The 144,179-nt window shown below is 41.7% G+C and overlaps 3 protein-coding genes, 2 long non-coding RNA genes and 1 pseudogene across 5 annotated transcripts; 5 read left to right on the top strand and 1 right to left on the bottom strand.

Moving 5' to 3' along the window:
- Positions 1 to 7,645: 7,645 nt before the first annotated feature.
- LOC133787673 (small nucleolar RNA R71) lies at positions 7,646 to 7,740 on the top strand (annotated as a pseudogene).
- A 4,849-nt stretch (positions 7,741 to 12,589) lies between these two features.
- Positions 12,590 to 14,395, top strand: LOC133782644 (uncharacterized). Its single transcript, XR_009870642.1, has 2 exons — positions 12,590 to 13,883; positions 14,191 to 14,395. It is a non-coding gene; the product is annotated as an uncharacterized LOC133782644 (long non-coding RNA).
- A 49,268-nt stretch (positions 14,396 to 63,663) lies between these two features.
- On the bottom strand, positions 63,664 to 67,176 carry LOC133785597 (uncharacterized). Its single transcript, XM_062224816.1, has one exon. It carries the CDS (start codon positions 67,174 to 67,176, stop codon positions 63,664 to 63,666), a length of 3,513 nt encoding a protein of 1,170 aa, XP_062080800.1.
- A 4,904-nt stretch (positions 67,177 to 72,080) lies between these two features.
- Positions 72,081 to 73,283, top strand: LOC133785596 (zinc finger BED domain-containing protein RICESLEEPER 2-like). The gene has a single exon (XM_062224815.1). The coding sequence runs from the start codon at positions 72,081 to 72,083 to the stop codon at positions 73,281 to 73,283; it is 1,203 nt and encodes a 400-aa protein (XP_062080799.1).
- Positions 73,284 to 73,481: 198 nt separating this feature from the next.
- LOC133785595 (zinc finger BED domain-containing protein DAYSLEEPER-like) lies at positions 73,482 to 104,300 on the top strand. Its single transcript, XM_062224814.1, has 3 exons — positions 73,482 to 73,891; positions 98,072 to 98,162; positions 104,270 to 104,300. The coding sequence occupies exons 1-3, from the start codon at positions 73,525 to 73,527 to the stop codon at positions 104,298 to 104,300; spliced, it is 489 nt and encodes a 162-aa protein (XP_062080798.1). The 5' UTR covers positions 73,482 to 73,524.
- On the top strand, positions 73,933 to 74,369 carry LOC133784266 (uncharacterized). The gene is made up of 2 exons (XR_009871240.1): positions 73,933 to 74,032; positions 74,107 to 74,369. It is a non-coding gene; the product is annotated as an uncharacterized LOC133784266 (long non-coding RNA).
- Positions 104,301 to 144,179: the final 39,879 nt, after the last annotated feature.

The following is a 144,179-nucleotide window of genomic DNA, read 5'->3' as shown; positions in this document are numbered from 1 at the left end:
CACTAATGTCAACAACACATGTTTTGGGATCAACATGACTTTTAAGGTTCATACATTGTGGCTTAGGTAACAGAAGTTGAAAAGACATTTAGGCTTCATTATACCATAAGCACATCAAAAACCAGTCAAACCAACCTTCTTGCCTTTCATAATCATCCCCCAATCCACCACTTTTTCAACAATTGGGAAAATCACAAAACAATGCTCCAACATCACTTTATTTACTTATTTTTTTCACTCTTTAAGTTTTCTTTTTTTTTTTTCTATGCTTTTTTTTTTTTACATAAATTAGTGATGTTGCAAGAGCTTTTATACTTCTCTCAATCATTAGAGTACATTATTTATCCACATACCAATGATCTTACCCGATGCACTTCATTTCCCCCAAACTTATTTCTAAGCTTATGGCATAACTCAAGGACAAGGGAAAATAGTAATGGGTACATTTTTTTTTTGGCTTAATAGTGTGGTTAAACAATTAATCAAGCAGGCTAAGGCACAAAGGGGAAAACTAAGGATAAAAATAATATCGGTAGGCTTGAAAGGCTCAAACGTTCCAACAAAATTGCCTAGATCATTTTCCAATACATATGTTATCAAGGATTTCGTCTCAAAAGACATGCAATGCAAGGTCTATCCTATTCCACAATTCATTCCTCATACCCAAGTAAAACATGTATGCCATTTGCTAATTATTCACATTTACACAACATAATCAAATTTCCAAGAAGCATTAAAATTAATCCAAAGAATAATCAAACCAAGCACACGATTATTCATGCAATTGCTATTTCACAAATGATGGCAAATGTCATTATTAACGAAATTTCATCAGCTTAACTGTTCAACAATAAAGACAAAACTAAAATAACAAACAGTAAACTAAAAAGAAAATAGAAACAAAATAAAAATGATAAGCCTCTCCCCCAAACTTAAATTTCACATTGTCCCCAATGTGACATGAAGACCATGAAGAGAAAACTTACCTCAAAAGACACGCCACATCATTATGGCGGAGGTGGTGGTGGTGGGTTGTATGGGTTAAACTGTGGTGGGGGGGGGGGGGGGTAAATTAGTGTTCATCTGTAGAACTCATCATCCACCTAGTGACCAAAGCATTCAATTCTTCTACGTGAACACGCCCATACTCATTCTGTTGTACCAAGTAATCATTGTAGTGCTGATTTTGCGCATCATGTGACTGGATTAAATAATGATTCTGGCGGATGATATAATCCAGTCGATCGTGCGTATGTTGAGTGTGTTCATCAATAGGCCCACCAAGTGCCGAATTTGAAGCACTACTACTTGGTCCCCCCTCATCAGTGGCCCCGGTACCAATTGGATCAATCTCCTCCTCGTTGTCACCTCGCGGACGTTTAGGGGCTTCGCCAGGTTAAGGAGGCTCAAGAGTGGCTGGAGGAAAGCCATGAACCATACATTAAGTGATAGGCTTCATGGGTTTCCAAATTATGTCTCCATCAAGCACTGGCACCTCATAGGTCTCACACAACTGAGTGATGAACATGCCATGTGCCAAGCCAGCAGTGATGTTGAACTTACTGATGTTGCGAATGCTATACCTGATTATTCATCCAACATCCACTGATTTTCCCGTCATGATAGCGTAAACCAAAAAGCAACACTCCCGATCAATAGAAGAGACATGAGAACTGGGCAGCAGGCGAGAACTCACAAAATAAGCCCAAGCACGGGCAATTCGATTCAACTGCCAGCGGTATAAAAACTTTGGCTCACCACCATGATACTGAAAGCGAGCCCTCGGTAAGCTCAATGTTTCTGCCACCTCCACATAATCAACCTCACTAAAATGGGCCAACTGCCAATGTTCATCGTCAGTGGCTGGAATAGTAGGGAGATGGAGCAAAGTATTAAAAGAATTAATGTCGGAAGGCACCGCCTTGCCTCGAACAAAAACCTTTTGCTCATCATCCTGACTTGGGAAATTTGCATAAAACTCATATAATTGAGAGTAATTTGCAGTATCCACTTGCAATTGTTTACAGACTATTCCCCAATTATGAAGCACAATTTCAGCTTGGATATTGACTCATAGGGGGAGTCATTCAAATACGGTTCCAATTGAAATTCCATCCCCCTTTCCGGAACAACCGATTTCCCATTAATTTTTTTTAAAATAAATCTGTCGCCTCCTTAGTTTTAAATTTTTCTGTGTTAAAATCAGTAGGTGGAGGCGGTTGTTGTTGAGCTCGGGATGAGGAGGCTTTCTTTGAAGAAACACCCCTTGCGGGATTTCTTTTAGGACCCATTACACCAGTACAACAAAACATTGAATATCCCCAAATTTTCTGAGAAAAATTGAGCAGAACCTCCCCTCTTTTCCCACTCCCCAAAATCACCAAATTACAATAGACAAGCAAACCAACCACTTACACCAGATAAAATCATTCAATTTCTCAATAAAAATTTGCAAAAAATAGTCCAAAATAAGATACTCAATGCAATCCAAGTTTCCAATAAGAAATCACTACAAAGAGAAGTGATACTTACTTGAATGTGAAAGCCCTTCTTCTTTTAATCTCTTTGGCAAGTGAGATCAAAATGGGGAAATGAGTTATGAAAATGGAGAGAAAGGAAGTTTGGGCTGGTGTTTAGGGTGAAAAGGAAGAGATAATGAAGAAAAAGGGTAAAAATTTGGGGTTTTTATGGTGTCTGCGCAACACGGGCCGCGACTCTAGCCTTTCAATGCCGCGACCCGCCTCAAAAAATGCTGAAAAATCTAGGGAGTCATGCCGCGACTCTACTCTCTCCATGCCGCGGCCCGCCCCCATTTTTCTGAATTTTCGGGCCTCTGTAACAAGTCATGACGCTGCTCAATAATACCATGCCGCGACCCTTAAGAATTTTTTTTCATTTTCTTCTTGGTATTTTCAATTTTTTTCATTTCTTTACACTTTCCAATATTCCAAATGTAGAAAAATAAACTTAATATTCAAAATTTACAAGTACAAAAGTAATAAAAATAAATGGGGTGCCTCCCACGAGCGCTGTCGTTATCGTCATTTAGCCGGACGATGAACTCCTCATCAAAGAGGCTTCAACAAAATAATGGACTTGGCTTGATCAATGGGACCACCCAAGTATGGCTTCACTCGTTGACCGTTCACCTTGAATGTTTCATTATTTTGATTTTTCAACTCCAACGACCCATAAGGAAACACCGTTACTACTGTGTACGGTCCCGACCATCTCGGTTTCAATTTCCTTGGAAAAAATTTCAACCTTGAATTGAACAATAATACCTGCTGACCGGGTTGAAATTCTTTACGAGACAAGTTCTTGTCATGCCATCTCTTGGTGCGTTCCTTGTAAATTTTAGCATTCTCATAGGCTTCATTCCTAAACTCATCAAGTTCATTCAATTGAATTAGCCTATTCTTCCCAGCTGCATCCCAATCCATATTCAACCTTCGCATTGCCCAATATGCTCGATGTTCTAATTCCACTGGTAAATGGCAAGCCTTACCAAAAACCAACCGATAAGGAGACATGCCAATGGGGGTCTTAAATGCCGTTCTATAAGCCCATAAAGCGTCACCAAGCTTTTTAGACCAATCCTTCCTTGAGCTATTAACGGTCTTTTCAAGAATGCTCTTGACCTCCCTATTAGAAATTTCCGCTTGCCCATTGGACTGTGGATGATAAGCCAAAGCGGTTCTATGTCGTACTCCATATTGAGCAAGCAAAGCCTCAAACCATTTATTGCAAAAATGACTCCCTTCATCGCTTAGGATAGCTCGAGGAGTTCCAAATCGAGTAAAGATAGTTTTATGCAAAAAATTTAGAACCACTTTACCATCATTCGTAGGAGTTGTTGCTGCTTCCACCCATTTAGACACATAGTCTACAATGAGCAATATATACTTGTTATTGTAGCACATTGCAATACCTTTGCTGCTGTCTTGGTAGCACCAAAATGACCCCCACAATGGAGAGTGTGATAGTGCTTGAGAATAGAGATCATTTCATCTTCCGGTACACAACGACGAATTATTTGGTCAGCACAATGTTTATAGAGGATGGGCTCCTCCCAATAATAATGTTTGATCTCAGAGTATAATTTCTTCAACTGTGCTCTAGACATATCAGGAGGCACAACCTTTGCCACTAGGAAATTGACATAATCTACATACCATGGTGCTTTGGCTTTGTCACTCACCCCGAACAATTGCTCATCTGGAAAATAATAATTGATTTGCACTTTCTTGGTAATTTGATCTTCCTCAACTTCCAGCCTAGACAAATGATCCGCCACAAGATTCTTGGCACCCTTTTTATCTTGGATTTCCATATCAAATTCTTGGAGTAATAAGACCCACTGAATGAGACGGCGTTTAGCATCCTTCTTTGTCATGAGATATTTAATAGCGGAGTGGTCCATGTACAAAATCACCTTATTGCCAATTAAATACGGATGAAACTTATCGAAAGCATAGACTATGGCTAGAAGTTCTTTTTTCGATTGTTGCATAAGTTAGTTGAGCATCATTTAAAGTTCAACTAGCATAGTATATGGTTTGAAATACCTTGTCCACTCTCTACCCAAGAACCGCTCCAACCGCATAATCACTAGCGTCGCACATAAGCTCAAATGGAAGGTCCCAATTAGGTGCACACACTATAGGTGCTGAAATTAGCTTCTCATTGAAAGTCTTGAAAGCAGTCAAACACTCTTCATTAAAATAAAAAGGAACCCCATTCATTAGCAAGGTTGACAGCGACTTTGAAACCTTGGAGAAATCTTTGATAAATCTCCAATAAAACCCTGCATGGCCTAAGAAACTCCTCACTCCTTTAACTGAAATTAGAGGTGGAAAATTCTCTATAGTAGAAATATTGGCCCGATCTACTTCAATTCCTTCACTAGAAATTTTGTGTCCCAAGACAATCCCTTCTCTCACCATAAAGTGGAATTTTTCCTAATTCAACACCAGATTTGCTTTTTCGTAACGATTCAACACATTTTCCAGGTTACCCAAACAGATGTCAAACGATAAGCCAAAGACAGAGAAATCATCCATGAAAATCTCAATACTCCTTTCCACCATATCTGAAAAGATAGCATCATGCACTATTGAAATGTTGCTGGAGCATTACATAATCCAAATGGCATTCTCCTGAATGGAAATGTGCCATAGGGACATGTGAATGTTGTTTTCTCTTGATCCTCTAGTGCAATAGCAATCTGATGGTACCCTGAATACCCATCCAAGAAACAGTAGTAGCTGTGGCCTGCTAATCTGTCAAGCATTTGATCAAGGAAAGGCAAAGGAAAATGATCCTTCCTTGTAGCCTTGTTGACTTGCGGTAATCAATACAAATCTGCCACCCCGTCACAGTTCTCGTTGGAATGAGTTCATTGTTTTCATTTTTTACCATGGTTATACCACCCTTTTTAGGTACCACTTGTACTGGGCTTACCCATGCACTATCATAAATTGGGTAGATCACCCCGACGTCCAACCATTTAAGAATCTGCTCAAGTACAACCTCCTTCATTGCTGGATTGAGTCTTCTCTGAGCCTCTATAGATGGCTTGCTATCTTCCTCCAATAAAATTTTATGCATTACTGTTGAAAGACTTATTCCTCTAATATCCGCCAATGTCCATCCAATGGCAAATTTATGATCCCGTAAAACCCTCAACAAGTTTTCCAATTCTGTTTTGGAGAGGTAAGCTAAAACTATTACTAGTAAAGTCTCATTCTCTCCCAAGTATGCATAACATAAATGATCTGGAAGAGCCTTTAATTCCAATTGCGGTGGCTGCTGAATGGATGTTAATGGTCTTTCAGGCCCCTCTGCTAACTCTTCAAACTTCTTCCTGCATGGTTGGTAAGAATTGATCCAATTTACATATTCTCTCATCTCAGCATCATCATCATCATCTACCTCACCACCTGTTAACATCGCCTCTAAAGCATCACTACTCACCCTTCTTTTCGAGACTGCTTTCTCTATCACATCCACACTGTAGCAACTGTCACTAGCCACTGGATACTTCATTGCCTTGAAGACATTAAATAGCACCTCATCTCCTTGAACTTCGAGTTTAAGCTCTCCCTTTTGAACATCAATGAGAGCTTGGCCTGTGGCTAGAAATGGTCTACCGAGAATAATAGGTACATCCATATCCTCCTCCATGTTAAGAACGATAAATTCAGCAGGAAACATAAACTAATCCACCTTCACAAGAACATCTTCAATGATACCCCGTGGATGCTTCACCAATCGATATGCTAATTGTAGAGTGACTGTTGTTGGTCTTGCCTCACCCAAACCAAGTCTTCTGAACACAGATAAGGGCATCAAATTAATACACGCCCCCATATCACATAAATCATGCTTACATTCAAATTTTCCAATTGTGCAAGGTATAGTAAAGCTCCCTGGATCTCTCAATTTTTGGGGTAGCTTCCTCTGCAATATTGCACTACATTCTTCAGTGAGCGCCACAGTTTCATAATCTTCCATCTTTCTTTTCTTAGACAGAATTTCTTTCATGAATTTCACATAACTGGGCATCTGCTCCAAGGCCTCCACAAAAGGAATATTGATATGCAGCTTTTTAAACACCTCTAAAAACTTAGAAAAATGTTTATCAAGAGTAGTTTTTCTAAGCCTCTGAGGATATGGAACACGAACTGGCTGGTCAACAACAACTGGAGGACTCTTTTCTGAACTTTGGTGGTCTTCAGTAGCCTCATTCCCAATTGTATCAAATTTCTCACCCAACTCTTCATTCTGAACTGCTGACTGTTGTACACTGGGCTGTTCAATTTGTTTACCACTCCTCAGAGTAATTTCCTAAACTTGCTCCTTAGGGTTAACTTCAGTGTTGTTGTGCAAGTTTCCCTGAGTCTATTATTTAGCATATTAGCCAACTGTCCCACTTGTGTTTCAAGATTTCTGATAGAAGATCTAGTCTCTGTCATGAACTAAGTTTGGGTGTTGGTGAGAGTCAATAATGCAGCTTGTAATTCATTAGACCTATTTGGTGGAGCTTAATTCATTGGTTGTTAAGGCCTAGGCTGTTGCGATGACGAGGCTTGATTCATTGGTTGTTGAGGCATATTCTGCTAAAACTGACCCTGAAACTGAGGTTGCTGGCCCTGATTGTTTCTCCAAGAAAAATTAGGATGATTTCTCCACCAAGGATTGTAAGTGTTGGAGAATGGATTATTGAATGGCCTCTGAAAATTTCCCACAGCTTGAACCTCAGCTTGGTCCATGGGAATGTTATTATTACTGCTAGCCTAACACTGATCAATAGAGTGAGGACCACCATAAATTTCACACCTAGCTGCCATCTGAACTGCATTAGCAGATACAATGTTCTGCTGTAATTGTTTTGTCAAGGAGACCACTTGTGCTGTCAAGGAAGTAATTGCATCAAGTTCATGAACCCTAGCTACCTTTCTAACCCCAGACCTCTCACCTCTCATCAGACCACCGATGATTATTTGTGGCCATGTCCTCTAGCAGCTCATATGCTTCATTGGCACTCTTACTCATGAATGCCCCACCAGCTGCAGCATAAATAATCGTCCTTGTTGTACCACACAGCCCGTTATAAAAGTTGTGAACCAGCATCCACTTCTCTATACCATGGTGGGGGCATTTCCTCAATAGCTCTTTGAAATGCTCCCAAGCATCATATAATGACTCTCCATCCATCTGATAGAAGTTATTGATTCTCCCCTCAATTTAGCAGCTTTTGAGGGAGGAAATAACTTAGCCAAAAATTACTGAGCAAGGTCTTGCCAAGTATTAATAGAATTTTCCTGAAGCGAATTAAGCCAGCTCTTAGCTCTTTCTCGCAGAGAAAATGGGAAGAGTCTCAACCTTATAGCATCATCACTGACCCCATTGTATTTGAAGGTGTTGCATAACTCCAAGAAATTCGCCAAATGCATATGGGGGTCTTCAGAAGGCAAACCACCAAATTGGACAGTGGACTGCACGATTTGCAAGATCGTCGGCTTAATCTCAAAATTATTAGCCTCTACAGCCGGCGGTCTTATAGAATTCTATACTCCCATTATAGTGGGCAGTACATAGTCTCTCAGACTCCTGGTAGTAGGATTTTGAGCCTGATTTTGAATAACCTCGGGAACCTCATTATTCCCATCATTGTGTGCCATCTCTACAGTCTGACGAGCCAACCTCTTGTTTCTTCTGTTTTGTTTGCAAGCCTTCTCAATTTTAGGATTAACAGGAACAAGACTACCTGCCCCTCTTCTGCTACGGATATAACAAAACTACCTGAAATTGACAAAGGAACACAGCTGAAACATATTAGAAACAAGGCACAAAATAACCAAATTACAAATAAAATTAATTAGATTGATATTGATAGTTTTCAGTCCCCAACAACGGCGCAAAAACTTGTTGCGAATATTATAGCAACGCAAGTGCACGTATCGCAATTTAGTAATAATCTTGGTAAGACCAAGTATCGTCCTCAAGGACTGAATCACCAATTGCCAGTAAATTAATATTTTTGTTCTATTTGGTAGATTAGACTTTTGATTCTTTTAGACAAGCAAAAGAAAATATAAAGTGCAGAAACAATAATTAAAAATTCAATAAAACAATGAGTAATAACAAAACCTTAGATTAAAACAATGAAGGAGTAAATATGGCGTTTAATCTCATCAACTATCCTCCTTATTAATCCCTAATACAGATTATCAATTTCTTCTTATTTCTACCTATTTCAATTAATGAGTTGACAAAAGCAGTTTATAATCATATTATGAATTATAAACTCAACCTAGGTGAAAATTCCCTATATTTCTATGGAAAATTTAATCAGAAAGATTGCATTAACCACAATAACTCATAGAGATAGTTACACAATTAATCTAGATACTCTCGTTCCAAATTAGAATTGTATCCTAAATAACCAGAGCAAATTCAAATCGCGCTTTTCAGATTTTGATTCAAAACATACAGATAATGACTATAGATGGCCAATCAATAATCAATCAATGAACACAGATTGTAAGGAATTGAAATGAAGACGAAGAACAGATGACAATTGCATTAGTTCATAATAAGAATTCAAGTGATTCAACTAATAGCCCTAAACAAAAAATTAGTTCATAATTTTCATTCTAATCACAATTGAAATTAAAAACAACATAGAGAAGTAAATAAAATAAAAAACACTTGAGAAATCTCCCAGCTTATTGCAGCCACCAAAAACTATCTTAATTCCCTCCTCGTCTCTCTTTTCTCGATCTTTCTTTTTCTTTATAAAACCTATTTTTTTTTTTTTAGGAGAGGCGGGCCGCGACTCAACTTGCACCATGCCACGACCCATGTCCGTAATTCTTGAGTATCTGCATATCTGGGCCGCGACTCTCCCATAGCCATGCCGCGGCCCGTGTCTCTGATTTCTGGGATTCAGCTCTGCTATGCTGCGACCCTCCTTAGCCATGCCGCGGCTCGAGTCTCTGCTCCAAAACATAGATTCTGTTTAAAGGGCTGGTCGCGGCTCCAAAGCACTCATGCCGCGACCCTTAAGAAAATTTTCAACTCATGCATTTTTAAGCCCGAAAAATCACCAACGCCTCCTAATCACGTTGAGATTCATCCTTTGTCAAAAATACCACCGAAACTTGGATATTTCTTCTCTTTTTGGACCTTTTTCCTCCAAGTTCTCAAATCTTTCTTTTATTCACAAATACTGCAAAACAAACAAACAAAAGCATATACGCGCACTAAATGAAAGAAAAATGACATAAAAGACTACCTAAAACACCACCTAAACATAACATAAACTAGACTCAACATGAGTAGGTATCAAACAAACCCAGGACCAGAACATTGGATAGCTGTTAAGCATATCCTGAAGTATTTAAGGCGAACTAGGGATTATATGATACTCTACAAGGGTGGTGTTCTGAACTCTGTGGCTACACCGATTCATATTTTCAGACTGATGTCGATGACAGGAAGTCTACTTCTAGAATGGTGTTTACTATTGGGGGTGGGGCTGTGATATGGAGAAGCGTAAAGCAGTCTGTAATCTCAGATTCTACCATGGAGGCTGAGTACATAGCCGCATTATAAGCAGCTAAGGAAATAGTCTGGCTAAAGAAGTTCTATTCGGATCTTGGTGTTTTTCCAGAAATGGATAAACTGCTTGTGTTGTTTTGTGACAATACAGGAGCAATAGCCAACTCGAAAGAACCTCGTAGTCACAAGAGGAGCAAGCATATAGAAAGGAAGTATCATATTATCTGAGAATATGTGGCCAGGGGAGATGTGAAGGTTATGAAGATTGCATCTGAAGACAATCTTGTGGATCCGTTTACAAAGACACTACCAGAAGCTACATTTGATAAGCATATCAAGGAAATGAGATTAGTAGAATTAAGGCATTAGTTTCAATTAGTGCAAGTGGGAGTTTGTTGGGGTTTTATGCCCTAATTAAAACCCAATTTCTTTGTAATCGCATTTATTATCAATAAAAGAATAGAAATAATTTTTTGAGTTGGTCAATCACTTTGCTCACATGTTTTATTTTCATGATTATTTGTTTAATATAAACTTCTATTAAATCCCGAGCATATAGCTAATCATATTTATAGTGACGTAATCACAGTGGAATATAAATATGATTATATGTTCAAAATAAGTTAGTCCTAAGATTAGTTAGTGCACAAGATTGGCACTGACTTACAAATCTACGATATGATCTACGTACACATTGTAGTGTTATGTTCTTTCCAGAACATTAGCAAAGTAGATAAGATCGAATGTATTTGTTACATCGGACTAGACTGATATTGACAGTAGATAGGATAAGTAAACATACTGTTATTATCTATTCTAGTCATATCATGTAGTTGACCATAGGTCAATTCAATCTCAATTCTGAGTGGTTAGTATTCTAACTGATTGTATTATTTGAGTTCTTTGACTTGTTCGTTACTATCTTACCCTACGTACTAGCCCATACTTACATCTTGGAAACTCGGTAATATAATTGAGTGCGAGTGTTAATCATAGATATGAACATCTATAGCTTCTGATAAAGAAGTGAAACGATGGTTTCCTTTTAGTTTGGTTCAAGGTGCTAAATGGTAGATATTTGATTTCATTAATTATTATTAGTTTACTGAAATATCATTTACAAGGAACTAAGTGTTTTAAGGATAAAATACAATGAGGGGTATAACAATAATTTAGTCCCACCTCATTGTAGACCGTCTATAGAGGATTGAGTGACAATTATTGTTGTAACAATGGATAATTAATAATGTATCTATATTGCTTATAGAGCATTCTATGAATTCAAGAGTGCAATTCCGAGTCTTTAGTGGAGTCATGAGGAATTAATAAGTTAGTAACTTTATTTGTTAGATTTATGATAACTTATTTGAGCTTGATTTCATAGGCCCATGATCCCCACTGTACCTTGGATAAAATTATCTAGATAGTCTCAATTAATTGATATAATTATCAATTAGAATTATCAAAGTTGACCAGGTCAATTTTGGATAGTTTCACAAAGTTATGTAATTTTGAGAAGAAAAGAGAAATTAGGGAAGATTTATTAATTATGATAAATTGGTATCTAAATTAATAAATAAGTTTAAATCAAGGTTCAAATTATAAATAATTAGTTTGATAAAGGATTTAAATAATTAATCAATTAATTAAATCAATATAAAATCCAACGGGCTTATAATCAAATGAGAAATTTCATGGGCCTAAAGCCCATGATAATTTCGACCTAGGACTAATTATTGGCTATTATTTTATTGACTTTTTAATTAAATAAATGACCTAATTGAGTCTATAAAAGGAATGTTAAGTGAGAGTTGAAAACATAAGTAAAAACACAAGTTTAATCACTGGTTTTTAGATAGATTCTCTCTATAAACATAAGTCCTTTTCTAAGCCTCGTTATTCTTTCTCTTCTTCTCTCTATATCTATCTCATGTGTTGAGAATTTCCCACCCTAGTTTAGGTGATTCTAGGGATACTTTGGAAGGCTATGAAGAAAATTGAAGATTGATTCAGTTTCTTGGCAATACTCTGCGACAGAAAGGATACAAGGGTTAGAGAAACTGAAGAAATGACTCTATAATCCCGCTGCGTAGAATGTAAGAAGTATCCTTATCATTATTTCTCTTTGAATTCAATTTTAGAAACATGTTTTAAGTTGTCTCATATTAACTTGTTTAATATTAGAAAATAAATAAAGATCCTGCATAAGTTTCCCAACAATTAGTTGGCTTGTAATCCTCTCTCTTCAAAATTTTCTTGATACACAATTGGACTGAGATAGTATTTTAGATCCCTATGTTACATTAGTGATTGTAATCTCCTCTATATACATAATGAATTCAACTAGGGTTTTTGCCCTGTCTTAGATGTAGTGTATATTAACAGTAATTGTTTTCAGTTGGTTAGTTTTGATCAATTTTCTATGAGTTATCACAGAGTTAGTTAAATACAACTTACTTCAGTTTAGTCATGTACTCAGCTTATAAAATGAGCTTATTATCTCCTTGTAAAGCCACTTTTACTCTTTCAGTAAAATCAAGATTTATTTTCTAATATGGTATTAGATGCAAACTAATTCATTCCCCAATTTCATGGCATGGACTAGGGCTTCTGCCAAGATCACCTAAGGCAACCCCAATGTCATTCTGCCTCCATCAAATCAAGTGGTGCCACCATCAAATCCGACGGTGCTAGCTTTTTTCTCTACTACTCAGACTGATACTATGCCACCATCGAATCCGACAGGTCCAACTTCGTCTACTGCTTTGACCACTGAGAACACTGGTGCTTTGGCCTTTGCATCAAATCGATTCTCACTTCTTCAAACAGATGATCTACCTTCTCATGGTGAGTGTAATCCGTATCATCTAGGAACGAGAGATAATCCCACTTTTCTTATTGTTTCCAAACCTTTAATTGGTCAAGAACATTTCCAATCATGGAAAAAAGGAGCCTCCATCTCCATTGCTGCAAAGAACAAAATACCTTTCATTGATGTCTTTATTCCTCCTCCACCCATCATCGATCCTGATTACTCTGCTTGGGTCCAATGCAATAACTTGGTCATGACTTGGATCTTGCAATGTTCCAAGACCGAGTAGTAGACATGTGGAATGATCTCCATGACATATTTAATCAAGGTAATGGTCCTCACATTTTTCAATTACAAACCTCTCTTCATAGTATCAAATAGGGTGACAACACTGTGAATACATATTTCACTCAACTCAAGTCGCTTTGGGATGAACTCAAAGAATACCAGTCCATCACTCCCTGCACTTGTGGTTATAAATGTGGAGCCATGACAAAGCTTCTTGATTATTATACTCAGGATCAAATTCTACAATTTCTCACTGGTCTGAACGAGTGCTACAACCAAATAAGAGCTCAAATTTTTCTATATGACCCTTTACCCCCTTTGTCCAAAGTCTTTTCCATGGTGGTCCAAGAAGAAAGACAATGTTGCCTTGGTTTCACTAACCCCTCAATTGTTGATGTTTCTGGCACTCATTCTAAACCATACATTCCAAGAAGTAATAAGCCTCATCCACTTGTACTCACTGCCTAAAACCAGGGCACTTTGTAGAGAAATGTTATTTTCTCCATGGTTTTCCTCTAGTTTATGGAGATCAAAGAAGAACACCAATTGGAAAACTGCCTCCGTCTGTTGTGGCCACCACCACTACTTCTACTTCAGCCAACACCCCAACTTCTTCTTCACAATCTCAGCTGAGTCAACGACTCATTGCATTACTCAGCCATCGACTCAACATCAACAACAGATAATGCCCAGCTGAGTGCTTCTAATATTTGTGGTAACCTTGTTGACTTTCCATCTTTATTTTGGATTGTGGATAGTGGAGCAACACACCATGTGTGTCACTCTCTTCAATTTTTTTTTTTATTGCTTTTGATAATCAAACTATTGCTAATATTTTCACCTTGCCAAATGGCCATAAAACCCAAATCTACAAGTCTGGTACTATGCAAATAAACAAGAATATTATTCTACATAATGTTCTATGTATACATGATTTTAAATACAATTTATTCTTTGCGAATGCATTTCTTCATAACACAAATTATTCCCTGCATTTTACATATTCCACATATTTTCTTTAGGCACATTCTCAGACTTCCAAGATTGGGATGGCTGCAAAAATTGGCAACCTCTTCTTCCTTAAGCAAGACAAGAATTTTCTCTCTTTTTCTGATTCTGTTTAAGCTAATAATACTTGTACCACTATGGACCAATGACATTTACATCTTGGGCACCCATTTATGCAAATTTCAAATTCTTTTAATAAAACTCCTCATTTTACAGATACTTCTCATGACAAAATGTGTTCTATTTGTCATTTCGCTAAGTAAAAAAGACTTCCTTTTAAGTCACATAATAACATGGCTATTGATCTGTTTGATTTGATTCATCTTGATATTTGGGGTCCATTTCATATTATTAGCATACAAGAGTACAAGTATTTTCTCACTATAGTTGATGACCACACAATTCACTTGGATTTTTTTGCTCAAAGAAAAATCTGATGTTTAGTTTATTATTCCCCAATTTTTTTCCCTTATAGAAACTCAATAATATTTCATTAATATTAAAGTTATGGTCTCATAATGCCAAAGAACTGAATTTATCAGCTTTTTATGCAACTAAAGGCATTCAACACTTTCACTGTTGTGTTGATAAACCTCAACAGAACTCAGTAGTTGAAAGGAAACATCAACACATACTCAATGTAGCTAGAGCACTTCATTTTCAATCCAACGTATCTTTACCCTATTGGAGTTTCATGGTTACTACTGATGTTTATTTAATAAACAAAACACCTTCAACCCTCTTAAAACAAAAAACTCATTTTGAGCTACTTCATAATAAGCTCCCATCATATGACCATCTTCGATGCTTTGGCTGTCTTGAGTTTGCTTTTACATTAAACAATATGAGACACAAATTTTCTCCCCGATCTAAGGCATGCATTTTCATTGGATATCCTCATGGTATGAAAGCCTACACTCTCCTTGACATAAAACTATACAAATTTTTATATCTCGAGATGTAGTGTTTTATGAGCATATTTTTCCATTCAAACAATCAGTCCATGATATATGCCTACTGACATTTTACTTCCATATTCATTTCTGCCTGACACAGGGTCTTCTCATTCTACTGAAACACCTCCAAAAAACCCTGTAATTTCATATGGTTCTACGCAAAGCAAAGATGCAATAAACACATCCAAAATTCATGCTTCTTCCAAATTGAGCATACCTTTTACTAAGCCTAAACATATTGCTGAATATGTTTGTACTTTAGATTCTAATATTTAATCTACAACTCACCCTTTATGTAATTTCTTGTCTCATGAAATATTATCATAACCATTTAGAGCTGCTATTCTTTCAGTAAATACTCTGCCTGAACATACTAGTTACACAATGGCAAACTGCCATGAACCATGAGTTAAAAGCATTAGAAGACAATACTACTTGGAAACTAGTATCTCTTCCATCAAGACAACACATTATTGGTTGTAAATAGGTATACAAAATTAAGGACAAAGTTGATGGATCTATTGAGAGGTATAAGACAAGATTGGTTGCCAAAGACTACACTCAAAAACCAGGTATTGATTACATTGATACTTTTGCACCAGTGGCAAAATTCAATACTTTCAAATTACTTGTAATTTCAGCCGTTAAAAATTGGTCTCTATACCAATTAGACATCAATAATGCTTTCCTTCATGTAGATTTACATGAAGACGTGTATATGAAACTCCCTACTGGATATCAACCAAAAGGGACAATCCTACATAATGTTGTATGTAAGTTAACCAAGAATCTATAGGGCTTAAAACAAGACTCTAGACAATGGTATAATAAACTCAACTCATATCTTTTACATAATGGTTTCACTCATTCAAAATATGACCGTTCTTTATTTTTAAAAAACAATTCTAGTACTTTCATTGCTCTAGTATTCTATGTAGATTATATCATATTCCACAATGGCAAACTGCCATGAACCATGAGTTAAAAGCATTAGAAGACAATACTACTTGGAAACTAGTATCTCTTCCATCAAGACAACACATTATTGGTTGAAAATAGGTATACAAAATTAAGGACAAAGTTGATGGATCTATTGAGAGGTATAAGACAAGATTGGTTGCCAAAGACTACACTCAAAAACCAGGTATTGATTACATTGATACTTTTGCACCAGTGGCAAAATTCAATACTTTCAAATTACTTCTTGTAATTTCAGCAGTTAAAAATTGGTCTCTATACCAATTAGACATCAATAATGCTTTCCTTCATGTAGATTTACATGAAGACGTGTATATGAAACTCCCTACTGGATATCAACCAAAAGGGACAATCCTACATAATGTTGTATGTAAGTTAACCAAGAATCTATAGGGCTTAAAACAAGACTCTAGACAATGGTATAATAAACTCAACTCATATCTTTTACATAATGGTTTCACTCATTTAAAATCTGAACGTTCTTTATTTTTAAAAAACAATTCTGGTACTTTCATTGCTCTAGTATTCTATGTAGATTATATTGTTATTGCTTCTGTACACCCTGATTTTCCCACGGACTGATTAGTGAGCTGAGCTGCGGCCTAATCATAATTACCACGTGGACATCCCCAAGACCGGAGCTGCCGCCGTAAGGTCATACCTCCTTAACTCGAGGTAACCTAAGGGTTTGCCTCTCGTTACTTAAGGACTGAGTCCGGGCTCTGAAGGCTGAAGGTCGAGTTAAGTATCCAGCTCGTGGTACGAGCTAGAGTTGGAGGCTATGACCCTTTATAAAGTCAACCACGCAAGGTAAACGTGCATATATCAGACATCACGTGTCTGATATATCCCTGACTTCTCGGACACGCAGCGTGAACGTGCGTATTCAGACACCCACGACTGGGTTGGGCTGTGCGGCCCATTATCCCCTTACCTATTGATTTGACCACACTTATGTGTCAGGTTTAGGAATTAATCATGAATGTCACAGAGTTGATACGATAGGTAAGAAGGTCACGGGATGACCTTCTTACCAACTCTCAGGTGCCTTCTCCTATAAATATGGAGACCCTGGGAGTTAATAGAGGTTGGATTCTTTATTGTAAGAAATACCCTGTAATCAAATATCCAGTATATAGCAATAATACTGACTAGTGGAGTAGAAGGATTTTAACCTTTGAACCACTCAAAAAATGCATTATTGTGTCACCAACTCATTTCTAAGATCATTCATCTATTTCGGTTCAACATAAGCACTAATCCCTTTCTCTTCTTTTCTTAATTTCCTGTTGGCGAAGAACCGCGTCAACTGCTTCCAATAATGATGTGGCTGTCATTACTTTTAAACATCAATTACATTCAGTTTTTTAATTAAAGAATATCTCGACACCCTCATATTTTTTTTTAAACTAGAGATAGGTCGATCTTCCAGTGGCATATCTGTGTCACAACGACCTTTTACCTTACAATTGTTGATTGGCACAGGTTATTTAGGAGCTTAAACTTCTTCTACACATATGTGTTTACCCTAAAAACGACTGTTGATGATGTGGCAGGGATTTCTCACACGTGGCTGACACGTGGCCAAAGTACTGCTCGAATATCGACCAGAAGCACATCGCTTCGTCGGGGCTTAACATTTAGATACGACCAGGCTGGTCGTATAACTTGATTTGTTTCCTTCTTAAACTGTAATCTTATAATTAATACATTGAATATTTCCTCATTATGACCTTGATACACGGTTATTAAGGAAAGATATGGCCCGTTGGCCCATGTAACCCTCCTTGAGCCTATAAATATGCATGAAATAGCTCAAGGAAGGGACTTTTGATCCCTAAATCTTTTGCTTAGGATAGAGAAAAAGAGAGAGCTATAGTGCAATTATCCATCATTTTATTGTATTTCTTCTAAGGTTTGTGAAACTCAAGAACCCTAGTTCTTTGATCACTACTTTGAGATTCAATCTTAATAATAACACTAAGTGGACGTAGGTCATTACCATCTTTTGGGGCCGAACCACTATAATTCCTTGGTGTTTTCTTCTCTTCCATTAGATTATCTTTCTTACTTGCCATTTTATCTTTTGTCGTATATTTGACTCCATGTTGTTAGCCAAATCAAGGGTCAACATTCTACTGATTTCATTGAGAGTTTGACAAAAAAAACTGTGAAAAAATCTAATGGCGAAAACATCCAAGAAGACTGGACAAGCTACTGGCGCTGCACCATCCCAACCTCCTACCCCAAATATGGCTGAGAATGAACCACATTTGGAGTTCGATGAGGAGGAATTAGATTCTGAAACACTGAGGGCAATGCTAGGAGTGTTGCAAGATGAGTTGGCTAATCTAAGGGCCAATCAGGAGAATCCTGCGGAGACAATGGCGCTGCAGCAAAGAGAAATAGAATGCCAGCGCCAAGAGCTGATTGAGCGGCAGGCGAAAATGGATCGTCAGTAGAGGGATGCCATGGCCGCCCTTGAAGCAGCCATTCAACTGGCCAGGAGTCAGGCTGTGCCAGCCTCCTTCCCAGATCAGCCACCGAATGCACCACCTCAAAGAGGTCCCAATCCAAGCCCTCCACTCCAGCCAGCAAACCCTCAAAGGACAGAGCAGCCGCCTGTGGCTCAGGATGATGTCCCACCTAGGGATCTTGAGCTGCAGCCTCCATCCCAGGCTAGTCGAGGCAATCCCCAGCGCCCGAGGCAGAATAGGGCAGGGCAGTCGCTCCGTAGCATTAGATGCCAAAGGGATGAAGAGCCAAATCTACCGAGCAGGGGGCAACGTCCTTCTGCCAACAGGAGGAACACTGAGTCAGGCTCTGCGGTCAGGGGCCCCCATGGCATAACAATACACGAGGACCCAACGACCAGCGCAGGCCTCCCCCTAACACTCGGGAAATGTCAGCCCGAGGAGGAAATAGTGTGAACAGCCGGTCACGCGGTAGTCAACCACAATTTAGAGATGGCCATGACTATAATGAAGCTGATTCCAGCAGAAGAAATGGTGGCTGGAGAAATGAAGAAAGAGGTGGAGGCAGAAGCCCCCCACCTAGAGAAAATAGGTCAGCTAGCCACAACGCTGGGGGGCAACCCAGCCAGCAAAACGTCTTTAGTCGGCTAGGAGCTAGCGAGCAGAGACGTAGAGACGATTATCTAAGGGATGTACTTAGCGATTGCCGTGAGAGGCACGACGAGTACGCTCCCCCTGCACCGGTGGCCCCAGCAGTCCCATAAGCTGTTTAGGCTCAGATTGATGCCCTAAACCAGGCGGTATAGCAACTGGTCTGGGGACGAACGTCCCATATTGAGTACGATAGGAGGAGGGGCACCCCCTTAGTACAGAGGATTGCTGCGACCGAAACCCCCAGTAAGTTCAAGATGCCTTCATTGCCGAACTTTAATGGTACAGAGACCCAGTATCTCACGTTAATAAGTTTGAGATACAAATGGATATACAGAAAGTGTCGGAAGACGCCCGCTGCCGGATCTTCCCTGCGACATTGTCTGACACCGCCCAGGAGTGGTTTTTTAAATTCCCTCCTACTAGTATAGTATCTTGGGAGATGTTTGTAAAGGAATTTTATGGACAGTTCTATGCAGGTCGCGTACACCCCACAGAGGCCAACCAGCTGGTCGAGATACGCCAGAAAGTGGGAGAGCCCTTGAAAGAATATGTCCAACGCTTCATGCGAGCAGCGGCTGGAGCCAAGACAATGGGCGATGCGGGTAAGATGATGGCTCTAACTGCTGGGGTTAGGTGCCATTTACCCCTCTAGAGTAGCCTCAGAAAGAATGGGGTAAGAAGTACCCAAGAGTCTTTAGATCGGACTAATCGATACATCAAGCTCGAAGACGCGATTGCCAACGAAGGGAAATCGCCCACAAAAGACAAGGGGCCCAAGGAAGAACCCGCCAAAGCCGCCAACGGGTCAGAAAATCCCAATGGCCACAGCAAGGGCAACAGGAATGGTAATGGTAGGAACGATGGAAAATGGGCGAACAATGAACCCTCAGCTTCTGAGAGTAAACGCCCCAAAGGCAATCGATACGAGCCAAGATTCACCAACTACATGACCCTTGTCGAAAGCCGAGATGAAGTCTACCAGGCGACCAGCTCAAGCGTGCCTTACAAACGACCAGCAGCTATAAGGAAAGATATTTCCAAGAGAGATACGACAAAGTTCTGTCGTTTTCACAATGACTACGGGCACGACACCAATGAATGTAACCAGTTGACAGATGAGATTGAGTTCCTGATCAGGCAAGGACATTTAAGAAGATATGTACGAGCCGCAGGAGGGTCTCAGCGAGAGGCTGGAGGTGGCAACGAGTAGGCGCCTGCACGCCAATGTTCATCGCCTCTACAGCCAGCTCCTGTGGCATACACTTTACTCACCATCTGCGGAGGCCCACATTTTGCAGGAGACAGTGGGAAGGCAAGGGAACGATACGCTTGAACCTAACGCCACGACCAGGACATCGAGATGATGAGTGTGGAGGATCGAGAACCGAAAAAGGCTCGAACAGAGGAGGAATTGATAACCTTCTCTGAAGACGATACCCAGCACGTGTGATTCCCACACTCCAATCTGCTAGTCATAGACGTACAAATTGCCAACATGATTGTAAAGAGGGTGTTGGTTGACACAGGAAGTTCGGTCAACATCTTGTACAAGTCTTCGTTGGAAAGAGTGAAGCTGTCTGTCAAAGACCTGGAGCCATGCAACCAAACCATTTATGGTTTTTCCGGTGAAGGGCTCGCCCCAACAGGGTCGATTAGGCTTCCAGTTACAGCAGGTACTGCACCTGCTAATAGGACATTACTCACTACTTTCATAGTAGTTGATTGTCCTTCTGCATACAATGCTGTAATTAGGAGACCAATTTTGGTCGACCTACGGGCTGTCACTTCAATATGGCACCTTGCCATGAAATTCCTGACAGACGCAGGGGTAGGATGCGTCTTGGGGAATCAGCGAGAAGCAAGGGAGTTCTACAACACCTCGATCACGAAGGCGAAGAAGGGTGTATCGAGAGATGTTCCCGGAAAAGAGTTCCAAGTGGCAACTGATGCTCAGGCCCACTCGGGTAATAATGTCACCAAATAGGGCATTGCCCAAAGTGAGGATAGATATTTGGATCCTCGCTTTGGGGATTTTGAGGAGGAAATTAGACCTATCGAGGACCTTGAAGAGGTCCAAATCGATGAAGAAAATCCGACCAGGGTTGTGAAAGTCTGTAAAAACTTAGAGACAAGGACAAAACAAGCACTGGTGGAATTTTTAAGGAGGAACCAGGAAGTCTTTCCCTGGTCGCACAAAGACATGGTCAGAATAGACCCTACAGTCATCATCCATGTCCTGAACATCGACAAGAGTTTTCCACCGGTGCAACAAAAAAGAAGGCTGCTTGACAAAGACAGATCAAAGGCCTTAAAAGAAGAAGTTGAAAAGCTGAAGGAGAATGGGTTCATCAGGGTGGCGTTTTATCCATCGTGGGTCTCTAATCCTGTGCTAGTTCCCAAGCCGAATGGCAAGTGGCGCACGTGCATGGATTTCACAGATCTTAATAAAGCCTGCCCCAAAGATTGTTTCCCACTCCTAAGAATCGACTAGCTGGTCGATGCCACTGCAGGACATGAGATTCTCTCATTCATGGATGCATACTCCAGGTACAATCAGATTAGTATGCATCCCCCTGATGAGGATCACACTAGCTTTTGGATTGATACAGGGCTTTACTGTTACAAAGTAATGCCTTTCGGTTTGAAAAACGCTGGTGCGACTTACGAGCGACTAGTCAACCACATGTTTAAAGAGCTAATCAGCACAAACATGGAGGTCTACGTCGACGACATGCTGGTCAAGTCGAAGAAGGCAGAAGGGCATATAAAGGATTTGTAGGAATGCTTCAACGTCTTGAACAAATATCAGATGAAGTGGAATCCCCTAAAATGCTCCTTCAGAGTAGGATCAGGGAAGTTCTTGGGATTTATAGGTAACTCGAGAGGAATTGAAGCCAATCCCGAGAAAATTAAAGCGCTGATCAATATGAAATTGCCAGCGAATATTAAGGATGTTCAAAGTTTAACTGGAAGAATTGCCGCTCTCAGTAGATTCATTTCGAAGTCAACAGATAAGTGCGTTCCATTTTCTAATCTACTTAGAGGCAACAAAAAGTTTGAATGGACGGAGGAGAACGAGCAGGCTTTTCAAGCATTAAAAACTCACATGGCGCAACCACCCATCCTGTCAAAGCCGGTCGATAAGGAAACTTTGTTCATTTACCTGGCGATCACAGAGTATGCTGCTAGTGCCATTTTAGTGAGGGAGGAAGAAGGCGTGCAGAAGACTGTTTACTATGTAAGCAAAAGGCTAATTGGAGCAGAACAGCGATACCCACCCATCGAGAAGCTAGCCTATTGCCTAATTTTGGCCTCCAGGAAGCTGCGGCCTTACTTTCAAGCTCACCCAATCACAGTTTTGACCAACCAACCTCTACGACAAGTCCTGCAAAAACCAGAGGCTACGAGTAAATTGTTAAAATGGGCAGTCAAACTTGGGCAGTTCGATATATCTTACTTGCTACAAGCAGCGATAAAAGGGCAAGCCCTGGCTGACTTCATTGCAGAGTTCACTGAACTTACAGATAGCGAGCAGATTGAAGAGCCTAATTAGCCTGATTGTCAAAACCAAGCTCCCTTGTGGAAATTATTTACAGATGGTTCTTCTAACGAGTGCCACACTGAAGCAGGAGTGATATTGATAATGCCGGAAGGGCATCGATTTCACTGCGCAATCAGGTTTGACTTCACTGCTTCTAACAACGAGGCTGAGTATGAAGCATTACTCGCTGGGTTGCAGCTAGCCAGGGACATGAATATAAAGGTGGTTCACATCTACAGTGATGTAATGACCCAAATTTACTAATAAGGCTTAATTTCCTTGATTAGACATTGGATTATATGAAATTTAATGATGAAACGCATGTTATATGATTATTTGAATATATGTGATGCATGACTATGTGTATTAGTATGCATGTAGGCCTTGATTAGGTTAGAAGGACATAATCATAATTTTGGCCATTGAGGGCATAACTGTATATATTTGTGATAAACTGATGAGACCACGTTATTATGTGGATACATTTGTAATATGTGACTCGAGACGATCCCAGTGAGCGGTTTAGCGAAAAAGTCACAGCGGAGATTTATACCCGGCTCGGGGCGAGCCTGGGGGTATTTCTAGGAATTTGGAGAATATATTAGGATCAATTTTGACATTGAGGAATATAATTGGTGATTATTTAGGTGTCGGGAGGTAAGCGGTAAATATTAGAGACACTCGAGGAATTAGCGGAAATTGGGTGAAATTACCAAAATGCCCCTAGGTGGATTAAAGGGATTAGAATTTATGGGAGGTGTTATCCAGATGTCCGGATAGCGTTTAGATTGATGTCCTCGGGGAAGAAGAATTGTCGATGTCTTTCACGGTAGGTGACCAGAGCTCGCGGATGGACAGAAAGGCTTCGCCTCTCCCGTTTAGTGTCCGGATTACTCTTCCAAGCAAACACAACATGGAAACTCGTCAACTCTCCCGGACTCCCGAAGGGGTATCCTTCGGGGAAGCCCCTTCCAGGAGAAGCTCTTCGAGTGGTCTCCGCGGAAACAGTTCCGTGCCTCGCACGGAACAAAACCAAACGGTCGAGTCCTGGAGGAGGCATATTTGGAATGATATCCGCCTGACACAGGATCCCGCCTGACACGCCCGTCAGGTCAAAGCCGCACACATCCCAGCACGCCTAAGGGTACCTTTTCGCCTACTGTTCCGCTGACAACTTGGAGAAGACGGCTGACTTTGTGTGTTCCCCATACTTTCACGTAAATATACCCACATAGAGTCTTGTAGCCATGCTACTACAGTAATTGTATCCCCTATTTATGGCTGGTGTAATTAAGACTCATGTACGGAGAGAAAAACCCTAATTCGAAACCCTAGCTATAAAGACCCCTTCATTTTACAAGAAGAGGGAGAGCCAAAAAATCACATAGCAAGAACTCTGCTAAAATCTCTCTAGCTTCTTCTTCTTCAAGAGAACCCGAGAGAAACATTGTGAGTGTGTGAAGTTCTTGTACACCAGCCATCTTACTGTAATCCTTTCCAAGTATAATAACATCGACTCGTGGAATAGGGCTCGCTAACGCCTGAACCACGTAAAAACACTGTTTGTTTAGTTACATTTCAGCACTTCTACAGTTCTTATTTTTTTTATTATTCTGTTTGTATTCGTTTCCGAAAAACTCGGTAAACATTTTGGTGCTTTCATTAAGAGCTGTAGGAAGTTGTTAGTCAGCTCTTTTTCTGTGTACGTTTTTTGTATTCACTTCGTGCTAAAGAGATGGTGACTACGAGAAAATCCGCTGTTGACAAAAATGCTACGGTCAACCCCGATACTGCGATGGAAGATGTGGTGCAAAGCGAACCCTTGGACTACCAAGGTGAAGACCCGACATCCCGCCAGGATCGGGTCAGTACCGAAGATACAACATACTTAGAAGACGAAGAAGAGTATGTCCAAGACGGTTATTACAAGGACGGCTGCTACTATGAGAAGGACCCAGAACTGGTCCAAGTAGCCGAAGAACTGGAGGTCACCAAAGCCAAGCTTGCTGAGCAGGAGCGCCTCTCCGAAAAAATGCAGCGCATGATGGAGCGCCTCCAAAGCAAGTTCGGAGACCTAGGCGACTCGGACGAGGACGCCTCTGTTTTAGGTGGTGCTGATGCCGCTATGCCGGATCCAGCCGCTGCTGGACCATCCAAAGCCGCCCCTAACAAGGGCAAAGAAAAAGTTGGAGAGCCTGTACGCGCTGACGCCCCTGCACCTCCTAAAGGCGTGAATCACCAGGCCGACTGCCCCCCCCCCCCCCCGCGCGCAGAAGGTCTCTGGCGCTCCTAAGCCCAGACGTCCTTCAGCCCCAAGGGGGCACTCTGTGCCTAAAGGGCCTAGTGCTAAGGCACCCAGGCCTAGGGGAAGGATAAACCGCCCCAGTGATTCCGTCAACCAGGACGGTCGGGCTGCGAACTCGCACTCCGAAGATAGCTGGTCCACGGTGGACCTAAGAAGAAAGTTGGAGGCCAAATATGAAAAGGCCAAAGGAGAGAAGGCCCGGCCTCGCGGAGCTGACCTCCGAAATCATATCAATGACAAGCTCCGGGGACGTGACCTCCCGGAGAGTGATACGAAGAGGCTCGAGGAACAGATTGCCGCCTTGACCAAGCTGGTCCGGAAGCAAAGTGGGGCCCTGTCAGACTCCGAGGAGGAAGACCCGGAACCATGTATTCGGAGGATCGCGGAAACGTCCCTCCCGGATAACTTCAAAATGCCTCACATAGAATTATATGATGGGAGGACAGACCCGCGTACCCACCTAGCTAAATACAACAAAATGATGCAAGTGGCGCGTGTCAGTGAGGACGCCAAATGCATGTGCTTCTCACTCACCCTTACCAAGTCCGCGGAGGACTGGTGGAAGAGATTAGCTCCCGGATCAATCCACAGTTGGAAGGAGCTACAGTCCGCGTTTAGGAGGCAGTTCATTGCTGCCCGCGACCACGACATGGAGGTTGGTTCCTTAACCAACATCAAGCAGCAGCCCAATGAGAACCTCAAAGCTTTCATTCAGAGAATGATGGAAGCTGCTGCAAAGACCAAGGTCAGCGATGACATGAAGCTGATCGCCCTTCAATCGGGCCTTACTGTCGGCTCCCTGCTATGGGGGGAAATGCAGAGGAGACGGGCAGAAACGCTGTCCGAATTCATGTCAAAGGCTCAGGGAATCATCAACCTTGAGGATGCCTACCAGCAGGCCTTTGGAGTTCCCCCAGCTCCAACGCCTTCCGTGACTGCGCCGAGCTTTGCTTCGCAAGCTCCCGCACCAGCCCTCACGCTTCTAGGAGCCCAATTCACTCCAAGTGTGTACGGGCCTTCCGCGTTTGCTCAGACGCCGAGTCAAACCCATTTCTCTGGGTACGGAGCAGTACAAACCGGATGTAGTATCGCTCCTGGCATGCCGCAGCCGCAAGCGGAAGCCCCAGAACGAAATTTGAGCCAATCGCGGAGCAAACGAAGCGGAAGAAACTCCAACTGGGGAGACCATGCAAAGAAGCCCCGGAAGGACTATGAGCCCAAGTTCACGGAATATACCAGTTTGATAGACTCGCGAGAGAATGTCTATCGGGCGACCTGTAATATGGTCAACTACAGGAAGCCCCCGAAAGTGTCTCACGGAGGAAGGCGTCCGCGAGACTCCAATAAGAGGTGTGAGTTCCATGGAGACGTGGGGCACACCACGAATGAGTGCCTTCAGCTGAAGGATGAGATCGAGTCCCTGGCAAGAGCGGGACACCTCGGTCAGTGGGTGAGGATACCCATTATCTATCCCGGACAGGGGGTAGTTCACGGAGCTGCATATTCCACGGGACAGAGGGGGACCGCTAGCGCTCCTGGAGCCGGTCACCCCCAAGCTCCCGGGTCGCAGTTCCCAGCGCTTCCTGCTCCACCCGCTCCGGCGCCCATTGCCTTGTTGGCTCCAGGACCGGGCAACCCATATCCGCCCGGCCTTGCTCCGCCACCTGTTGACGGACACGTAGCCACCATTTCCGGAGGACCACACCTTGCCGGAAGCACCCGCAACTCCCAGAAGAGGTACATGAGGGAGTTAGAACACACCGGGGAGATGTGCGCCTTGGTTCAATCACCTGCTCAACGTCCCCGAATGATGGACCTTCCCATCACCTTCACGGAGGACGACGCTCGGCATGTGCACTTCCCCCACAACGATCCCCTCGTGGTGGAAGCCCAGATTGCCAATAAGAAGGTCTCACGGATCTTGGTCGATAACGGAAGCTCCGTAAACATCCTCTTCAAAGCGGCCTTCCATGCGATCGGATTGACCGAGACAGACCTGGCCCCATGCCCCATACAGCTTCAAGGGTTCAATGGGGATAAACTCATGCCATTAGGCAAAATTCAACTTCCAGTCACCCTCCGAGGAGAGAGCGACGCTTGTGCCTTCAAGCACAGCACATTCGTGGTGGTCGACTGCCCCACGGCGTACAATGCCATCCTAGGCTGACCAGTCCTAATAGATTGTGGGGCCATAACCTCGATACGCCATTTATGCTTGAAGTTCCCATGCGACGATGGGCGTATCGACACCCTCCGAGGAGACCAACGGAGTGCACGAAGCTGTTACAACGTCTCCGTCCGATCCGTCTACACGGTCCAGGAGACGGTTGCTGCCGTTCCTTTAGCGGAAGAATTACCAGAAACTGGGGGTGCTCAAGGGGCATACTTGGACGAACTCGACCCAAGAGTGGGAATCGAGAAAGCAATAGAGCCGATGGAGGAAGTCGAAGAGGTGATCCTCAACCCGGGAGAACCCACCAAAGTCATTCAGGTGGGGAAAAACCTGCCGTCGGCCATTCGAGATAAGATCGTGGCCACTGTGAAGGATAATCAGGATATCCTGGCATGGTGCCACGCTGATATGACGGGGATTAATCCCAATGTTGCGTGCCACGCGCTCAACATAGACCCATCCGCAACTCCAATTCGCCAAAAGAGGAGGCCGTTAGACCCAGTGAGGGCCGAAGCCGTCAAAGCTGAAGTGGACAAGTTGATGTCCATAGGCTTTCTCCAGGAGTCGCACTATCCCGTGTGGTTGGCCAACCCAGTTCTGGTCCCGAAACCCGATGGGTCCTGGAGAATGTGCATCGACTTCACGGACCTAAACAAGGCCTGCCCAAAAGATTGTTTCCCTCTTCCGCGAATCGATCAGATGGTAGACGCTACTTCCGGGTACGAACTCTTATCCTTCATGGATGCGTACTCCGGATACAACCAGATCAAGATGCATGTCGCGGACCAGGAACACACCAGCTTCCTCACGGACAAGGGTGTCTACTGTTACGTGGTCATGCCTTTCGGTTTGAAGAATGCTGGGGCGACGTACCAGCGTCTAGTAAACAGAATGTTCAAGGACCAACTGGGGAGGAACATGGAGGTGTACGTGGATGACATGTTGGTAAAGTCCAAGACCTCCGCGGACCACAGTGACGACCTTGAGGAAGCTTTCGCCGTGATCCGAAAGTACGGGATGAAACTGAATCCAAAGAAATGTACTTTCGGGGTCTCGTCTGGGAAGTTCCTCGGTTTCATTGTCAGCTCCCGCGGAGTGGAAGCCAACCCTGAGAAAATAAAGGCGTTCATAGATATGCCTTCCCCCCGGAAACATAAGGATGTCCAGAGCGTTACCGGAAGGATAGCTGCCCTCAGCCGCTTCGTATCCAAGGCCACTGACAAGTGTATCCCCTTCTTCAATGTGTTGCGAGGAAACAAGAAGTTCGAGTGGACCCCCGAATGCGAAGCAGCCTTCCAACACCTCAAAGAACATTTAACCCGATCTCCCATTCTGTCCAAACCCGTCGAAGGAGAGGCGTTGTTCTTATACTTAGCTGTGACTGAGCACGCAGTGAGTGCCGCTCTCGTCCGGGAAGATGGCCGTATCCAGCTCCCTGTGTATTACGTAAGCAAGAGGTTATTGGACGCCGAGTCCAGATATTCAATGATCGAGAAACTCTCCCTCTGCTTGCTAATTGCTTCACGGAAGCTGAGGCCATATTTCCAGGCGCACACCATCAAAGTACTCACCAACCACCCTCTCCGACAAGTCTTGCAGAAGCCCGAGTCTTCTGGCAGATTGCTTAAGTGGGCCATGGAACTGAGCCAGTTCGACGTCCACTACCAACCACGTGTTTCCATAAAAGGTCAAGCTCTCGCGGACTTTATTATGGAATGCTCGGGAATGAATGACCTCCCGGAAGATCCTGTCCCGGAACTTCCCACATGGAAGGTCTATGTAGACGGAGCCTCAAATGAAAAAGGAGCTGGAGCGGGGGTCATCCTAATATCTCCCCAAGGGCATCAGCTCCAGAGCGCCATCCGTTTCGCGTTCCCAGCATCCAACAACGAGGCAGAACACGAAGCCATGTTAGCTGGATTACGACTGGCCAGAGAAGTCGGAGCCCAAAAAATCGAAGTATACAGCGACTCCCTACTTGTGGTAAACCAAATATCCGGGGAATACCAGACGAAAGGCGAAAGGATGGCTGCCTACGTGTCTCTCTCCCGCGACCTACTGCAGCATTTCAAAGGCTACCAAATCCGCCAGGTCCCCCGGGACCAGAACTCACTCGCGGACACGCTGGCCAAGCTTGCAACGGACCCGGAGATTGAACAGTATGGCTTAGTCCCCATCGGGCACTTAGAAGCCCCCAGTACTGAGACACGAAGGATAAACGCCATCATCGATCATTCCAACTCCTGGATAGGACCCATCCTCAGATTTCTCACCACCGGAGAGCTCCCCACTGATAAAGCTGACGCAAGGAAGCTCCAATATCAAGCTCCCCGATACGTGGTTATGGATGGAAAGCTTTACCGCAGGGGGTTGTCCATACCCTTCCTTAGGTGTGTTGCCGGAACCGAAGTCAGCACCATCATCCATGAGGTTCACGGAGGCTTCTGTGGCGATCATACCTCCGGGCTGAGCCTCTCCAAAAAGATCCTTCGACAAGGATACTTCTGGCCCACCATGAAGAAGGATTGTGTGGATTATGTCAGGAAATGTGAGTAGTGCCAGAGGTACGCCAAGGTTCTGCGAGCGCCGCCTACAGAAATTACCCTAATGACCAGCCCCTGGCCGTTCGCCGTTTGGGGCATTGACCTAGTAGGTTCCCTCCCAACTGGAAAGGGTGGAGTGAAGTAAGCCATAGTCGCGGTAGACTACTTCACCAAATGGGCTGAAGCTGAACCTATGAACACGGTCACATCTAAAAAAGCACTGGACTTTGTCATCAGGAATATAGTGTGTCGTTTTGGGCTTCCACGAAAAATTGTGTCCGACAACGGAAAGCAATTTGACAGTGAACACTTCACGAACTTCTGTGCTTCGCATGGAATTATCAAAAGCTTTTCCGCAGTCGCCAGACCCCAGGCTAATGGGCAAGTGGAAGCTGTAAACAAAATATTAAAGACCACGTTGAAGAAAAAACTCCAAGCCTGCAAGGCTCACTGGCCGGAAGAACTTCCGCGAGTACTTTGGGCCTATCGCACAACAGAGAGAACTTCGACGGGGCACACGCCTTATTCCATGACCTTCGGTTGCGAGGCCGTCATCCCAGTAGAAACTATGATCCCCTCTCACAGGCAAGATACCTACGACCCTACCCGGAACCATGCCCTTCTCCAGGAGTCCTTGGACATGATCGAAGAGCTCCGGGAGCAGTCGCAGGTCCAACTAAAAATGTACCAAGGCAAGATAGCCCGACACTTTAACACGAGAGTCAAGAGCCGTACATTCGAAGTTGGGGATCTTGTCCTACGGAGAGTATTTCCTGCTACGCAGGATCCGGGAGTAGGAGTCCTCGGACCCAATTGGGAAGGCCCCTACGAAGTCCGAGAAAAAGTGGGCCATGGGACGTATCACTTAAAGAGACTCGACGGATCTAAAGTCCCGCGCGCCTGGAACGCGGAGCACCTCCGCCGTTACTACCAGTAGGCCCCGGACCATCCAGTCGGAAGTCCTTGGTGAAATTAGCAAAAGTGAAAAATGTGGAAATAATCCTCCCTGTTGTAAAACTCACGCCTAGCAGGCTAATTTAATGAAACACGGAGAGATTCACTCCGCTTTTACTGCACTTTTTATCCCTGTGTTCAAAGCTGCGTTTAAACAAGTGACCACGCGGTCCGGAGACGTCCGGACCCCACGCTCACTTGGGGGGGTATACATGGCTAAGGCATAGCCATACGCCCCTTGAACAAAACGTACCCAGAACACCACTTATGTGCTAGCATTATGTTTGAAATTTTTAAATTGTTTGAAATGTTTAAATTGTTAAGCTTAGGTTTATTTGTTGCCATGAACATGCTTGCATTACGTGTCATATGTGCATTATGTGCTTATGTGAAAATTGCCATGGAAATGCCTGCCAGTATGTATCATGAAAATTATCTCCTGTGTAGCCCAGCGATGGACAGGACTGGGGGTTGAGGCACGTTCATAGAGCTACGCCAAAACACCCCCAACTCCCTGACAAGTCCTTTGCAGAATACTCCGCGATCGCTGTAGAGCTTTGCTTCGCAAGCTCCAGCTCCGGGTCCCGCAAGGCGAAAGATGGCAAGATCCGCGATCGCTGTAGAGCTTTGCTTCGCAAGCTCCAGCTCCGGGTCCCGCAAGGCGAAAGATGGCAAGATCCGCGATCGCTGTAGAGCTTTGCTTCGCAAGCCCCAGCTCCGGATCCCGCAAGGCGAAAGATGGCAAGATCCGTGATCACTGTAGAGCTCTGCTTCGCAAGCTCCAGCTCCGGGTCCCGCAAGGCGAAAGATGACAAGATCCGCGACCGTTGTAAGCCTTGCTTCGCAGGCTCCAGCTCCGGATCTCACAAAATAATGCATGGCGAGCTCCTCGACCATTGCAAGTCTCAGCTCCAGGAGCAGACATGGTCGATCCCCCACTCACAGCAGGCCTTGCTTCGCAAAGCCCCTGGTCCGGGATCACACCTGGTGGGCGTGGCGATTTCCCCGACAGCAACGAGCCTTGCCTCGCAGGGCTCCATGCCAGGTCCCTAAAGTCAGCCACCATGAGGTTCGCAACAACAGTTAGTTTTGCTTCGCAAAGATCTAACCTTAAGTCTAGCGACGCTCACCAAAAGAACTCCCGTTCCAAACCATGGAACGGCTCACCTTAGCAATCCCAGCGAACAGTATAACTACAAGTCCCGGGATTGGCTATTTGCCTTAGGAAAGCTAAAATACGGTGAAAGGAACCTGGCCGTTGGAACCAGGAAACCTTCGTAACCTAAAAACTACGTGGGAAAAGACATCATCCGTTAGAGCTTCAAGTGGGAAGTGCATAGGTTTTGGCCGTTGGAACCAAAACCTCATACGCCCCTACAATAGTTTCTACCGTATAAAAGTCTACCCTAAGCGCAAAGATAAATAAAGAACTCGGCAGAAAAGAAAGGAGAATGCTATAATTATGGCAACTATGTCCGCAATGAAAAAACTCAAAATGAAAAATAAATTAAAGATAAAACCCCTTCAAGCATTGGGGGTAACTGCTGCTTCCACGACCGCGGCTTCGGGGGCATTGGCTTCAACTGAGGCTGGCGGAGTCGGCTCATTGGAAGGCGGAACTTTGTCATGAGAAGGTTCAGAGGTCCCCGCCTCTCCGGGATCTCCCACCTCAGGAGCTCCAGCACGTTCGTCAATGTTGTAAGTTTGGACGTACGCCTCTGGGCCTTGATCCCACACGAGTAGCTTCTCCCTCATGGCTTTGGCATCATCTCCCAGATAGCCTAATACCTCAGGGTTCACTTTCCAGAGTTGATGCATGAGGACCACATGCGATATATTAATCGTCCTGTTCAGTATCACCTCAGCATCCTCCTTCTCCTTCAAGCGCTCCGCCTCGGAGGTTGCCAGCTGTGCCTCCGCGACAGTTAGTTGAGCCCTCAATTTTTCCATTTCGGCCTTGGAGGCATCACGCTCCCCCTTAAGAGAATCAATCTCCTTGCGCTGCTCCCTATTTTGGCTCAGCACAGATTGCTTCTCGGTCACATGCCCCCTGGCAGTGAATTGCAAGGCCCCGATCTCTTTATCCTTCTCGGCGAGCCCCAACTGCAGCATAGACACGAGATCCCTGCTCCTCTTATGGAGTTGCTCCTCCTCGTGCAGCTTACTCTGAAGAGTGGAATATTCCTCTTGCTGCTTAAGGAGAAGATCATTTTTTGATTGCAAGCGAGCTTCCAAGGTATCCTTCTCCACCTTGGCTTGGGACAGCTCTTCCCGGAGCTTGGAGTTTTCGGCCTTCATCCCATCCAACCGCTGTCTAAACTCATTCTCTGCCTTGGCCCGGTACTCTTGGTATTTGGCAAGATATTTCTTGTCCGCCTCTTCCTCAGCCGTGCGCCGGGCCTGATCAATCTTCTCCGAAGCCTCCAAGGCCTGTTGGGTCAGTTTCTGCTTCTCCGCCTCCAAGGCCTGGCGAGCCAGCTGGCTCTCCTCCAGTTGAACCAGAACTGCACCAACCTCCCGGAACGAGCGTTCCGCGATCATAGAGGCCTGCAAGGAAAGACAACAGAATGAGCTAAAGCCGGAACAAAAGACAGATGATCCCAAAAAAAAAAAAAAAAAAAAAAAAAAAAAAAACAAAACAACAACTGACGGCTTACCCCGGACAGTTGCTGCTTCACAGCGTGTGTCAGCAACAGCGGATCCTTACTGCTACTGATGGCCCATTTCTCAGAATTGAGCTCGCACAAGCTCAGGGCCATGTCCTCCATCATCTCAGCTCCGAACGGCGCCAATGCACGTCCGAGCCTAGGCACCAGCCTCTTCTCCAAGGCTGGACCATCCAAAACCGCTCCGGCCGGGTGAAGGGATCTCACCCCCTCGGCCAGCTCAGCTCTCTTCACGGCAGACAAGTTATCTGCCCTTCCCTGAGTAACAGCCTTCTCCGCCTCTAACCGCCTCTTCAAAAAACTATCGGCCCGTCTTACACCCTCCAGAAGGGCAGCGGGGAAACTGGTTGGCTTCCGCGGGAAGTGGAACTTCAGGCCAGGCAGAGGAAGGTTGGTTGTCTGAGAAGAAGGAGACCCCAGAAGGGTGGACCCCCTTTGGGCTGGAGGAGGAGGCAGACGGGGTATTAAGGCCCCGGTCTGTTGCTTTTGCTGCTGCGGCAGCAGAAGTAATTGCCCTTGTTGCTGCTGCTGGTTTGGATGTTGTTGTTGCTGCTGCTGTGACGTTGGTGATTGTCTCTGTTGTTCTTGTTGCTGCTGTTGTTGTAGTTGTGGTTGCTGTCGTTGCTGTTGTTGTTGCCTTCGACCAGGAGAAGAGTGTCTAAGACGTTTGTTCTTAGCGCCCTCAGCATCTTCTCCGGGACGCTTGCTCACCCCAGTTGTCCTCACGGGGAACACAAGCCCTTCCCCGTCGCTGCTGCTACTCGAGACCATCATAGTCTCGGAAGGCCCATCAGCAGGAGACTTCTCTACCCTCGGAGACGCTTGCGCCTCGCCACTTGTCTTCTTGGGGGAGGCAGCTTTACCTCCCCTACCAGCCTTGGTCTTCCGTCCTTTCCCCGTGGACGGGTCTTGGCTGGTGGCAGCCTTCTTAATGAGCAAAGTAACCCTCCCCAACATCTTGGCTTCTGGATACTCTGCAAGAAACGTACAAAGCAAGGTTAACGAACCAACAAGCAATGAGAAAGAAGATAAGCGGATGACAAGACAGTCAACAACATAAAAGCACAAGCAAGCCCGCCAGCAGGGAACAAGAAACAAGAAAAAGAAAAGTTTGAAAGGGACGACCATGCACGAGAAACGTGGATGGCCTTCCCCGAGCAAAACAAAACACCGCTTCCTGCTCCAGGAAGCTCCCGTACTCCTTGAAGTCCGGGAATGACATGCTGAGGGAAGAAGGGTCAACCATGATGACACCTTCTGGCAGACTACCGTCACTCAGACACCCGAGGAGCTCATCTACCCTATCGCAATATCTGTCGAAGGGTATCCTATGCGGATCTAGCCTAAGGAAACGGGGATCAAACCCCATCTGAGAGGTCCGGGAAACCTCAGACAGGCTGGGGGTGTGGATCAATCGAAAACTAGTCTTACCTCTCCCGGAGGTACTAGCCCCCGGAGCCCCTTCGTTAGGGTAAGCCGTGGCGTGGCGAGCCTCGATCTCCTCTTCCTCCGACTGGGGGTCGGGGAATCTCTCCGCCCAACTAGGAGATAAAGTATTTTCGTCCCGGGCTGCTTGGGTGATCACCTTGGACAGCTCCAGGGCAATCTGCTCCCGGATGTCGGCTGACACCTGACTTTGCCCCCTGCCACTCACTGGCTCGATGTTTTGGAAAGAGGCGAGTAGCCCATACTCCCTCAACGATTCGGAGGTCACAAGTCCCTCCACTTTCAACTCTTCCTCAGAAAGCCCTTCGTAGAACTTGGACCTCCTTATCATCTCCGCGCAGCGAGGTGTCCGCGGAACGACTTCTGCAAAAATCAAATACAAGCGTTAGAGATCCTCCCAAAAGGCAAATCAAACGCAAAGAAACAAAGTTGAAAAGGAGAGGAAGGAGCACTTACCAGGGATTTTGAAGTCCAAAGATAGGGCTGACACCCTCTTCAGCGGGAAGCCAGTCGTCAGGAACCAGTATTCCCGGAGGTCTGGAACCCTCGCGGTATGACAAGTGGGGCACATCACGTCTGGGTGCCTTTCCAGCCTGTAAAACCCCACCTTGTCTGAATGACCCCTCATAGGTTGAGACTTCAACCCGTAGAAGTACAGCACCTCCTGCGGGGTAGGAGCTTCCAGTTTCCGGGACTTGCAAAAGATGAACCACCCCGCTAGGAGCTTGTAGCTGGGAGGAATCAACTGGAAGGGGGCAATCACCCGCCTTCACAAAGAAATTGGCGAAGTAACTCCTTAGGGGCAAGTGCGCCCCACACACTATGTGTGCCCAGCTCCAGGCACCAAAGCCCTCGTGACTCTGGCTAGCTGACTCGCCCAGCACCGACAGACGGTGCCACATCAGACCTGGGATGTTCTTCAGGCCTGCCTCGGAGGAATACAGCTCCAACATGCCATAATTCCTGAAAAGGTTCGGCTTCTGGTCCAACTCCCAGATGGAACTATTGGAGGTGGGTGGGCTAGCCGCGACCACTTTCGCCTTTCCTTTCCCCTTTGCACCAGCAACAGGAGAGCCCTTCTCTTGGGCAGAATCAGCCTCCCCCACAGCAAGGAGCTGTTCCTTTGAGATGTTCGTCACTGGACAAAAGAAAGAAAGAAGAAAACACTCTAAGCAGTCAGCACCCTTGTCATACCCTAGTGGTATCAAAGGCGTCGGGGAGACCCTCCCCGAAAACTGCTTGGAGAGGCTTCCACCGAGCTTACCGAGGGATTGGCACCATGCCACCCGAATGGCAGCAAGAAACCAGACTCAGACTCCGAGCCTAAGCCCACCAAAAGAAGTGTTTTTCCAGAGAAAGACACCCTAAAGGCGTTCATGCTTATGCCCTAAAACAGCAAAACAAGGAACGACTTTCCAAACGCAAATCGCCAAAGCATGCAAAAAAAGGCTACTTATCGACTCACATCAATCACATGCCTACCAAAGCCCTATTCATGCATGCACATAAGCGATAATGGCAGAAACCTCTACTCTAACAACTACCAACAACCTAAGGTTTGGGAGGAAAGAGCAAAGTAGAAATACTTACTGATATTCGGGTAGTTGGAGGTTGAAGGAGTAACTGGATCACTGCACAGCACGATCGCGAGAAGTAAAAGCTGCAAAGACGAACGGCGATTCAAACCAGGAACTTCGGCGAATAAACCCACTGCCAAATTAAAAGAAAAAGTTTCCAGATCCTTACCAAAAGAAGTGGCAAGTTCGGAGGAACGGAAGCTGGGAAGCTTGAGAGTTCGAAGGTTTGGAAATCTGAAAATCCGAAAGATAGAGAATTTGAAAGCGTAAAGAGGAAGAAAGGTCCTTTCCCTCGTTTTTAAAGCAGGGAGGAAGTCGTTTCGAATTCCTCAAATGGACGGTCCCGATCTTCCCATTACGTGTGCATCAGATCCAACGGCTGGAGATGAAGCGACGATCCTATTTATGACTCCTCGGATGGGAATAAAGTATTTATTTCCCATCATTACACCACCTCGTGCCCGGAGTACCATTAAAAACCGTCAAATCATTACTCAGATGACTGACGCACGCATACTCAACCAGTCGCCTCACGCACACGTCTTGGTCGCAGAACCATTCCCAGCATGACACGTGGTCCTTGCCGCACTTGAATACTTGAGTTCAAATAGAAGAAATTCCCTTTCTTTTTCATACTAACACTCAGACAGGAAAAAGGAATCCTTCTGGGAACACCGAAGGTGGCCCCTCGCCTAATCTAAGAGACTGAAATACCCGGAAGACTGTACAAGCCCCCGGATCTCTCAAAGCTCCGTGGCCTTGGGGGGTAAATGTTATCCAGATGTCCGGATAACGTTTAGATTGATGTCCTCGGGGAAGAAGAATTGTCGATGTCTTTCACGGTAGGTGACCAGAGCTCGCGGATGGACAGAAAGGCTTCGCCTCTCCCGTTTAGTGTCCGAATTACTCTTCCAAGCAAACACAACATGGAAACTCGTCAACTCTCCCGGACTCCCGAAGGGGTATCCTTCGGGGAAGCCCCTTCCAGGAGAAGCTCTTCGAGTGGTCTCCGCGGAAACAGTTCCGTGCCTCGCACGGAACAAAACCAAACGGTCGAGTCCTGGAGGAGGCATATTTGGAATGATATCCGCCTGACACAGGATCCCGCCTGACACGCCCGTCAGGTCAAAGCCGCACACATCCCAGCACGCCTAAGGGTACCTTTTCGCCTACTGTTCCGCTGACAACTTGGAGAAGACGGCTGACTTTGTGTGTTCCCCATACTTTCACGTAAATATACCCACATAGAGTCTTGTAGCCATGCTACTACAGTAATTGTATCCCCTATTTATGGCTGGTGTAATTAAGACTCATGTACGGAGAGAAAAACCCTAATCCGAAACCCTAGCTATAAAGACCCCTTCATTTTACAAGAAGAGGGAGAGCCAAAAAATCACATAGCAAGAACTCTGCTAAAATCTCTCTAGCTTCTTCTTCTTCAAGAGAACCCGAGAGAAACATTGTGAGTGTGTGAAGTTCTTGTACACCAGCCATCTTACTGTAATCCTTTCCAAGTATAATAACATCGACTCGTGGACTAAGGCTCGTTAACGCCTGAACCACGTAAAAACACTGTTTGTTTAGTTACATTTCAGCACTTCTACAGTTCTTATTTTTTTATTATTCTGTTTGTATTCGTTTCCGAAAAACTCGGTAAACAGGAGGGTATTGTGGTAATTTGGCTTATAAGGGATAAATTTTATTAGGCTTTATGCCTTAGTGGATTGTGTAGAAAGGGCTGGAATCCTGAAGGAAAGAAAAGAAAGAAGAGAAGAAAAAAAAGGAAAGAAAAACAGGGAAATTTCTAAGATCGGTTTGGGACTTCTTCATCATTTTCTTCTGGAGGTTTGAGGCTAGAATCCAAAGGAGCATAAGGCTGAGATTGTATACTTGGGGTCTTGATCAGGTTGGGGAAGCTAGCTGAAGTTGTTCATCAGTTGAGGTAAGACTTTGAGGTTAATATTTCAGTTCCTGGTTTTAGTGTTAAGCTGGTTTTTCTAAGCAAGGTTCTGTGGGAATCCTAGGGAGTTGAGGCTGAAGATTTGAGGAGAAGGCTGAGCAAGAGTGGGAGACAACCTAGGCTAAGCTCATCCATTAGAGGTAAGGAACTTTAGTTTTAAGCTTTGTGATTTCTGTGGTTTTGCTGAGTTTCTGAGCTTTAGGTCCAGCTATGGTGAATTCTTTGATTAGGGGTGCATGTGATTGAATTATGTGTGGTTGGGATGTTTTGGATGAGTGGAGGATGTTGGTAGGCTTGTTTTTAAGTTTGGTTGAAGTTTGGAAGAGTTTTGGTAAGGTTTGGCTCGGGAAAATTCGAAGGAGAAAATGTTGTGCAGGGCTGTGCTGTGACTAGCGCTACAGCACTAGTCATTAGGCGCTGTAGCGCTAGGCCCTGAAGTTTCTGAGCCTTTTGGCTCTGTTTGTAGCGCTGCAACGCTCTCCTTAGAGCGCTACAGCACTACCTTGTTTCTAGAAAGGGGTTTTTGGGTTATTTTCAAGGGTTTTTGCTCGGGGGTTCGGGGTTCGATTCCACCACCCTGTTTAGTGGAATTAGGGCTTCCCGAGGGCTTGGAATTGATCTCGAGGCTAGGTTTTGGACTTGAGGTTTGGTGATGATTCTAATCTATGGTTGTGGCTAGGTGTGCGCTAGGGCTCAAGAGGGATCGTGCTTGAGGATCAATTGAACAAAGCTAGCAAATCTAAAGGTAAGAAAATTGCACCCGGTTATGTGTTTGTGACGGGACTATGTGCTCCCGATATCTGGATAATGTCATAGGTGGTATTACGCAATGGGACATGTGCTAAATGGCCAATGGTAGCCGAGGACAGCTTAATATTCACTGAGCTCGGTTTAAGCAGGCCGAGGTCAGTGGGATAAATAGAGGGTGCGGCCTAAGGACGTTAACCCTAGTTATCTTATGTGGATTGATTATTGATATGAAATGATATCCTTGGTATGCTGAATACTTGATTAACATGAATGCTTAAACTATTGAGTACATGCGTATGCGATATGAGTTATCTGATTGTCTATTGAATGATTGTGCTTTGTTATTGTGTTTTCTTGTTGGGCCTTGGCTCAAGGGTGCTACGTGGTGCAGGTAAAGGCAAAGGCAAGTTGGCAAGGTGCGTGACCAATGGACAGAAACAAAGCTAGGACCCTTCAGCAGCAAGCTGCTAGGTATATCCTGGTCGATGGAATCTTGTACCGAAGGGGATACTCAATGCCACTCCTTAGATGTATTCCAAAAGAAAAGGCCAAAGAGTTAATGAAAGAGGTACACGAAGGCTTTTGTGGAGACCATGCTGGGGGGCAAAGTTTGTCGAAAAAGATCCTAAGGCAAGGATACTTCTGGCCCACGATGAATGAAGACTCGATGGATTTTGTGCAGAGGTGCGACAAGTGCCAGAGATTCTCCAAAATCCCACGAGCAGCCCCAATGAGCTTAAAGAGATGCAAAGTTCGTGGCCGTTTGCAGTTTGGGGCATAGATCTAATCGGATCTTTGCCCACAGGGAAGGGCGGCGTCAAGTATGCTGTGGTTGCCGTCGAATACTTCACTAAATGGGCCGAAGCCGAGCTGCTCGTAACCATAACGACCAAAAAGGTTCTAGATTTCATGATCAAAAACATCGTTTGTCGCTATGGATTGCCAAGGAAAATGGTCTCGGATAACGGCACCCAGTTTGATAGTGATTTATTCACGGATTTTTGCGGACGGCATGACATTATCAAGAGCTTTTCTTCAGTCTCTCATCCCCAAGCAAATGGACTATTCGAAGCAGTCAACAAAACGCTAAAGGATACACTGAAGAAAAGACTAGAAGAAGCTAAGGGGGCGTGGCCAGAACAATTGCCTGAAGTCCTTTGGTCGTACAGAACTTCCCATCGAACAACAACAGGCCATACTCCATTTTCTTTAGCTTATGGATATGAGGCTATGTTTCCTGTTGAGTTAGATCCGCCTTCGCATCGCAGACTAATGTATGATCAAGGATCGAACAACCAACTACTGATGGAATCCCTAGACTTGGTCGATGAGAAGCGTGAGCAAGCCCAACTCCGAGTAGCTGCGTACCAGCAAAAATTCGCTCGGTATTTCAATTCTAAAGTGCGAGAAAGGAAATTCAATGTCAGAGATCTAGTACTTCGAAGAGTTTTCCTAAACACCCGCGACCAAGCTGCTGGAGTACTTGGACCTAATTGGGAAGGGCCATACCAGATTGAAGAAGTCCTTCACCCAGGCACCTATAAACTTGCTCGCTTAAATGAAGATCTCATTCCTCGCTATTGGAATGGAGAACACCTGCGCAAGTACTATCAATGAACAATCCTTCTTAAAGGATTGGCTTGTATTAATTTTACTTTTTACAAGTTATGAAAAAGGGTTGGTCATTTTATGTGACTAATTGCTTATAAGTGTAAGATCTTTTTTATCACTCGTACATACACGTTTTGTCCATTTATTATGAGAAATATAAGGGACTATGCGCAGACAGTCATTCTTGCCAATTATTGTATTTTATACAAGTATTTGCTCATTACATGTGTTGTTTTGTTGTATTACAACTTTAATTATTTTGCTACGAGCAGTATTGTTCAAACAGGTTTTGGTCAAGGCAAGTGACCAAGGACCTAAAGCTCCTCAATCACTTGGGGGGCATATAAGGTATCTAGTAAGCAAAGCATATCGAAAGGTATGTAAACACATGAGCAAAATAAGTGAAAGCATGCTAGGGTACTTAGAGTATTTTTCAAAATTTTGTATTTTGTTAAATCAAACCAAAGTACTATGCTAAGTTTGGTCATGCGAACAGATGTTATAATAAGATGCAAATATATTATAATAGCAAAATGTATCCTTTTACACCGCGAGCAGTCGCTGCTCGGATGTAATTGTTCAATTAAAAGTAAAAGATGCCCATGCAGCAATAAATAGTCAACTGGAAAATAAGTGTCTTTACATCACGACCTGTAGTCCATGTACTTGAAAAATTAAAGAGAAAAATAGCAGACTACTAGGCTGGAGGATCTTGAGGGGTGCCCTGGTCGTCGACATTTGTAGTTTCATTTTCTACCCCGTCCACACCAGTTGTCAAGGCGATTTCGGGCGAGGCAGGTACCCTTGCTCTCTTTTCTTCCGCCAATCGAGCAACGCAGTGGGCTATCTCAGCATGCCTTGCGCGCTTGGGAAGGTAGCTGAAGTCAGCCTCTTGGTTGTGTTTCCAGAAGTCATAGAAACACTTAACTGTGGCTGTAACGACTCAAAATCACTAATATGGCTTAAGGGCCTTGATTAGTGTGCCGGGAAGGCATAATTGACTTATGAGTGAATTTATTGATTTAATGCATGATTATATGAATGTAAATGTGGTTAAATGTTATATATGTGAGAACCACATTATTATGTGGGTAGATTTGCAGTGAGCGACTTGAGGCGATCCTAGGGAGCTAGATAGCGGGAAAAGTCACAACGGAGCTTAATATATGACTTTGGATAATTCAGGGGTACTTTAGGTATCAGGTAGTTATTTAGACTATTGGGTTATGGAAATAAATATATGGAGATATATTTGAGGATAGAAAGCTTAGGCAGGAATATTGGGGAAATTTATTGTTTTGCCTCGGGGACGTTTCCAGTACCCGAGCCTCGGGATTGACTTAACTGGCTAGGATTAGACTAAGTTAATGAAAAAATAGAGGAATAAAACATAAACCGACCCATGTTCTCTCTCCTCTTCTCTTCTCTTTTCTCTCCCAAGAAACTACAGAAAACCTAAGGGAATCAGCTGGGAAAAACTCTGTGTTTGAGCTGAATTCATGAAGTCTTAGCTCAGTTTAGACTAAGGGTCACTCAATAAAGATTAAGGTAAGAGTTGATTTGTGTTTCTGGGTGTTAGAACTCTAAGTTTTTGGCTGAATATTAAGGTGATTATGATTTTGATGTTTAAGGGCTGAATTGAAGATAAGTGCTTGGGTTTTAGCTCAGAGATTGTCAAGGAAGTGGTTCAGCAAAAGAGGTAAACTTCAAATCATAATTTAGAGGTTTAAATTTGAGTTTTGCATGACTGGTTTTGGTGTTTTGATTTGCTGGGTTTTAGAGAATCAAAATGGAGTTTTGGTAGGTTTTTAGGCTCAATTTCTGTTGGATTATGTTGTTAGAGTCATGATAAAAGTTTTGGGAGTAATGGGTTTTGAGTTAGGGTGCTTTGGAATGGTTTGGGTGGGGTTAGGATGCTAGAAATGGTGGATTTTCTGGGCACGAAGGGGAGGGATGCAGCTCTGTTCTAGAGCGTTGCGGCCCTACGAAGCAAGAGAGCCAGGGAGGCTCGGCCAGGGGAGAGCGCCGCGGAGCGTGTCTGCTTGCTGGGGGCCTTGGGCTCTGTTTTAGAGGTGGGTCGCGGCTAGGCTTCAAGGGCCGCAGCCCTTAGGTACATTCTTGAACATTTGGAGATTTTAGGCGCGGGAGTCTAGCCTAGGGTGCTCGGGATCGATTTCCCCACCGTGCTTGGTGGAATTCGATGTCCCGGAAGCTTGTATTGTACCTGGAAACCTTTCCTTGAATATTAATGGAATCCAGTACCTTGGTTGTGACTAGGTGTTAAAGCTAGGGCTCGGGAACGGATCGTGCTCGAGGAGCGTCGCTCGTAATCAGTGAACGTAAAAACTAAAGGTAAGAAAACTGCACCCGGTTGTGTATTTGTAATGGGACTAAGGGCTCCCTAACATGTATGCTTGAAAGGATGGTATTATGCCATGTAAACAGTGAACCAACGACCTAAGAGTGCCAAGGGTTACACTAGCGCACAAGGTGCGGCTTGGCCACTGGTAGCCGAGGACAGCTTGTTATGCACTGAGCTCGGTCTAAGTGAGCCGGAGTCAGTTGGGTAAACAGAGGGTGCGGCCTAAGTTGTTGGCCCTAACTATTATGTGACCTAATTGTTAGTTTTGATTAGTTGCATTATTGGTTATGTATAAGTGCTAAGTGGTTAATGTGGAGTATTAAGTGTTTGAACATGCTTAAGGAGTTGATTATCTGTTATTGTTGTTTGTGTTGCATATTATGTTTTCTTGCTGGGTCTTGGCTCACGGGTGCTACGTGGTGCAGGTAAAGGCAAGGGCAAGCTTGATCAACCCTAACTTGGAGAGCTCTGCGAGCTGAATGTACATGACCAGCTGCTCAGCCGCCACGGTTGGGGTTTAGGCAGGGACGTGAGAACCAGAAATGTCTATTTTGCCTTAGTATGGCTAATGGTTGTCTGTATTTTGGAGATTCTGTAAACCAACTTTTAAACTCTGTTTCTTTTTGGGATCCCATGTATAAAACTGTTTAATTATATAAAGGGTAGCTTTTGAGACCAAAACCCTTTTAACCCTAGCTCATACATGTTTAGTGACACATTTTAAAATTAATGACTTGATTAGCAAGTCCTGCACCTTTATAAGTACACAGTGTAGCGGTCTTGGCTATCCAAGGCGTTACAGTGGCGTTCTTGCACCTTTCCAAATTGCTGGCGTTGGCTTGTTCAAGCTTCTCGATCTGGCCCTCCAAGGTTGTAGTCTCTTGTCTACTCGCGATAGTTGACGCAATTAGACTCCTTGAAATTGTCCCTTTGCTCGACGGCCTTGTCTAGAGCATTTTTCTTCTCCCTCAACTCCTCAGCCAGTTTGTTCTTCTCCCCAAGCACTGCCTTAAGCTGCTCAGCGTATTTCTCTTCGGCAGCTTTGAGTTCTTCAATGTGTCGTTGCTCCAAAGTCCTGGACTGCTCGGTGACGGCACCCGAGCAGAGCCGACTGGTAGTAAGGGTTAACATTGCCTGCGATCAGAGCAAAGGTTAGACTGACTGTAGAATATAAAAGGGTCTGTCTCTACAGAAAAAGATAACTTACATCGGCAAATTCATTCAATGCGTGGGTTAAGATCTGGTCGACGTCCATCGTCTCTGTCGAAGCCATCGCCTCTCGGCAACGTTCATGCTTCAAAATTTTGGCCACCCTGTCTTTGACCGATCTTAAGGCGTGACTCGATATGTCACCCCCCCCCCCCCGTGAGAGCAGGAGTAGCCTGCTGAGTTTTGTTGGTTGGGGTCGGTGGAGAAGGTATCGACCCGACATGAGAAGGGGGAGTTTGCTGCTCGAGAGGAGAAGAAGGTGGTGTTACATTTGCTGAGGGTCCGTCTACCGGAGGGCCTGCAGTACGGGTTTTCTTGGCCTGAGGCGCTTTACTGCTTTCCCCAGGATGCCTCTTACTCACTTTCTTCTTGCTCAAGGGAGCTTCGGAAGTCTCGGAGGCACTGTATATGTCGAACACATTCTCGGAGTTCATGTTTGTAAGAAAAGCAAATATACGAACATTGAGATAGTATAAACGATTGAGTATGTTATGACAGGAAAAGAAACAAAGAAAATTGTAAGTGAAATACCCGAGCTATCATTACTAGTCGCTACATTATATACTTTACTAGTGTTACACTCACTCTCTGGCATGAAGAAGTCTGAATCTAAATTGGGAGCGTACTTAAAATTGTCGTCCCCGTCAAATAAGTGACAAGGAATTGGAAAACTATCTAAGAGCGAGAGATCAGTACCGTTCTCATCTGAAGATTCGTCGAAGGGCTCGAGAGGTTCGGTGGCTTTATTTTTTCCCTTTCCCGTTGGGGCGGGGGGACCAGCAGCCCACGGGGTGCTGGAGGGTTCCCTGATTGTCACTACAGTGGCCCTCCTCGGAGGGGGTTGTGACACGTCGGGGTAATGCTCAGGAACCTCTCCACTATTGGCACTCCCCGATGTTGACTCCCTCACGTCCTGATGAGGGGCCAAAAGGCCGACCAGTCTCATATTGGCCTCTGTGACCAGCTGTTTGGCACTTTTCTCTATGTCGTTCATGCTGGCCAGGAGGGCTGATCGCATCTCCATGTCTGGAGTAGGGTCTGGTCGCAACCATGGGCCTGAAACACACTAGATTTCTAAGGGAAATGCAGCAAAAAATTGAAGAAAGATAAACGACCAGTGGTACAAAGACTTTACCTCCTTGAGTGAAGGCCAAGTTGTTCGCGACCATGTCAATCGTCAAGAAATACTCCAGATGGTACTTCCCCACATTCGAGATATAAGTGGTGTCAGTCAGGAAAGTGCGACCAGTTTCCTGGTGACAAAAGTGGGAAAACCCCGTGTTTTCTTGGTTGGGGTTAGATTTTAGGTCGAACAGATAGTTGACCTCATGTGGTGTGGGGACGGGCCATTTCTTGTGGCTATAGATGATATAGAGTGTAGCAAGCATTCTATATCCGTTGGGAGTTATTTGAAAAGGGGCGACCCCGAAGTAATTGGCCACCCCCTGGAAAAAAGGATGAAGAGGCAGCGTCGCTCCTACCTCGATGTGGTACCTCGACCATGCGCTGAAGGTGCCTCTAGGCAAGTTCGCCCGTTGGTCTTGAGTGGGTTGAACTAGTGTCACCCCGGGAAGTCCGTATTTTTTAATATAATTAGCGATCATCCTGATCTTTACCCGGCTAACAGGGGCGACGTACCATTCAACATCTGGTTGAACGACGTTTTGAGGTTGAGCGCGAGTTTGAATGTTAGGGTCAGGGATATTTCTTTCCCAACCACTGGTCGAGGGAACTCCAGCTTGAGGAGCAGGCTGATTTGAAGGGTTTGAAGGTTTCTTTTTCTGGGCAGTGGATTTTACTCTACCCATGGCTGGAAGGTTTGACTGAGGTCTATTGGGTGGGGTTCTAGAAAAAGGAATTTCTAGTATCAGCAGCTACAGATGCTCCTCGTCTTCAAGTAATTGGGCAAGCAAGTCGTCGTCGATAGGCCTTTCACCTCCCCACGGATCTTGTATGAAAAGCTGCGAACAGAGAAATGGGGAGGTGAGAACGTAAAGCCTAAAATTATGTGTTGCGAGTTAGAATAACGTTGCTCGCGTACAAAAGTTAAGCTTTTATACGGCCAGCAACATTCTAGCGAAAACACTAAGTTCTATACGAGTAGTTTGAAAAAACAGATTGAAAAGTGGAAGTAAAATTTTTTTCGGGAAAAAAGCTTTTTCAACTCCGAAGGGGCAGGAAAAACCCAGTTTTTCAACTAGCCTAAAAATCGAATTTTTACTTCGATTTTACGCCCTAAATCTACAATCTCGACTACCAAACTGGCTCTTAACTACTACAAGATGTTGTTTCATCACCCTTACAAGCATTAGTTAACATTCCCAATTTCCTCAAAACAGTTTCAGTCAAGAACAGTAAAAAATCTCTAAGAACTCAGAAATAGAGATAAGCAAGTGTTGCATGGCATATCAACAACTAAAAGGTTTGAAGAAATGTACTTGTATGATAGATGGAGTAAAGTTTTGAGGTGCTAAGTTGATTCAGCTGGGCAAGAGCTTCGTGATCCTTCTGAGTTTCTGGGTTTTTGGAAATATAGCTCCTGGTTCTTTAGTTTTCTTGAGGATAAAGTTAAAGCGTAAAAAGTAAAAACTGATTCTGAAAGGTTATTTATATTAGCCGAGGAGCGGTTACCAAGGTAATCATAAAGGGTAACTTTTCAAAACATGGGGAAGTGTAATAACCGTCAGAAAAGTTATTGGGAAACTGAAAAGACTTGATTGGACATGATTGATCACCCTTTTTCGAGAAAGCATGGGCGGCTCTGACAGATTTCGTGGGGTATTCGAAGAGTCAGTTTCCTAAGTTTCGTGGGGTATTTGAAGAGTCAGTTTGGTGGGTGGCTCTGACAGATTTCGTGGGGTATTTGATGGTGAGATAACCTTCTCTGATAGCGACGCCCAGCATGTCCGGTTCCCACATTCGGATCCGCTGGTCATGGACGTTCAGATCGCCAACATGATGGTGAAAAGAGTGCTAGTTGATACAGGAAGTTCAGTGAATATCCTGTACAAATCTTCGCTAGAACGCATGAAGTTGTCCGTTAAGGACTTGGAGCCCTGCAACCAAACAATTTATGGCTTCTCCGATGAAGGACTCACTCCAGCAGGGTTAATCAGACTTCCAGTGACTGCAGGTACAGCGCTTGCTACCAGGACATTACTCGCTACTTTTATAGTAGTCGATTGTCCTTCGGCGTACACTGTTGTCATTGGAAGGCCCATACTGGTTTACCTTTGGGCCGTCACCTCAGTATGGCACTTGGCCATGAAGTTCCCGACAGACGCAGGGGTAGGACACGTGTTGGGAAATCAGAGGGAAGCGAGGGAGTGATACAACGCCTCAGTCACAAAGGCGAAGAAAGGAACGTCGAAGAGCACTCCCCCAGATAGGTTGTAGATGGCTATTGATACACAAGCCCAATCTGGTGATGGAGTCACCAAATAGGGTGTTGCCCAAAGTGAAGATAGGGATTTAGATCCTCGATTTGGGGATTTTGAGGAAGATGTTGGACCCGTCGAGGACCTGGAAGAGATCCAACTTGACGAAAAAGACCCGACCAGAGTTGTAAAGGTCGGGAAAAACTTAGAAGCAACAACGAAGCATGCACTGGTGGAATTTTTGCGAAAGAACCAGGAATTTTTTGCTTGGTCACACAAAGACGTGGCTGGGATAGATCCTGCAGTTATCAGCCATGTCCTGAACGTTGACAAGAGTTTTCCACCCGTGCAACAGAAAAGAAGGCTGCTCGATAAGGATAGATCGAAAGCCTTAAAAGAGGAAGTCGAAAGACTAAAGGAGAATGGGTTTATCAGGGTGGCGTTTTATCCTTCATGGGTCTCTAATCTAGTACTGGTTCCCAAGCCTAGCGGCAAATGGCAAACCTGTGTGGATTTCACAGACCTCAATAAAGCCTACCCAAAAGATTGCTTCCCACTCCCAAGGATCGACCAGCTGGTCGATGCAACTGGAGGACATGAGATCCTCTCCTTCATGGATGCGTACTCAGGATACAACCAAATCAGTATGCATCCCACTGACGAAGATCACACTAGCTTTTGGACCAATACAGGGTTATATTGTTATAAGGTAATGCCCTTCGGACTGAAAAACGCTGGTGAGACTTACCAGCGATTAGTTAACCACATGTTTAAGGAATTAATCAGAGTAAACATGGAGGTGTACGTAGACGACATGCTGGTAAAGTCAAAAAGGCAGAAGGACATGTAAAGGATTTACAAGAGTGTTTCAACGTTCTAAAAAAATATAAGATGAAGTTAAATCCTCTCAAATGTTCCTTCGGAGTAGGATCAGGGAAATTTTTGGGGTTCATTGTTAATTCAAGAGGAATCGAGGCCAACCCTGACAAGATCAAAGCCCTGACATGAAATCGCCGATGAAAATCAAGGATGTACAAAGTTTAACTGGAAGAATTGCCGCAATAAGTAGATTCATTTCCAAGTCGGCAGATAAATGCGTCCCTTTCTTTAATCTACTTAGAGGCAACAAGAAGTTCGAATGGACCGGATACTGCGAGCAGGCTTTCCAAGCCTTAAAGGCCCACATGGCCCAGCCTCCTGTTTTATCAAAACCCATAGACGGAGAAACTTTGTTCATTTACCTGGCGATCACCGACTTTGCTGCTAGTGCGGTACTAGTTAGAGAAGAAGAAGGCGTACAAAAGGCGGTTTACTATGTAAGCAAGAGGTTAATCGGGGCCTAGTTGAGGTATCCTCCAATCGAAAGATTAGCCTATTGCTTAATCTTGGCTTCAAGGAAGTTACGTCCTTACTTCCAAGCCCATCCCATCACAGTCTTAACTGACCAGCCCCTCCGGCAAGTTCTGCAAAAGCCAGAGGCGGCTGGACGCTTATTAAAATGAGCGGTCAAACTTGGGTAGTTCGATATCACATATTCACCGCGAGCAGCAGTAAAAGGACAAGTCTTGGCTGACCTTATCGCTGAATTCACTAAGCTCCCAAACGACGAGCAGTGCGAAAAACCTAGTGCGCCTGAGCCCCAAGTCAAAGTTCCTTTGTGGAAGTTATTCACGGACAGATCGTCCAACGAATCTCACGCAGGAGCAGGAGTGATATTGATAACGCCAGAAGGGCATCAATTTCACTGCGCTATTAGGTTCGATTTTACCGCATCAAACAATGAGGCCGAATATGAAGCACTCCTCACAGGACTAAGGTTAGCCAAAGGTATGAGTATAAAAGTGCTTGATATCTACGATGATTCACAGCTGGTAGTGAATCAGGTCTTAGGGGAGTATCAAGCACGGGGCCTCAAAATGGTGGCCTACTTAAACAAAACTAGAGATTTGTTGGCGCAATTTGAGAAGTATACCCTCCAGCAAATCCCCCGAGATCATAATTCAAACGCAGATGCTTTAGCCAAACTCGCAAGTGCAAAAGATGCTAACACTTTAAATATAGTGCTAGTAGAGAGATTATGTGAGCCGAGCATATGAGCAGACAAAACCAATATGGAAATCCGGGTGGAGGATACATGGATGGCACCATACTTGAAGTATCTCACGAATGGTGTATTACCGGCAGATAGGAACAAAGCCAGAACTCTTCAGAGACAGGCTGCTAGGTATATACTGGTCGATGGTGTTCTGTACCAAAGGGGATATTCCATGCCACTGCTCAGATGTATTACACCAGAAAAGGCTAAAGAGCTAATGAGGGAAGTACATGAAGGCTTCTGTGGGGACCACGCTGGGGGGCAGAGCTTGTCGAAAAAGATTATGAGGCAGGGTTATTTCTGGCCGACTATGAACGAAGACTCAATGGAGTTTGTCCGAAAATGCGATAAGTGTCAAAGATTTTCCAAGATCCCACGCGCAGCTCCCAACGAGTTAAAGCAGATGCAGAGTCCTTGGCCTTTCGCGGTATGGGGTATAGATTTGATTGGATCCTTGCCAACGGGAAAGGGTGGAGTAAAATACGCAGTCGTAGCAGTCGACTACTTCACCAAATGGGCCGAAGCTGAGCCGTTCGCTACCATAACGACCAAGAAAGTTCTTGACTTTGTCATCAAGAACATCGTTTTCTAGTATGGTTTGCCTCGAAAAATTGTCTCAGATAATGGCACCCAGTCTGACAGTGACTTATTCATAGACTTCTGCGAAAGGCATGGAATCGTCAAAAGCTTTTCTTCAGTCGCACATCCACAAGTAAATGGGCAAGTCGAAGCAGTGAATAAAACACTTAAAGATACCCTGAAGAAAAGGCTCGAAGACGCTAAAGGAGCATGACCAGAATAACTGCCTGAAGTACTCTGGTCGTATAGAACTTCTCATCGAACAGCAACAGGTCATACCCCGTTTTCCTTAGCATACGAGTATGAAGTTATGTTTCCCGTCGAGTTAGATCCGCCCTCACATCGGCGAATCACATATGACCAAGACCAGAATAGCCAACTGATGATGAAGTCCCTAGACTCACTTGAAGAGAAACGGGAAAGAGCCCAACTCCGAGTAGCTGCGTACCAGCAAAAAGTCGCCCGGTATTTTAACTCAAAGGTGAAAGAAAGGAAGTTCAACATCGGAGACCTAGTACTTCGACGAGTATTCTTCAACACCCGCGACCCAATTGCTGGAGTACTCGGACCAAACTGGGAAGGACCTTACCAGATTGAAGAAGTCCTTCATCCAGGCACCTACAAGCTAGCACGCTTAAATGGAGATCTCGTTCCACTCTATTGGAACGGAGAACACCTACGCAAGTATTATCAATAAACATTCCTTTTTAAAGGACTGGCTTGTATTAATTTTTACTTTTTACAAGTTTTGAAAAAGGGTTAGCCATGTTATATGGCTAATCGCTTATAAGTGTAAGATCTTTTTAAGATCACTCGTAAAGACATGTTTAGTCCATTTTTAATACGAGAATTATAAGGGATTGTGCACAGCCAGTCATTCTTGCCAACCTTTGTAAATTTATTTTTGTTTACAAGTATTTGTTCATTACGTGTGTTTTTTTGCTGTATTATAAGTGTTGCATTTCCTACCGAGCAGTAATGTTCGTACAGGTCGTGGTCAAGGCAAGTGACCAAGGACCTAAAGCTCCTCAGTCACTTGGGGGCATATAAGGTACATCGATAGCAAAGCATACCAAGAGGTATGTAAACACATGAACAAAATAAGTGAAAGCATGCTACGGTACTTAGAGTATTTTTCAAAATTCATATTTTGTCAAATCAAGCCAAAGTACTATGCTAGGTTCGGTCATGCGAACAGATATTATAGTAAAGAGAAAATATTATAATATCAAAAGGATTTCTTTTACACCGCGAGCAGAACCGCTCGGATGTAACTGTTCAAATAAAAGAAAAAGTAACTGCTCTTGCAGCAACAAAAACAAATTGTCTTTACAGCACAGCCCGTGGGCCGTGTAAATGAAATAAAAAAGAAAAAATTCTTAAGGAGCTGGAGGGTTGTGAAGAGTGCCTTGGTCGGCCGAAGGACCAGCTTCAGCATCCGCACCATCAATCCCCCCTGCTAGGGAGATCTCTGGAGAGGCAGGCACTTTGGTCTTTTCTTCTTCTTCAAGCTGGATGGCGCACTGCGCCATCAGAGTCCTCTTCAAACGTTCGGACAGGTAGTCGAAGTTAGCCTCCCGGTTATGCTTCTAGAATTCGTAGAAGCAGAGGTGAGTAGCTTCCTTGTACTTCTTCAAATCCCTGGCCCCGGCCTCCTCGAGCTCCTGCACTCGTTTTCCAAGCTCCTCCGCCTCCTGCCTGCTGGCGATCAGATCAAGCTCAAGCTGAACACATTCTTGATGGTTGAGCTTGGCGCTTTCCTTGAACTTCTCCTGGTTTCGTTGGCTTTCCTCAAGGTCTCCCGAGTTTCCAGCAGGTCCTGGGTCAGATTAGCTTTGTCCTCGCACAATTGTTCTTTCTGTTTGCACAGCTCCTTATTCTCCTCGAGCAGCTCGTTGTTGGCAGCCTCAAGTGCTTGCTTACTCTCGACAAGCCTGGAGTCAAAGTTCTTTCCCCGAGAAACCAACGCCCCAATATGGCGCCAGCCAGCAGTTAAAGTCAGAAGCCCCTGAAGACAGAGAATAAGATAAAATAAGGACGAGGAATCAAAAATAAATGCTAGGGCAGAAGGAGTTAACTTACGCTCACTATCTCGTTCAATCCTCTGTTGACCACTTGGTCAGCCTCCATGGAGACAGTTTCGGTAATAGCTGCCTGGCTGCGCTTATGCTTGGAGAGCTTGTATATCCTCTCCCTGGCTGAGCCGACCACGAGGCTGGGTAGGGAGCCTTCGGGCGAGGTGTTCAATGCCTCCCTGTTAGGAGCCTTAGAAGAAGGCTGGGGATCGACAGGAGTGGGAGTCGGCTGCTTGGAGGAGGGCAGAGGTGGTGAGTTCTCCTTTGAGGGGGCGGTAGCTGGAGCATTGTCTGTTCGAGCCTTCTTCGAGCAGTTCTTGTTGCTTTCCCCTCGAGCCCTCTTGCTATCCTTCTTCGGGACAGAAGAGGCAGCGACAACCTGGTAGTGCTCAAGAATGTCTTCAGAGTCCATATCTGCACAAAAGGAAGCAACGCGAGCAGTAAGACTAAATGGTCACGCAGGGTAAAAGAATGAAAGTAAAAGGATTACAAGTAGAGTACCCACGCTATAACTACTGGTCGTTACATTATTTACTAAACTACCTACTACCTGGAAGAAATCTGAATTTAAGGAGGGAGCATTCTTAAAGTTGCCATCCCCATCAAATAGATGAGAGGGAATTGGCAAATGGTTTAAAAGCGAGATTTGTATACCATTTTCACCCGACGAGTCGTCAGAAAGTTCGGTAGGCCCAGCAGCCTTTTGTTTTCCTTTGCCCACAGGAGCCAAGGGTCTCTCTGTTCGGTGAGGGACGGCGGGTTCCCTGATCGTAACCCCAGTTGTTCTCCTCCGCGGAGGAGACGCTTGGGGCTGCTGCTCAGGTTCCACTTCGGCATGAGCATCTTCCATCGAAGGTTCACTCGTCGCTGGTTGGAGATTCCAGAGGCCGGCCAGCCTAAGGTTGGCCTCTGTAACTAAATTTTTGACACTCTTATCAGCATTCAACATGCTGGCTAAGAGTTTCGTCCTTGACTCCATCCCTAGAGTTGGGATTGGACGCAACCATGGGCCTGAAACACATTGAAAATTCAGGACATTGTGGAAGAAAAATACCAAGTGAAGGAGCTGGTGGCGTGAGAATATTTACCTCCTCGGGTGAAGGCCAGGTTGTCTGCAACCAAGTTGGGTGTAAGGAAGTATTCCTGGTGATACCTCCCCACATTGGAGATGTGGGTGGTGTCAGTCAGGAAGGTGCGCCCGATTTCTTGGTGGCAAAGATGGAAAAACCCCGTGCCTTCTTGGTTAGGGATGGACTTAAGGTCAAAGAGGAAGTTGACCTCGTGGGGGTGGGCTCTGGCCATTTTTTAAATTTGTAAAGGATATAGAGTGGGGCAAGCATTCTATATCCATTTGGGGTAATTTGAAAGGGGGCAACTCCAAAATAATTTGCCACCCCCTGAAAGAATGAGTGAAGAGGCAATGTGGCACCTGCCTCAATGTCAAACCGCGACTAGGCGCTGTAGGCCTCGCCTGGCAAGTTGGCCCTTTGGTCGAGGGAAGGTTTGACTAGGGTCACCCTTGTCAGCTTGTATTTATTTAAGTAGTTGGCGATCATCCTAATCGTCACTCTACTCTCAGGAACAACATGCCACTCGACATCTGGCTGGGCAGCGTGTCGAGGACGGGCATGCCTCTGCACATTGGCGTCATGAGTATTTTCGCTTTGACCACTGGTTGATGGGGCATCAGCAGTAGGCTGGTTGGGGGGGGGGGGGGGTGTTAGGGATTTTTCTTTTTTGAGCTTTGGTTTTGGTACGAGCCATCCTTTGGGTTGGAACTGGAAAGGTATTTGGGCTAGGGCGAGAGAAAGGAATGTCTGGTATCAAAGTAGAAGGGTGTTCTTCACCTTCAAACAGCTGAGCTAGGAGATTGTCTTCAATGGGTCTTTCTCCTCCCCAAGGGTCTTGCATATGAACTGCAAACAGACAAAGGAGGAGATAAGACACGTAGCCAGGAGATTTATGTGGGAGATTGGGATAACGTTGCTCGCGTCTATTGACCAATAGCATCTTATCCATACACTAAATTTGGTGCTAGCAGTTTGAAAAATGGATCAAAAAGGAAATAAAACATTTTCTAAAAAGAAACTTTTTCAACTCCTAAAGGGCGGGAAAAACCCAGTTTTCGACTAGCTTAAAGATCGAATTTTTACGTCGATTTTACGCCCTAAGTCTATGATCTTTACTATCGAACTAACTCCTAACTTATATAAAGCAGAAATACACTCTCTTATCAAGCATCAGACGGTTTATACAAGATCCTCACAAATTTCTGCTCAAGAACGCCAGAAATCACAGAACACAGTACAACATGCATGGCATCATGAAGAGTTTAAAAGACCAAGAGATTACCTGGGTAAAGGTTGGAGGTTCCGAGAAAATAAAAGCTTTGAGTCGGAAAGGTCTTCGGCGGAACGTCTGGATTTTTTCGAAATTCTGGGCTCCGGGGCAAAGCTCTTGAAAAAGTTCTTGGCCGAAAATAGTGAGTAAAGGATTATAAGATGGATAAGGAGGTTACTTATAAAGGTTGAAGTATAGCAAAAAGTGGCAATCATGACTTTCCCTTTTGCGAAGCGTGGGGGAGTGTATAAGCCGTCAAATTGGTTTCTTGAAAACTGAAAAGGCTTGATTAGACATAATTAAGTCACTGTTCTAAAAAACGCACGAAGACTCTGACAGATTTCGTGGGGCACATGAACAGTTGTTTCCTTAAAGTTTCTTTATTGCTGGTCGCACTAAACAAACTTGGGGGGCAAATGTTATCCAAAAAACAGGTATGGGTGACATGGCAGGCGTTTAGTACACGTGACTGACACCTGGCGGAAGTCTTGTTCGACCATCGACCAGAAAGATTTCCATGGCGCAACGCTCAAACGTTATGCACGACCAGCTTGGTCGTATACTCACTATATTTGGAGAAAATCTTGTGCAGTTATGATCATATCCGAGATTGTCTCCCATGATTTCCTGAGTATCTGATTATTTAGGAAATAATATCTGTAACAGATTCCTGTAACCCTCCTTGAGCCTATAAATAAGAAAAAGGTAGCTTAAGGGAGGGGACTTTTGGCTTTTTAATTACTTGAGAGTATAGATTTACGAGAGAATTAGAGCTAATACATTACGATATATTGTTTATTTTTCAGGGGCTGGTGAAACTCATAGAACCCTAGTTCTTTGATCAATCCTTTGAATCCCATATCAATAATAGCTCAAGTGGACATAGGTTATTACCAGTTTTTGGGGTCGAACCACTATAAATTCTTGTGTGCTTTATTGTTTTTGTCATTACATTCATTCTAACATATCTGTCCACATCAAGCATTTTTGACTCCGTGTCAGTTGACCAAAATCAGGGCCAACAAGTTGTAACTTTATTTAATCAATCAATATTTATTTGTAATATTATTGCATATAGTTGTAATATTCTTACCTATTTCCATTGAGACAATCTAATATTTCCTAACATTCAAAAGCTTAGCTCTTTGTTTGTTTCAATGGAAGGTGAGACCATCAAAATCATGAATCAAGACCTAGTGAGGTTGGATAGGTTTGATGGGTCCAATTTTACTAGGTGGAAAGACAAGGTGAGATTCCTTTTGAACACTCTCAAAATTTCCTACATTCTAGAATCCACTCTAGAACCTCTCCCAACGCCATCCGACAAGGACACTCTCGAGGAGGTGGAGAAAAGAAGGAAGAGGGAGGAGGACAATCTCCTTTGTAGGGGTCATATCCTCAACGCCCTATCCGATAGGCTCTATGACCTCTACACCGAGACCAAATCGGCCAAGGAGATATGGGATGCACTTGAGAAAAAGTTCAAGGCGGTAGAGGAAGGTACCAAAAAGTTTTTGATATCTCAATACTTTGATTTCAAATTTTTTGGTGATAAACCTATTCTTTCTCAAATTCATGAATTGCAGATAATTGTTAACAAACTGAAAGTTTTAAAGATTGAGCTTCCCGAGGCCTTTCAAGTTGGTGCTATAGTGGCTAAATTACCACCAACTTGGAAGAGCTATAGGAAAATAATCCTTCATAAAAATGAGGATTATTCTTTGGAGGAAATCCAAAAGCATATTCAAATCGAAGAGGAATCAATATGTAGAGATAAACTTGTGGAGGGGTCTAATGGAGAGACTTCCAAAGCAAATGTGGTGTCACAACCAAAACATCCCAAAAACAAAGGGAAAAGGGGTAATGAGAAACCTTTGGGTCCAAAAACCAACCCAAACAAGTTTAAGGGCGAGAAAGGTCCTTGCTTTGTGTGTGGGAAAAATGGTCACTATGCTAGAGAGTGTAGGCATAGAAAAGACCAACAAGGACCTAAGGTGAACGCAACTCAAGAGGAAAACATAGTTGCTACCCTTAGTGAGGTGAATGCGGTCCAAGGCAAGGTGAAAGGGTGATGGTATGATACATGTGCCACCGTCCATGTCACCTATGACAAATCATTGTTCAAGACCTTTGAAGAGTCAAAGGGCAACCATGAGATTCAAATGGGCAATGAGGGCAAATCCAAGGTACTTGGCAAAGGTACCATTGAAGTCTTTTTCACCTCCGACAAGAAAGTTACATTAGTGAATGTACTTTATGTTCCCGAAATGAGTAGAAACTTGGTAAGTGGTGATTTTCTTGGCAAGCCCGGCATTAAAGCCGTTTTTGAGTCCGGTAAACTTATACTTACCAAATCAAATTTATTTTTGGGAAAGGGGTACTCTTGTGAGGGTATGGTTAAATTGTGCACCAATGATGTAACTTTCAATTTTATCAATAAAAATGCTAATTCCGCCTATATTGTTGAGTATGATTCGTTCTTTTTGTGGCATCTTAGACTATCGCATATAGATTTTTCAACCATGAAAAGAGTAGTTAAATGTGGTATGATTGCATGCAATATTAAAAACTATGGTAAATGTGAAACATGTGTTAAGGCGAAAATGATTAAGAAACCATTTCCTAGTGTAGAAAGATCATCTAATTTACTAGATTTAATCCATAGTGATCTTTGTGAATTAAATTGTGTTTTAACTAGAGGTGGTAAAAGGTATTTTCTTACTTTTATAGATGATTTTAGTAGATATACCTATGTGTTTCTTTTAAAGCATAAAGATGAAACTTTTGATGCTTTTAAATTGTATAAATTAGAAGTTGAAAATCAGCTAAATAAAAAGATTAAGGTGCTAAGAAGTGATAAAGGAGGAGAGTACTTCACTCATGAATTCAATACATTTTTTGAAGAAAATGGTATAATTCATGAGTGCACTGCACTTTATACACCACAACACAATGGTGTTGCCAAAAGAAAAAATATGACTTATCTAGAGATGATAAATTCTATGTTGGTGTTTTCTAAGTTGAACTTCAACTTATGGGGTGAAGCGCTTTTAACCGCTTGTCACATTCGTAATCGAATACCAATGAAGAAAAATGAGATATCTCCATATGAGTTATGGAAAGGAAGAAAACCCACATAGGATACTTCAAAGTGTGGGGGTGTCTTGCATATTGCAAGAAAAACGAATCTAATAGAACAAAGTTAGGTTCAAGAGCCATAAAGTGTGCTTTTGTTGGTTATGCCAACAATAGTAAAGCTTATAGGCTATTAGACTTAGAGTCTAATATTGTGATTGAATCTAGAGAAGTTTAATATTTTGAGAATATGTTATGTGAAAACAATTCTCAAGCTTCAACATCTCTAAAGGAGAATTTGTTATATGAGAAAAAATCTCAAGCTTCTACATCCAAAGTTGATTCTCAAGAGGAGAATTCTCAAAAGGATGTAAAGCAACCCTTTGAACCTAGAAGAAGTCAAAGACTTAAAGATCATAAAATTCTAGTAGTGGATGAGATAGATTCTCAACGAATTTCATTCTACATGGTAGAAGGAAATAGAGAGAAAGTTATTAGGAAAATTCATATTGTACTTCTTATTGAGGATGATCCTAAGACTTATAGAGAAGCTATGAAATCGAGAGATAGTGCATTTTGGAAAGAAGCCATCAATGATGAGATGGATTCCATTCTTTCCAATAACACTTGGGAATTGGTAGACCTCCCACTAGGGTCTAAGACAATTGGGTGTAAGTGGGTATTTAGGAGAAAATACCACACTGACGGCACTATCCAAACCTTTAAAGCTAGATTAGAAGCTAAAGGGTTTAGGCAAAAAGAATGTATCGATTATTTTGATACATATGCGCCTGTTGCAAGAACAACTTCTATAAGAATTTTGTTCGCTTTAGCTTCTATACACAACCTGTATGTTCATCAAATGGATGTCAAAACGACATTTCTTAATGGTGACCTCAATGAGGAGGTCTATATGGAACAACCTGAAGTTGTCCTACCAAAATATGAACATAAAGTATGTAGACTTGTAAAATCCTTATATGGATTGAAACAAGCCCCTAAGCAATGGCATGAGAAATTTGATCAAGCCATCATGTCTAATGGGTTTAGACATAACAATGGAGACAAGTGTTTGTATTCCAAAACTTGTAAGGGATATGTGATCATTGTTTGCTTATATGTGGATGACATGCTTATTCTAAGTAATAGCATGAAAGGGATAGAAGAAACGAAGAGGTTTCTATCATCAACCTTCAAGATGAAAGATCTTGGAGAAGTTGACACCATACTTGGTATCAAAGTAAAGAAACATAGTTGGGGTTTTGCATTAAGGGCAAGCCCACTATGTTGAGAAAGTATTGAACAAATTTAACCATCTCAAGGTTAAAGATGCCAATACTCCATTCGATCATAGTGTAATACTAGAGAAGAAGGAAGGAAGAGCGGTGGCTCAATTGGAGTACGCTAGTGCTATAGGGAGTCTAATGTACGATGTCCAATGTACTAGACCTGATATAGCATTTGCGGTAAGTAAACTTAGTAGGTTTACAAGTAATCCAAGTGTGGATCACTGGAAGGCAATTGGAAGAGTCCTAGGTTATCTCAAGAAAACCAAAGGACTAAGCCTTCACTACTCCAAATTTCCTTCAATTTTAGAAGGATATACAGATGCAAGTTGGATATCCAATCTTGGGGATAACGTGTCCACAACTGGTTGGGTATTTACACTTAGTGGAGGTGCAATTTCTTGGGGTTCTAAGAAACAAACCTGTATATCTCATTCCACTATGGAAGCAGAGTTCATAGCTCTAGTTGCTACCGTCAAAGAGGCTGAATGGTTAAGGGATCTATTGATAGAGATTCCCCTAATCAAAGAGAATGTATCTACTATATCGATACATTGTGATAGCCAAGCGACATTGGTTAGAGCATACAACGGAGTGTATAATGGGAAGTCTAGACATATTAGTCTAAGACATGGATATGTAAGAGAATTGATTCAAAGAGGAGTCATCTCAATATCCTATGTTAGAACAAGTGAAAATCTGGCGGATCCTTTCACTAAGCCACTAACGAGGGATTGAGTGGCTGCATCATCTCGAGGGATGGGACTTAAACTCCCTAAATAGATTCAACATTGATGGTGACATATCTTAACACTAGTTATTCAACTAGTGTTAGGTTCAATAGGTAACAACAAGTCAATCAAGTGAATATTAGTTGTACTCGAAACAAGTCCCTTATGAGATATTGAGTACTTGTGTGTTACCAAGTTTAGGGTTAAAACCGAAAGGTTTTTTAATAGAATTCAGTCTTGTGAAGACACGTATTTTTGGTAACAAAATACTGTAATAATTCTACCTATATGGACCTAGGAGTGGTGCCGCCTCTCATAAGAATTGGGAGTATTCTCAAGAACGTCCATGAATGGAAAGTGCACATGGCCATTAACGATGCAAAGCGAGACATAGAGGTCTCAAGTGAACATCGCAAAGGTGTGTGTATTATCATCGATTTGTTATCATGAAAAGATTGTTCAATGCCTAGTGCAACCAAATTTTCGACAAATTTTGTGATAATTACACTATAGTAAAGTTCAAGTTGAAAAACACTTTGCTTTATGCACTAATGCAATGACTCCTATAAGAGAGAGTTCTTATTTAATCAAGTGGGGGATATGTTATATTTTAAAATATAATGATTGATTAAATAAGTATTACAATAGATAACTATTTAATCTAGTGGGGGAATGTTATATTATTTTATAATGTAATGTAATATTATATTATATTATAATATAATATTTTAGATTAAATAAATGTGACAAAGAGTGTCACATATTATAATATATAATAGAGAGTTACAATATTTACATATATGAGATATATCCAAATAATGTAACATATTTGGTGTTACAAATTTGTAATTTCCAAATATTACCCTTTATTGTGTAAATTTGGTGTTACACAATATTGAAATGAATTTCATAAAGTCATATGTGAAATGGCTGTTAGAGATATGATTTTAACCCCAATAATGTATTTTTGGGGTAACAAAATCATTTGGGAGGGTTTGGAACCGTTTGGAAAAACAACACATTTTTAAGTGCTGAAAATGATCAGTGGCTGCAGCTACTGATTTTTGGTGGTCACGGTTTGTGGGATAGAGAGTAGTGGCCGCGGCCACTAATGTCTCTGGCCACGGCCACAGGCCAAAACTAACCATTTTTTCAGTTTTTTCAATCTTTGTTGAACGGCTCAAAAAAACCCAAATAACTCCCAAATCTCATTTTTAATTCCATATTAATCCAATTAAACATTGGTAACAGCCATGGGGGTTGGTGGAATTTGAAATTCAAAGGGTGTCTCCAAACTCTATAAATAGGAGACTATAGCTCACTTGAAAGACACAACATTTCTATCCATTAGAGCACTTGGCTAGAAACACCTTGAGGCTTGATAATTCCAGAAAGCATTTCCAATATCTGAGAGAGATCCCTTAGTGGTTGAGTTAGGGGGAAGTAAGCATTTGGACAAAGGTTTTAAACCTTGTTCAAGTTGGTGATCCCCAACCCTCTTCACTTAGGTTGTGTAAGTGAGAGTTTACTTGTATTCCTGTTCTTCATTTTATTCTATTGTTTTTCTTCTTATTCTCTTGTTCTATTTACTTGTATATTTTCAGTTATAGAGTTGTAACTTTATTTAATCAATCAATATTTATTTGTAATATTATTGCATAAAGTTGTAATATTCTTACCTATTTCCATTGAGACAATCTAATTTTTCCTAACATTGAGAATATGACATTACCATAATTACTAAAGTTGCTGACATGCCATAGTGAAAGGTTGCCCTAGTTGAGGGCTTAATTTGAACTTGGTTATGTGATAGAGAGACAATCAAGAGATGATGTTGTTTAGCAACTAAGTAGAGAAAACACTAGCTTATCGTGTAAACACTTGATTGTCTAAGTCATTGTGATTAAGATTGTATTCCATCATGCATCGTTTGTTGCAATTTATTGTGCATGCATTCATGCATTGTGTGAGATTTACTTACTGGACATTAGCTCATTATTTTGTTGTTTCCTCATTTTCAGGTGTGGCTTGATACTTTGACAACTTGTGGGCTCCGGGCTCAGTAGTAAAGACTTTTATGAATAAGATTTTAAGAAGTCCAGTATTATTGTATAAGATTAGTATAATTCGACTTTGTAAATAACCAAGTGTTATTAAAGTTTTTTTTTTTTAAATTTCGCATTTTTATGGTTTTTAGTGTTAGATGCCTGGCATATTTGTAAGATTTGTCCTATGAGTGTGCAGCAGACGTACCCGACGTAGCGGGTCGTTACATAACCGAATATTGCTGTCGACTATTGTCTGGAGATCTGTTCTTGCAATCCTCTTTGGGACGTTGTTGACTACTGATCTAAGGCTTAACTAGGTGTTGCTCTTGGAGTGGCATCGAGCGACTAGATAACTCTACAATTACACAGAATCTTGTATGAGAATCAACTACACTGTGTTCAGCAGGCTCTATCATCTCCATCTTTGATTTGAGCATGGAATTCTCCTCTCTGAAGGTTGAGTTCTCTTGTTGCATTTTTCTGAGGCGCTCATTTTTCTCCCTCATCTAGGCCATTAGGGCTGCTAGCTGAGCTTAAACGTTGCCCTCTCCTTCTTCTAGGTTTGCCATATCGATGACTGTGCGTCATTTACTCTTGATTCAGCTTGTCAGGACACCATGGTGGGTGCCAAATTGTGGAAGAAAAAATATACAATGGTCAATAGTATAGTTCACGAGCATTAACAACCTGTAGAACAAATGAAGAAAGGAGAGTGAATTCCTAGGGACACCGGGTTGGTGCCAATTGAAGGAACTCTGACGGTCAAGTTAGTAAACAGATTAAATATAGGAAAAAAATATATTGAGAGTAACATTGTCATAGCATGGTGGCGAAAGCCTGATCAAAGTGATTAGATTTTTTTAGTTAATTTGGACAGCTTTAAGAGTGTAATGTTTAAGTGAGTACAAATTGACTGAAATTGCAATGCTCGCAAGAAGGCCTAGGCTTTGGTATTTATAAGCCCCTTCAAACTTATGTTGCCCAACTTCTAGTGAGCGAGCTTAAGAAGTGGACTTCCTTATTTTCAGGATGAAGACTATTTGTTCTGGATGAGTTGGAGACTATTCCATCTTATGGTGTTTTACCCACGTGTTTTATCATCTCCTCTTGGCCTTGTCATTGAGTGTATAGTTATATTTTGGGTTGGAAAAAGGGTCAGGGCCTAATCTTAAACTCTTGGTGAATGGGTTATGACTTGTTTAGTTCATGGACCAGTGTTGGGCATATGGGACTAATAGTATAAAAAAGCTACTTTAACGACAATTAAATAGTCTATGTGCTTTCGTGGGCCATTCTAATTATTGAGACAATAATATTACTTTTTGGGCCTAGTGTAATATTTAGCCATTATAAGACCATAATAACATAAACAAGACAACTCATAATATATATATATAATATTGTTTTAAACATATGCAATTCATTTCATAGAAATTTTGTGGGTTTAATGGACTCAAATTTTGAGTTTTCAAGTGGACAACTTGATTCTTTGTGTTGTTTTACAATAGAAGTATCAAAATATTTGTTGAAATGAGTGTGAGAGTGGGGATTTACACTTTCATGTATTTATTTTAGTGCGCGAGGAAAAGAGAGGAGAAGAAAAGGAGAGAGAGAAAATTAAGAAAAATCGTGTGAGTGGAATTTTGGTCCAAATCTCTTTTTTTTTTTTTTTTGAAAGAAAACAGAGTAAACAGAACCAGAAACACAACAACCAAAAGGAAATTACAAAGGAATTGGCTTTTCTACCTCAAGAGCAGACAAAGCAACAGAGGGAATTAACCCATTCCAAACAGCATTGACACCAGAATCCATAGTGTATTTTGCTAAAAGATGACCCACAGAATTGGAGCTCCTGCCTTCAAAGGAAATACCTCTGCAACCCGTCGAAGACACCAGCGATTTAATGGCCCAGACCAAACCTTCAAGATCACTACAGCAAACATTCTTGTTATTAACCAACAAAACAGCATTCAAACAATCTGATTCGATAGTAAAATTCTCCAAACCCAAAGCAGCCCCAAATTGAATACCCTCTTTGATTGCTAAAAGCTCGGCCGCAACAGGAAGGAGAGGGAAGCAAACCATTACGCCCTTTGCCCCCAAGCACGCGCCTTGCTCATCTCTGGCCACCACCGCCGTACTCCACTCCCAGCCATCCGAGGACCTGCCTACATCAACATTTAATTTTACCCCACCAGTAGGCGGAGGCTTCCACCTGGGAGGATCTTTCTGAAGCCCATGACTCCCCCTTTTGCAAGACACCTCCAAAAAATTCGACCAATACCCGAAGCACCACTCAACAACATCTCTAGGATTTGGCATGAAATCTCCCAGAACAGCTCTATTTCGGAGGTGCCAGATCTGCCACGATATTACCACAAAAAGCTCCAAGTTTTCTTTTGTAAGTGTATTACGCATGAAGTCAAAAAATAAAAGGGGGTCTTTTTTGTTACACCCTTTGACCACTTTCCAGAAGTTGACCAATTTCCAAATCTTAGTACTAGCCTCACACTTCCACAAAGCATGAACAACATCCTCCTGGGTCCCACAAGAACATCTGTTACAAGTAGCAGATGAGTTAATATTCCTGCAAAACAAAGAAAAGTTAGTAGGAAGCCATGAATGGCCAAGTTTCCAAAAAAAGTGTTTGATTTTATTTGCGACTCTCAACTCCCAAATTGATTTCCACAGTGCCTCATTCAAACCCATCTCTGAACACTCAGGAAAAGGCTTAGAACTCATGGCTAGATGGTACCCACTTTTCACACTATATTCACCATTGTTTGTAAAATGCCATAAAAGTTTGTCAGGCAAATGATGCTCAGAACAAGGAATGCCCAAAATGAGCATCGCGTCCTCTTCATTAAACAAACACTTGATCATCTCCACATCCCAGCAACCATCATTCTTTTTTAGATCAATGACACGAAGGCCACTAGGTAAGAACGGCTTGTCATAAACCATGAAGGAGCGAGGACGGGGGATCCAAGGGTCCTCCAAGATTCTAACATTATTACCATCCCCAATGCGCCACCTAGAGCCTTGTTTAATAATCGAGTTTCCCCACATAAGACTTCTCCAGACCGAGGAAGCCTTCGACCCGCACTTTGCTTCAATAATGCTAGTAGAAGGGTGATAGCAAGCCACCAAAACCTTAGCACAGAGAGACGAAGGATTCCTAAGGAAACGCCAGCACTGTTTGGCAAGCATTGCTTGATTAAAAAAATGTAAGTCCCTGAATCCAAGACCTCCCCTACCTTTATGCCTACACAAGACCTCCCATTTGCACCAGTGGATTTTCCTCTTTTTCTCAGTGGAGCCCCACCAGAATCTAGCCGCCATACTATGAAGGCAATCAATAATCTTTTTAGAGATTTTGAAACAACTCATAACATACGTAGGAATAGCCTGTATGATTGCCTTTATGAGGACCTCCTTTCCCGCAGCGGAAAACAGAGACCTTTTCCAGCCCTTCAATCTTTTCCAAACTCTATCTCTTATATTATCAAAGACTTCACGTTTATTTCGCCCAACAAAGGAGGGGAGACCCAGATATTTCCCAAAGTTTTCCACCAACTTCACCTTCAAAAGGTTAGCGAGTTGAGACCTATCATCCAGATTCACCAACTTACCAAAACACACCTCTAATTTATCAAAATTTATAAGCTGCCCCGACGCCTTAGAATAGGCACTCACTATCTCCAAAAACTTCAAATAGTTCCCTCGATTGGCATCCAAGAAAATCAGGCTGTCATCAGCAAAGAAGAGATGAGAGACATAGAGAGAACCCCTCCCAAATCTGAGGCCCGAGATACAACCATCAGCTTCAGCTTTACGAAACAAGGCAGAGAAAGCTTCAGCACAAAACAGGAATAGAAAAGGAGACAAAGGATCTCCCTGTCTCAGACCACGAGAGGGGATGATGCTTCCCTTAATATCTCCATTAAGCAACACAGAAAATCGCACAGACCGAACGCATCTCATCACCTTATCCACCCAAAGACGGCTGTACCCCAATTTAATCATGACTTTTTCAATAAACTTCCATTCCACTCTATCATAAGCTTTAGCCATATCCAGCATAAGGGCCAATTTTGAACCATTCCCATACAAATTCTTCCTCATACAATGTAATCCTTCAAATCCGATAATCGCATTGTCTTGGATAACTCTGCCCTGAACAAAAGCACTTTGAGCTTCATAGATGGTGTCAACCAGAGAACTCCTCATCCTATCCGCCAAACACTTCGAGATAATCTTATAAATAACATTACATAGGCTAATAGGCCGGAACTGCTCAATCTTAACCGGTTTGTCCACTTTCGGGATGAGAGCAATCAAGGTCTCATTAAGGCTAGCCACCGATCCACCACCATTCAGGATTTTCAAACACACATTCACCACATCACTCCCCACATTGTCCCAATACTTGTGATAGAAAAGAGCCGGTAACCCATCCGTACCAGGGGCCTTGGTAGGATTCATATTTTTAATAACATTTACCACCTCTTCTCTCGAGAAATCACACTCCAAGAGAGCATTTGTTTCTTGCGAAACCTTTGGATCAATACATCCCAGAACCGCCTCCATGTCGTCAGTGCTAGCATTAGAGGACTTAAAGATATTTTCAAAATAGCCACAGATAATCTTCTCCACCAACACTTCATCATCTTCCCAGCAACCCGAGCTATCCTGAAGGCCCAAAATCGTATTCTTCTTTCTTCTAGCAGAGGCCTTATGATGGAAATATTTAGAATTGCGATCCCTCAGTTTCAACCACAGGGCCCTGCTTCTTTGACACCAGAACATCTCCTCCTTATCAGATAAGCAATTGATTTTGTTCTCCGTTTCCTTGATCTCTCGCCATAAGTTAGGGTTGTTTGCCTTTGATAACACAGCCAGCTTCCGCTTAGCAGAATTCATCTCTTTATTCCACTCCTTCTTCTTTTTCCTGTTCCATTTGCAAAGAGAAACTCCACACATACGAATTTTGTCCACAACCCCCACAGGATTGGAAGTAGGGCCAGTCCAATTCCAGCACTCTCTGACAATGTGATTACACTGATCCTCCTCACACCAGGCTTCTTCAAAATGGAATCGCGTATTTCTTTTCTTCAGACCACACTTATCACCCGAACTAAGAGAATCGAAACAAACCAGGAGGGGCCTATGATCTGAACAAAACCAATCCAGGACAATGACCCTAGCGCCAGGGAAACAGTTAAGCCATTCCATATTACACAGTGCCCCTATCCAATCTCTCCATGATACCCCTACCATGCCACGTCATTTCCGACCCCACATTACCAAAATCGATAAGATGGTTGTCATCAATAGCCCGCCTGAATCTATCCATAGCAGCCGAGCCCCTGATATTCCCACCACGTTTCTCATTATTCGAGCAAATTTCATTGAAATCACCCAAGCACAGCCAAGGACCATTACTCAAATCATTAATCCTTCCCAGCAGCTCCCAAGAGTGAGCACGAAGAGTCTGGTCAGGATTACCATAGAAGCCCGAAAACAACCACGGTAACATACCATTGCCCGCCACCATTGCAGCTATATGCCCACTGGACCACGATAAGACTTTGACATTTAAATCACCACTCCAAAATAAATGAAGACCTCCGCTCATCCCCACTCTATCCACCGCCCACCAATTATCAAACTTCAATCTGAACACCAATTTCTCTGCCTAGAATCTAGAGAGCTTTGAATCCATCAGAAAAACCAGATTAGGTTTATGAGTCACAATAAGGGATTTAAGGGCATTGAACGTCCAGGAATTCCCCACCCCCTGGACGTTCCAACTTAGGATTTTCATGGCTCCCGGCGGTCTTTCCTAGCAAGACCCGCCGATAAGTTATCAGTCAAGGGGGATGAGTTATCCAAAAAATCAGAAGACCCATTCCCCAACTCCACCCCCAAATCCACGTACTCAGAACCATCCACCCTTTCCTCATGGCCATTATTGATACTATTGTCTTTACTAGAATCCAGAACCTGCTTAGTTTTGGCACTCTCTCTTGCCTTGCCTTTAATGGAAATTTTTCTCCTCCTCTGTTTTGTTTTATCCCCTCGAACTCCTTCAGAGAAACCCATGTGGACATCAGTTAACAAATTCTGGGAATTCAGCAACTGGGTCCCACTTAATTCACCATGACAAATACTGTTATCGCCCAAACTTCGCGTTTTTGAAAGGGGAATAGGATCACATGTAGGAAAATTAAATTGCCTCCTTTTTTTGCTGCCAGACCCCTCCTCAATTTCCCCAATAAATTCTCCATTTAAATTAATTCCAATATTCCACCTTTTAGTCAGCACTGAATTCTCCTTAATTCCCTCAAGATCACTCTTAGTACTTGGAACACCCTCTCCACGTGTCACCGCTTCACAATTTAGCCCCTTTACTCCATCAGCCGAAAAGTCCTTCTTGGAGCCCGAAAAAGAAGCCTCCTTCATTACAAGGTCCTCTTGAGAAATGGACTGCATTAAATGTGATTCAAGAACCGTCTTCTCGCCTTCTCCCCTTTGAGACTTCTGGGCTTCCCCGCCAGCTGCCATCCCCGACGTCGGCCGTTCAGAACCTTGCGGACCGAGGCCAGCTTCCATGGCCAGAGTCTCGTTTTCATGCACACGCCCAACACCCGCTTTCACACAAGTACCGTCTCCTTGTTCACCCTTCTCCTTTGACACCACCCTAGCCGAGCCCGCGTTATTCAATCTGTAGGCCCTCTCATCGAAGCAGTTCTTCATGTCACTCTCCATCCTTAACCACGGACCATAGAGTTTCATGGCCGCACCCAGCTTATCCTTGATACGCACCATTTTGAAACGACATTCCTTCTCATCGTGACCCCACCGACCGCACCCAAAACACAGTAGAGGCATATCCTCAAACCGCAGCTGGATCCATTCTTTTTTCCCATTCACAGGTATAAATTTTCCAACAAAAATGCTATCGTTCACCGGGAATTTGATTTTCAATCTAGCGTACCCATTCAGCAGGATCCTATCGTTGTTTGTCCACGGCACTTCCAAAATCTCCCCTGCCATTTTCCCAATTCTTTCAACATTAACCTTGTTCAAAGCCAGTGTTGGGAATCCATAAACCTGAACCCAACAAGGGACTCCGTCCAGCTTCGCATCCTTCCACTCCCCCGTATTTGGCCAATCCGCAACAATCATGAAACCCCCATTATACTGCCAAACCCCTTCTTTGCAAATCCGTTGAGCATCCGAAGATTAATCAAAGGTGAAGCCCACATATGTACTGTGCTTATCTCTCATCAGAATTCTCACATGCCACTTAGTGTGTTTCCAGATCCTACCAAAGACCGTCTGGATGAAAGACCTGTTACATTGTTTTTTTGCAAATATTCTACCCAAAATTGCCTTGGATAAGAATCTATTGTTACCTTCATTCACGGTACCCCAGTCCTCCTCTTCATCAGATAACACCTCCACCATTTCGACAACATCTCTCTCACAATCGACAGAAAGCTTATTAGCTTTTGAAACAATTTCCTCCAAAACCTTACCATTGTTAGCCATGAGTTCTAACCGGAACCAAAGAAACCAGAGAAAGGAAATCAAAGGTCACAGGGACGTGTAGCATAGACTACAGGTCCAAGTCTCATTTACAAGCATTGATTTACAATAGTTTTTAATTTTAGCAATTTTTCACTTATGGGATATCTTTAAACATAGATGTTCAAATTTTCCAAGAAATTTAAATACTTATTAAATACAGTGTTGACAATTTGAAACAGATGGTGTATTTTAATTGGAGGAACATGTAATATACAGAAAAACGGACCAAGAACTGGTTGCTGTCACCTTTCCATGATACCAATTAAATTATTTGGAAATTTATTATTGACTGGTAATGATTTGAATATTTTCGTGGGCCCAGCTTTGAAAACGTACGTGAAAAATGTTATTCTGAACAACCTTGTATAACTACATGAAAAGATGTTCAGTTATAAGTGCTTTATTTTGTAATATATTATTTAATACCATCTGTTGGAACAACAGACAAGTTGTTGTTTCTCTTCTATATAAAAAAAATGCTTAAATAACGAATTTTTTTTGTCTTGACCAATTGTTTTAATTATATTAATATAAATTTAAATATTATAAAATATTATTATGATAATAATAGATAATGATAATTTTTTACTAATTATATTAATATTAATTTAAATATTATAAAATATTATTATTATAATAATATTTAATATAGGAATGGCAAAATGAGTCTATGGAGCGGGGTGGGTCGGGGCCCCGACCCGGCGGGGCATCATTGCCCCGGTAAAATTGGGGCAGAATTCGGGGCGGGGCTTTGACTCGCCCCGCCCCGATATAAATTCAGGCGGGTCGGGGCAGACCCGCCCCGATTACTTTTTTTTTTTTTTTTTTTTCTAAGTGAGTTATACTGATTACTGAACTGAACCCTTTTTTTCCAAAGCCAAAAACGAAACCTTCTTCTCCATCCAAACCAAATCTGCTGCTGCCGAATGCCGATCCAACCTCTGAACAACCAGGAAGAACATGGTCAATGAAGTTCCCGCCAGGATCGACGCCACTAATTTCCATCTAGGAACGTGTTTTGCCCGTTGATCGACGGTGTATCCCGCCACCGTCACCTGCAAAGTTCTATTCATTTTTTCAGATGGGTATTGCTTCTATTCATTTTTTCAGATGGGTATTGCTTCTGTGAACACAAATTTTGCATGTAAAGTACTTTTGAATTCAAGGGTTTCTTGATGGTTCTTTTGCTAGGTGCTCATTTTCGTGTTCTTGTCTTTGCTCTGCTGTGAAGTTTTGGCTACTGATTCATATGGAACTTGATGTAATAAACAATCCAAATGCAGCTTATGAACTTGATTTTGCACTCAGATTCTGTGAAATTATACCTTATTAGTTATTTCTCTCTTTTCTATTATGTATGTATTGTTCAACATTGATAAACATGTTTTTGTCAGCCTTATATTATTGCATCAGGTTTTCTCCTTCTTGTCATCGTTCAATTGTATTTCATGAATTGAGTTTACTCATATAACATAAATCTTAGCAACATTATGGTCTTTTCTTTTTTTCAGGTTTGCATCTTTGCCTATGGTCAAACAGGATCAGGCAAAACATATACCAGTTGGCTAGAAGCTGTTTCAATCCAACTGTTCTTTCAGGCATACTGTGGCTGTAAGCATATATTGCTTTCCTTTCATTTGCATCTACATAAATGTTGGTTATTTAGTCAAGTATGCAAACTCAAATAGTAGAACAGTTTGTTTATGACATATCTAACCATATTTTTATTTTCATATTTGCTTCGATTGCGGTTTGATAGTTTACTGGGTTTTTATTTTCATTTTTATACGTATAATAAACAAAACCATTATAGATGATTGAAAAGAAAAGAAATAGAAGAAACTAAACACTAGATAGAATAAATTATTTGTTCTCTTTTCCTTAAAAAAATTTGACTAATCTCTTTGATGACCAATTTAACAAAAAAGCAGCCATCTTAGTCTCTAAGACTTGCCAGAACCAATAGTCTTCTTAATCATTAGAGTCTTACATCTTTTCAGAAGTACCAGTCAACTTCATGGAGCCCATTACATTTCACCAGAAGTTTCATTGTTGACTTTATGACTGTCATATATCTATCTATATGTTATTTCCTTGACATTTATTATTTTTGGAAGTTTGAGTTGAGCCATAAATATTCAATCGGTGCTGTAATTTTAGGCCTTGGTACTGTTCATCTTTGATTCATGAGACATGAAATTCTTCTGTTCTGTTGTGTTTTGCTAGACCTTAAATAAATGCAAAACAGTCTTAAATAAATGCAAAACTTAATGTTCTGTTCTGCTATGTGTACTTTTGTTTTGTGTTTTGGTTGGGGTCATTGATAATAAAAGGTTTCATGATGATTATTCTACTCAGGGACCCTGCGGATTGTGTTTCATTAGGACTGTCAGTGGCACTATTTTCTTGGTCAAAGCCTTTACTGGTTAGAATTTATGTGTTGTAATCTTTAAGTTATATTTATACATATGTATAATATTTTTGGAGCCAAGCATTTCCTAATTGTTATGTAAATATAATGTAGGTTAGATCAAACACTAAACATGTCTACCCAAGATGTTATCGAATCTAATTTTGTCGATGATGTTGATTATGTTCAATCAACACATACACAAGAGGCATATTCTCTAGGAAATACAAGAGGTGAAAGTGAGAGTAGAAGTACTAAGAGAAAGAGAACATCTCCTGCATGGGATCATTTTACATTGCAAAAAATTGATGGTATACTGAAGGCAGTTTGTAACCATTGTGGGAGGAAATTAGGGGGAGAGAGTAGTAATGGGACTAAACATTTGCTTGCTCATGTGAAAAGATGCCCAGTAATAACGGAACAACTTGCCATGAATCCTAATCCTAATGCAAGTCCTTCAGTCACAACTTACAATTTTGATCCTGAACTAGGGAGAAAAAAGTTAGCTCAAATGATCATTTTACATGAATACCCTTTATCGATGGTTGAGCATAGTGGTTTTATAGACTATTCAAATACTCTTTGCCCTATGTTTAAAATGTTGTCAAGGAATACAATTAGGTCTGATATTTTGAAAATGTACAAGGTTGAGAAGGAAAAATGTAGCCAAATTTTGGAGAAGAATAGAAGTAGAATAGCTATAACCACTGATATGTGGACTGCCAATCATCAAAAGAGGGGATATATGACTGTGACAGCTCATTTCATAGATGACTCTTGGAAGTTGCATAGTAGGATTATAAGTTTTAAGTATGTACCATGCCCACATGATGCTGTAACACTTACTGATACATTGAGTTCGTGTCTGTCTGAATGGAATATTGAAGACAAGATTAATACAGTGACTATGGATAATTGCACGACTAACGATGCAATGATTCCACTTTTGAAGGAAAAATTTAATTCTAACTGTTTCATTTTAAAAGGAAAGCTACTTCACATGCGTTGTTGTGCGCATATTTTGAATCTTATTGTCAAGGATGGCTTGTCTGTTATTGGTGATAGCATTGACAAGATTCGAGACAGTGTTGCTTATTGGTCGGGCACACCAAAGAGGTATGAGAAATTTGAGGACACTGCTCGTTCTCTTGAAGTGGCATGTACTAAAAAGTTATCACTTGATTGTCAAACAAGGTGGAATTCAACATACTTGATGCTCAACATAGCTTTATTGTACAATAGAGTATTTGAACAATTAAAACTACGTGATTCTAGATATGTTAGAAATGCGCCATCAGAAGATGATTGGATTAGAGCTCAAAAATTGTGTGACTAGTTGGAAGTGTTTCATGAGGTGACAGAGTTGTTTTCAGGAACCAAGTATCCTACAACTAATCTTTTTTTCCCAAAGATGTGTTAAATTAAAATGAGAATTAAAGCATGGATGACACTAGATGAGCCCTTTATTAGGGACATGGCAATATGAGATTGAAATTGAGAAGGTCCGCAAGCTTTGTTAGGAGCTACTAGAAGAGTACAGTTCTAAGTTTCCTAATCTTAGAGAAAGAAGTCAGCAAATGGATAGTGTATCAGCATCTTCTCAAACACAAATAGATGATCTATCTAACTTTGACACATATGTTAGAGTTGCATATGGTGTAGAGAATGTGAAGTCGGAGTTAGAACTCTATTTGGAAGAGAAATTGATACCTAGGACTGATGAGTTCTTTGATATATGCAATTATTGGAAAGTAACAGGACTCAAATATCCTGTGTTGAATATGATTGCCAAAGATATATTTGTTGTGCCTATTAGCACTGTTGCTTCGGAATCTACATTCAGTACTGGCGGTAGACATGTGGGTTCACACCGAGCGAGACTTCATCCTTCTACATTAGAAGCATTGATATGCACTCAAAATTGGTTGGTAAATGACAAAAAAGGTAAATATACTTATCTTTATATATATATATAAATTCATATTTTATTGTATTATTTCAATATTAATTTTTTTTATTTTCTTTACAGAAGCGACTCTACTAGTCACCATGAATGATGAAGATAATGATGTAGATCCAACTATGGTACTAAATTAAGTTTTTATAAGTCATCAAATAAATTATTAACTTCTATTTTTAATACATTTTTTTTTTTGTAGGAGCCATACATAGTTGATCTTGATGATTAAGGTAGCAGGTCAATAAAGAAGAAGAAAGTCATTTGATTCTTTTGACGCATCAAAAGTGGAGTGCTATGTTGCATATAATAGTTTATTTTACTTTGTTCTCTTGAGAAACTCTCAAAAGTGGAGTGCTATGTTGCATATGATAGTTTTATTTTACTTTGTTCTCTTGAGAAACCCTTATTATACTTGGCGAATTCTTGATTTAAATGATGATATAATGATATGATTTAATACAAGTCTCTCGTGTTACTTATATACATGCATAATATGTAAAATTGACATTATATATGTGGTTTAGAATATTCTTAATTTTAAATAGATTTTAAGTGTAAGATTTATAAAAAAAAATATTCCATAACTACTCTATGAAAGAATTGTAAATATTAAAAAATATGTTTTATTTAATTATCCTTATTCTTGTAATTATTTTTGTAAATTATAAAATAAAAAATAAAATAAAATATTTGAAGGTGTAGTTGACAAGAAGTGTAAAAAATAAGGATTGCAATAAAAAAATAATTTAAGTTTAAAGAGAATTCTAAAATTAAAATTTAATATTTCTTAAAAAAAAAAAAAAAAGACAAATGGGGCGGGGCAAACCCGCCCCGATTAAGATAGGGCAGGGCGACCCGCCCCGCTTCAATAGACTAATCGGGGCGGGGCGGGGCGGAAGCGGGGCGGGGCAGACCCGCCCCATTTACATACCTTTAATACATATATCAATATAAATTTAAATATTATAAAATATCATTATAATAATATATAATCTTAATTTTTATTAAAGGAATTATTATTTAAAAAAATTATTATATTATATATATATTTAAAAAAAGTATAAATAATATTTTTGTTTAATTTTTTATTTAATATATTTATGTCATTTTTTATATATAATATTATTAATTTATTTAAAATTTATATGATAATAATATAAATTTAATAAATATAATTAATAAATTTTATAAATAAAATTAAGTAATTGTGCATTAAACATTAGTTGTATCTAGTATATAACATATACATATAAGCTAACATTTATATTTTTGGTACGCATGAGATTGTATAATTGTTTTACACTGCCACATAATTTTAACATATGACATCTATGAAAATTTGAACGAATAATTGACTTTAAAAAATAAAAATGTCAAGGGTAGAGAAATGTCTTCAAATACTGCCAACGCAAAAGATTTTTCTTCCTACATAAATTAATTGCATATTAATTAAACATTTCACACTTCAACTGAAATACATTAATAATTGGAGAAAAACACCAAATAAATAAACCAAAGCTGATAAAGTTTGAATAATATGTATTTATTTATAGCTACGTAGGTTCTTGCTTATGTGCATGTCTTCAATAGTTTTGCTTTTTTTTCTATTTTTTGATGAATGCCTTCAATCGTTTCAAGTTTCAACATGAACGGTTATTATAATTTTAATAATAATATTCAACAATGGATGCACCCCATTTAATGGACTTTTTAGGGTCTGCTATCATATGATTGAGTCATGATCAAATTATGCATCACCACATTATAGCATACTCATATAAATTTTAATTTTTTTTAAGGAAGCAATCATTAAATAATTATATTGAATATACAAAAAATAAGTAAGAATATAATATAAATAAATGTGAAACTACAAAAAATTACATATAAATATTAAATAAAAAAAACTAGCATGACATAATCATAAAAATTTACATGAACTAAAATGTAAAAATAAATTACATTAACACTATGTTTTCGTAGGAAGAAGGAAATCAAAATAGATGAAAAAATGCAGAAAGAAGCTATTTGGGGTGCTCAAGACCTTGAATAATAAGATGTAAAAAAAATGAAATCCAAAAAGAATTCAATTTTCTCATGATTGAATTGAATCAATAAATTCAAAATTCTTTTTCTAGAATTAAAACTTAAATGTAGTATAATTTTTTAAAATTTACAACAATTGTAAATATCTACAAAAAAAGAAAATATGAAAAAAAGTCTCTTATCAAATTTATGGAAAATATTTTCGTCTATTTTTTCTTTTTTATTTTCCCTCATAAAAATTTTCCTTATTAAAATTCAAGGTCCAAACAATGTCTAAATAATTGTGTTGACACCGTTTTTCGTTAACTTAAAATGTAGAGCATGTAAATAGTAAAGAATTATGACCAGAAAAACACAATAAAACAAGGAGAGTTTTTTACGTGGTTCAACAGTTAACTCTGCCTAGTCCACGAGTCTTTGTTATTAGAACTTAGGAAATTTCTGGAAATCCTTCAGGGATGAATTCTCCAGAGTTTCTCTCAAGACCACAAAATTTCGGTCATTTACAAAGGTATATGACTTCTCTATTTATAGAGAAAATCTCATAATACTATCCCACACGTTTTGGGAAGTTATCCTGTATATTAATAAATTTAATGGCTTTAAAGCCTGTAACTCCTATATACAAGGAAACGCCCCCTGAAGACCAGGGGGCGTGTAACCGATTAATAAATATCCCTTTTATTGTAGGGAAGTTACAACAGTAATATCTCTTGAATGCATGGATTGTGTCTCTTCAAGTGACCTATTAAGTCGTTCGAGATCAGCAATCAGCATCATGTCCGTCTAAGTCTCTGAGCAAAGTACAAGTTGTCTTGTTTCCCCGAAATCAGTTCGGAGAGGGTAAGTACCACCGAGGCCGCCTTACCCCGAGCTTACACTCATGCCAAGGTCGGGCCACTTGATCCGAGGTCATCTGACAATGGACGTACTCCGATGTTCTTCGAGGCCGCCCATCTTTGAGGTTGCCACTTGCTTTGATGGTTTGGTATCTAGGTTACGAGCATGTATTCAAGATATTGTGAGCTCACACTTGACGAACCAGCTTTCGAGATCACAACTCTCAAGGCTCGAAATCTGGGTGTAACATTTTGCCCCCTCAAAAGTATTTGTTCGAATCCTATGAGAAGGAAACTTTTGAACTACTTTCTTCGGGAACCACACCGTCACACACACTCGAGTATGGACACGCATCAATTGGGTATTGCTCATTCAAGGTACTCGAGTACCTTGGAAATCTGCCCACGATCGTTCGCCTGCCATCTTTTCGGCACCATCTTGTCATTTATCCCTGGCCGTCGGATTTGATAAGGATTCTGGCCAATGGCTCGGATTAATTCCTTTTTTACCACTTCTGATGGTCTATATATAAGACTCCAGTCATCTGCTTCCTCTTAATTTTACGTTTATCAGAGAGAAAAGAAAAGAGAGAAAAAACCAGAGGCTTGCCCAGAAAGCTTTTTACTTTTGCATGTTTTCCCAGCCAAAGAAGCAAAGGACTGCCAGCTTGTTCGAGACCATGAGATTATACTTGCAGCCTCTTCTTCAATCAACTATTTCTCTGCAATCGTCATCTTCATTGCGTAAGTATCTGATTTTTTTTTTATCAGTTTCTGGCTTTGCTGTTTTTTAGTTTCTGGGAATGCACTGGTTCATTTTTTACTTTGATGTACTAGGACGCTTTGATCGAGAAATATTAGGTTTAGGTTCTCTCATTACTGGTTCTAAATCCAGTTTATATGTAGAAAGACCCAAACATGGTCTCTTTTTTCTGGGTTTTCAAATTTTGGAAGACGTATCTTGCACACCAAGATATTGGGTACAAAATCTTGGTTTTAAAGAATGCACGATACCCAAAAATACAATTTTTGAATAACTGCCACCTTTTTCCCTGATATTTCGGGATTCTAAAAAATTAAATCCACTTCCTTCCCTTTTTCGTGAAATATACGTCGTGACACTTAATTGGGTCTCCAAGATCGAACTCATCTCGTACCCAAGCATTTCCGAGCTTGTTTCACCAAGCTCGTTATTCTCGATTCCTTGCATGCATGGCCCTCACCATTTTTTTTCTTTCTTGCTAGATGTCGCAAAATCTGGAAAGATGGTGGGGGTCGTTGCTTGCCATCCCATATTCGCCAAAAACTCCGAGCCTGGAGTCGTTGTTTACCCGGAACCAGCGTCTGATTCGTGAACACGAGCTAGCTCGCGAACAAGAAGAAACCCGAGCTCATTATCGTCGTCAAATCGTCGAGGTTATAGAGAAGAAGAGAAAAATCCTTCGAGAGGCTCTTTATCCAGAATCTGACTCAGGACCCAGATCGATCCCCCTTGATCCCAGGCTGAAATTGACAGTCGCATACAACCCGGGAGATCTTCGATTCTCACTGATGGGGGAACCCTTTACCTCACAGCCGAGGAGGGAATTTTTCGAGGCCGAGCACTATTGGAGCTCGGTTACCTCGCTAGGTCCGATAAACGATATCCTGGCCTTTCATGGTATAAGATTATCAGGCTCGCTAAGGTGTCGAGCCCCTACCTCCCACGAGCAAAGCTGCCGCGCTCCAGGAGATGGAAATCCTAACAACAAGCTGAGATACGCGGCTTGAAGCCAGGAGCACATGAAGGCAGGAGCGATACTGCCTTTGAAGTCTTTCTTCAAGGACTTCACAGACTTCGTTGGGTTGGCTCCATTCCAGCTCAATACTAATTCTTACAGGGTTCTGTCTGCCCTGAGGTTGCTATACCACGAGCTGAAGTGGGAAGGACCATCGCCAGAGGAGATCCTGTATCTTTTCTGCTTGAAAAGCAATCCCTCCCGAGCTCAAGGAGGAGATGGCTTCTATTATCTCTCGAGCTACCCCAAGGAAAAAAAGATGTCTGAGGATCTTCCCAACCATCCTCCTGACTTTAAGAAGGCCTTCTTCTGGATAGATGCCCTAGCTCCATCTCGATACTACTCGTTCAGACGGATTCGTAAGTATCCCAACCTCCTTTTTTTCTGTGCTCGGACTTTTGTCTATAGGCCCGTACTTAGTTGAAATGTATTTTATTTTCCAGCCAACTATCATCGTCGTACTCCTACTAACGAGATGAAGGAGCATAGAGAGGCTCTGCTCCAACTCCCTTATGGCAAGAGATCCCTCTCATACCTTTTGCATGAAGGTAAGCTTCGAGCTTGCGGGCTCTTGGGAAATGGCCAGTCCACCTCGGATTGGTCCAATAAAAAATATGACCGCTGGGAGCTCGTGCCTTTGCCAACAGGCATCCTCCCCTCAAGGAGAGAGGTGAGGCCCTCGCCTCCAGTTCGCTGAAGGAGCCCGCAATCAGGGAACGAGGCCAACGATGAAGCCTTGAGCTCGGGCTCGGATGATCAAGGTACAGTCATCCTAAGCTCGAAAATGTGGTCCGCCACCCTATTAAAACACAAACCCGATAGGTTAGTATTGTGCGAGGACGATAGAGACCATTTCTATGTATGGACTTGGGTAGATGAACGGGTTCATAGGTTCGATAGCTGGCTCGGGAAATACGACACTGTGTATAGCCTGAACGAGGTATGGAACAGAATAGTCGTCCAATATGGAACCAACGACTATAGGGACCTTTCGAGGTTGACGTCCACCTATAGGGAAGGTACTCCCCCCGCCTCTTCTGAAGATGGGGGAATTTCATGGTCTCCGAGCTCAAGCTCAGAGGAGAGTTACAGTTAGGTTTTTCTCCACTTGTTTTTTTCTTATATCTTCTACGTTTGTTAGCACCATGTTAAATCTTGGTTGCAACTGTGCAGGTGCTATGGACTCTGACCTTGATGCCGTGCTCTACAGTGGCGAGGGGGCTCAAAAGAGTAGGCGCCCAAGAGGCTCGCGGAGGTTAGACCGACCCTCCAAAATCCTCAAGCGCACTGAGAAGACTCCACTAGCTCCAACTACTGCAAGCACAGCCGAGGACCCGACTGCCCAGGTCGATGCATCCGTCTCGGCCGCATCTGCCGCACTTCCTCCGGCTACAATTACTCCAGCACTCGGCCAACCTCCAAGTCACTCTTGCCGTCGGCCCGACCTCACGTTGATGAGTTCGTGCTTGATAGTGCCGCCGGGGCCCACGCAGCTGTAATTGGCTCGGAAATCCTCTCTCGGGTGGGTCAGAGTCTTACGGGATTCGACGCTGAGCACTGGGAGTTTGTGAATAAGGCTCGAGACTGCAATACTCTTTATGATAAGAGTATTGAACTTACTGTCACGGTAATTTTCGCAACTTACTTTTAAATGCTTATGTGCCTTGGCTTATGTTCTAATTCAATCTCTTTGTGTTTCAGGCTCTTGTCGTCTCGGCTCAGCTTAATTATAAGCTGACCAATGAGGTGCACTTAAGCATGTATTTGGCCCAGGAGTCAAGGAATCTCCAGCTTAAAATGGCTGATGAGTTCAAGGACTCGAAGACAGAGCTTGGAAAGGTGAATGCTCGGCTTGCGGAGCTGAAGAAAGCTAATGCCAAGCTCGAGGAGGAGAAGGCTGCCACTTTCGAGATAATCGAGAGTGAAAAGGCTCGCCTCCTTACCGAGTACAAAGAGAAGAAAGACAAGGCGATTGATCAAACCATGTACAAGATCTGGGCTAGCAACGCCGACCTCGATACCAGCTTCCTGGGCTCTTTCGAGGAAGGATTTGTGGCTAAATGGCAAGCTCGGCTTGACATGGAGGAGGCTGCTCAGGCTGCTCGGGAGGCTGCTCAGAAGGACAATCATGCTATTCGTCCTGGAGAGTCTAGTGTTGTTGGTGCTGGGAAGGCTAAGGAGAATGCTCCTTCATAAATTTCACTTCGGGGCTGCGTCCCTTTATTTTTGTAATTGTTTTAATTTATGCCCGTAGGGCTAAAACAATTTCTTTTTCTTTTTGGCATTCTTTTAATATATATATGCTTTACATTTCTTGATTTGAAATGTTTTGCACATTTTATATTAAAGAATCGTGTATGCTTGTTTATTCGCACAAACATAGTTTGGATTTAGGCTCGAGGTTCAATGCATTTACGCACAGTTTGCTCGAATTATCTGCTTCCAATCTCGTTATTTGTCAAGGTCGAATATTACTTTAACCATGAACCCAAAAGTACTTGTATGGTGTGTAATGCAAACGGTTTAGTTATATCTTATTTTTTAGTTACTTTTTCTCGTCCTCGGTTATCTCTCTGAGGTTATGAGTTCGAAACTATTGTTTTATAAGATACTCCAGCCTCGATCTCGACTTAACTCAAACTGGGTTTATGTTCCAACTTATCGTCGATTAGTTTTGTTGACTGTGTTTTTAGCCAACGACGTGAGAACGTCAAATACGACAAACCTTCAAGAGAATTTAAATAACACAGACAGTTTAATCAAGAAAAGTAAATAACACACAAGATTTTATAGTGGTTCAGCCCCGTTCAGTCGGTAATAGCCTAATCCACTTAGAGATTTTATTACTTTATCTACACTCAAGATCAGATGAACCGGTGTCAACTGAGTTTCTTCAGTGTACATTTTCAGGAATACAAAAAGGGTTTCTCTCAAGGAAAACGCACTTTCTCTCTCTAGAAACTCATACCAATTTTCAAATTACCAAAAGTCCCCTTTTCTGATCCCATTAACCCTCTATTTATAGGCTTGGGATCAGAAACTGATATTCCCTTAGGATCGGGATATTTTATTACTCATATTATATTTATTACATTTAAATTACAAAAAATATTCAAAATGTAACAAAACCCCCAATTTGTGGGAAGAATGAGAGATTCCCGCGCGTGCCAAGACCAGTTCTTGTTGAAGCTGTTTCTGGGAATCTTGACTTAGTTCTCCTCTATCTGGTTGACCCATATCTCCTACTGACAACCCATGCAAGTGCTAGTCGGACACATGCATGCTGGACATATGAGTGCTGGTAGGACATACACTTGCTGGTAAGACATGCTTTTGTTGGTCGGACAAGTGCATAGTGGTAGGACATACACTCCTCTCCTCTAACATGGCACTCTCCTCTAGCATGCCATATCTCTCCTCTAACATGGCACTCTCCTCTAGCATGGCACTCTCCTCTAACATGGCACTCTCCTCTAGCAGGCCATGTCTTTATTTGGACAACCATGCACTTGCTGGACATATGCATAAAGACCACATTCTTGGGGTCTCCTCGGACCAAGATCCCTTGGGCTCTCCTCGGACCACTCTCTCATACCTCTTAGACTCTCTTCGGACCAAAGTCCGACCAGTCACCTTTTTGGGCTCACCTCCGAACCATAGCCTTGGGGTCTCCTCGAACCAAGTTCCGACCACACCCTCATGGGTGCTCCTCGGACTAAGGTCCGAGCCACACTCTCCTTGGCTCTCCTCGGACCAAGGTCCGAGCCACACTCTCCTTGGCTCTCCTCGGACTAAGGTCCGAGCCACACTCTCCTTGGCTCTCCTCGAACTAAGGTCCGAGCCACACTCTCCTTGGCTCTCCTCGGACTAAGGTCCGAGCCACCCTCCTTGGCTCTCCTCGGACTAAGGTCCGAGCCACACCTTCCTTGGACCTCCTTGGACTAAGGTCCGAGCCATGCATGGGGCTTCTCCTCGGACATGGGTCCGAGCCCATCTCTTAGGGCACTCCTCAGACTAGGGTCCGAGCCAATCACTTGGACACTCCTCGGACTAGGGTCTGAGCCAATAACTTGGACACTCCTAGGACTAGGGTCCGAGCCAATCACTTGGAATGCCATCCTTGGACCAAGGTCTGACCGCACCCCTAGAGTGCTCCTCGGACCAAAGCCCGACCACACCCCTAGAGTGCTCCTCGGACCAAAGTCTGACCGGACACACAAGGGTGTTGGCATTGGATTTCTTGGGCGCACTTAGCTAGGACACACACTGCTCCTCTTGGTCAGATGTAACACCTTAAACACCAAATTTCTTGGCCTAGATCCTTGGACATAGGTGAGATGCTCCTCGGATCAACATGCATCCGATCGGCCATCTTAAGGTGTATGCTCGACACCACATTTTTTAAACACTAAGCACCTTTAGGCCCTCTTAGGCATTTGCTTGGGCACATTGCATAGCCATTTAAGTCTTTCCCTACAAAAGACCACCAAAGCACCTTGTTCGAATCTCCCATAATTATTTTGAGAGATTGATTTCTCTCAATCAATCTTGGTGAAAACTTGACTTCTCCTCTCAAAGACAACTTTTCACTACGTAGCATTTATTTTGCATGCATTTGTTTGATTCACTCCAAGGAAGTTGATCGGTGATACATGCTTAGCCGACCAGGGAAGTTGTATCTGCTCTCCTGAGCAAGAAAACTTTTGCACCTGATCAGCTAAACTTGTAGCTGTTGGCATTTATACTTTATTTCTCTTTGTTAACTTAAAACATTCTAAGTCTCCTCTAGACTTAAAAAGTTATAAGTTTTTTGTGAATAGTAAAGTCACTCTGGTGTATGCCTTATATTTTCGCATGAGTACTTAGTTTTCTAACTTAGAAATTCTAGACATTTCATAAGTCCATGCTAAGTATACTTTCTCACACTCTTATTGCTCTAACATTTTATGAGCATGATGTTTATGGTCACACGAATATCTACTCCTAACTTGAAATTTTTAAACAAAATTCCAAGTTACTTAAGCTTTGTCAAACAAGTTAGCTTAATGGCTTTTTTGGACTTCAAAAATTTACAAGTCAGCCTAAAAACATATATATTAATTCGTGCTCTTATTGCCTGTGTTAAATTATATACCGGTATATCCCATGTGCCCCCCAGGTGATTGAGGGTTGAAAGATCCTTAGTCACTTGCTACCTGACCAAATCTGTTCGAGCAGTTAATTACTCATGAAACACATAGAATATATGGAAAATATTCTAGCAGTTGAACACTGCTTGAACATATCGACCAGTTGAACACTGCCCGATTTTACCGACCAGTTGAACACTGCTCGGATAACTAACACACATGCATATTTGTAGCAAGGATCGACCACGCTGCGCGTCGTCTCTTTTATTACTCGTAAATTAAAAAGGACAAAACATGTCTAATAACGAGTCTTAAACAACCAAAATTGTTCAAAAATAAAATGACTGGTTAGCAAATAACCAGCTCATACACCAAACTTAAATAACAAGTCTAAAAACTCGAAATCAAGCTACCTCTCTGAAAGCGGTATTTAAAAATAAAATATCCTTCGATGCTCTATGTGCATGCCACTCCATTGATTCCTGATCCTAGCACTCCTGCTCAGCATACTTCTCCTTTTCTTAGTTGCTCTCCTCAGCCAAGTGTGGACCTCCACATATAGTGTCTAAGGTAAAGTCCACAGGTCCAAGCTGCAAGGGTGGAGATCTTTGTCGCTTGAGACCAGAGTTGCTGCTACCTCCTTCTCCTTGGGGTGTCTCTGCCCGGTACTTCCTCAACTTGCCCGACCAAAGAAGAAATTCTATCTCGTCCTTGAGGTGGTTTCATTCATTCGTGTCGTGACCATAATCTTCATGGAAGTGACAAAACTTGTTCATGTCTCTCTTCCTCATCTCTTTCCTGATGGGTGGAGGCTTCTTGTAGGGAACCTCTTCTTGACTAGCAAGATATATCTCTGCTCGGCTAGTTGAGAGAGTGTTGTAGTTTGTGAATTGAGGCTCATACTTGGTTGGCTTTTCACTTGAACTCAACTTTGCTTTCTTTTCCTCATGGTGGTCAGACCCATTATTTCCACGCTTCTTTCCACCATCACTAGGAGAGTCAGTTGGTCTGGCCGGATTGTTTATGTCATTCTCCTCCTTCTCTATTGCATCATCCAATTTCATATATTTGTCCGCCCGGTCAAGAAATTGTTGAAGTGTTGAAATTGGATGGCGATGTATACTGTCCCATAGAGGACTCCGATAAATTATCCCAGCAGATATGGCAACCATCTTCCCCTCGTCTCCTACAGCAGTTGCTCTATTGGCTTCTCTCATGAATCTCTGTATATAGTTCTTTAGAGACTCATCTTTTCCTTGTTTGATATCTGCCAAGTCATTGGCATAAACTAGTGGAGATTGGGCAGTGCTAAATTGTCTACAAAACTCCTTCCTGAATGCTTCCCAAGAGGTAATGGAGTTTGGTTTAAACTTCCAATACCATTCCTGGGCAGTATCCGTCAAGGTGGTGGGGTAGACTCTACACCGATAGTCATCACTCACTCCGAGCAGTTCCATCTGGTCCTCAAACTTCCCAACATGCCTGATGGGATCTGCCTTTTTTGTATAAATTGGCAGTACCGGTGCTTTGTACTTTGCTGGTGGCTGGGCTGCTCTAATTCGAGCACAAAATCGGCTGCCACTCCGGTGGTCGATCGCATCTATCTCGGAAGGTCATTTCGTCAAACCTTGAACTGCAGCTGCTAGCATGTCAAGCTGGGCTTGGATGGCTGGTGCAACTGATGAGGTTCCAAGGTCTTGACCGCCTGGTCGGGCATTACCATCTGGCGCGCCACCGTCAAGTATTTCTACTTGACTGGCAGGGCGGTCCAGATTTCGCCCTTCGACTGGGACGGTCCTCCTCTTGTTGGTGATAACATCCCTTAGATCCTTCTGAGAAGCATGCTCTCCTACCCGATCGAACACCGTACTCTTCGATTTCCCAGAGGGCTTACTACACGGGACTTCCTCTCTCCTGCTACGCTGCTGGTCGGGGTGCAGTGGAGGCTTCTTGGCGCGCTCTGGGCAATTTTCTCCTCCTTGTGGGTTGTGGTCCTCCTTTTCCTTTGACTGGTTGGTGGGATGGCTATCAGTCTCATCACGACCATGCCCATCTTTGAACTGTGAGGTCCCCTTATCTCGAGGAGCTCTATTTTGCTCCTGCCCAGGTGGAGTCTTCTTACTACCCGATCGGTGACTTCCTGATCTTGAAGTTTCTGATCGGTGGCTCCTGGAGGGGGTCCTAGAGTGTTCCCTTTGTGTTGAGGCAGTGTGCGATCGGACTCCATCTTCCTCACCAGGTGGGTTATTACCACCCCTCCTTGGTCTATCATTGTTCTTACCACCAACTTATGTGGTCCTTGCTCCTGGAGGGGGTCCTCCTCGTGCTGCAACTTGGGCATTGGCTTGGGCCAACTGGGTAGCTGCCTCTAAAGCAAGTGTTGCTTAACGATGCCTCCGTTTGACCTCCTCCTGTTGTTGTCTGAGCTCCTCACTTCTGGCCTCCATATCCCGTCTTTGCTGCTCTAACGCAGCTCTCTGCCTGGCCATCTCTTCAGCAAACGCCTCTTGCCTAGCATGGAATTATGCCATCTCCTCCTGGAAGGCCCCCATGGCCTCTTGGAGCTCTTCAACTCCTGGAGTCACGTCCTTGAGCATGACTCTAGGCTCATTCTCATGGTCTTGTGGGCTAGGACCTTCTGATCTAGCAGGCTCTTTAGAGGAGCTTGCCTTCTTGGAGGCTGCATTGGTGCTCTTAGGTGCCATTACACTTCAGGGACCGTCTGTATTTCTCTTCAGGCTCTCAATAAAAGCACCAAAATGTTGACTGTGTTTTTAGCCAACGACGTGAGAACGTCAAATACGACAAACCTTCAAGAGAATTTAAATAACACAGACAGTTTAACCAAGAAAAGTAAATAACACACAAGATTTTATAGTGGTTCAGCCCCGTTCAGTCGGTAATAGCCTAATCCACATAGAGATTTTATTACTTTATCTACACTCAAGATCAGATGAACCGGTGTCAACTGAGTTTCTTCAGTGTAAATTTTCAGGAATACAAAAAAGGTTTCTCTCAAGGAAAATGCACTTTCTCTCTCTAGAAACTCAGACCAATTTTCAAATTGCCAAAAGTCTCCTTTTCTGATTCCATTAACCCTCTATTTATAGGCTTGGGACCAGAAACTGATATTCCCTTAGGATCGGGATATTTTATTACTCATATTATATTTATTACATTTAAATTACAAAATACATTCAAAATGTAACAAAACCCCCAATTTGTGGGAAGAATGAGAGATTCCCGCGCGTGCCAAGACCGGCTCTTGTTGAAGCTGTTTCTGGGAATCTTGACTTAGTTCTCCTCTATCTGGTTGACCCATATCTCCTACTGACCACCCATGCAAGTGCTGGTCGGACACATGCATGCTGGACATATGAGTGCTGGTAGGACATATACTTACTGGTAAGACATGCTTTTGTTGGTCGGACAAGTGCATGGAGGTAGGACATACACTCCTCTCCTCTAACATGGCACTCTCCTCTAGCATGCCATATCTCTCCTCTAACATGGCACTCTCCTCTAGCATGCCATATCTCTCCTCTAACATGGCACTCTCCTCTAGCATGCCATATCTCTCCTCTAACATAACAGTCTCCTCTAGCATGGCACTCTCCTCTAGCATGGCACTCTCCTCTAGCATGCCATGTCTTTATTTGGACAACCATGCACTTGCTGGACATATGCATAAAGACCACATTCTTGGGGTCTCCTCGGACTAAGATCCCTTGGGCTCTCCTCGGACCACTCTCTTGGGTTCTCCTCGGACCAAGATCCCTTGGGCTCTCCTCGGACCACTCTCTTGGGTTTTCCTCGGACCAAGGTCCCTTTGGCTCTCCTCGGACCAAGGTTCGACCTCACCTTGGCCTTTCATCGGACCAAGGTCCGACCGGGCACTTGGACTGCTCCTCGGATGTACTTGGCTTGGACGTGACACTCTCAAGCAGTCAAAACTCTTCATCAGTCTACCGGGTCACTTTATCACAACTCTGAGGAGTTAATGTATTTATTGACTATTTAATGTGTCTTTTACGGACCATGTACTGCCATTTGTCACCTCTATTGCCACGTCATCAATCTCCATTTTCGGGGATAACAAGTTTTAGCTGGTTTGCTCCAAACCTATTAAGGTCGTGTTTGGTTTGTAATCCATACACTTATATTTTTAATCTAGTTCGCATATTTGGTTGTATCCAAACATTTTTATCTTTTGATAATTTGGTTACGTCCAAACTATCTAAGCTCGCGCATCTGGTTACATCCAAACACTTGTATGTTTTTTATAATTCGGTTATATCCAAATTATCTTAGCTCGCGCATTTGGTTATATCCAAACACTTGTATGTTTTTGATAATTCGGTTATATCCAAATTATCTTAGCTCGCGCATTTGGTTATCTCCAAACACTTGTATGTATTTCGTATATGTTACTTTATTTTTCAAGCTGGTGGTATTTATATATACCAATGATGCCCGCTTAATATCCTATGAATGTGACCATAGGTTATTAGATTAAGAGAGATTGCAAAAATAAGCCATATTAGACGAAATACATCTTTATTTGACAAAATCCAAAAGTAGGCAAAATAGTACGGATAAACAAGCATGGTTACAGGCAACATCCTTCCTACACTATTGATAGTAAGGTCTTAGGTGTTCGCCATTCCATGCTCGCGGTACTAGGATCCCATCCAATCTCGCTAACTTGTAGACACCGGGTCGGATGACTGACTCTACTTGGTAGGGTCCTTCCCAATTTGGCCCGAGCACGCCAGCTGTTGGATCTCGCGTTGCCAAAAATACACGCCTTAGCACCAAATCTCCCACACCAAATTTTTGATCTCGAACCCTCTTGTTAAAGTTCCTGGTAGCTCACTGTTGGTATGGAGCATTTCTTAGCCAAGTTTCGTTCCTTCTTTCTTTGATCAGGTCTAGGGTTTCTTCGAGCTGAGTGTGGTTCGAGGCTTGGTCATAAGCGTGGGCTCAAACTGTAGGAATTTCGACCTCAACTGGCAACATAGCCTCGCAACCGTACGCCAGAGAGAACGGGGTATGCCCCGTCGATGTTCGAGTTGTAGTCCTATATCCCCATAGGACCTGGGGCAATTCTTCGGGCCATCGTCCCTTTGCTTCTTCCAACTTTTTCATCAGCGAACTCTTGAGAGTTTTGTTTACAGCTTCGACCTGGCCATTTTCCTGGGGATGAGCTACTGACGAAAAACTCTTTATTATTCCATTTTTTTCGCAAAAGTTGGTGAACAGATTGCTATCGAACTGGGTTCCGTTGTCGGATACAATTTTCCTCGGCATCCCATATCGACATATAATGTTCTTCACTACAAAGTCAAGGACTTTTTTGGAGGTTATATTTGCTAACGGTTCTGCTTCCGTCCACTTCGTGAAGTAGTCTACGGCGACTACAACATACTTCACTCCGCCCTTGCCAGTTGGGAGAGAGCCTATGAGGTTGATTCCCCATACCGCAAACGGCCATGGGGAGGTCATCATGGTCAGCTCGGATGGTGGAGCTTGAGGAATCGTGGTGAATCGTTGGCACTTATCACATTTCTTTACGTACTCGAAAGAATCCGACTTGATGGTAGGCCAGAAATAACCTTGGCGTATGATTTTCTTGGACAGGTTATGCCCCCCAGTATGGTCTCCACAGAACCCTTCGTGAATTTCTTCAATGATTTTCTTGGCTTCGGGTGGAGTCACACACCGAAGTAATGGCATGGAATATCCCCTTCTATACAGCCTGCCATCCATGATGGTGTAACGGGGGATTTGATACATCAACTTTCGAGCCTGGTTCCGATCTTTTGGAAGGATGTCGGTCTCGAGATATTCGACTATTGGATTCATCCAGGTAGGCTCGGAGTCGATCATACACACGTCTTCTAGCTCTGGCTCATTAATACTAGGTGCCGAGAGATGTTCAATTGGCACAACATTTAGCTCATCATTCTCGGTGGAAGTAGCGAGCCGAGCTAAGGCATCTGCATTCGAGTTTTGTTCTCGGGGGACCTGTTCGATCGCGTAAAACTCGAAATGTTCCAACATTGACTTTGCCTTTTCTAAGTAAGCTGCCATTTTCGTGCCACGAGCCTGGTATTCTCCCAAAATTTGGTTAACTACTAGCTGGGAGTCGCTGTAACAATGTATTGCTTTAGCATTGAGCTCCTTGGCTATACGAAGTCCCGCCAGTAAAGCCTCGTATTCAGCCTCGTTATTTGATGTGTTGAAGTCGAATCTTAAGGAAAAATGGAATCTGCTTCCTGCGGGAGTGATCAAAATGACTCCTGCCCCGAATCCATTTTCATTAGATGACCCATCGACGTAAAGTTTCCACAGCTCGTGGGCCGGGGTTATAACTTCATCGTTGGTCATGCCAGTACATTCCACTATAAAGTCTGCCAAGGCTTGTGCCCTGATGGTCGTCCTTGGGTGGTAGGTGATCTCAAATTGCCCGAGTTCAACTGCCCATTTAAGAAGTCGACCTGAAGCCTCCGGCTTAGACAAGACTTGTCTTAGTGATTGATCAGTTAATACATGGATGGGGTGGGCCTGAAAGTAGGGACGAAGTTTTCGAGATGAATGAATTAAGCTGAGAGCTAGCTTTTCCATCAAGGGGTATCTCGACTCTACCCTCAGTAATCTTTTACTGACGTAATATACGGGCCTCTGCACCTTTCCTTCCTCTCGCACGAGCACTGCACTTATGGCGTGCTCGGTAGTGGCGAGATATAAATATAGCACGTCTCCCGTAATAGGTTTTGATAAGATGGGGGGTTCTGCGAGGTGCTTTTTAAGCTCCTGGAAGGCTAACTCCCACTCTTCCGTCCATTCAAATTTCTTGCCTCCCCTCAATAGGTTGAAAAACGGAAGACAACGGTCTGTAGATTTCGAGATAAACCTACTTAGTGCCGCCATCCTGCCGGTCAAACTTTGGACATCTTTGTGTCTTCGAGGTGAGGGCATGTCAATCAGGGCCTGGATCTTGTCTGGGTTAGCTTCTATTCCACGAGCGTTTATGATGAAACCCAGGAATTTTCCTGAAGATACCCCAAAGGTGCATTTCTGAGGGTTAAGCTTCATGTTATACTTCCGGAGCACGGCAAAGCATTCTTCGAGATCATCAACATGATTATCATTAAGTTGGGACTTGACTAACATGTCATCAACATAAACTTCCATGTTGTTCCCTATTTGCTCCGAAAACATCATGTTCACGAGCTGCTGGTATGTGGCCCCAGCATTTTTGAGCCTGAATGGCATGACATTATAACAATATAATCCCTTGTCCGTTATGAAGCTCGTATGTTCTTGGTCAGGGGCATGCATGGCAATCTGGTTATATCCAGAATAGGCATCCATGAATGACATCAGTCCATGCCCTACCGTGGCATCCACGAGCTGGTCAATCCGTGGTAAGGGAAAACAGTCTTTTGGACAGGCCTTATTGAGATCTAAATAGTCGATGAAGGTTCGCCACGTCCCATTGGGCTTCGGAACCAGTACCGGATTGGCTACCAAATTGGGGTAAAAAGTATCCCTAATGAATCAGTTTGCTTTTAACCTGTCGACTTCCTCTTTCAGTGCCTTCTTTCTATCGCCGTCCAGCTGTCTTCGCTTTAGTTGCTTCGGTGGGAAGCTTTTATCGATATTTAACGCATGGCTCACAACATTTGGACTTATTCCTACCATGTCCGAATGTGACCATGCAAAGACATCCTGGTTTCTCTTCAGAAACCAAATTAATTGCTATTTAGTTTCTTCGCGTAGGTGTTTCTCGACCTTTATCGTTCTCGATGGATCTGACTCTTCGAGCCTGACACTTTCGAGCTCTTCTAATGGCTCGAGGTCAGCTCTTTCCTCCACTCTTGGGTCGATCTCTTCGTCTATCTCTAAGATTGTCCCGTCCTTATTCTGGATAACGACGAGTGTTTGCTCACTCTCCTGTTTCTTTCCTCTTATGGAAATGCTATAACATTCCCTTCCAGCTAACTGATCTCCCTTCAGCGTCCCGATGCCACTAGAAGTCAGGAACTTGATGGCCAGATGCCTTACAGACGAGACTGCCCCCAGCCCTATTAGGGCGGGTCTCCCGAGCAGCACGTTGTAGGCTGATGGCAGGTCCACTACCACGAACTCCGTCATCTTGGTCACCGAGACCGGGTAGTCTCCCAAGGTTACTGGGAGTTCGATGGACCCTACACAGGTAAGACTCGTCACATAATTATTTCGAGATGGGTCTCTTTCATGCTGCCTCGTCTCTGCAGTGCGAGACCAGGACATTTGACTTCTTGTAGATTGGGCGCCTCTCCGCTCCCTGAAGGCTTCTCTGCTGCCTTGCCTCCTTCATGCACGTCTTTCTTCATCATCTCGAACTGGTTGAGCATTCCTGCGAGGTGGTGAAGGGTATCTTATAGGCGATGGAGGGAAACGTATGGGTGATGGTGGCTGCCACCCATTTCGAGGCCTAGACGGTCCGGAGTTTGCCCGAGACAGGTCGGTTGCATTCTGCGTGTTACCAGGGATTTGAGTCAGAGCCTCTGTAGGGGCTCGGTTATTCCCAGTTCCCGCTGGTACCTCTGCAGTTGAATTAACCGGAGCCCTAGCTCGGGTACTTCTTCGGGGTCTCGGAGGAGTGGATTGCTCTGTTGGTGCCGGAGGTTGCTCTGGCCTCCTCGTGGCAGCATTTTTTCGAGGACGTCCACGAGGCCTGCGGGGAGGAACATGCACGTCCCTCGGAGGAGGGGCTTGGTTCTTAAGCGGAGGTGGGGGCTAAGCCGCCTGAGCCTCTGTGGCTAACCTAGCCAACTCCTCATTCCGCTTATTGGCTTCAGCCAATTATTTTTTCAGCTGTCGGTTTTCAAGTTCCACAATGGGGACGTATCGTTCAGGATTGTAGTACATATCCTCATCCCTTGGGGCTGGAGGTCCCTGAGAATCGGAGGACTCGCTTCTCTCTTCAATATTTGGGTTTACCATTGGCTGCTTCCCAGGGCGTCTTGGATAGTTTTCTTCAGGAACGTTTTGATCGTTTGCGGCCATAACTGTTCAGGGATCGTACTGCTTAAGGCTCTCAATGAAAGAACCAAACTGTTGACGTCGTTTTTCGTCAACTTAAAATGTAGAGCACATAAACAGTAAAGAATTATGGCCAGAAAAACACAATAAAATAAGGAGAGTTTTTTACATGGTTCAGCAGTTAACTCTGCCTAGTCCACGAGTCTTTTTTATTAGAACTTAGGAAATTTCTAGAAATCCTTCAGGGATGAATTCTCCTGAGTTTCTCTCAAAACCACAAAATTTCGGTCCTTTACAAAGGTATATGACTTCTCTATTTATAGAGAAAATCTCATAATACTATCCCACACGTTTTGGGAAGTTATCCTGTATATTAATAAATTTAATGGCTTTAAAGCCTGTAACTCCTATATACAAGGAAACGTCATCTGAAGACCAGGGGGCTTGTAACTGATTAATAAATATCTCTTTATTGTAGGGAAGTTACAACAGTAATATCTCTTGAATGCATGGACTGTGTCTCTTCAAGTGACCTATTAAGCCGTTCGAGATCAGCAATCAGCATCATGTCCGTCTAAGTCTCTGAGCGAAGTACAAGTTGTCTTGTTTCCCCAAAATCAGTTTGGAGAGAGTAAGTACCACCAAGGCCGCCTTACCCCGAGCTTACACTCATGCCAAGCTCGGGCCACTTGATCCTAGGTCATCTGAAAATGGACGTACTCCGATGTTCTTCGAGGCCGCCCATCTTCGAGGTTGCCACCTGCTTTGAAGGTCCGGTATCTAGGTTACGACCATGTATTCTAGATATTGCGAGCTCACACCTGACGAATCCAGCTTTCGAGATCACAACTCTCAAGGCTCGAAATCTAGGTGTAACAAATTGGGTGTGAAAAAACATGTTGGAGAGGGAGGGGCTCAAATCCCAAATATCTATTCTATATAATAAGTGTGTATATAATGGAAATTTTTTGTTTTAACAGTTTTTTATTTTTTTTCGTTAACTTTAACAGAATAATCTTATATTTAAGATAATATTCTTATATTTAACGTTAGATTGTAAACATGACTTAAATTTAAATAAAATTAATTAAATAAATAATTAAACAAATTAAAATAAGATGTTATTGAGATATTTTACAATGATAATTATTTAAAAATAATAAAATCATATATTTTATAACTTAAATAAAATTTAATTGAACTTAAACTTAATATTATATTAAACATATAATATATAATATTTTGTTATCCCTGTCAAATTCAAAAACTAAAACAAACTTAAATTTAAAAATAATTAATTAATTAAAATACGATATTTTTAAGATAATTAAAATAATTAAATAATATTTATTTAAAAAATAATAAATGCATACATATCATTTTTTATCTTATAAATTTGTGTGATAGTTTGTTTTTTATCAAGTGATTAAAGCATTATTTCCTCATCAAATTCATCAAAGGACATTGCGAGATACATTAGAAACTAAAAATAGTTGATCGATATATATTAATGTCTACACTATGACTTTTTCTTTTCTTATTATTTTATTTCTATTATTAATTTCTTTTTAAATATTATTGTAATTTATATATATGTATATGTCATTGTTGACGGTAAGAACTCGTCAACGATTGATGGTTAGAAAACTTCGATCTCTATACTATAGGAAGCTATGAATCAGACAGAAAGAACTCTAAACAATAGGAGAAAACTTCGGCAACCATGAATACCAGAAACATATATTTCTTAAGTCTCGTTTTTACATTCAGTTTTCCAACCCCTTAGCCTGAGGGGTTGGAGCCTATTTATAAGGGGGGGCTCTATTGGCCCTGGATACAAACAAGTCCCGGACCACAGGGACGTACATAGGTACTCTGATAATGTAGTGGCTCAGGGCGTAGTGGTGTCTACCCTGATGGTGTCAGAGTCGTGGCCTTGGACATAGTACTGTCGACTCTGGCGTATGGTCGGGGGTGTCCAAGTGGTACCACCACTCTTCGTACAGGTCCGTACCGCCACTACTCCTCAGACGCAGATCATAGGGTCGTGCCTCTGTTCTTTCCATAACCGTACACCCCGTGTCAGCGCACGTGTTCCGTAATCAGTTGTCCTCATCAATTCCCGTTCAATGCTCCATGTTCGTTTGGCATATCAACAAGGTTCCCCCAAGTGATCTCGTGCCTATGCCAAGGAGGCTTCAACCTATGCATGTCCTGAGAAGTCAAGGTGCCAAGGGTCAGGGCCGGCCTATGCGGATCGCATAGACACGAGGCTAGCAGCAAGAGCGCTGTGGCAAGGCCACACCCTCGCATAGCGAGGCTGGCCCTTTTCCCTCAGGTATGGGCATGGCACGGGCGTCGCAACAAGGTAGCACCCTCGCACGGCGAGGGTCCCTCGCACGGCGAGGGACCCTCGCCGTGCGAGGCTGCCTCTCCTCCTTCCAGGTGCAGCGTCGCGAGGCTAGGAGCACGGATGCCACAACAAAGCCCCCACCCTCGCATAGCGAGGCTGACATTCTTCCTCCGAGTGTAGGCGAGGCTTGATGCCTGATGGAATGGGGCGCATGCGGACGACCAGTTGGGGACCCTCGCATAGCGAGGGTGAAGTTCGGATGGGCAAGTGGCCGAGGGCCCTCGCCTAGTGAAGGTGGCTCGTAGTATAGAGCTTCATCCGTGAATAGAATTCTCAAGGAGAAATTTCCACATTTACACTTCCCCCCGAGTCTATAAGTACACTTTTAAGTGTGTTTGTAGACTCTCTCCACTTCTCTTGCTTGACATGCACGGCCAATCTTGGGGGATTTTGCCTTGGCAATTTTTCCAACGCCTTTTGAAGAAGCATGAGGTGAGGCTTGGGGTTGTGTTTCTTTTTAGTGTCCAAAGAAACACAAAAGTCACCCAACACTTGGGGGATCCATGAAAGATCCTAAGATTGCATAAGGACCAATCATCCTCCATCGCGGATCCCAAGGTTACCCATACTCTTGATCTCCACCATTTATAGGGAAATAGATCCAAGGGCTAGGGAGCATTGACTTTCCCTATAAATACTCCAAGGCTTGAAACCACTTCTCTACACAAAGACTTGCTTAGCCTAGTGGTATTCCCTCTAAGCCTCTTCCAAGAGCTCCAAGGTTCTATCCTTCATAGAAGCATTTTTGAGGTACCCCTTCTTTTATTTCCATTCTCCTTTCTTTTCTCTTTTTTTTCTTTGTTTTGTTTTAATAAATTTTTTTTCTCTTTAGCTTCGTGGTGACGCTGGGCATTACCTCGCTCCTACGGTCTTGCTCCTGCTCCTTCGTAAGTCTGTCCTTGCATCCCCTCAGCTTCGTATTCCCACAGGTATGTCTCCTTCATCTCTTCTCCCTTTTGTTTTGCATTGATTATACGAGGGTAGAATTGATGGTTGCATGACACTCAACCTTCAGAGTTTAGCATTTTCTTCGCATAGCCTTTCCAGTACCCATACACCGGCCCTTTTCTTATACCCTCACACCCGTGTTGTAGATATTGAGTCGCCCTTATGTGTACACGCCCTCGAGTCTTAGCTTGTCCATGGCGTCTAGGCGATGTCCCGAAGGTCCATCTAATGTTGAATTTATTGAGTTGTCCTCCTCCGACTCGGAGGTCGACGCATGTAAACCCTCTAACCGCGGGGGTGTGCGGGCGCTCTACCTCAAGAGACTATCTTACCTTAGACATAAGGCGTACTGTCTAGAGAGGGAGATAGAATCCCATCCCGGGGACGCGGGTTCTGATCTCTTCCCCCGGCAAGCGACATACATTTCCCAGCTATAATCAACCCTCCAGGATTGCCTTTCCGAAATTGCTTGCCTAGAAGAAAACTTGCCCCCTGAGCCTTTTTCCTTTTGTCGTGACGAGTCTCCCGATTACGTGGATTCCTCCTTTGAAGGCGGTAGACATGAATTGGTTGAGCCGGAGTTCCTTTCCATGGTGCCGCCCGTGTTCCCTCTCCTATCCCCTGTCTTGCGCCCTAGGGTCAAGCAAAGAGCTGGTAGACATAGGACATGTGGGGGATCTTCTAGGACCCTAAGAAAGTCTGTTGCTCATAAACTGCCTTACTTTGTCCAGGTACCCGAGATGCCGAAGAGAGTCTTGGACACTTCTGATGAAGTTGGAAGGTCTACCGTTACCCTAAAGAAATTGGGCAACATGCTGAAAGCCCATAAGTTACCCTTGAACCTCAAGTTCGCTATACCAAAGCGCAAGGAACGCGCGTCTGCACCGCAAAAGGGGTTCGTGGCATTTAGTGATGCCATAATCCGATCTGGTGGAGCTCTGCCACACCACTCTTTCTTCATCAAAGTGCTGGACTACTTTGAATTGGCGCCACTACAATTGTCCCCCAACTCCTGGGTGATGCTCAGCTGTTTGTATGTGTTGTACCATCAGGTGTACTCTAGGGGGCCTTCCACAAGTGAGGTTCATTACTTCTTCACCCTGAGGGAGAATACATCAGCCCCCGGGTTCTACCAACTCCAGAAAGTCGCGGCCCTTAAAGGGAGTTCCCTCTTGGAGGGATCTATTTCCAATAGGGGGGCGTGGAAGTCAGACTACTTCTATACTTACAGTGGGCAGACCCGGTATTCTAGCTTCAACACCCCACGTAAGGCTATCCTCACCTTGACCCCATATACCAAGAATTTCTCTTATTATTCGACCTCTCTTTTTCTTTTTTTATAGTCCTTGTAACTGTGGTTATTTTCTTTCATTTGATGGCAGGTCTCTTGGGGGTCGTTGGTCCCAACTTGAAACGGGCGGCTCATGATCGGGTAATACAAATCCTGGCTATGCCGAAGGCATGCAAACAAGCCAGCGCCCTTTTCACAGAGAGCAATCTCCACTTGTGCGGGCTACTGACCCCGGACCAGAAAGTTACCTTATGCTCCATCTCCCCTGAATTTGAGGATCCGCGCCCCGCGTCACCCGACTCTGTTGATTTACCCCCAGCGGCATCCGTACTTGAGAGTCCGTGGGTATATGGTGATGATGAAAGGAATTATGATGAAGCGGCCGATAGGGACTATGTCTACTCCCCGGGTGACCATATGGACGTTGAGGAGACTGTGGTGTCTGAGAACTACTCCTGCTTGTACTCTGTTGCTGGCAGGGCTAAGGGTATAGCTGATGACTGTCACATTGGCGGTGCTACCTCTCGGATGTCGCCTTTAACGCCTGGCGGCGAGTTTTCCTTCGATGCCCCTGCCCCTTGCCCCTCTGTGCCTAGAAGGAATTTTGTCATTCCTTCTTTTGATGGGGTTCCTTCACCCCCGAGGGGGCCTCCTAGGTGGGCCTCCACAGGAGTCTCTTTACCCCAGGAAGCGACTCCACACTCTTCTGCCCCCCGCACTACTGCAGATGGGTCGGGGCCTACCCGGTCCCCCTCCTTGCCAAAGCGGGCCTCGGCAGGTACTCACGCCTCTCCCGGCCCAGCTCATGTTTCTATTCCTGGAGATCATCCTCTGGCGAGCCAATATGGGGAAGCCATAATCCATCACTTAGGAAACTTTCCCAAAGGTGAATGGGGGACGCTACACGATGTCCCTGAGGCTCAGCTAGAGAGCGCCTACACGCGAGCCTCCCTGCAGGTAATTGTCGCGATACTTGGTTTATTCATTTGTTCTGGCCATATATATACTTTTTATATTATTTCTGGCATATCGTCTAACCCTTGAGGCTTTGCTTTATATTCTCGCCCTCACATAGGCTTCCATTTTGAACCATCGACTGCTTGCCTCCCACTCTTCATCAACCCAACGGTTGCAACACGAGCTTGAGGAGGCACTGGGGAACCTATCGGTGGCTCAGACTGCAAAGGATACCTTGTCAAGTCAATTGGCCGAGGCGGTATGCCAGAGGGATACCGCCTTGGCCCGGGCTGCATCAACCTCTCATGCCAACATTCAGCTGGAGGCTACCGTCCAAACTCTGAACGGGAGGATCGCTGTGCTCGAAGCTGAGCTTATGACCGTTGAGGATCGCATAATCGATAAAACGTTGCATGCTTTCTGGAGGACTAATCCCACTGTTGACTTATCTTCTTTTGGGGACTATGCCGTCGAGAGGATTTCTGAGTGGTAGGGTCGAGGTGGAGATTTGTAGGTCCCCTTGTACTCAGTCTATGTATGCCTTGGGTGTGTAATCCCTTGCACCACTTCTTCTCTTTTTGTTTTTTGTTTTTATCAAATTTAAGGGGCTCTGGCAAGTCCCTCTTATTACTGTTGTTCGTGGGCTATATGTTTTTCTTTGATTTGATGAAGATAATCTTTCTGGTGCACCTTGATTATACTTGTAAGGAAACGTTAACCCATTGGGCTGTTGTGGTCCTTTTATGTTCTTTGCGCGCGCTTATTACTTTTTTGCGAGAAGCGTCCTTCTCGTCCTTATACATAGTACTATTTTTTTCCAAGGGTCCCTTGTAAGACCCTTTTTGGGCTAGCTGGCTTAATGGCCGATCTAGACTTATCGGGTGATTCCCTCCTTACAGCCTCACCTCTTGGGGTGTCGGCCTTTCGTTGGGGGTTATTCTTTTTTAACTGCTCCCTTGATATTCATAAGGGTAGCTAATCCTTTTGAATATAAGAGATTTTTTTTTTTGTTTACTTTTTTCGTCCTACCCCCCAAGTACCTGGTGAGATTTATCTTGGCGGGGACTTTAGTTGATGCTTGCACAAAGAAGTAAGTAACATACGAAGCGGAAAACAATTTCATTCATAGTAGTCAGATTACAACGATATATAAATAGATAAAAGGCTTACATCTACTTGGGAGGTTATCTAGGTAACCTCTTTGATTCTCGTCTACTAAAATAGCATACCCTGCAACAAACTAAACATAGCTACTACCTGCATCAGGCGTGGGAGCCTTACTGCTACCCGGTTGGGTCCTTCACGATTCTGGGATCTAGTTCCTGTGGGTCTGTGCCCCCATGCACCACCATCGTCATCGGTTCTCGCAGTTTCGCAGAAGTGTGAAGGGTGGTGTTATAACACTCTCTAGCCTCTCTTTGTTCTCCCTTCATGCCTGCTACCCCACCAGGAGTTGGGAACTTGACGGTGAGGTGATATATTGAAGTGATTGCTTTCAATTCTCTTAGGGATGGCCTCCCCAATACCGCATTGAAAGCCGAAGCACAGTCTACTACGACGAAGTTTGTCATGATCGTGGTCTGTCGGGGTTGTTCTCCCATGGTGAGTGCTAATTCGATCACCCCTAAGGGTTGCATCGAGTTCCCTGCGAACCCGTATAAGGTGGATTGACAAGGCTTCAAGTGCCTGATGCCCAAGCCCATCTTCTCCAAGGCGGGGCGATATAAGATATCTACGGAACTTCCATTGTCTACGAGGATCCGATGCACTCGTAGGTTGGCCAACTGGATTGTCAACACCAGAGGATCATTATGGGGGAAGTGCACCCCTCGTGCATCCTCCTCTGTAAAGGTGATCGAGTCATTTTCTCCTTTAAAGCTTTTCAGGGGGCGCTGTTCCAGACTCATGACACAAGGTGGTGGACTTCGCCTGGCTTCTCTAGGGGTCCTATCTCATCCTTTCCGGGAGTTTCCCCCAAGCCCCGGACCTCCAAAAATAGTTCTTACTTCTCCCTGGATCTCTGGAGCTTCTCTTTGCGTCTTAGATATTATTGGTTCATCCTCCGACTTTGGCCTTTCTTTCCTAACATATCGGCCTAGGTGCCCCCTGCGGATGAGCTCTTCAATTTCTTCTTTCAAATGAATACACTCTGCTGTGGTGTGACCAATATCCTTGTGGTATTGACAGTATCTATTTGGATCCCTCTGGGACCGATCCTTCCTCATTGGTGGGGGCTTCTTGAAGGGAACCCGCCTCTCGTTGGTGAGGTAGATATGCTCCCTTGTATCCGTCAGGTCTGTATAGAAGGTATAAGCCGTTTTCCTAGGGTCGCTTCCCCGCTTGGGCTTTCTATGTTGATCATCCCTCGGCCCTTCGTACGCCCTCTTCTTCTTTGCACCATTCGACCCTTCGTTAGTCGGGGGCTTTGCGGTGGACTCACACTTTCCTGCCTTTAAGTTCACGTGGCCATCCTCTACACGAATATACTTCTGCGCTCTCTCGTAGAAGTCATCTAGGTCTGTGACTTCCCTTTTGAGCATATTATCCCACAATTTGCTTCCCGGAAGCACCCCGGCAGTGATAGCCATTTTTAACTCTCTGCGGGTCAAGCTCCCCACTTTGGCTGCTTCCATGTTGAACCTGTGAATGTAGCTTTTTAGACTCTCATTTTCGCCCTGTTTTACATTGGCGAGGCTGGTGCCCGGCATAGTATAATCACGCACGGCATGATGTTGTTGGAGAAACTCATCTGAAAACTGTTGCCAAGACCTGACGGATCCCGGCCGAAGTCTCTTAAACCATTTGTATGCGGGTCCTTTCAGCGTGACTGCGAAACAGTGGCATCTAGCCCGGCTACTTATCCCTCTTAATTTCATCAAGTCATTGAATGGTTCTAGGTGGTACTTGGGGTCGGTGCTTCCTTCATACGGGGTCATATGAGGCTCCTTGAAGTTGGCTGGGAGTCGGATGGCTTGGATATCTTTGGTGAAGGGTGATTCATAGTCGAACTCCTCCTCAAGGCTTTGCCCTCCAGACGCGGTAACAATCTTACTCCGCAGGATCTTCATCTCTGTATCGAGGTCTTGCCTCTTCTTCCTCAGGGAGTCTCTCAACATGGACGGGTCGACACCTTCCTTTCCTTCGCCGTCCCGAGGGACAGTAGGAGGGGTAGTCCTCTTTGAGGTGACCTCGATGTCATTGCGAGAGCCACCATTGTTCCCTTGCCTTGGCCCCTGGGGTGGCCTCGACGGTCCGGGACGCTCCTGCGGCTTCTCCCTGGGGGTGTTGCTGGTGGAGTGTCTGGTCCTCTCGTCGTCTACTGGGACAGTGGTTTCCCGACCCTTCTCTTTCCTCTTGGGCAGGGTCATGTTCGACTTACCTTGCAACAGGCCATTCAGCACCTCCTGCATGTTCTCTAGGGTAGTCTCTAGTCTTTGGTTTTTACGGTGCAGTTCACGAATCTCCTCTTCATAGAAACGAGATTTGGAACTCGAGCTCACGAAATGGACCCGGGGTTGCTTATCGTGTCTACGCGTCGAGGGGCCCGGGTCTTGCCGGCCGGAGTTCGGTACTTGTGGTGGTTTGGGAGGAGGGAACTCGTTGGCATTCCCGGGTGGTGCAGCAGTTGTCCTTGGAGGACTTTCACCGTGTGGGATGGCCGGTGACGAGGCCTCCTTGTCATTCTCGTGAACCTCAGGGTCCCTTGGGGGCTCTACGTCCCGGGGTGGAGGTGGATCCTTCATGGAGGCCTTCAGCTGGACTCCGGTAAGGTGGACCTCCACCTCTTGAGGCTCCCTGAGTCGCTTCGAACGTCTTGGCATTTCTCCTTGCCGGAAGTAATGGCAGAACAGTAGCTTGGTGCTTACGTTCCCACAGACGGCGCCAAAATGTTGACGGTAAGAACTCGTCAACAATTGATGGTTAGAAAACTTCGATCTCTATACTATAGGAAGCTATGAATCAGATAGAAAGAACTCTAAACAACAGGAGAAAACTTAGGCAACCATGAATACCCGAAACATATATTTCTTAAGTCTCGTTTTTACATTCAGTTTTCCAACCCCTTAGCCTGAGGGGTTGGAGCCTATTTATAAGGGGGGGCTCTATTTGCCCTGGATACAAACAAGTCCCGGACCACAGGGACGTACATAGGTACTCTGATAATGTAGTGGCTCAGGGCGTAGTGGTGTCTACCCTGATGGTGTCAGAGTCGTGGCCTTGGACATAGTACTGTCGGCTCTGGCGTATGGTCGGGGGTGTCCAAGTGGTACCACCACTCTTCGTACAGGTTCGTACCGCCACTACTCTTCAGACGCAGATCATAGGGTCGTGCCTCTGTTCTTTCCATAACCGTACACCCCGTGTCAGCGCACGTGTTCCGTACTCGGTTGTCCTCATCAATTCCCGTTCAATGCTCCATGTTCGTTTGGCATATCAACAAGGTTCCCCCAAGTGATCTCGTGCCTATGCCAAGGAGGCTTCAACCTATGCATGTCCTGAGAAGTCAAGGTGCCAAGGGTCAGGGCCGACCTATGCGGATCGCATAGACACGAGGCTAGCAGCAAGAGCGCCGTGGCAAGGCCACACCCTCGCATAGCGAGGTTGGCCATTTTCCCTCAGGTATGGGCATGGCACGGGCGTCGCAACAAGGTAGCACCCTCGCATGGCGAGGGTCCCTCGCATGGCGAGGGTCCCTCGCATAGCGAGGCTGCCTCTCCTCCTTCCAGGTACAGCGTCGCGAGGCTAGGAGCACGGATGCCACAACAAAGCCCCCACCCTCGCATAGCGAGGGTCCCTCGCATAGCGAGGCTGACATTCTTCCTCCGAGTGTAGGCGAGGCTTGATTCCTGATGGAACGGGGCGCATGCGGACGACTAGTTGGGGACCCTCGCATAGCGAGGGTGAAGTTCGGATGGGAAAATGGCCGAGGGCCCTCGCCTAGTGAAGGTGGCTCGTAGTATAGAGCTTCATCCGTGAATAGAATTCTCAAGGAGAAATTTCCACATTTACAGTCATGTAGTTATATAAATATATATTTATGTTAATGTTGTGTTTAGATGTCATATATGTAGAGATTATTGATATAAATATTTATATATACTATAGAACTATAATTCATTCTATTATATATATTAAAAATAGTGAACCAGTTTTTATCAAAATGATAGACAATGTTTACAACTTTAAAACTAAGCAAACGTGCATTGCACGCTGCTTTTACCTAATATATAAAAAAATATATACTAGAAAAAAGAAAATATGAAAGATGTTGTACCCCAAAAATACGAGCTGAATTACTCAACACAGGGTACAGCTGGCAGACTAGCGTATGAAGAAAGCGTACATATAGAGTATCTTGCCAACTCTGGAGTGAGCAGCTCGAGTCAATTGACAGCCTACGACAACCAGGTGTTCTCCAGATCACCTCTTATGCATCACCTTCATGAAATTCTGAACATGACTCGTGTCAGTTTAGATTGATCCTACAACACCCAGCTCGAAGAATGTGTTCAGCTCGCGGAAGCCTGGCTATGACACACAATGAAGGATCCCAAAGACTTGGAGATTCTTCTTACACCTAATAAAGGGCCATATGTTATTATGTATTTATTATTTGATATAACAAATATAAATTTAATAGGAAATCATGTATTTATGTAAATAGGAAGTTATCCAAATTTGTAAGTTACCATATTAATGTACGGTTACCAAAAACTGTTCATGGGAATCTCCTACAATTACAAGGGGAATGGACAGAAAAATGAGGATATTTGATACTTTAATAAGATATTTTCTCTCTTCCATTTTCTCTTTATTTTTGGAAAGATAATTTTGGTAGATCCTATCTCTATTATTTTCCTTCATTTTTCTCTCATACCGAACACCCAAATTTTAACATTCTCTCTACTTTTCACTTTTTAAATTTAGAGAAATTATAGCAAATGGTCCAAAACAATGACATCAAGTAGCCCAATATCTTCATTTTAAAAGTACACTTTTACATTGTTGATCATCTAAATTACCCTTGTTCTAGGATGATAATTACTAAATGTTTTTTTAATAAATATGCATCTTCATTAATAATGAATATCAACCATTAGCAAAGAACACAACTCCGGAGAAATATCATTCTCCCTTATACTACAATCTGTAAAAGAACTGGAAGTTCGAAAAAAGTAATGAGCTACTCTATTCGCATACCATTTACCAAAATGAAAAAAAACACATTAAAAAATTCAAAAATCAAGTTCGTACAATCCCTTACTATTAAACCAAACAGGGAGACCATCTCCACTGAGCTACGAATGACCTGCACCACTATCAAGCAATCAGTCTCCACCTCTACCACACTTCTCTGTCCCTTTATCCAACTCAGAGCTTCCTTCACTCCTATAGCTTCAGCCACTTCTGGTTTTACTCTTCCATATCTTGAGGCGATATTGGCTGCTATAAAATCATCATCATGGTTTCTTGCAACATACCCAAAACCAAAGCCTCCCGCCGAGAAAACAGATGCATCAACATTAACCTTAACTGAATTACTCTGAGATACAGACCAGCACTCTACTCCATCCTCTGGCATCATTTGAACCAGAGAAGGAATCCCACACCTTTGTTGTGATTGTTCCCATTGGGTAAGATTTACCGTAGCTGATAACATCACATCCTCCACTGAGGATCTTTTGTTTTCCCATACCAGCAAGTTTCTTGCTTTCCATAATGCGCAAGATAACATGGCAACTTATTTGCATAGTCTTAATCTGAAATAATTTATGCAACTAGCTCAGAAAATCCTCCATCTCCCCCATTTGAATGCACTAAACAATAGATTTTTGCAACAACTTCTTGCAAAAGAACAAGAGACTAAACTATGCAAAGTAGTTTCAGCAGCACCTTGACATACCGAGCAATGTAGTTGAACACCTACATGCTTCATGTTAAATTGGACATAAGTAGGAATACATTCTACATCAGCTCTCTAAATAGGATTCTTTGCTTTAGGAGGAATTTTCAAATTTCAAAGTTTTTGGCAAAAGCTTGAGTTATTTTCAGAGTTCCTTCTTCCTTTCAGATCCTGCAAATGACTATAGACACTTTTGACAGTATATCTTCCAGATACCTCTTTTACCCAATGCCATGAATCATTTTATTCACAATAACTTAAATGTATGCTTTGTTGTAAAAAAAAATCAGAGTGCATAGCAAATTGGCATGGTGGGCTCGGTTTGTAGATAATTTTTTTTCCATATCTCATATAAACAGTTTAAGAAAATATTCAGACAGGAACCATTAATATGCAATATCATTAATGATGAAACTTATATATAATTATACACATACTTATATCTATCATATGCACATGTATACAAATATTCAAGAACATAAATATTTACCTCTTGAAGCCTATCAAGTGTCCTTCAGTCTTTTCGTATATATAACGATATTCCTATCCAACGCTCTGAGTACTCAAACCACGATATTCCGGAGTGTTCTCTATACCTCAAGATGTGTGTGGGCACATAGAAAACAAGGGTTTGTAATTTAGAAATAAAAAATTTATCTCAACACATGAGAACTTGGATTATGACTTGAGAAATGTTAGAATAATAGAAGAAGATGACAATTTCTTCTCTGACAAATTCTGAAACTTTTTCTGAATTTCCATTCTCTTATTTCTTATTATCACATAATATATATATATATTAGAGATTATATATTACTTTATCATTGATAATAATAATAGTAATAATACAATCATAATGATGATAGGAATTGATTTAGGTAATATCTCTAACTTACTAGAGTTAAAAAAATCTATTTTCAAATTATTAATTAATTAAATAAATAAAATAAAAACAATACTGATACTTTATCAGTACTCTCTTACATGCATGGCACAGTCATTGGACTGTGTCATGCGTGTAGAAGTATTCCCTTTCAAGGAATATTTCATTTTTTTATTTATTCATCTAAATAAAATCAATCTTTCCCAATCATATTTTAAGATCACAACCATATGTAAAATTTAAATTTTAAATTCAAAATCCAAAATTCAAATTAATGATCATCATTATCATCATCTTTTTAAAAATCGATAAATCAAAGCTATTTTGACTTACAATTTTTATTTTCCCCCACTCAAATAAAATATTTAATTTCAAAAATTAATTAATTAATTTATATATACATATTTCGAAATTCTATGTTCAAACAAATAAATATACTTTTGAAAGTTTAATAATTAATTCAAAATTTATTATTCAAACTCAATTATCATATAATTGTATATTTCACCTGAAGAATAAAATTATTCTCAAATTTCTAAATTACAGTTTCACCCTTATATCTACTCTTACCTTGATATGGTGTTGATAGAGCCACCTTGGGGACATATGAACCTATAATATCAAGCTCCAATAAATATTATATTATTAATTAAAGCTCTTTGATTTAATAATCATATTTATTAATCTCATGATTACTCCACTATAAATATGAGATTGAACTCTTGATAATTATAGACATATATTTACATAGTACTTTACTAAAGAATAAAGTGTCCATTGATATAATCATTATATACAATGTTAATCCTCTATTAATAGTTCATAATTAAAACGGAATAAAATTATCATTTTACCCTTTTAACTATATCTAGTTCCTAGTGTACCATTGACTTTACTAGTGAATGTTGTGTCACAACAAGTTTGCGATGTGAGCGTTCATAACCTTTTCAGTTCCAAAAGTCAACCCAATAGGGAACCATTATTCAATCTATAAGAAGGTATAGATTCCATACTTGTTAAACTATGTCCCCAACCATATATATCAGTGAGTCCCCAAAACAATTGTTCTTAGCCTGATCATTCTGATAAACCTTAACGCATGATTCAAAGGATCATATGACATATATAGGAGTTTATAGTAACCTCAGGATTAAGATCATCCTATATATGATCATCGTTTGATGTGTTTGATTAATACCATTAAATTGTGTTACTACAAGAAAAAAATGGCTTTTACCTCGGTTTTTAAGCTGGTTTTACTTCAGTTTTGGCTTAAATTCGCAACCGCATTCTACTTCAGTTTTTACATAATAACCGAAGTAGAAAGTGGGGTACACTTCCTTGCTGGGCACTTTCTACTTCAGTTATTATGTAAAAATTGAAGTAGAATCCCCACTTTCTACTTTTGTTTTTACATAATAACCGAAGTAGAAAGCCCCCCCCCCCCCCCCCCTCCCCCCTATTTTTTTTTTAATAATTATTTCTTATTATTGTAAAATGACTCAATTCTATTTATATATATATTGCCCTAATATTTTTTAAATGGTCTAATTATATGAATTTATAGTTATATATATTTTTACAATTGGAATTAGTTATGAAATTTTTTTGAATGAAAATATGCTAACTTTCATTAATTAAAAATGTCATACATATGCATAAAACACAAGTACTTAAGTAAGATAGCTAGCCTTAACACTAATACATTTACATAAAACTAAACTTAGAACTAAACGAACTCATAAACAAAATAGGCTTACTAATAAATGTATGTCATCAATCGACCTAATCATTTGTGTTGGATTGGAAAGAGGTCTACAATCTCACAATATTCCTTCTTTCCATTAAACTGTAAAATTAATAAATATAAATTAATTAATAACAACATTTATTATTTTATAGGTTATCAATACCAAAATAAGTTATAAAAAATAAACTTACTTTTTCTTTTAGGGTTTCTATTGCATTTGATGCCCGTACAAGATCTCTAATGTACTTCAACACATAAAAACCACATTCATGACTTTGTGGTTATTTTGGACATGCAACATTGAATATCTTTGTAGGATTGCCGAGTAATTCGTTAGAATAAGCCTTATAATATGCACTATATAAAAAGAAAAATCACAAAAGTTATTAAAATGTAGTAATATGTAATAGTTGTTGCATAATAAGAAATATTTTTAAAATTTTAAAACTTACCTCATTATAATTGAATCAATTTCTTCAGGACGTTTGTGTGTTTTCAGTGGATCCAAGAACACGATTTTTCCTTTTGGCATAGCAATCACCAACATCCAACATTCCCTAAAATAATAAACATGTTAAATAAAATAATTAAATTTTTAATATGAATAATCAAATAAGAAAAGTTTATAGTATTTCTTACCGTATGTTCCAAGGTATAAAGTATAGTTGACCAACTCTACTCATGGTCATCAACCAATTTGCCAAGTCAATGGTTGATCGTTCTACATCTTTAGCATTATTAATGCTAAGACGCTCAGTGTCAAAAAACTTGTACAAGACACGCTGATTTGGAAATAGGGACTCCTAAATGCATCTGCAAAATGTTCTTAAGCGTTAAATATTTTTGAAAAATTTCGGCAGAGTTTCCCCTATAAATAGGACTACCCAAACTTGTAAACATTCAATTTACTGTGAAAATATGCAACAAATCACAGAGCAATACTCATAACAATTCTAAATTTCATATCATTCCAAAGAATTAGTTGAAGGGATACCTTGATCCGAATATCATTGTTGAGCCTCCAATCATATGCAAAGTAGCAAATTGTTCTACATCCTCTGAAGTTATAAAGATTGACTCACGATTCATGAATGATCGGTCCACTAGAACTGAGACTACTTTGTTTATTCCCTTAACTCTGCAAAATTCTCTCACCATAAACTAAAGGCTAACATGGATGCGATTCAAGATGTGATCGGGAAATGGTTGGCCTTCTATTAGAGTGTTTTATGGATTGACGTGAGATCCAATTGATGACAGATGTGGGCTGGACGTAGAATTACGGTTCGTCTTATCCTTGGATGGACTTGTTGACATAGGAGGTCTCTTTTTTAGAGGACCCTGCACAACATCAAGTAAAATGAATATTAAAATAATGGACCAACAAATATTTTAAAAGGTAACACATTAAAGAATTCTTTTATACCTGATCAGTCATAATTAATTGTTTTGGCCAAGGAATGAATATGTCATAGGTATCCCGAACATAGCGTATCTCCCCAACAAAACATGGGATTTCAGCATCCTCTTGTAACATTTTGGTGACTCGCACCCTCGCGTATTTGTCTGTCAGTTGAACACCATGAATAGTCAGTGGACCCACCCCATCAATGATAACACCCTCTGCCACCACATTATGAATATTATCTTAACAAAGTAACACATCAGTTGTAAATTGTGGAGGCATGTCATCCTGCATGCACGGTGTGTGATATTCTTCGTCATCGTTGTCGTGTTCTTACATATCATCTATCCCACCTACTTATTTAGCTCTTTCCTTTTCCAATGCTTTAATTTCTGCTCTAAGCCTCGTAATTTCTGCATCTTTCTTACTAACAACATCAACCATTTCTTTTTGCTATTTTTGGTTTTCTTCCAAAGATGGAAGAAATCATCGCAAATGACCTACAATAATTAACCCATTTATTTAAAAACTAAAATATTGAAGAATAAAGTTAAATGCAAAAAATAAAGAACAATATCATACCCAACTGCTCTAACACGGCCTGGGTGCTTAGGTGTCCCTAAAGCTTGCGTTAATATGTCATTCCGACCCTTTGCAATGATTTCTCCACTACTAACTTTTTCTTTCAGCCCATTCTATGAAACAAACCAGTGATCGATTATATTAGTAACTTATAAGAACTTTATCATTTTTACATTACTTTAAAACACTTACAATTCTTGCTTCAATTTGTTTGTCCAAATTTGTGACAAGAACCTTCTTCTTTTCTCGTGCTCTTATCCAAACTTTGTACTGTTCTACATCTTCCACACCTAGTTCATTTTTCTACAACATACAACAATTAATTAAAGTTGGTGAGTGCAATATTCTTTATAACAGGTTGACAGTTGTAAAATAGTGATTTGAATTACTTACCAAGTATTCTCTAACATTGGCAAGCCCTCTACGAGATGTGCGATGCCTCAAAGTATATTTGAGAGCTCTTTCACGTTGTGCTTCCCGCAACGCCTACATAAAACAAGTAAAGGTAAGTTTTTAAGCAATTATTAATACTTCAAAACTAATAAATCATATATGTAATACAAATATCGTCTATGACCCATATAACACATTTTGTGTCCATTTGACAATTGACGGGCCCTTGTGTTGGTGCAACAAATTGGACAAGCTTGGTAACTTTTTGTGCTCAACCCTGATAGGTTACCATATGCTGGAAAATCATTAACAGTCCATAACAACACCACTTTCAAATTAAATACTTCTTTTTAAAAACCATCATATGTCTCAACACCATTTAATACAACTCTTTCAAATCATCAATTAATGGTGCCAAATAAACATCGATATCGTGTTCTGGTTGTTTTGGGCCCTGAAATCATTTGTGAAAGCATCATAAACTTCCTTTTCATGACCAACCAAGGAGGAAGATTGTACATAACCAGGAAGACAGGCCATGAACTATGCCTACTACTCAGAGATCTATACGGGTTTACTCCATCAGCAGCTAAACCGAGACGAAGATGTCTTGGTTCATTTTTGAATTATGGATTGATATAATTTACCTTCCTCCAGGCCTGTGAATCTACAGGATGTCAGAGTTTACCATCTTTCACTCGTCCAGTCTCGTTCCATATTAAGTTCTTAGAGTGTTCTGCGCTTCGATATAATCGCTCCAGTCGCAAAATTAAAGGTAAGTACCATAGCACTTTCTGAGGAATTAGTTTCCTAATCTCCTTACTTTTGTTAGGTTTGTACCGTGGTAAACCACATTTTGGGCAAGTGTCCATGTCTGCATACTCCTTATGATATAAAACACAATCATTCGGACATGCATGAATCTTCTCATACTTCAACCCTATCAAACATAATGTTTTCTTTACTTCATATGTAGACTCTGGAGAACAATTTTCTAGCGGCAAAATCTCCTTGAAAGCAGCTAAAAATTGACTAAAACACTTATCACTAACTCCATTTTTTGCTTTTATGTTATAAAATTTACCCATTTTTGGCAATCTTAGTTTATTGCAACCACTAAACAATTGTCTATCTGTATCTCTAACCTCACTATCGATTTTTTTTGGATTATGAACAAACTCTTCTTATGCTTCATCAAGCAATTCTATAGGATGATCATCAAAATCATTACTCTCAAAATCATCTACAGCTTGCCTACCTAATGGATATGGGTCGTCATTTAATAATTCTCCATGACAATACCATCTAGTATAACTTATATCAAATCCTTGACAAAATACATGATCCTTTATCATGGTAATATTCTCCTTTACTCCATTACCACAATCGATACAAGGACAACGAATTCTTTGTAGATCACTACAATTCTTTAGGCAAAACTCTAAAAAAAATTTGAATACATCTTGAAATTGTGGTGTTTCTCTCCTCTCAAGCATCCATGATTTATCCATACTAATAACAATATTAAATTCGTAACAAGTTAGAAAAAAACTTATATAAGTTTAAAAAACAATTCAATCATGTAAAGAGTTATACTCTATGCATGATAAATTTAGGCATGTTATTAGGTTCTAGTCTTATAAAATTAAAAAAAAAATCGGCAAAGTTTCCTATGTTTCTATAGCATACCGTAATTTCATAATTACTTATAAAATCAATACAAACAAACGCAATAGTCAAGTATAGATGAATCCATCCTTATTAGGTTCTACTCTTATAAATTTTTTTAAAAAAATTGGTAGAGTTTCCTCTATTTTTATAGCATACCGTAATTTCATAATTACCTATAAAATTAGTACAAACAAACACAATAATCAAGCATAGATGAATCGATTATTATTAGATTCCAGTCTTATAAATTTTTTAAAAAATTCGACAGCGTAGCCTCTGTTTCTATAGCATAAATGAATCCATCCTTATATCACCACAACACGCAAATTTCCTAGAGCTTATTTCACTAATTTTCAAACATAACTTTCACCAAAGCCAATATGCATGATTTAATTAACCTTATCTTTATACATAAATCTTGTAGTAATATAAATAAAAAAAAATAACTAACCTTCAATATTACTCTTCAATTCACCCGAAATGAACAACAAAGTCACCACTCAATCGACGACCCTACAAAAACATTACTTACATAATTAGTAAACTAGATAATTAATTATCAAACCACTAAATAAAAAAACAAATCAAACTAGTTATAGAAACTAATGAACAACACTTTGATCATCTTCAAGCTATTTATTTTTTCAAATATTTAAAAAGAAAATTCATCTTGTCACAATTTCTAAAATTTACTAATATACATATATATTTATAATAAACCAAAATTTTATCACATTATTTAAAATAACAAAATAAACAAATAACTAGAAAAGTTAACAAAATATTACTAAATCTAATTATAAAATTCAGAATAATATAAAAAAACAAATTATCATCAAAACAATGATTTAGTAATCCATACCTGTTTTGAAGCTCAAAAACATCTTACAATGACAAAAGTCCGATCAAAATCCGGCAAGAAACACCAAGAAACCATGATAAATAATACCCACAACCAAATGTATTTTTTTCCTCTAAAAAATAAAAAAAAAAGAAGGATTTTTAGGCTATATTTTGGTTTATAATGAAGGAAAGTTGTAAGTTTTAATGAAAAAAAAAAGGTTTGATTCAAGAAAATGGTTATGCTGAACGGTTGTATCAATTGAGTTTTTGGGAGTTGTTGGGGTTTCAACAGAGGAGAAAAGGAGGGTTATGGGTCGTTGGAAGAAAGGGTTTTAAGGGTGCTCCGCCTCGTGTGGTTGGGCACTTTCTCATACAGAGCCACTCTGATAGTCGCCTAATAGTTGCTGTTGTACGAGAGCTCAATCAAAGGAAGATACCTACTCCAAGATCCCCCAAAATCTAGCACACAGGCTCGCAGCATGTCTTCTAGTATCTAAATCGTCCTCTCAGTCTGTCCATCTGTCTGAGGATGATAAGCGGTACTAAACCGTAATTGTGTGCCCATAGCCTTCTGCAGACTTTCCCAAAACTTGAAGGTGAAGGTGGGGTCCTTATCGGATACTATCGACCTTGCTGCCCCATGCAGTCGAACAATCTCCTTCACATATAGCTCAGCATACTGCTCCACAGTATAAGTCGTCCTGACTGGTAAAAAGTGGGCGGACTTGGTATACCTATCCACAATCACCCACACCGAATCATGCTGTCCTGCGATCTTTGGCAACCCAACTATGAAGTCCATGGCAACATCTTCCCATTTCCACTCCAGAACCCCTAGAGGCTGCAACAACCCTGCTTGCCTCTGATGTTCAGTCTTGACCTGCTGACAAGTTAAGCACTTGGCCACATAATCCACCACATCCCTCTTCATGCCTGACCACCAGTACAAAGCTCTTAGGTCTTGGTACATCTTCGTCGTACCCGGATGCAAGGAATAGGGAGTGGTATGCAGTTCATCCAGAATCTCTCGTCGAATATCTGCATCCATCGGAACACAGATCCGACCCTTATATCTCAGTAACCCCATCTCCGAAATAGAAAAGTCCTTCGCCGCTCCAACCAAGACCTTCTCCCTATAACCCCTCAACTGGGAATCATTCTCCTAAGCCTCCCTGATCCTCTCAAGGAGCGTAGACTGAAGAGTGATATTGGCTAACTGACCAACCACCAACTCTATACCCGCTCTAGTCATCTCCTCTTCTAGCTCCTCGGATATCTGTCTCGAACTGAACAGCTGTCCTGGGCCCTTCCAACTCAAGGCATCAGCAACTACGTTAGCCTTTCCAGGATGGTACAGGATATCACAATCGTAATCATTGACCAACTCCAACCACCATCTCTGGCGCATATCCAGATCCTTCTGAGTGAAGAAATACTTCAAACTCTTACGATCAGTGTATATCTCGCACTTCTCACCATATAAATAATGTCTCCAAATCTTAAGTGTGAATACCACCGTTGCCAATTCTAGATCATGTGTGGGATATCTCTGCTCATACTCCTTTAACTATCTCTATGCGTAGGCTATCACCTTCCCAACTTGCATCAGCACACACCCCAAACCCTGTCTGGAAGCATCATGATAAACCACAAACTTCTCATTATCCGTCGGCAAACTCAATATTGGCGCTGTAATCAATCGCCGATTCAACTCTTTGAAACTGTTCTCACATCGGTCTGTCCAAACATACTTTGTCTTCTTCTTCGTTAATTCTGTCAACGGTGTAGCTATTCTGGAGAACCCTTCAACAAACCGCAGGTAATACCCTGCCAATCCTAGAAAGCTTCTCACTTCAGGAACACTGCTCAGTCTAGGCCAGTCCCTGATTGCTTCAATCTTATTTGGGTCAACCAGAATCCCCTTCTTACTGACGATATGGCCCAGAAATGTAACTTGTGGTAACCAGAACTCACACTTGCTGAACTTAGCGTATAGCTTATGCTCTCTTAACCGCTGCAATACCAAACATAGATGTTGCTCGTGCTCTATCTCTCACTATGAGTACACCAAAATATCATCAATGAACACAATCACGAACTTGTCTAAATAATCCTTGAAGACCCTATTCATCATGCCCATAAAAGCTAATGGGGCATTGGTTAATCCGAAGGACATAACCAGGAATTCATAGTGTCCATTCCTTGTGCGGAAAGCGGTCTTTGGTATGTCCACCTCTTTAATCCTTAACTGATGGTAACCTGACCGAAGATCTATCTTAGAGAACACTATCTTTCCCTGCAGCTGGTCAAACAAATCATCAATCCTAGGTAGTGGGTACTTATTCTTGATGGTCAACTTGTTCAGCTCCCTATAATCAATACACATCCTGAGAGATCCTTCCTTCTTCTTAACAAACAAGACCGGAGCACCCCACGGCGAGAAACTCAGTCTGATGAACCCCAAATCCAGTAGCTCCTGCAACTGAATCTTCAATTCCTTCAACTCTGCCAGAGCCATTTGATAAGGTGTCCTAGTTACTGGCTTCGCTCCTGGTACCAACTCTATAACAAAGTCAATCTCCCGCTGCGGCGGCAGTCCTGGCAGATCTACTGGAATAAATCTGGGAACTCACATACCAATCTAGTCTCCCCCGGTCCAACCGACACAACCTTAGAGGTGTCCACAACACTCGCTAGGAATCCTATGCAACCTCCCTGCATTAGGTCCCTAGCCTTCAATGTTGAAATCATAGGTACCCGCGGTCCACCAGCTGTTCCCACAAATACAAAGGGTACCTCCCCTTCTGGCTCAAAAGTCACCATCCTGCGCTTACAGTCAATTGTCGCCCATACTTTGATAACCAATCCATCCCTAGGATCATATCGAAGTCATCCATCACAAGCTCAATCAAATCAGCAAACAATTCCCTACCATCTACCTCTACTGGTAAAGCTCTAATCCACCTCCTAGAGACTACCAGTTCCCCAGTCGACAATAAGGTCTGAAAACCCCTAGCATACAGAATACTAAGCCTACACAGCTGATCTATCACTCTAGCAGACACAAACGAATGGGTAGCCCCTGAATCAAACAATGCAGTATAAGAGGAACCAGCACTAGAGATCTGACCTGTCACAACTGAGGGGCTAACCTCCGCCTCAGTCTGAGTCAAAGTGAATGTAATGCCCCGAATTCTCCGATGTGTTTAATGGCGAGACTAGTAGGCCGGGAGGGCCATACTTGCTTAATTACGCCATTAATTGTTATTATGCATGTATATGTAAATCATATTATAATATGATGTTAAATGCATGCATGTGGGTCCACATTTTAATTACAGGGGTGTGATGGTAATTTGGCCCGTTAAGGGTATAATTGTATATTTGTATGCATGCCGGTGATATATGTAGAGACCACATTATAATGTGGGTTTGTTCGAGCTATTCGGCATGAGACGATCTTGGAATATTGATTAGCGGTCTAGTCACAACAGGTTTAAGTTCGAGGCTCGGGATGAGTCTCGGGGTGATTTTAATGATTAGAGTGTTACCGGGAATTAAAGGGTAACGGGATATGAATTATTGATGTTTGAGATTATCGAGAATAGCGGGAATTGGAGAGCGTTAATTATAATTCACGAGATAGGAGGAAAATACCAATTTTTCCCTTGGGAGCCTTTAGAAACTTTAAATTGACCTAGGGGTATAATGGTCATTTCACCCCTAGGATAGATATAAGCCATTTTTGGCTGAGAAAGAGGTAGAAAACAGAGTATATTCAAGAGCCTTCCCGTATCTATTTCTCCTTCAGTTTCCTTTGATATTTTTTAACCATTCTTGAGGATTCAAGCTTGGGAAGCAAGCCTTGGGAGTTTGGGAGTGTGTTCCTCCATTGAAGAGCATCATAAGCTGAGCTTTGGGTAAGTTTCTAACCATAGAATTCCCTAGTTTGCCCTATTTTAGTTCTGTTTTTCAGTTGTGATTTCTAGTTTGAGATCTTGGTTTTGTTGGGAGTTTTTGCTAGGGTTCCTATGGTTGTGATGTTTGGGGTATGTTAGGATGGTTTTTGGGTTCATTTGTCATCAAAAATGGGATTTGGAAGCTTTGGAATTAGGTGGGAATCGAAGGAGATGAGGAAGGAGGTTTCAGGGGGTTTCTGGTCTGGAGGTAGCGCTATAGCGCCCACCTTAGGGCGCTACAGCGCTACTCAGGGGGCAATTGGGCGTGTTGGAGGTTCTGAGAATAGCGCTGGGGCACTAGGGGTCAGCCCTGTAGCGCTACTCTGTTTCTTCAAAGTCTCATTTTGAGTGTTTTTAAGGGTTTTTGACTTGGGGTTTCAATCCTTAAGGCCCGGGATCGAATCTACTCACCGTGTGGGCATGTTTCGAGGTCCCAAGGGTGGTGCTTAGGTTAAGAGCCTTTCATTGTGGATTCTCATTAATGGAGGTTATAATTGGTTGTGATTAGGTAACCGCTAAGGAACCAAAAGATCGATCGTTCTCAGGGGTCGTCCTAATAATATCTCTCGCTCGAACCTGAGGTAAGAAAATTGCACCCTGTGTATATATGACATGCGTATTTGCTATTGAGGCATGTTGATTGATAAATGTGGACATGGATTGCATATTAAATGCTAATGAATGTTGATTACCTGTATATGGCACTGACTAGTCAGGGACACTGACCTAAGAGTCAGAAACGGCATAAGCATCCTGAACGCAGGGCCGAATGAAGATTAGATCTAATTGATATCAGTGTTGAATTGCTCTAAGGCATTAACACTGGACCGACCCTAAGGTCAATGAACTTATAAGCGCTTGGCTAGTCTAAGACTAGTTACTGAGAGCCAGGGCATAAGGCCCAGGTGACTACTTGTCACGTGGCTAGGGAACGATGTTCCAGGGTTATGACTCTATGGTCATGAGGAAGGTTATGTTGGTGACAAGTCACCATGCACCTATCCTATTTAAGCTTATTAAAGGTTTACTTACCTGTTGAGCCCCAGTGACCTTATCGTCACAAGGCTGAAGGGAGTTATTCCCAATTTAGTGACTTTTGCGACTGTCACCTATCTGTTTTGGACTGATAGTCCTGAATGATTATCATGATCATTGTTGATATTATGTCATGCTTTATTGTGTTTTCTTGCTGGGCCTTGGCTCATGGGTGCTATGTGGTGCAGGTAAAAGGAAAGAAAAGCTCACCCAGCCTTGAGTGGAGAGCTTAGGTGGTGATGTGTACATATGCGGCCACTTGACCACCACAGCCAAGGAGTTCTCAGAGGAACTAGGGGGTTTACCCTATTTTTGCCGCTTAGGCCGGCGGGGTTGTAAATTTGAAACAGTAGTGACCATTTTGAGTTGTAAATAACTTGTAAATGTTTTAATAAGCTCATGAGCAGTTATATACTTAATAAAATATATCCTTTCCTCTTTAATGTTTTTCCACCTTAACCTGTTAGTAACACTTAGAACACATTTTTAACCAAAGGACTCGGGTAGCGGGTCAAATTTCTGGTTCACCGATCACCGTAACTGTTCTGGGGTAACCAGGGCATTACAGTGAACACCCTGGCAGGAGCGAGACTGTCGCCCTGCTTTGGCTCCTCCTTCCTGGCTTATGGGTAGTCCTTCTTCAAATGATTGGCGCTCCCACAGATAAAGCAGGCCCTAATCCTGCACTCGTCGTCTGCACCGAGGACACACTGGAAAGCTTCTCCAGTTGTCATTTTCGCCCTGATGGCCACTAAAACCACCCTGTGCCCTCCTATCAGAACTGGGAGGAACAAAGGAATCTGGGGCCTTTCTCTACTGCTCACCGGAGCCTCTACCCCGACTGGATCCAATAAAAGGAGGCACTGTCCTCCTGGCATCGTGCCTAACAGCGCTCTCTCTCAAGATCTGGTCCTCGGCCCCCTCAGCTGTAAGGGCCTTGTCTACCACCTGAGCATAGGTAGTAGTCCCTGGATCCAAAGTGATCTTCACATCACAGGCGATCATAGCATTCAATCCCCATACAAACCTGTCCCTTCTTGCCGCATATGTCGGCACTAGGTCTGGCGCAAACTTCGCCAAACGATCGAACTTCAGAGCATACTCCGTCACGCTCATCTGATTCTGAGTTAGGTTGATAAACTCATCAACCTTCACAGCTCGGACTACCACACTGTAAGATTTCTCATTAAAGATACTTATGAATTCTTCCCAGGTCATAACTATCACATTCCTCCTCTAAACCACTGCATCCCATCAGATATGGGCATCTTCTCTGAACATGTAGCTTGCACAAACTACCCTTTCATTCCCCTCAACCCTCATGAAATCAAGAATAGAGGAGATCATATTCATCCACTGCTCTACCCGCAGTGGATCTGGTCCACCCTCAAAGGTGGGAGGATGCTGTTTTCTGAACTGCTCATATAAGGGTTCCCACTTATTCTCCACAACAGGTTGAACTGGTGCTGGCGCCATAACCTGCTGAATCGGCCACCCTGTAACATGTGGAGGGGCTTGCTGCCTCAGCTGGCAAAGTTCTTCCTCTGTTCGTTGCAGTCTTGCCTCCATCTCGGCAAACATGTGTTTCCAATTCTATGGGGCATGTGGAGGGTCCTGACCCTGGTTATCATCCTCGGCCCGACTGTCGAGGAGTCTAGATGATTAACGAGGCATCTCAACAAATATGCATGCAACCAATGACACCGCTCATCAGGCATGATAACAACATCCAAAACCACCTCCCAATCACATTAGTCAACCATAAGAAACAATCCACATAACACTAAAATAACATATAACACACAACGGGCCATGCCCCTGACATCATGCATACATTAAATCATTCATCATGCTCTATTTCAAATAAGCAGGCAAACAGGGCATTTAAGCACATATTTCAGCATAATGGTCAATCATACCAACCAACCCTGAGTCGAGCATGCAACTGACGGCGAGCGTACATGTTCGGTCATTCTCCAGAAACCATAAACCTTGGCTCGCTCTGATACCAAGTTGTAACACCCTACTACCTTGGAGTCATTACTAAGTGAGTTTAAAATGCGTAACTAACTCGCTAATCGAGGTTTTAGGACAAAAGTGTAATTAAACCATAATTAGAGTCATAAACTTGAGAATAAACCTTTTATTGAAAAGTTATAAAACATTTAGCATTTGGGATCCCAAAAACATTGTTTAGAAATATTTACAACTCAAAATATAATTAAAGATGACTAAACGACAAAATTCAGGTTTTGTACAAAACATCTCCCAAAAAAAACACCTCTGGTCATGGCAGCCAAACAGACCGGACATGTACGTGCCGCTCGTCCCGCTCGCCATACTCAAGGTTGATTGACCCTCCCTTTGCCTTTACCTGCACCATAGAGCACCCATGAGCCGAAGCCGAGCAAGAAAACTCTCACAAACAGATGATAAACGCATATCAAACACTTAAGATAAAATCAAGCCAACAGCAGGTCATACAAGTACGGCCATGCCATCCCAGGCGCTTTACCAGGCCCTGGGTTTGCGGTCTAAATCGTAAGGATATCCCAGGTATCCCTTGGGGTCTCGCCCTGGCAACTCGCACCCTGCGTGCTAAACGCTGCTCCCGGCCCCTTGTCGTTATTGGCCTTCGCCGTTCCCGGCCATCGTCGTTCCATCATTAATACATACGCATTATATACTAAACAGATATTAAAACACACATAAATCTAGTTAGAGGGCCATGCCCTGCAACACAATCATATAGGGTCGAGCCCTGCAACACAATCACATAAGGCCGAGCCCTACAACACAAGCTCTATGGGAACAGTAGTTTTCTTAACTGTGTCCCGAGCTTTCTGAGCACCGATATCCCGAGCACAGTTCCCTAGTCCGAGCCTCACCGACGCCCTTATACAGAATTGAATCCTCAACTCAGTTCCCTAAGCTCCAAGCCTTAGATTTCTGGTTACAGTCTCCCAAACTCAGCTCCAATTCCTTAGTTCTTGGCTGGTTTTCCTCCATAATACCACTATGCCTTCAAGTGTGGAAGAGAAAACAGAGTGAAGGAAGAGAGAGAGGGTTGGTTTAGAGAGTTCTAAATGATTATGGGTTTTGTTTTATTCAACTTAAGTCTATAAGGTTACCTCAAAGCTCGGGGTACCAAAAACGTCCCTCGAGGGAAAAATGGTAAATTTTCCTTATATTCCCTCCTAGACATTCTAACATCAAATATATCTCCAAATATTTATTTCCAAAACCCGAAAACCCCATAAAATATCTCATACCCGGTACACCCCTCGACTCGCCCCTAGTCGAATACTCAACCCCGTTGTGACTTTCTGACTAATGGCTCCCTAGGACTGTCTCGGATTGTGCTACACAGATATATCACAAACATATCACATTTATCACATTCATGCCCTCAACGGGCTTAAATCACAAACATACCCCTAATATCCAAACGAGACCCACATGCATATTTAATTCAACTAAACATGCATCTCTATCACATATTCACATAAATTCACATATTATAACAATAATTCACTTATTGCCCTCCATGCACACTAATCAAGGCCCTAAGCCTTATTAGTAAATTTGGGTCGTTACACTTATGCTCTTGGGAAGTGAGTAAAGTGGGGAGGGTGGCGAATTTCTTGGCTCACAATACTGCCAAATTTGCGCTACACTATGACCTGGAAGGAGAAATTGATTGGAGATTTTGCTGCAACTCTGTTCTCGACAACTACAGGGCTTGGAAGCCACCTTAATTAGTTAATGTTCCATGTCTTCCTGGATTGGTGTGGTCTTATGTACTTTTTTATTTCTGGTTTGTTTAGTCTATCCGTTAGGGAACTTTTCTTTTGTTCTTTATTCTGTTTTGCTGGTGTTGGCTTTGTCTTTTAAGGACAGTTAGTACTTTTTCTTCATAGTTTGTTCTCTTGTCTTGCTTAGTGGTCTTTTTTTTTATTATTGTATTACGTTCTTTATTGGTCAATGAATCTGTGTGGCCTTGCTTTAAGCAAGGCTCACTTCAGCAAAAAAAAAAAAAAAAAACTAGTTTCAATAACAAAGGACCTATAACCCAACTGAGCACACAACTTGACTCCAGAATAGCTCTAGCGTTCTCATCACTAAAGGAATGGTGAACTAACTACTCATTCCATGCTCCACTGTTTACTTTGTGCGTAGAAACTAAATCTCCAAGAGGCAAGACACAATGAGAAGTAGCCAAGGAAACATCTTGTTTACGAATCCATTTGTTGAAATAGAAAAATTATATAATTTTTAAAAATTAAAATCCAATTACAATTAAATTGGATTAAATGTTAAAATTTAGAATATATAATTAAATTCAATTGGTTCAAATTGATGAATGATATTGCCAAAAATATAATTATAACTAATTTAATTCAATTTTCATATAAACAACATATAATACATTAAATTTAAAAGAAAATCACATTTTTTTTAGTTAAGTTTCTTATTTCTCTTGCACCTTAGCATACCTGATTAAGAAAACAACAACACACATACTTGTTACTGCTAACATCAACTAACATATTCTATTATTCCCTAATATTTTTATTTTTTATTTCTTTTTGAATTTTTTAAATTGACAAATAAGGTTAGCAATACACTCATTAGAAATGATAAATTTGATTTTATTAAATGCTATAAATAAATTAGGTTAGATTGGTTTTTTTTTACCTCAAATTAGATTGTATGACACTTTTTGATAAGTGTGGAAGAGCATATTAAAAGAATTTATATTTAAGATTTGGTAAATGTTGTCACATTACTATTACCATTTACAAATTACTTGTTATTTATATGGAAAAATCAACACATACTTAACAATATATGATAGCCATGTTGCACGCATGCTTGTTAAAATATTTATACGCGCGTGCAACATGCTATTTGAATCTTAATTTCGGCATCCTAAATTATTCGGAATTTCTTAAAAAGTTGCGGGAGCTCCCCTGTAACTATATTATACACCGTCATATAAAAAAATAGAGTTACAATGTAACGCCCTAAACTCCAGGGACCGTTACGGTGCACATTGCAAACAGTGCTAAACTCGCTAATCGAGTCATTTGGCCATAAACGTGTAACTAAGTATGATTAGAGGTTTAGGGATTAAAAAATTTCGGTTAAGATGTAACGTTTCATTAGAACGTTTACTGTATACATTGGGATCCCAAAAATATAATTTAAAGGTTTATTACAAGAAAATATTTACAACCAGCCGATCTAAGCGGCAAAACAGGGTTTAGCCCAAGTTCCTCTCCTTCAAACCTCGGCCGTGGCGGTCGAGTAGCTGCATATGTACACATCGTCACCTAAGCTCTCCAACTCAAGGATGGTCCAACTTTCTTTTGCCTTTACCTGCACCACATAGCACTCGTGAGCCGAAGCCCAGCAAGAAAACTCAATATGCTCATGAACAGTCATATCATGATATCAAATCATATCTGGCATGCCTAGCAAACATAGCTTTATTCAAGCATGCAAATAAATTCAACACAATGCTGGGGAATCGATGATAAGAAATCCTGCCCTCCTGATTGGATGACTATCAAGGCAATCCTAATCAGATGAGTGATTTAATACTAGAGGTTCTGGTAAACCATACTGAGAACTGACAAGCAAGTCACTACGGGGCTCAGCACCCAAAGCCATGCAAATGATGATCAGAATGATCATACAGAGCTTATAGCCCTGAACAGATGAGTGAATATCACTTTGAGGTTCTGTTAAACCATACTGAGTGACTGAAAAGCAAGTCACTATGGGGCTCGGTGCCCATAGCCGTGTAACGAAACCATTACCTGGGCTTTCCTGCAATGGCTCTATCAGATGAGTGACTAATGGGTAGTCACTACCTTAAACAGATGAGTGACTGTTGGGTAAGTCACACAAGCACTTTTAGTTTTCATCGAACTTGAGGTCGGTCCGCCATTAACGCTCTTCTGAGTCGTTTAATGTAGATGTCGATTAGATCTAATCTTTATTGGCTTGCATTGAACACGCTAAGGTCGTCCTGACTTATAAGTCAGCACTGTGTGACCAGTGCCCAGTACCACTACTGAACTTGACTAATGAGTCACAGCTTCAAAGTTGATACTGACACCTTTGCCAATTCTGACTAATTAGTCAGTACCATGCACAAGTAAGCAATGCTACCAAACATATGTCATATGTCGAATATTCAAACGTAGGGCATTCAGCATGCTTACTTAACAGTTGCTAGCACAATTATGATCATGCAGAAACACAGAGACTCAAGCTCTTAACAGTCTCATATTCAATATTCATGGCATGCCCTAATCACATGTTTCTCGTGCATCACATGCATCACACTTAATCATCCAGCATGCCTCAATAATAACCACATACAAATGAGCAAGATTGCTAAGCATTCAATATGCTATCAATGTCCACATTTAAGCATCCAACATGCATCAAGAATAACCATGCATGTCACATATGGGGTGCAGTTTTCTTACCTCGGGTTCGAGCAAGAATTAGTAAAAGAACAACCCTTGAGAACGTTCAATCCTTTGATCCTTTAGCAGTCACCTAGTCATAACCAAATATAGAATCCCATCAATAAAATAAATCATAAAAAGGTTTATAATCTAAAACCTCACTTCCGGGATCCATCCCGCACTCTCGGGACTCTTAATCTACCCAAACGGGTTAAAGGAACCAACCCCCGAGCCTTAAAAGTCCTCCCAAGCCCTAAAATAGGCTTGCTGGAAAATTTAATAGCACTAGGGCGCTGCCCCAAAGTCAGAGAGGCCCAAAACCAGCCCTGCCTAGCGCTGGAGCGCCAGGAATGGCGCTGGGGCGCCATCAGCAGACCAGAAACTTTTCTGGTCTTCTCCCCTGTGATCCCCCTTGAAAACCAAGCCTCCAAACCAATCCCAAACTTCACCCAAACATAAAATTAAACCCCTAAACCTCTTCTACATCACACCCTCATCAAAACCCACTCAAACTTACACAAAAACTTCCATGAATTCTCACCACTAGCACCTCAAATTCTCAACTGAAAAACCATAAGGAAAAACAGAGTATAGCCTATATTCAAGGATGAATTCTTACCTCAAGCTTGATTTAGATATCCCTCAATGATTGAACCAAGGTCCTAAGCCCTCAATCCTTGCTCTCCTAGCTTGCTACCTTAAATTGGCTCTCAAAAATTGAAAGGAAGAAGGAGGGAAGAACATGTACGGGAGGGAGAGAAAGAGATGAGGATGATGCTCTATTTTCTTATAATTCCACAGCCTTCTAAACTGAAAGGGCTGATATATATCATAGGGGTGAAAATACCATTTTTCCCCTAGGTCAAATAAAGGCTTCTAAAGACTCCCAAGGGTAAAATCGTCATTTCCCGCCTATCTCGTTAATTATAATTAACACCCTCCAATTCCCGCTATTCTCAATATTCTCAAATACCAATAATTCATATCCCGTTACCCTCTGATTCTCAGCAGCGTTCTAATCACCAAATTACCCCGAGACTCACTCCGAGCCCCAAACTTAATCCCGTTATGACTAGACCGAAAACTTGCATTCCATGATCGTCTCATGCCGAATGGCTCGAACCAATCCACACATAATGTGGTATTATTTACAATTCACCCGCATGCATGAAAATACACAATCACGCCCTCAACAGGCCAAATTACCAAAATGCCCTTAGAATTAAATGTGGACCCATATGCATGCATTTATCATCATATAATAATATAATTCACATAAACATGCATATAATCATTAAATAGCATAATAAATTAATTATGACCCTCCCGGCCTCCTAATCAAGGTCCTAAACCTTATTAGGAAATTTGGGGCATTACATACAACTTATTCATGTACCGAAAATACTAAAAATACATATATGTAGTAATTAGAAACAATCACTATCCGATAATTTTTCAAATATAAATTAGGATTAATACAAATTTAACTCAATTTGTTTTAGTTTTATATCAATATGGACCTTCAGTTCTAAAAAATTACTAATGAAACTATTCTATTTTACAAATTAAATAAAAACATAAGTTCCTATGTTTAGTTTAATTAATACTAGTTTGATTTAAAAAAAAACAAATTATATATGACCATACTTTTCCTAATATTTATTAATTAATTATTTTTATTTATAATTAAATAATTTTAATAAAACAAAAATATATTAATATTGTATTCCTTACTTATCTCTATCTTTTCCCCCATCTCCTTCTTTCTTTCTTTTCACTACAACAAAATTGTAGACCTTCAATGTCTCCCATAAAAGAAGATGTTGATGTGGGAGCCATCGTAGCTAGTCATACCACGTCTCCCAGGGGGTGACATGACACACTTTCAACATCTCCCTTGGGAGACGCCGTACAGTGTCAGAATGGTACCCTGCGATGTCTCCCGGGGAAAGATGTTGAAAGTGTCTCACATAGGGGTGCTCAGGATCCAAACCAATCAAATTACCCTGAACCAATCCAAACCAATCAAATGTAAAAAAAAAAAAAATAGATATCCAACCACAATTGGATTGGAATGGATTTGAAAAGTTGGATGTTAATTGGATTGGATTGGTTATTGGATGACACTTTGAAAATTCAATTAGGAACCGATTCAATCCAACATTTATTAAAATATTTATATATATTATATTAAATATAAATATATTTAATTATAAAAGTTTATATTGGTTTTCATATAATATATCTTATTATGTAAATTACATCATGATAATGACTTAATGTGGTAAATTTAAGGACTTAATGTAGTATTATTAATAAATATCATTAGTTTTTCGTATACTTTTGCATTTGTTAATCTTTTTAATATTAAAATTCAAGTTAAGAGATAAATTTTTTTGATTAAAAGTGCCGATGAGATTGGATTTGATACTAATTTCCAACATCCAACCTTTAATTGGATCAAATTGGTTAGCGGCAAAATTTTTGGATTGGATCGGATGAGCACCCTTAGTCTCACGTTTCCCCCTAGCAGACATCGTCAATTTTTTTTTTTTTTTTAAAAAGTATCTGAATATGGACATCTAGATTTGAAAACATATTTCAAACAAATTTATTTTTCAATAATTAATCAAAAAAATTATATTTTCAGATTAAATTAAATAAATAAATTATACTAAAATAAATTATTTTAACTAAAACAATACTATTTTAGTCTTCTATTAACAATGTGGTACCTAAAATTTCCACAAATCTATTTTCTAAGTTCAAAAAAATTTATTATTCAAGAAATTAAAAAAAATACTAATCTAAATGAAGTATTTTGATTAAAACAATATTTTTAGTCATCATCTACTACCAATATCTTACGTACATTCCCTAAAAAATTCAATTTCTAAATTTAAAACCCTAAAATAAATTTAACCTATCATCTATTGTTGATCATATAAATATATAACTAATAATAAAAATAATACATCCAAATACCTTCTAATAAACATTTAAAAAAAAGTAGTTAAAATCCAAGAACATACCTTCAAAGTTGTAAAAATGGCATAACCCGACTTCGTCTTACTCAAATCGCACAAAACCTGCTCTAGAAACACCTTAAAAAATAGATTAGAAAACTCATAATCATAAATGATAATCTAAAGAAAATGTTATTTATATCATCCTTTGTATAAATCATTATTTTAATCATTAAATGTTGCCTAAAAAATAATACTTCAAATTTGGTTTTTTAGGGCAAAAATCGCCCAAAATCAATCCCTTTCACACCCAAAATTGATGTTTATTGTGTTTGGTTCGTCTACCAAGTCCAGATGATATGATCGAGCTTTAGGCCTGATATATCATGGTTTCACCTACGATGTCTCCTAGTGGAAGACATCGTAGATAAGCTCAAATATGACTATGGAGCTCGCCCTGTCTATTTACGTCTCTCTATAATTTTGATGACTTGCAATTTTAGTCATTAAAATAAAATATTCACTATCTCCCAATACAAGACATTAAAACCCCTTCTAACTTTCAATGTATTACATCTATAGTGTAAGACATTATAGGGAGTCATCAAAAATATAATTTGTTGTAGTGCTCCCTCCCTGATTACCATGGATGAACTAAAAAACATTCCAATTAAACAATAGTGTTGGTGTAGAAACTTCATGCTCGATTTCATTCTTGATGCATCCAATACCTCCTAATCTGTAAAACATGAAAGTTGTATATCTTTTTTTTTGTTCCATAGCATCTTGAATTATCTCAATCAAACCTAGAATGATAGAGTTATTCCTATATTGCAAAGTCAATTCAAAATTGTAACGCCCTACTACCCAGGGACTGTTACGTTGTGCATTTTAAACAGTGCTAAACTCTTTGAATGAGTCATTTGGCCATAATCATGTAACTAAGTGTGATTAACGATTTAGTGTTAAAAATTTTGGTCAAGGATACAACGTTTCACTAAAATGTCTACTGTATACATTAGGATCCCAAAATATATTTTAAAGGTTAATTACAGTAAAAGATTTACAACCAGCCGACCTAAGCGACAAAAAAGAGTTTAACCCTAGCTCCTCTATAAACCCTCGGTCTTAGTGGTTGAGCATCCGCATATGTACACATCATCACCTAAACTCTTCAACTCAAGGATGGTCCAACTTTCTTTTGCCTTAACCTGCACTGCATAGCACCTATGAGCTGAGGCTCAGCAAGAAAACTAACCATGCTCATAAACAAATAATAACATGTCACTAAATTACAATAAGCATGCATAGCAGCAATAACCTATTCATGCATGCAAGCAAGTACAAATAAATGATTATGGGGTCCTGCGCATTGTGTAGGTGACTGTCAAGTCAATCTGGGGTTCTGCGCCCTAAATAGATGACTAATGAGTCTGTCTCTAGGGACCTTCACATTGAATAGATGACTAATGAGTCTGTCTCTAGGGATCTGCTCCCTGAATAGATGACTAATGAGTCTATCTCTGGGGATCTGCTCCCTGAATATATGATCAATGAGTCTATCTCTGGGCAGGTGACTAATGAGTCACTCTCTGCGTAGAGGACTAATAAGTCTCTCTCTTGTTCTCTGCGCCCTAAGCCATGTGACGTTTTAGCCACCTGAGCATTTTGGCCCTGGCTCTAAGTAACTAGCCTTTAGACTAGACAAGCGCTTTAGTTTTCTTCGACCCATAGGTTGGTCAAGTGTATGATGTGCTCCTGGTTAGGCTAAACCATATGGGCCAGCGCTCCATGCCATTGCCATGCTTGACTAATAAGTCAATGCCTTACGACCAGCACTCCACCACGATAATGTCGTCCTTGACTAATAAGTCAATACTTTACAACTAGCACTCACCGTGCTAATGTTGGCCTTGACTAATAAGTCAATGTTTTACGACTATCACTCACCGTGCTAATGTCGTCATTGACTAATAAGTCAATGCTAGGTTATGGGACTAATAAGTCACCACGGGTCCCTTAGACCTATCCTCTGTATAAGCATGGCTGGCCTTGACCAGCACTCCACGTGCTAATTTCATCCATGACTAATAAGTCAATTCTTTACGAACAACACTCACTATGCTAATGCCGTCTTTGACTGGTAAGTCAATGCTAGGATACGGGACTAATAAGTCACCTCGGGACCCATTACCATATCCTCTGTATAACCATCTTTGGAGCTGATCTAGCGTACTTGTCACTGAGTTTTCCCCGACCAATAGATAGGTCAAGCATATGATGCGTTCCTGGTTAAGCATAACCATAACGACCAGCGCACAATGCGCTATTGCTGTCCTTGACTAATAAGTCAAGCCTTTCTCAATAAGATAATGCAAACATGCATTCATATGTCAAATATCCAGATATACAGCATTCAACATGCTTAATCAACAATCATAAGCATAATCATAATCATGCACATACTCAGGCATTCATGCCCTATTCATGTTCCTTTTCAACAATTCGGAATCACAAGCATAATAATAATAATCATGCACACTTACGGAGACTCAAGCTCTGATCAATTCTATATTGAACATTTAGGCCATGCCATAATCACATGTATCACAATCTGGATGCAGTTTTCGTTCCTTTAGTCCAAGCACAGGTTACCAATAATCGACCCTCAAGCACGATCCTGTTTACAAGCCCCTAGCGATCACCTAGTCACAATCATAATATAGAATCCCATAAAAATGAGTAAGTAAATACTTTCGGACCAAGTCCTAGCCTTCGGGACACCGAATCCTACCAACCCGGGTAGTAAGATCGATCCCGAGCCCTTAAGTTTAAGTTCCTATCAATAAAAACCCATTTTGGCCATTTCTGGCCTTTTGGGCCGCGACCCCAAAAACCTAGGCCGCGGCCTGATCAAGAATAGGGGCTAAACCCCTCTCTATCTGTGTCGTGGGCCGCGACCTGACAAAAAAGGCCAGCGGCCCAAAGTGCCCCCCCAACAACCAAAAACCTCATTTTTTTCAAGTCTGGGCCGCGGCCCAACCACAAACACAACCCAAAAACTCTGATTTTCCCATTTCAAATCCTTCCAAAAACTTATCCAAACATACCCAAATCTCAAAAACAAAGTTTCCAATCATCTCAATGGCCCAAAACCATCAAAACCCAATCTTCAAATCATTCAAAAACTCCTCAACACGAAAAAACAAATTTCAAAATTTAAGAAACTCTAGGAAACGGAAACTCAGAAATTCAATGCTTAAATTACCTCTGATTATGTCGTTTCTCACCAACTCCTCTGGCTAATAAGCTTATAATATTTCCTAGAATCGCTATGCCTCAATCCTTGCTTGAATCCAAGTCCTAAATCTCGAGTTTCCTTCGAAAATGCTAACGGGCACCAAAAAGGTAACCGGAGAGAGAGAGAGAGAGAGAGAGAGAGAGAGAGAGAGAGAGAGCGTTCTGAACGTTCTTTTTATGTTTCTAATAGGTTACTTTGAGCTTAAGTAACCTCAAGCAAATCCTAACGCTCGGGGTCCCAAAAATCCCCCGAGGTAAAATAGTCAAAATTTCCAGAATTTCCCTCTGATCTCACTAACTCCCAATATATCATCAAATAATCATTCCCATTAACTATTATCCCAGTAATGTGCTAAATACCCAAAATACCCATTGACTCACTTCGAGTCAAGCATGCATCCCATTGAGAGTTTCCCACTAGCTTGCTCCCTAGGATCATCTCGTAACGAGTAACCAAAACATATTCACATAGTAATGCAGTACCACACACATACCACAAATATGCCAAATATACCAAAAACAAGCCTTATGAAAATTGCCCAATTAAATAGAAATGGGCCCACATGCATATTTAATACACCTAGACATGCATATCAAGTCATTATAATATAACTCAAATAATCACATAATGATGCACACAAATATCACATAATCAAATAATTCCATAATTTGCCATCTTGGCCCCCTAATCAAGGCTCTAAGCCTTATTAGGAAATTTGTGCCGTTACAAATATCCCCTCCTTATAGGAATTTTTTCCTCGAAATTTTATTTGAATAGCCCGAGATATAGATCCCGCACATCTGATTCCAATTCCTAGGTCGCTCCCTCGACCTTACTGTTTCTATATAATACCTTAACCAAAGGTATAGCTTTGTTCCTCAGAACCTTATTCTTTCTGTCTCTTATCTGGACTGGTTGTTCCTCATATGAGAGATCTTCTTGAAGTCACAGATCCGCATAATTCATCACATGAGTCTCATCTAACACATGTTTCCTCAACATGGAAATATGAAATACATTATATACATCCGACAATGCCGAAGATAAGGCTAATCTATAGGCCACCTGACCATTCCTCTCCAAGATTTCAAACGGTCCTACTAATCTAGGGCTCAACCTGTCCTTTTCCCAACTCTCCTCACCCCTCACAATGGTGAAACTCTAAGGAAGTTATAATCTTCCCCTTGGAGCTTCACGTTTTTACATTTTAAATCAACATAACTTTTCCTTCTATTCTAATAAGCAAGCATCCGAGCTTTAATATTTTTAATAACCTCAATGGTCCTCTGAACTACCTCAAGACCCAATTACTTTTTCTCCCACCCATCTCATCCTAGTGAATGGACGATATACATTCTCTACCATACAACATCTCATAAGGTGCCCTTCCAATAACTAGATAACTCTCTCTTATTTACCATGAGTCTGAGGATAATAAATTATACTAAACTCCAATTATATACTCATCGCCTTCTGTAACCTTCCCCAAAAACTTGGAAGTAAAGATAGGGTCCCCATCTAATAAGGTTTACCTCAAAATCCCTTGAAGGCGTACTATCTATCTCACACAGAGATCTACATAATTGTCAACTGTATTGTTCACCCTCACTAGTAAAAGTCAGTTGACTTGTATATCGGTCCATAATGACCTAGACTGAATTATGTCGGCCCACTATCCTGGGCAGCCCTATCATGAAATCCATAGCAATGCCCTCCAACTTCCACTTTGGGATACACAAAGGTTGTAATAGTCTTACTGGTTTCTGATACTTTTCCTTGACCTGCTAATAGGTTAGGCACTTTGCCACGTATTCAATTACGCCCTCTCCATCCCAAGACACCACTATAAAACTTTCATATCCTTGTACATCTTCATGGTGCATGGATGAAGAGAATAAGGGGTAATATGAGAATCATCTAGAATCTCCCATTTAATCTTAGTGTCCATCAGATCCTAAGTCTGATCCTTATACCTTAATAACTCATGCCTAACACAACATAGTCCTTAGCTAATCCAGCTAAGACATTCCCCTTAATCATTCCCATCTGTGGGTCACTCAACTGTTTTTCCTTTGATCCTCTCTAAAAGATTAAACTCAAGTGTAATGTTGGCCACCTGGCCCACCAGTGACTCTACTCTAGCTCTGGTCATATCTTTCAACTGACATGATGCATAAGCAATCACCTTTTCTGTCAATGAGGTACCAATCCTCGAGAACTCTTCCGCAGAACACATGTAATACCCTACCCATCCAAGGAAACTCCTGACCCCTGAGGCATTCCTTGGCCTTAGCCAATCTCTAACTGAGAGTATACCACAATATTGTCGATAAAGATGATCACAAACCAATTCAAATAATCTCAGAATACCCTATTCATCTAATCCATCAAAACAACTCGACATTAATCAAATCCACAAAACATAACGCAGCACTCCTAGTGCTCTTATCTGATATAAAAGCAGTCTTCTGCATATCCTTTTCCCTGATCTTCAGTTGGTGATAGCCAGATCAAAGATCCACCTTAAAGAATATTGTCTTACTTAATAACTGAGCCTTTAGTTCCTACAGCTCTGCTGAAACCGTTCAATACAGTGCCCTAGGCTTGGTTCTATCCCCGGCACCAACTTAATCGCCATTCTACCTCTTTGTGTAAAGGTAATCCTGGAAAATCTCCTGGAAATACATCCACAAACTCAAATACGAATCTAGTCTGTCATGGTCCCACTGGCACAACCTAAGTGGTATCCATCATACTAGCTAAGAGTCCTATGCATTCTCTCGCAATAGGTCTCTAGCTCTAAATATAAATATCATAAACATACAAGATCCATGCACAGTGCCAACAAATACAAGGGTTTCTCACCCTTAAGCCCAAGAGTTACTATCCTTTCTTTGCAATCTATCAATACCCCATACTTAGCTAACCAATCCATATCCAAGATCATATCGAAGTCGGTCATAACAACTTTATCAAATCAACTGATAAGTCATTTCCCACAATAATCTAACCCATCTCTTAAAATTACCAATAGAGTAACAAATTCTCATCACAACATAACCATGTAATCTACATATAAAGTCTATACCTCTCTAGATGCAACAAGCAAATAACAACATGGCACCAAAACTGCTGGTTAGCACAATACAAAAATCAAAATTAGGAAGCTGACCTGCCACTACTGAGGAACCAGCCTCAGTCTTAGCCTCTGACTCTGACTGCATCAGAGCGAACACCTGAGTTGGAGGTGAGCTCTCCACCTTCTTTTACTCATCCTTCCTTCGCCTTGGGCAATTTCTCCTGAGGTGCCCAGCTATACATGCCCTTGCTCGGCATTCTCCCATATGATGCGTATTACACCGAGTGCATTCTGGGTAGACTTTTCAATCCTTGTCCTCGCTCGACCCAATAAATGGGGGTATCACTGTCTGAGCTCTGCGCTCTCTAGCACACTTCTTCTCAATCTGATTTCCTATGCTCTCAACAACAAGGGCATTCCCTACCACCTGAGCGTAGGTAGATATTTTATGCACTGGGGAAACTCTAACACCCTGAGCTATTCCAGGATTCAATCCCTGGATAAACCGCTCCTTCTGAGCTAAATCTGTGGGTACCATATCAAAAGCAAACTTGGCCAACCCATCGAATCTATTAACATACTCGGTTACTATTGTATCTCCCTTAACCAGGTTCAGAAATTCTTTTGTCTTAGTAGTCTTAAATGCATCACAGTAATATCTTTCATTAAACAACTGCCTAAATTCTTTCTAACTCATTACAGTTGTATCTCGTGTCTAGGATACCACTTCCCACCACGTCCGGGCATAATCCCACAATACATATGTAGCACAGATCACCCTATCGTGACCTACCACCCCCATACTGTCGAGGATGGAACTGATCCTGCTCATCCATTGCTCAGCTCTGAATGGATTTAGTCTTCCCTCAAAAACTGGAGGGTAAAATTGCTGGAATCTTCCACACAGAAATTCCCATCTGTTCTCAACCCTAGGCGGAGCCAATACTGGTGCCACTCTTGGCATTACAAAGGAAGATGCGTTCCCTGACAGAACCTGCTGTTGTTTCAAACACCTAATCTCTTCCTCTTGCCTCTGCAATCTTAGTTGCATATCTGTAAACACCTGGTGGAAATTTTGAGGGGCAGGTAAAGAACTCAAACCTTGGCTGTAATTCCCAGCCTCGGTATAACTACCACCAGGTCTCATGAATTGCCTTGGATACATACCTTCTGATTGAATCTGCAGTCAATAACTTGACACATTAAACATGATGAGCATATTCAAATGCCTTCCCTACAGGAACAATTATACCACACTACATTCACAAACCAATGCAGTGCTAAAAACATACCCATAGCATTCGTACATTAATTCATAACCCCTGCTCTTCCAACATACATACCATTCTTTCAACTCAGCATGCAAATAACACATTTATATAATCACTGAGCAGGTAATCACATAATCATATCAATAATCAAGAGCCAGGCTCTATCAAAATCCCATACTCCCTAATAAGGGGTACATGTCAAGAATTTACATCCTATTTAAGCAGTTAAACACATAACCACATAAATAGTCACCATACATTGAGTGGAGCTTGTCTTTAGTGACGAGTGTACATGCCCAACTTGTCTTCAGGAACCCTTAACCTTGGCTCACTATAATACCAAGTCGTAACGCCCTACTACCCAGGGACCATTACGCTGTGCATTTTAAACAGTGCTAAACTCACTGAAATAGTCATTTGCCCATAATTGTGTAACTAAGTGTGAATAACGGTTTAGGGTTAAAAGTTTTGGTCAATGATACAACGTTTCACTAAAACATTTACTGTATACATTGGGATCCCAAAATATATTTTAAATGTTAATTACAGTAAAATATTTACAACCAGCCGACCTAAGCGACAAAATAGGGTTTAACACTAGTTCCTCTTTAAACCCTCGACCGTGGTGGTCGAGCAGCCGCATATGTACACATCGTCACCTAAACTCTTCAACTCATGGATGCTTCAACTTATTTTGCCTTTACCTGCACCACATAGCACCTGTGATCCGAGACTCAGCAAGAAAACTCAACATGCTCATAAATAGATAATAACATGTCACTAAATCATAATAAGCATGCCTAGCACTAATTACCCTATTCATGCATGCAAGCAAGTCCAAATAAATGATTATGGGGTCCTGCGCCCTATGAAGGTGACTATCAAGTCAATCTAGGGTCCTGTGCCTTAAATAGATGACTAATGAGTCCATCTCTGGGGACCTTCTCCCTGAACATATGACTAATGAGTCTATCTTGGGGATCTGCTCCCTAAATAGATGAATAATGAGTCTATCTCTGGGGATTTGCTCCCTGAATAGATGATTAATGAGTCTATCTTTGGGCAGGTGACTAATAATTCACTCTCTGGGTAGAGGACTAATAAGTCTCTCTCTGGGGCTTTGCACCCTAAGCCATGTGACGTTTCAGTCACCTGATCCTTTTGGCCTCGGCACTAAGTAACTAGACTTTAGACAAGACAAGTGCTTTAGTTTTCTTCGACCTATAGGTCGGTCAAGCGTATGATGCGCTCTTGTTTATACTAAACCATATGGATCAGTGCTCCACTCTATTGCCATGGTTGACTAATAAGTCAATCCCTTACGACCAGAACTTCACCGTGCTAATGCCGTCCTTGACTAATAAGTCAATACTTTACGACTAGCACTCACCGTGCTAATGTCATCCTTGACTAATACGTCAATGCTTTACGACTAGTACTCATCATGCTAATGTTGTCCTTGACTAATAAGTCAATGCTAGGATATGGGACTAATAAGCCACCACGGGTCCCTTAGCCCTCTCCTCTGTATAAGCGTGCCTGGCGCTTACCAGCACTCCACGTGCTAATGTTGTCCTTGACTAATAAGTCAATGTTTTACGACCAACACTCACCATGCTAATGTCGTCTTTGACTAGTAAGTCAATGCTAGGAAATGGGACTAATAAGTCACCCCGGACCCCATTACCTTATTTTCTGTATAACCAGCTTTGGAGCTGATCCAGCGTACCTGGCGCTGAGTTTTCCTCAACCAATAGATCGGTCGAGCGTATGATGCGTTCTTGGTTAAGCATAACCATAACAACCAGTGCGCAACGCTCTATTGTCGCCCTTGAATAATAAGTCAAGCATTTCTCAATAAGATAATGAAAACATGCATTCATATGTCAAATATCCAGATATAAAGCATTCAGCATGCTTAATCAACAATCAATCATCATGCACATACTCAAGCGTTCATGCCCTATTCATGTTCCTGTTCAACAATTCAGAATCACAAGCATAATAATAATCATGCACATTTACAGAGACTCAAGCTGTGATCAATTCTATATTCAACATTTAGGCCACGTCATAATCACATGTATCACATACTGGGTGTAGTTTTCTTACCTTTAGTCCAAGCGTAGGTTACCAATAAACGACCCTCATGCACGATCCTGTTTCTAAGCCCCTAGCGATCACCTAGTCATAATCATAATATAGAATCCCATCAAAATGAGTAAATAAATGCTTCCGGACCAAGTCCTAGCCTCCGGGACGTCGAATCCTACCAACCTGGGTAGTAAGATCAATCTTGAGCCCTTAGGTTTAAGTTCCCATCAATAAAAACCCATTTTGTCCATTTCTGTTCTTTTGGGCTGCAACCCCAAAAACCTAGGCCGCGGCTTGATCAAGAACAAGGGCTAAACCCCTCTTTGTCTGCGTCGTGGCCACGACCTGACAAAAAGGGGCAGCGACCCAAAGTTCCCCCAACAACGAAAATCCTCATTTTTTTTCAAGCTTGGGCCACGACACACATTAAAAGGATCGCGACCCAACCACGAACACAACCCAAAAACTTTTATTTTCCCATTTAAAATCCTTCCAAGAACCTATCCAAACATACACAAATCTCAAAAACAAAGTTTCCAATCATCTCAATGGCCCAAAACCATCAAAACCCAAGCTTCAAATCATTCAAAAACTCCTCAAAACGAAAAATCAAATTTCAAAATTTAAGAAACTCTAGGAAACGGAAACTCGAAAATTCAATGCTTAAATTACCCCTAATTATGTCGTTTCTCACCAAATCCTCTGCTTATAATATTTCCTAGAATCGCTATGCCTCGATCCTTGCTTGAATCGAAGTCCTAAAACTCGAGTTTCCTTCGAAAATGCTAACGGACGCCAAAAAGGGAACGGGAGAGAGAGAGAGATCGTTCTGAACGTTCTTTTTATGTTTCTCATAGGTTACTTCGAGCTTAAGTAACCTCAAGCAAATCCTAACGCTCGGGGTCCCAAAAAGCCCCCGGGGTAAAATAGTCAAAATTTCCAGAATTTCCCCCCTGATCTCACTAACTCCCAATATATCATAAAATAATCATTGACATTACCCAATATCCCGATAAAGTGCTAAATACCCAAAGTACCCCTTGACTCACTCCGAGTCAAGTATGCATCCCATTGTGAGTTTCCCACTAGCTTGCTCCCAAGGATCGTCTCATAACGAGTAACCCAAACATATTCACATAGTAATGTAGTACCACACACATACCACAAATATGCCAAATATACCCAAAACGGACCAAATTATGAAAATTGCCCAATTAAACAAAAATGGGCCCACATGCATATTTAATACACATAAACTTGCATATCAAGTCATATTATAATATAACTAACATAATCACATAATGATGCACATAAATAACACATAATCACATAATTCCATAATTTGCCATCCTGGCCCCGTAATTAAGGCCCTAAGCCTTATTAGAAAATTTGGGGCGTTACAAAAACTATGTACAAATAAATTACATGATTAGCTTCATTCCCTCTCTTGAACTCTTTCTCTATCTAGTCTAGATTCCAAGTAGAAAGAACATATCAAAAAGATGAATATGTGTTTGTTGGTATCTAATATTTTGCCTCATCTCTCTCCTCACGGATATGCTCAGAGTCGGCCTGGACATGCCATTTGAATAAATCCAAAATAAAAAGTTGTAGAAATCCAAAAATAAAGTATATAAACAACATAAGAGGTTATCTTAGAATGAATACATAATCTCCACCATCTCCTTCTCTCTTCCTAATCTCCTACTCAGTTTTATCTTCTCCATATCAACACTTTCTTCCCCAAATCCTAACTTGATCCACCAATCCATCAATCTCCATATCTGACAAGCCCACCCATACATGTCATTATTGATGGACCCATAGTTTTTATTTAGTGTAGGCTTAGAATAAAAAGATATATACATACTAACTGACATCAACAATCATAAAATTACAATTGCTCTACCATAAAACGAGCTTTTACTGCAATTATTACACACAATAATTCTTAGAATTAAACAAAATTAAAGATGAAGCTTTCAAATGATCTCTTTAGCAGTTAAAAATTACAATTATTTATAGCAATTCTTATTGATGGATTTTTTTAGTCAACTGTATTAGAGAGAACTAAGCAATTAAAGGAAAGACTAAAGATGAACAACAGTATTTTATGTGGTTCGGTAGTTAATCTAGCTAAACTATGAGTTACTTTTATTTATGAAGTCTGCATTTTAATGCTTGAAAGCACTTTTTACATAAATTTTTTTTATAAGAAGTGAGCATCTAAAAAATAATGAGAGAGTCTGTTCTATTTATAGAGGGACTCATCTTAGATTTCTATCCCACAAGTTTAGGAGGAGGTTGCAAAATAATTATTTGAATACGAATAAAAAGCATAAATTTTAATATCTAGTTGGTTCCATAAAAAGTGGAACCATAATACAATTCAAAATAGATATTCATTTAAATTGTGCATGGCCACTAAGCGTATTAAAGCTAACTTATACGCATATAATCCTTTCTAGCTGAAGTAATAGAGATCCTTCGAGCAGATTATCTTTTGACCACTCTCTGACCTGACTTATATCTTCGAGTTGGTTTCTTCCTTTTACCGACTTGTTTGCATTAGGGTCTATGTTAAAACTCTACACCTCATCTAGTGCATAAACCTATCCTGGGATGGTAATTTTGCGAGCTCATTCATAAAAATATAGAACCATCATTTGGTGATTTATTCTTCTAAAATAATGGGACATAACATCTGCCCCTAAAAGTGCTTGCTGGCTATATGCAAAAGAGGCTTTTAAATTTTCTTCTTTAGAACACATGCCCACCTACTATACTAAAGTACATGGGACACATGTCACACTAACAAACGTTGGTTCTCTTTTCAATACAAAAAAAGTGAATGTCCCATCATAACGTTTTTTCCACCATTTGCAAACTATTATTGGCCATACGATTATTTCTTATATTCTAATCAAACAGCTTGAATTATTTTCCATTCCTCCCTATAAATAACCCTTCTTTTACTTCACTTCACTCTTCATTCTATCTCAAGAATATTCAAGCATTGAAACATAAAAACCAAAGCTCTCACCCCAAATTTTCTCCTTCAACTCCAGCGAAAATCATACCACTACTAGAAATACCCCCTTTTGTGTTAGTTAAATATGTTAGTCAACGAGTCGTGGACCCTATATTAATATTTGTGTCAATTGGAAGGTAACATAGAAAAGATGTAACCACATCATCACTTACACTAATGTTGTTTGTTCACATAATTTGCGTTAGTTGGCAACTTTCACAAACCTGGCCATTTGTGTCATTTCCTTACTAATGCAAATGTGTATTAACAAAAATAAAGATTGTAATGTCCCAAAAATACTAATAGGGTTTAGTACTTTGATTAGCGTGATGAGAGGGCATAACTAAATATATGTGTGATTAACTGATTAAATGTGTAACTATGTGGCATGCATGATATGTATGATGATGCGAGTATGATTATATGCATGTTTATGAGTATTAAATATGCATGTGGGCTCATTCTTGATAGTTTGGGCATATTTGTAATATTGGCATGTTGCGGGCATAAATGTTAGTATATGTGAGTAAATGATTGAGACCACATTATTATGTGGATATATTTGCAGTATACGGCTCGAGACGATCCTAGTGAGCGGATTGGCGGAATAGTCACAACGGGGTTTAATACCCGGCTCGGGGCAAGCCTAGGGGTATTTTGAGAAGTTTAATGTATATTTGGAGTTTATTGAGTAATGAGTAAATATTTGGTGATTAAATGGGCATGTTGGGATTAATTGAGAATTTGTAAGACTATTCGAGGAATTAGTAGGAATTGCAGCAAAAGACTGATTTGCCCTTGAGGGCATTAGAGGGTAAGTTAAGGGGCAGGGGCATTTCTATCATTTACTGCCTAAAGGAATGACACACCCAGCCAATTTGAATAGTGTAGAACCAAGGGGAAACCTTTAGAACATTCAGTATACTCTTAGCTCCTCCTCTCCCTCTATTCGGTTCCTTATTCCCTTTTGAAGTACTTTGGGGGCTCTTGGGAATTTTGAGGTGGAGGCTGTGGAATTGAGGGAGCTGAGGCCAGAATTTGCTCATGGTTAGTTTAGAGGATCATATCACTACTGAGGTAAGCTTCACAATCTGAATTTTCTTTAAAATTTATGTGATTAAGTTAGGTTGTGGGTGAGTAGAGTTCTAGCTTGGATTTTGAATTTTATTAAGGATTTGATGTGGATTCCAAGCTAATTTTGGGTGTTTGATAAGTGTAAAGATTGGTTCATAAGCTAGTTATGATGCTTAGGCTGTGAGGATAAGAACTCTAGGTTCAATTCTGGGTTTGGGCTAATGATTGGGGTTAAATTTATGGATTTGGCTGGGAAAAACGCATAGGAAAAGGATGGATTTTCTGGGTTTGGGGCCTCAGGTCACGACTTTGTTCTTCAGGCGCCACGACCCGCATGCTTGAAGAGGATGGGATACCTCTATTTTTCCAGGCGTGCTGCGATTCGAGGGAGAGCAAGTCGCGGCCTGTGTCCTCCAACAGGGAGGGCCTGGCCTCTGTCTAAGGGGTGGGTCGCGACTCTTTAGAGCATGTCACGGCCCTAAACAAAAAATAAAGAGGAGCTAAGGTTTTAGGCTTGGTGAGGCTCGGGGATTCTAACCTAAACGCTCAGGATGAACTCTACTATCCAGTTTAGTATAATTCGAGGTCCCGGAGGCTAGTATTTGTTTTCAAAGCATTTAATTGGTTTAGAATCTTATGGTTATCCATTATCGCAGTGTTACTAGGTTTTACCGCAAGGGCTCGAGAATTAAGGATCGTGCTCGGGGCCATTATACGCTTGCTGCTCGGGATTCGAGGTAAGAAAACTGCACCCATGTGGTTGTGTTTGGGACTAAGGTTCCTTGTGTCTGAATATATGCAATGTGTGACTGTATTGATGATATGCTTTCAATGAAAGTACGACCTAAGGGTGTCGGGGCTGCTGATAAGCGCACTGGACGCAGCTCGGCCAATGTGAGTCGGGGTCAGCTAAATAATCAGAGGACGCGGCCTATGAGAATCGAGGTGAGCTAAATAGTTAGAGGACTCAGCCTAAGCGAGCCAGGGTCAACTGAATAAACAGAGGGCTCGGCTTAAGGGCGCCGACACCTAAATATTTGTATTACTGATTAAAATGTATGCTTCAGAATATATGTTTGTTGTTGTTTAGCTTCATGCTTGTACTTTGTTGAATAATTGGACAGGTTGGGTTAAGGTTGATTAAATGCTAATGTTGCTCTTTTATTGGGATTGTTACCTATAATCTGTTGATAGTTGAATTTGGTGAATTATACTTACTGCCTTTATACTGTTGCCTAGTTGTGCATATTGTTTTTAGTTTTCTTGCTGGGCCCTGGCTCACGGGTGCTACGTGGTGCATGTAAGGGAGTTGATAGCGAGACCAACCATGAGTTGGAGAGCTTCAAGGGCGGTGTGTACATATACAGCCTACTCGATCGCCACGGTCTGGGTAGCTTGGGAGGAACTAGGTTTAAACCTTATTTTTGCCGCTTAGGACGACTAAATTGTATTTGTTTATCTTTTACCAATCTGTAAACTGATTTTTGGGATCCCATGTATGACTTAATATTTTAATGAAAAATAATCATTTTGTTGACCAAATCTTTTATTACTTGACCTTGACTTAGTTTTTAATTACACATTTAAGTTCAAACGACTTGCTTATCAAGTTAAGCACTATTTTAAACACACAGTGTAACGATCTTGGTTATCTAGGGCATTACAAAGATACAAGCCAAAGCCAATTTTTCTCTAACCGTAAAAGTGTCTCCCTAATTCATCCCACCTAACACTTCCACTTTCTCTTTCTCTATTCTCTCTGATCGATGCCTGGCTATGCTCTAATTGAAGCCACACGAAGATACAAACTCTCTTTGGTAAGCTTACTCTCTCACTCACTCACGACCTCTCTTTCTCTCACTCGGTATCTCTCTCTCCTTTGGTAAGAATCGACGAACTGCAATGGTAGTTTGTTGATCAAGTTAGGGAGATGGTTTTGGAGGAAGAGTGGTGGTGGTGGTGGTGGTGGTCTTGCACGTTGTAGAATCGGGGAAGAGGAAGTTTTCAAGGAGGTAATCGGAGATAGGATTGAGAGCTTGGTGAGCTTGTTTGAGATTGAGTCTTTCTATCTTTGATTTATTTTGGAAATACAAGTGTGGGTGGTGCAGGGGTCTTGTTCAACAGAGCATGGTGGCTCAACGGGACACAATGGGCATGGGTGTCTTTTTTGCTTCAATTTTTTTTTATGATAAATCAGACATTGGGATTTTCATTTAGATTTTATTTATTGTAATATGAAGCCAATTAATCTCATGGATTGCCATTTGATTTATTGTTGCGTTTCTGTGATGATTCCCTTTTTGAGCATGCTAATTAGTCACAGGGATGCTATTATTTCTAATGTTTGGAATTGGACGATGATTTAAAAATTGTAGCAATGATCAAATAATTGATGGAAACTCGAATTCAACTAGAAGTGCAAGAAAGATGGTGGAGACATTAAGTATCAACGATTTTCTCAGTATGTTTTAATAAAGTTTAGTTAATGAGAATTATATACCTTGCTCTTGCTTATTGTTAAATATTAGCATTTAACATTTTTAGAAAGAATCACCTCCTATAACAGAAGTAGGCTTATACGTGTGTGTATATGTATATAAATATATATATGTATAATGGTTCATAAAATCTTAATTTTTTTCCCATGGTCTGAGTGAACTCGTATTTTTATTGTTTCCTTCATGCTATAGTATGTATTTTTTGTGCTTTAACTGCTGTATTTTTATATGTTGTAATTCAATTTTTCGGTATGTTTGGTACTAGTGTTTCTATAATGAAAAATGAGAATTTTTAATCGATTTATCCATATGAATATAAAAATGTTATGAAATAAATAGGGATTTATATTTTTTTTATTTTGATGATCAGACTCATCTTGTTTTTTTTCCTTTTTTCTTTCCTATTCATGCTCTATCATAGTTGGTATTATTGTTGAACCTGGTTTTTTTTTTATAAAATAATATGTTATGCTTCGAATAGATTTTGACTCTATTAATTTGTGGTTGTGTTATAGGAGGTTGGGGTTCGTGATCAGTTAATTTTTTCAATTTTCTATGAAAGTGTTTGCACTTCTAAGTTGCATATTTCTGAAATGGATTGTATAAATTTTGTT

This window comes from Humulus lupulus, chromosome 6, assembly GCF_963169125.1.
Source record: "Humulus lupulus chromosome 6, drHumLupu1.1, whole genome shotgun sequence".
Lineage (NCBI taxonomy): Eukaryota > Viridiplantae > Streptophyta > Magnoliopsida > Rosales > Cannabaceae > Humulus > Humulus lupulus.
The sequence above is the reverse complement of the archived record's forward strand: the minus strand, read 5'-3'. Positions and strand labels throughout refer to the sequence as shown.

Coding starts and splice junctions, on each gene's coding strand:
- LOC133785597 (XM_062224816.1), bottom strand. CDS start 67,176: ATGGAATGGCTTAACTGTTTCCCTGGCGCTAGGGTCATTGTCCTGGAT.
- LOC133785596 (XM_062224815.1), top strand. CDS start 72,081: ATGTCTACCCAAGATGTTATCGAATCTAATTTTGTCGATGATGTTGAT.
- LOC133785595 (XM_062224814.1), top strand. CDS start 73,525: ATGGATAGTGTATCAGCATCTTCTCAAACACAAATAGATGATCTATCT. Junction 73,892..98,071: donor GTTGGTAAATGACAAAAAAG/GTAAATATACTT, acceptor TCTTTACCCCAG/GAAGCGACTCCACACTCTTC. Junction 98,163..104,269: donor GCCAAAGCGGGCCTCGGCAG/GTACTCACGCCT, acceptor TTTTAAATTTAG/AGAAATTATAGCAAATGGTC.